Source organism: Prionailurus viverrinus, chromosome A3, assembly GCF_022837055.1.
Source record: "Prionailurus viverrinus isolate Anna chromosome A3, UM_Priviv_1.0, whole genome shotgun sequence".
NCBI classification, from domain to species: domain Eukaryota; kingdom Metazoa; phylum Chordata; class Mammalia; order Carnivora; family Felidae; genus Prionailurus; species Prionailurus viverrinus.
The window spans coordinates 63738507-63857591 of NC_062563.1; the positions used below are offsets into that span (position 1 = coordinate 63738507).

Genomic DNA, 119085 nt, shown 5'->3' on the forward strand with positions numbered 1-119085 from the left:
TAGTAGGTGAACTTTCCAAATGGACTTCCCTGGGGTGGGGGAATTGCACAGCAAGACTGTGGTGTGAAGGGCAGTTGTGAAAAATAAACCTGAAAAAGTAGGTTGTAGGCCTCGAATACTGGCCTGGGAAGTCTGTTCTTGATAATTTAAGCGAAAGAAAGTCAACGAAGGTCTTTGGCAGGGTGTACCTCAAAAGTGCACTTGAGGACAGGCAACCTGGCAAGAGGGCGAAGGACGGATTGGCAAGAGGAGAGACTTCAGGCTGGGAGACCAAACCGGTGGATGCTGAGCCGAGGTAGGGAGGATGGAACGGAGGTGACAACCTCTGAGCCGTAGGTATGTTGAAAACTAGGGGCAGACAGAATAGGACACAACGCCCTCCAGAGGTAGGGCCTAGGAGGAGTCAAAGTCGTAGCCACACCCTCAAGTGACGTCAGGCGGCCGGCTGCGCATCCGATTGGCTACTCTGGCCTCCAGTCCTAGGAGAAGGCGGTGCCCTGCCCCGGCCCTCTCCAGGCTTGGAGCGAGGAGGGCACCCGCGGAGAGTCCCGGCAGCCCCGCGCCAGGCGCGGCCAAGACTTCGGGCACTGCAGCCAGGGTCCCGCAGCAGAGGTAGGCAGATGGAGAGGGCCCGGAGCTGAGAGGCGAACCCAGCGGCTCGGATGCCCGGGATCCCCGCCCCCTCGTGAGCGCGCCGTCCCGGGGGGCTTGCCGGGCGGCGGTTGGGGGCGGCGGGCAGAGCCGGCGGGCGGGGACCAGGGCGGTGGAGCCGGCTGGAGCAGGATGGAGCGGGACTCGCCCCCGCGCCTGCCGCCGCAGCCCCGGCACTCGGCATCGCCCCCTCGCTGCCTCCAGGACTGGGGTCTCGGCCGAGGTCGGTGGCCGGCGGCTCCTCGCCCCCTGGTCTCCCGTGACATTTTGTTTGAAAACGCGGGGCTGGGTGTGTGGCGCGGCGGGGGCGGTTCTGGGGGGGGGGTGTGTGTGTGCAGCCGGCGCCCCCGCGTCCCCGCCCCAGGGGCCCGAGCAGCTAGGGATGCTGCGGCTCGGCCTCGGCTTCCTGGGTGCCGCGCTGTGATCTCTTGGGTGAAACTTCCCAAAAGTTGCAAGGACCATTTTCTGCCCCTCGAGTTGCCGGAATGTCAAAGTGCCCTTAGGTGACCTACTACGAAACGGCGCTGGCCCTGAAGTTATTAGACCACTTTTTAAAAGACGGAACATCCGAGCCCTCGATTTTGATGTGCGAAACTCTGTGGAAAGAGCGAGTTGAACTATTCACGCGTCAGAGCTCTGGTGCTGTGCTACCTGCAGGTCACTGCTCTCTTTGTGAAAATGCCCGTCGCAAGCCTCCACCGCACCGCCGCGTGGGTCCCCGAGGAGCTGTGGGGTGGGGAGCACGGCTGCTCCTGGCAGGGCCAGCGATGGGCAGGCGTAGCCCAAGTGGGGCTGGTTGGTGGTCAGGAGCCTTCTTAAACAAGGCAAGCCTCAGTGTGGTCAAGAAAGACATCCTTTCTGCTTTGGAAGAGAAATAGTTACCTGGCCAAGTTAAGCCTTCCCTTAAGAGGAGCGAATTAAAGAATGTGAGTGGCTAACCCTGAGCTTCATCAGGATAAGCCTCAATAGATGAATTCTTTTTTTTTTTTTTTTTTTTTTTTTTTCTTTTTCTTTCTCTTTTGGGATTTGGAAGAGAAACAGGAAGTCAGAGATTCGGAGAAAAGAGGATTCACTCCATAATTGTAAACAGTTTATTTTGTGTCAGTAAATATTTCCAAAAGTCATGGGGGTGGGGGGTGGCTTTTGGAAAACCAAGATTTTTTTTCCCGTGCACCGCAGTGAAGATAGGTTACTTTAAAATTCAAAATCTAGAAATGTTATTTATTTAGCAAGTGGTTATACCTCCCAAAGCTGTACAGTTCTATAAAATCAATGGTAATGGAAAAGAATGGTGGATGTTGTTCAAAGTTCGAATCTTTACTCAAGATGGTACATTAACACAACAGTTACTTTATACTTTATACTAACTGAAATTACAGAATGAAATGAAATCAGGTGTCTAGACCTCTTGGTGGACCATTAGCCAGCCAATCTGTAGTTTTGAATTTTTTTTAATTATGATCCTATTAGTAGGGAATGTAGACATTAGATGCCAATTCAGTAATATTATTAAGGTTCTGCTACTTCGTTGTAAAATATGTAATTAGCATAACTAAAGACATAAGTAGGTATGTTTAATTTGGAATTTATTTATCATGTCATTTTCATAGCAAAGTAGTCTTGGGTAAGATATATGTATGAACTTGTCATATTTGAGGTTAGTTAGCATTTACCTCTAAATTATTTGAGTTAACCGTAGAATTCTTGGCAGGGATAACTACAAACAATGGATCATTAAATTTGTAAATGTTGAGTTAATATACATCCACACAAATTGTTACTTTTTAAAAAATCATTTTTATTCTTTAATTTTGGAGTGGGGAAGATCTTTCTAAAGTACAAAACAGGGGCGCCTGGGTGGCGCAGTCGGTTAAGCGTCCGACTTCAGCCGGGTCACGATCTCGCGGCCCGTGAGTTCGAGCCCCGCGTCAGGCTCTGGGCTGATGGCTCAGAGCCTGGAGCCTGTTTCCGATTCTGTGTCTCCCTCTCTCTCTGCCCCTCCCCCGTTCATGCTCTGTCTCTCTCTGTCCCAAAAATAAATAAATGTTGAAAAAAAAAACAAACAAACAAGTTTTAAAAGACAACAAATGTATGGGGAACAATTGTGCAAATGTGTAATAAGAATATTTGTATCTGCATTACTTCTTGTTAAAATTTTTATTTACTTTTATTTGAATAAAGTTGACACAATGTTACATTAGTTTCAGGTGTACAACATTGTGATTCAACAGCTCTATAAAACTGTTATTTTTCTTTACTCATTTGTAAATAATTGCTCTTTTTAAAATTGAAGTATAATTAGTGAACCATAACATTTACTCCTTTAAAGTGTACATATCAGCGACTTTTAGTATATTCACAAGGTTGTGCAACTATCAGCACTAATTCTAGAATAATTTTGATCATTCAAAAAAGAAACCCCAAACTATTAGCTGTTGATCACCATTGCCCTTTCTTCACAGCCTTTGGCAACCACTAACTTACTTTCTGTCTCTTTGGATTTACCTGTTTTGTGTAAATGGAATCATACAATATGTGGCCTTTTATCCAGGCTTCTTTCACTTGGCATCTAGGATAATTGTCACAGCATGTATTAGTACTTTATTCCTTTTTTGTGGCTGCATAATATTCCTTTGTACAGATATACCACATTTTGTTTATCCATTCCTCTGATGATGGACACTTGGATTGTATCCACTTTTCGACTATTTGAATAATGCTGCTGTGAACATTTGTGTATAAGTTTTGGTGTGAACTTATGTATTCAGTTCTCTCGGGTATATAGTTAGCATTGGAGTTGCTGGCTCATATGGTAACTTTATGTTAAAACTTTTGAGGAACTGTTAAACTATTTTCCAAAGCAGCTATACCATTTTTACATTCCCAATAGCAAAGTATGAGGGTTCTAATTTCTCACATCCTCACTCACACTTGTTATTATGGCTTTATTATTTTAAACATCCTGTTTGGTATGCAGTGGTTGTCATGATTTTAATTTGCATTTTCACTTATAGCTAATGATGTTGAACATCTTTTCATGGCTTTTTGGCCATTTGTATACCTTCTTTAGAGAACTGTCTATTTAGATCCTTTGCCTACTTTTCAATTGTTGTGTTTTGTATTGTTGAGTTGTAAGAGTTCTTTATATATTCTGGATAAAAGTGTTCGATATACATGATTCGCAAATATTTTTCTTCCTTCTGTGGCTTATCTTTCCACTTTCTTGATGGTGTCCTTTGAAATAAAAGTTTTTAATGTTGATTAAGTCCAATTTATCTATTTTCTTTTTGATTACTCATGTTTTAGATGTCAACTCAAAGAAACTTGACTAATTTAAGGTCACAAGATTTATGCCTATCTTTTGTTCTAAGAGTTTTAGAGCATTGGCTCTTACAATTAGGTCTTTGATCCATTTTGAGTTACTTTTTGTATATGTTGTGATGGAGGGGTCCAAATTCATTCTTTTGCATGTGGATATCCAGTTGTCTAGCACCATTGTTGAAAGACTCTTCTTTCCCCATTGAACGATTTTGGTACCCTTGTCAAAAATCAGTTGACTATAGGGGTACCTGGGTGGCTCAGTTGGTTTTGAGCATCTGACTCTTGATTTTGGCTCAGGTCATGATCCCAGGGTTGTAGAATCAAACCCTGCATCCGGCTCCGTGCTGAGTTGGAGCCTGTTTGCGGATTCTTTCCTCTCTCTCTCTCTCCCTCACTGCCCCTCTCCCCCACTCACATTCTCGTTTTCTTTCAAATTAAAAAAAAATCAGTTAACTATAAATTTGAGGTTTTATTTCTGGACTCTTAATTTTATTCCACTGATCATATGTCTGTCTTTATGGCAATACCATACAGTTTTGACTACAGAAACTTTGTAGTAATTTTTGAAATTGAGACATAGGAGTCCTACAACTTCTAAAGATTTTTTTGGCTATTCTGGATCCCTTGAATTTCCATATGAATTTAGGATCAGATTGCCATTTTTGCCCAAAAATGCAGTTGGGATTTTGAGAGGGATTGAATTGAATGTATGTATCCATTTGCAAGTATTGGCATCTTCACAATATTAAGTCTTCTAATCCATGAACATGAGATGTCTTTCATTTATTTAGGTTTAATTTCTCTCAGTGTTGTTTTGTGGTTTTCAGAGTGCAAGTTTTGCACTTCTTTTGTTAAATTTATTCCTAAGTGTTTAGTTCTTTTGATGCTATTGTACATAGAATATATTCTTGATTTCATTTTTGATTTTTTTTTTTTTGCTAATGTGTAGAAAAACAATTGATATGGTTGATTGTATATTGATCTGGTTTCCTGAAACCTTGCTGAACTCAAGTAGTTCTAATAGATTTTTTGTGAATTCCTTAGAATTTTCTGTATGCAAGATCATGACATCTGAAAATAGAGATTTGGTTTTCTTTTTTTTTTTTTTCAAGTTTATTTATTTCGAGAGAGAGAGAAAGCATGAGAGAAAGAGAGAGAGAGCATGAGCAGGGGAGGTGCAGAGAGAGAGAGAGAGAGAGAGAGAGAGAGTGAGAGAGAGAGAATCCCAAGCAGGCCCCATGCCATCAGCACGGAGCCCAATGCAGGGTTCAAACTCACAAACCAAGAGATCATGACCCAAGATGAAACCAAGAGTTGGATGCTTAACTGTCTGAGCCACCCAGGTGTGCCTAGGTTTAGTTTTCAAACTGGATTCTTTTTATTTTATTTTCTGGCCCTGACTAGAACTGCTAGTACAGTGTTGAACAGAAGTGGCAAAGCAGACATCCTTGTATTATTTCTGGTCTTCTGCAGATCAGTCATTTATTATTAAGTATGATGTTAGCTGTGGGCTTTTCCTAAGTGCTTTTTATCAGGCTGAAGAAGTTCCCTTCTATTGCTAGCTTATTGAATGTTTTTATTATGAAAGGGTGTTGAATTTTGTCAGATTTTTTTTCCTACATTGATTGAAATGATCATGTGGTTTTGGTCTGTTAGTCTATTAATATGGTTCACTGTATTGATTGATTTTTATCTGTTGAAAAATATCTGCCTTTAGGTTATTTTTTTTTTTTGCCTTTATGCTATTTTTAAAACTAGAAATTTTCAGTAGAACATACACAAGTTATTTTAATTGTAGGGAAACTTACCAGCATGAATTAGACTCTTCTTGCTTAACAATGTTTCTACATTTCTCTGCAAGGTACAAGTGATTCAAGACTTAACAGTGTTTGTTTCAGGACAGCTTTTTATTTTATAATTTTTAGTCCATATGTTTTTTTCCTTGTCCATTCTAAAGCTAAGGAGGAAAGAACTGAAGTAGCAGAATTGAGAAAAAGCTTGCGACTGACAAAGTGCATGGTCTACTCGTAAATCATTGACAGTAAATGCTAATGTGGGTGATAAGTGTCATTAACAAGGCTAATATCCTTGGGAAAAAACAGACAACAATGGTATGAGGCTTCTATACAAACAAAGAAATTAAAAGAGAATGATGTCCAGTTTTACAATTATAAGTTTCCCTTAAATTATGGCCAGAACTTAGGAGCATCTGGAGGCTTTGAGATGGTTGGGGTGCTCAATAAAGTTGTAGCCTTTGTAGAGCAACTTTGCTTTTATTTATTTCTAAGTTATTGAATGATAATGTCAGTATGAATATGAAAATTGGTTTAAGCATAAACAATATTTATACTAGGAAAATAGTCTTCTGCGGGTTTTTAGCAACACAAAGTTTTAAAAAACTGGTATAGGATGAGGAAGTGTTGTATTACACTCAATAGTGAGAAAATCAACTTGGATAATATGTGAGGGAGACATATTTTTAGAAAACGAAGGAATAGTACACTTCAACTGCAGATCTATCCTGGGGTTCTGAGAGTTTTGCTCTCACGTATATGCCGAGACCAGGGCTTGGCTCCTTGAGGAGATCCATTCCTAATACAGATTTCATCTGTTCATAGCAAGGGCAATTCAGAAATATATCATCAGGCCATTTATTCAAATGACCTGGTGAAACAGTAACATTTAAAACATTGTTTATGAATCTCAGTACCAGAAAAAATGAGTCGTTTTTTTGCACTTCAAAATTTCTAGACCAGTTCCCTTGGTGGAGTGCAGTGTTTCTCCCTGGGATTCATCTCCCCAAAGGAAAGCTAGTATTATGGGAAACACTGATTCCAGATGTACTTAATGTAGGTGATTACAAATTCATATTTATGTCTTTTCTCTTCTTGGACCAAAAAAAAAAATATTATACAAATGTATCCAAGGTCATAATACTTTGCCTGGTTAAATATGCCAAAGGATTTTTGGCTTAAAAGAGATTTTAGATCTAGGATTTAGATTTAGATTTTAGATTTTAGGATGATGATAAGTAATAATTGTAATGTAAATCTAACTTATAATTGTAGCACTGGTAATGAAGTTTCTTAAACCTAAGAAACTATCATGGTACCAATTGAATCAAATTGTGATAGTTCTGTAAACCTAGGAGTGGGGTAAAATTTTGAGCTGGAAGATTAAAACAATGTTTTATCTATTGGGCAGAGCTAAAATAATACTACTTCTCTGTGTTCAGATGGTGCTATTCTACTGTCCATAGTGCTATTAAAAATAACAGTATTTAATTTGTTCCTCACAATGTACTCATGAAGAACAATGGTTTGTTACTATCAGTGTCCTGCTTTTTCTAGATTGGATAATCTGAGACACGGAAAGGATATGTTTTATAAAAAGACTGAATAACACACTGGGCCTCCAACCCTGACCTCTGTCTCCCACTAAGTTTCTTCCATGAGCTATATAACCAGTTATGGAATTTGTCTTAGAATTCAAAAATTTGTATGTGGATGACATCATTAGATGGTAACGTGAATATGTATACAGGATGACGTAATGAATTATCCTGAATGCTCATGGGTTATATGCCATTTATGCTTTCTTTTCTAGAATAAATATGGCAGAGCTTACTGAGACAGAAGGACCAGTAGATTGGAAAGAACGATGTGTGGCTCTGGAGTCCCAGCTCATGAAATTTAGAGTTCAAGCAAGCAAGATAAGAGAGCTTTTAGCTGAGAAGGTATGATTTTCTCTCCAACCTTTGTTACTAAACATCACCTGTTTGGGGCATATTTCATTTACATTAAATAATTGCAGTACTTTTGGGGGGTAAACATTTTTAAAATAAAGAACATATTTAATTTTTTGTCAGGGCTTTAAAGCTATTTTTGAAATATTCTTTTGCCAATTTTTAGACGGAATGGAACATTAAGCCAAAACACATTTCTTTGCAGAACTAGTGGAATATGTAAGAGTTGTGCGTATTTGATGAATGGGGAGTTCATTCATTCCCTATAGAAAAGCTATAATTTATTTGATTTTACTAGAGGAGTGTGACAGCATTTTAATTTACTAAATGTTTAAGAAAATCATGTTTAAAGTGGTTATAGAAGAATGTTCCCTATGGATAGTAACACATGTTTATAGTGTATTTGAAGGTATGCACCCATTTAAGAATTTGTATTGACTTAACCCTATATTGCTAAACTATTGCCTGGGCTGGAATTGAGTTTAATATAATTACATGCTTCTCTTAATAGTTCTAGTCATGTAATTAAAATTTCATCTATGTCACAGGAATTTTATTTTGCATATATGTATATAAAATCCATGGATTAATTCATTCATGTGTTCATTCATTCAACAAATATTCACTGAGGGCTCATTTTGTGCCAGGCACTCTTCTGAATGCTAAAATTACATCTGTGAACAAGAAAACTCATATTCCTGTTTGCAGGGAATCTGGATTCTAGACCTGTAATGTCCAATATAGCAACCACTAGCCATAAACAACCACTGAGCACTTGAAATGAGGCTAGGACAAATTGAGGTGTGTTAGAAATGTAAAATACACCTGGATTTCAAAGATTTAGTATGAAAAAAAGAATGTGAAATGTCTTAGCAATAATTTTTATATTGGTTACATGCTGAAATAACATTTTGTATATTAGATTAAATAGAAAATATTAAAATTAATGACATCTATTTCTTTTTACTTTTATATTTATTTCTTTTTTTAAGAGTTATTTACTTTTTGGGGTGCCTGGGTGGCTCAGTCGGTTAAGCATTCAACTTTGGCTCAGGTCATGATCTCGTGGTTTGTGAGTTCGAGCGCCTCGTCGGGCTCTGTGCTGATGGCTCAGAGCCTGGGACCTGCTTCGGATTCTGTGTCTCCCTCTCTCTCTGTCCCTCCCCTGCTCACACTCTGTCTCTCTCTGTCTCAAAAATAAACACTAAAAAATTTTTTAAAAAGAATTGTTTATTTATTTGTAACATATATAAAAATTTAATTCCAGTGCAGTTGAATAATTTCTAGTGTGCAATATAGTAATCCAACGGTTCCATACCTTACTCAGTGCCCACCGAGACAAGTACACTCCTAATCCCCTTCACCTATTTTATTCACTCCCCCACCCACTTCCCTTCTGTTTGTTCTCTATAGTTAAGAGTCTGTGTGTGTGTGTGTGTGTGTGTGTGTGTGTGTGTGTGTGTGTGTCTTTTTTTCTTTGTTCATTTGTTTTGCTTTTTAAATTCCATATAGGAGTGAAATCATATGGTATTTGTTTTTCTCTGACTGGCTATAGCATAATATTTTCCAGATCCATCCATGTTGTTGCAAATGGCAAGATTTCAATCCTTTTTATGGCTGAATAATATTTCATTGTATATGCATACAACATCTTTTATATCCATTCATCTATTGATGGACACTTGGGCTGCTTCCATAGTTTGGCTTTTGTAAATAATGCTGCAATAAACATAGGGATGCATATATCACTTTGAATTCGTGTTTTTGTATTCTGTAAGGTAAATACCCAGTAGTGAGATTATTGGGTCATAGGGTAGTCCTATTTTTAATTTTTTGAGGACTCTCCCTACTGTTTTCCACAGTGGCTGCACCAGTTGCATTTCCATCAACAGTGCACAAGGATTCCTTTTTCTCCACATCCTTGCCAATGCTTGTTGTTTCATATGGTTTTGGCTTTAGCCATTCTGATATGATGACTCACATTATATTTCTATTTGACAGTGATGTCTAGATGGTTAGATAAATGATATCACTGGTCATCCATAACTAATCAGAAGAACTTACAGGTGGTTTCTTAAACACTTGTCTGCATTATCCTTTGAGACAGAGACTGGTAAATGCATCACATCTTCAAAAAAGATCTTGAGGCACCTGGATAGATCAGTTGGTTAAGTGGTTAAGATCAGCCTTGATTTCAGCTCAGGTCATGATCTCACCTTTGTGAGATAGAGCCCCAAGTCAGGCTCCAGGCTGGGCATGGGGCCTGCTTAAGATTCTCTCGCTCACTTGCCCTCTGCCCCTCCCCTACTCATGCATACTCTCACCCTCTCTCAAAGAAACACAAAAAAACCAAAACCAAAACAAACAAACAAAAACCTTAAAAAAAGATGTTAAATCTTCCTTCCATTGCTGGCTGAGAATCTCTTTTTGTTGTTTTTTTTAAAGATTTTATTTTTGTAAGTAATCCCTGCACCCAATGTGGAGCTCGAACTCACAACTCCGAGATCAAGAGTTGCATGCTTCACCAACTGAGCCAGCCAGGCGCCCGCTGAGAATCTCTTAGCACAGAAGTTTTTTGGTTGTTTGGTATTTTGTTTTTGGCACAGAAGTATTCTAATAAAATTCAGGAAAACATCATTCAGGTTAAACTTTCATATATATATCATCTTAAATTTTTGTGCTTCAACATCTTTTAGGTGGAAAGATTAAAATTATTCTATTCACTTTGGGTCAAAGGATGACCCAGTAATGCTTTGTGGAGTAAATCTCCAGTATCAATTTGCTTTATTTACCACTATTAGAATAAAAATTATAATCTGAAAAAAAATTCCAGTTTGAATATCTCCCAAGTTAGGGAGCTTATTCTAACTCAAAGTTAGTGACTCATGCTTAGTCTTTTGTTCCTCTCTCAATGAAAATCATTTCCCAGACTGTGCTGATTTATTTAGTATTTTCCGCAATCCCAGCCACTCCATACGGTGATTTTGTTAAGATCACCAATTATATCCTTGCTGCTACACCTCATGGACACTTTCCAGGTGTTGTCTTATTGGCCTTTTAGCAATTAGCACACTGTTGACCACAGCCTCCTTAAAGTTTTCTTGATTCCCTTGACTTCTGTATTCTCTGGGTTTCTTTGTAGACTAAACAGGAGTTATGTTTATTTGGGTTTTAATGAATTGACCTTTAAGTTCTAATTTTATGGCAACATTTGTCCTTTAGAAGGCATGTTGCAACAAATTTCTTTATGAGTGCCTGTTTTTCAAATTTTAAAAGTGTCATGTTTTCTGTAAGTACATTTACATATAGATTTTTGGTTGTTAGTTTATGTTATTAGGGTTTATTTTTTCTTTGTCAGTGAATGAATATTGAGAGGAATATTATTTCAAAATTGCTCTTGTAGTCATGGTTTCTTTCTCTCCTCGTCTTCCTTCTTCGTCTTCTGTATTTTTTATCTGTGACTTAGATCCCATGACAGATCTAGGAGATGGAATTATTCAGATGTGTTTTATACAGTGGAAAGTGGACAAGTATGCCAAGTTACTCATGGTTTCCCAGTAAATATATTCAACACTAAAATGGGAATAATGTTTTTCACGATATTTTCCGTTCTATTCCATTACAAAATATTTTTCTCTGGATTAAAAATTATTTTTGGTACCCCACCTATGTTCTAATAAAAATACCAAATATTTATTGATGTATTATGTGCTAAGCACTTTATAAGTATAATTTATTTAATTCTTATAACAAGCTGTGAAGTAAGACATTTTATTGTTCCCATTTTACAGATTGGGAAACTGATGCTTACCGTGTCCTAGGCAATCTTTATACACACATTGTTAGTGCCATATATATATATATATATATATATATATATACACACACACATACATATATATATGTAGTTAATATATACATCTATTTGTATGTTATAAATTATATATATAGATATATATTAGATATTTATGTAATATATAAGGTGCTTCATATATATTAACTTTTTTAATTCTTGTAACAATCCTATGAGGTAAGTACTAATATTATCCTTTTTTTATCCAAGAGGAAACTTAGGTGCATAGAAGTTACTTAACTTGCCCGAGTTTGTGCTGAAAAGTGAGTGATGGAGACAACTGAAACTGAGTATTCTGCAATTAGTGGCTGAATGTTTAGCCACTGCCCTATATGGCCTCTCTAATCTGGCTTTATTACCATTCTGATATACTTAGCCACTCATCTATTCTGTCCTCTCCTCAACCATGCAACATTTACATCCATCTCTGCTTGGGAGCAGGTATCTGTGTGTGTTAGGATGTGTGTATGTGTGTAGTAATAACAATTTACATAGCACTACATATTTTTAAAGCAAACCCTATTGCATTGCTTCCACATGCCAACTTGAGTCAAATGTTGCATTCCAGAGGCCAGTCTGGTCCCATCCATAACCTTTGGTTTTGTGTTTGGACCAGTCTGCCCCAAGGCTTTCCCGAATAGTTCTCCAGACCTTCCCCTCAAATGGATGCAGGCCCAAGACTAAAGATTCTTGAGAGAATACTAATTTGATTCTTCAGCCTTTTGCCAGGAATTCTGGCCAACTTTTCTTTCCTGCAATAGTTCTGGTTCTTAGCTATACGCAGCTTATGCTAGGTGCCAACTATGGTTCTTAAGGTTTCACCACAACCATTAGCTAGTTTAAACCCCACGGTAACTCGGGGCACCTGGGTGGCTCAGTTGGCTAAGTGTCCAACTCTTGATTTCAGCTCCGGTCATGATCTCACGGTTTGTGAGTTCGAGCCCCACATCAGGCTTTGCACTGACAATGCGTAGCCTGCTTGGGATTCTCTGTCTCCCTCTCTGTCTCTCTCCTGCTCCCTCCCCCTCTCAAAAATAAATAAGTAAACATTAAAAAAAACAAAACCCACACTCACCCTATAAGGTAACTATTATTATCCCCAATCTCAAGATGTTAACATTAAGAGTATTTGAGGTGTGCCTGGGTGGCTCAGTCAGTTAAACATCCGACTCTTGATTTCGGCTCAGGTCATGATCTCATGGTTCGTGGGACTGAACCCTGGGTTGGGCTCTGTGCTGACAGCATGGAGCCTGCTTGAGATTCTCTCTCTCCTTCTGACTCTCCCCCGCTCATGTGCACTCTCTTATTCTCTCTCTCAAAATAAATAAATAAACATTTAAAAAAAAGATTGAGAATATTTGAGTAATATGCCCAATATTGTAGAGCTAACAAATAGCAGAGTGGGCATTAAACTTTAGATCTTACATACTTTTTGTGATGCAGCTTGTAGAGTGACTGGAACATAGAAGTAACTCATTATTTTCCTATATCTTTTTTTTTTTAATGTTTATTTATTTTTGAGAGGGAGAGAGAGCACAAGTGGGAGAAGGGCAGAGAGAGAAGGATACACAGAATTTGAAGCAGGCTCCAGAGTCTGAGCTGTCAGTACGGACCCTGACGTGGGGTTCGAACTCATGAACCATGAGATCACTACCTGAGCCGAAGTTGGATGCCCAACTAACTGAACCACCCAGGTGCCCCATTTTCCTACAACTTTCTTTAATTTTTTTTTAATGTTTATTTATTTTTGAAGGAGAGAGAGACAGAGTGTGAGTGGGGGAGGGGCAGAGAAAGAGGAAGACACAGAATCCAAAGGAGGTTCCAGGCTCTGAGCTGTCAGCACAGAGCCCAACGCGGGGCTTGAACTCATGGACTGTGAGATCATGACCTGAGCCGAAGTTGGACGCTTAACCGACTGAGCCACCCAGGCGCCCCTCCTACACCTTTCTTAAGGGACACACTGGCTAAGTGTACAAGGAGGTGACTTAACAAATGTAATTACTGATTAATAGGAGACATCTCTGTCAGTTTTTTTAAGGAAAATATATGAGATGATCTCAAAGTGTTTTTATAGTTAAAGATGGGTTTCAATTGTATATACTTTATGTTTTTTGGAGATGGAGTAGAAGAATACATGAGATTTTTTTTAAAAAAGAACTATTTTTGCACCATTTTTTTTTTTCCATCACAATTTCCAAGTAACTTTGAATATTGAAGCTTGTGAAGAAAAAGGCCTTATTGAAGTCTTGGGCAAATACTGCTATAAGTGGGAGAGGTCTTTAGAGGAATTTGAGGAATGGTGTTGGAAATATCTCTAGTATGCCAAATATAAACTCTTCAGGGAAGCTGAGATTTAAGTAGGTTTCCTACTTTACAGTATTACTGGTTAGTGTTCTGAGTTACAGAGGGAAAAGAGAAAATTTCTTTTTACGTTGAAGTGAATGCTGTTTCCAATGGGTTAGGTTTTCAGTAAAAAAAAAAAAAGGATGAAAATATGAAGAATTTTCCCTTTAGGCATCTTAGGCATCAGCATGGCCCACATAAACTAGTGCTGCTGTTACCTGATACAGCATCACTGTCTGGGATTCCCTGCCATGACTGCCACTTGACCTTCCTTTTGTGTATATGATTCCCATGAGGTGGGCTATGATTCTCTCAAAGGACTGAGGAGTCCCTGGACAGCACAGTATTTGCCTTCATATAATGGTCCGGTACAACATCATGACCATCCTATTTAAATTACACATCCCCTCAGTCACTCTGTTGCCTCACCTAATATTTCTCACTACCTGACAGGAATTATACATATACTAACAATGAGACTTTGCAGGCTAATTTAAATGTCATTTTTTGGGGGGAGGGGGGGAAATTGACCGAAGATATTATTTATTATAAGAAAATAAAGAAAAATGGTGATAGAGTCTTTCTAACAGTGATGGGTTCTGTTGGGGAAAATAGGGAAGAGATACTTGGTCAGGAATTGCTGTCCACATCAGTGAATGTGAAGGTCCTAAAATATTCTGCCTAAAGTGACCAATCTATTAAACAAGTGTATTTGTATACGGTGCTTAGAACACTGAGTATTAAGAGTGGTGGTGTTAGGATCCAACATCAGTAACATATTGTCTTTTGCCACTTGCTGCTAGGTTTACTCTGGCTACAGAGGACACTTCTCTGGTATTAAGTCCAAATACTAGGTTTAGAATTTGCTACTGCATTTATTATTAAATAAGCAGCCTGTTTGTAAAAATTCCTATTTTTGTCCAAAGCCTGATATAGGGCAGCAGATTATTTCGTTTCTTTTAGTGACTTGGTGTGGATTGGTTGTGGAATGGACCCAAGGCTTACCTTATAGTCTACGTTGTGAAAGTAAAAACTTACTTGAATATTTCCCGCATTGCTTTTGTTTTTTGTATTTTGCTAAGTTATTTTCCAGCCTGAATGATTATAAAAACAGTCACCCCAAATCAAAGTATTGCCTTTCCTACTACCCTTATGTTTAAACTCATTTTAAAGTGTTGTAAACATTGTTGGATGTACTTAATGTATATTTACTCTATGCAGTGTGAAGTGCTCAGTATTTATGACCTGTTATATAGACTGTGGAAACAGAGGGTTTCTTCCTTTTGTCAAAGCTTATCTTTGGTTGTAAATAATTTTTTTGGACAGAGTTGACACTTTCATCTGTTCATTCATTTGCTCAACATACATTTATTGAATTTCTGTTACATGGTATTCATTACTCCTGCCTTAATCATTGCTATGTAAGTAAAGAATACACACAAAATCTGGGGGGAGACTTCTTGGCTTACTTACTATCTAGTGGTAGAATTATGTGAGAATCTCAAATTCCAAATTTAGCCTCTCTTGGCTATACCTCTGTCTCTGTGCTTCGTTCTGTGATATATTCCTTGAGAACATGCAACTTAAAATTGTTCCTGCTATGAATGTTAGTGTGACTTTAAGTTACCAATAAAAGATGCCTAGGTTAAAAGAATAACATACAGAGGTGGGGGCTGCCTGGGGGGCTCAGTTGGTTGAGCATTCGACTCTTGGTTTCCGCTCAGGTCATGATCCCAGGGTCATGGGATCGAGCTCCACATTGGGCTCTGTGCTGACCATGGAGCCTGCTTAGGATTCTTTCTTTCCCTTTGTCCCTTTCCCCCATTTGTGCTCTCACTCTCTCTCTCTAAAAATAAATTAAAAAAAAAAAGCATAGCATAAAGGGGATAGAAATAAAGACAAATGCTTTCCAACTAAGAATTCTGTGGTTTTATGTATTGGGGACTTATTTTCATATGGTTCTGTATAACGATATGCTGTGTGGAATTTTTAAATACCAAAGAAGTTGTGGTTCAACTCAAAAAGCACTGGGGAATCAGAACATGAAGGAAGACTCAAATCCCAACCATGTCACTGGCTGGGAGCATAGGCTAATACAAGGCACAGTCATTCTGAACATCAACGTCCTAATCTTCAGGATGAGCATAACAATTTGTGTCTTTTTTTTTTTTTTAATTTTTTTTTCAACGTTTATTTATTTTTGGGACAGAGAGAGACAGAGCATGAACGGGGGAGGGGCAGAGAGAGAGGGAGACACAGAATCGGAAACAGGCTTCAGGCTCCGAGCCATCAGCCCAGAGCCCGACGCGGGGCTCGAACTCACGGACTGCGAGATCGTGACCTGGCTGAAGTCGGACGCTTAACTGACTGTGCCACCCAGGCGCCCCAACAATTTGTGTCTTATGGTGTGGCTGTGAAATGATGTAGTGGGAAGTTTCTGGTTCCTAAGCACTAACTAAAAATTTTTTTAAAGTTCTCTTCTATTCCCCAAATTATTTTTCTTTCCTCTGAGATTATTTCCCACTTTTATGTTTGTTATTTTTTTTTCAGGTTGTAAACTTTTCTCAAATTTCTGATGATTTTTGGTGATCCATTCATATTTAAAAATGGGACATCTGAAAAGTTGACCAGGAATTGTGTGTAAATAGTCAGTGCTGGTCAACTGTCAACCTTTGTTTTAGAGTGAGGGGGTGGGAGACTGCCTATTACACCCTGAACCCATAAATGCCACAGTTGTTGGATTGGTGCCCTCCAAACAATTTATTCAGTTTTGTAAGAGAAGAACAATTCCCATTTTCAACAGGAAGTAAATGCTTAGCTGCTGGACATTTGGCACATGGGGATAAGTGAGAAGATTCCAAGGAGTTAGTTGACTCTAAGGTTACATAGTTTCATTAATACCCCCTATTTTTACCCCATCCCCATCACTCTTGATCTAGGTCTTTGCTGGATTCTGTGGGGAAATTAGCTCCCCGGGGAAACCCAGGACCCTCCAGTCCTAATTCTAGACTATGGTTTCTGCTTCATCAAAAACAAGGGGATTAAATGAACGTATGCACATTTTATGGTGAGCTTGTCCTTGCACTCCCAATCTTCCTGTCTTACGTAGCTCCTAAAATGCCGGCACAAACATTTATCCTATGCGGGGAGATTAAAAGCCTCTGGAAATCTTATCAGCCCAGGAGGAAAGAGGAAATAATGCTGACAATCAGTGGTTCCCCAACAAAGCCCAGCCAGATCATCTAATGTTAAAGTTCATAGTCAATAAGCCCCATATATGTGCTAAAACATCTAGGCAGCTTTTTAGTCCCTTAACCTTAAATGTAAGTAGGCAGCTCATGAATGACCAGACATCTAAGGAAAGCCTCTAACATGAAAGAGAACAATCAGAAAACAGAACAAAACACAACATTGTTTATGCAGGGAAAAGGAAATAAAACAGAACAAACAAAATCCTATCACTTAATATTCCCAAAGAGAAAAGATACTGCACCCCTGAAACAAGGAATATTCAAGGAATAAATTAAGAACTCTTGCAAATTAAAAACATGGTAGAAGAAACAGTAAACTTAATAGGTAGGTTGGAATATAAACTTAAGGTAAATACCTGGGAAGTAGAGCAAAAAATGTTAAAAAGATGGAAAACAAGAGAGAAAAGATTAGAAATTTAGAGAACTAGTCCAGCATGTCCAAGACCTGAATGATAGGAAGGCTCTGGAGTGGACAAAATCAATGAAATGAGGCATGAAAATTTTCCAGAATTGAAGGACACAAGATTCTAGATTGAAAGGTCTACCAAGTACCTAGCACAACAGATAAAAATAGTTTCTCCCAAAGACACATCATCATGAGAGTTTACTATAGACCAAAGAAAAGATTCTGCAAGCTTCCAGGTGGGGTGTAAACAGGTTATATGTGAACAATCAGGAATCAGAATGGGATTTTTAAGACATGCAAGTTCTCACATAACCTTCTTGAAGAATCTCCAGAAGGATGTGCTCCATGAAAAGGAGAAAGCAAACCAAGTGAAGAAGCCACAGGATTCAGGAAACAGGAGCCCCAGTGTGGGGAAAAGTGGAGGGACCTTCCAAAGAAGACAGCTGTGTCTTGGCAAGAGGGGAATCAGTCCAGATGAGTGCAGGTCAGAGACTCTGGAAGCAGCTTAAAGAAGATGAAATTGGTAGAAAATCAGGCATGAATGAACATCTTGAGAGATGATTTAATTTGGGATTTAGTTCAATAATTAAATGTAATAATTAAATAATTAAGTTCATAGAAAGCTAGATAAATAAAAGAACAAGACACTTAACTCTAGGGGGAAAAGCTATATAGCAGAGGAAAAAGTAACTATGGTTTATTACGTGGTTCATCTCTGGGTATCATCCACAGTCACAGTAACACTAATACTGAATAGTGAATTAACCAAAGATAAGATGTAAATGTGTTGGAAGAATGGGAGTGTATCTGTGTTGATGGTGAGGAGATCAATGAGCCAAATCCTCATTCTCCTTAAGGGAGTAAGTAGAAAATCACTAAACTAAAAAAAGTCAGCAAAAAAGAAGCATGTTATTTAGATCATGAAAGTAAATATAAAGAGAATTGCCAAAAGAGTGTAATTATTTTTATTAGCAAATCTTATGGAACTAGTCGGTACTTTATGTGTATTTATGGCTTTGATAAACATAAAAACAAAAGAAAAATTAAATCAAATTGTGAAGTAAATGGACTTGTACAGTCTTTTGAGGGGAAATCTTCGTAATAGAATGTTTCCATGAAATCACTATCTAACCAAAATAATTTATTTTGAGTTTTCAGGGTATATCAAAAAGAATCAAACTTTCTGGGTTATATATTTTGAGTTTAGATTCATTCAGGATCAGGATTATTACATGTCCTTGAATTATCCCATTTGTAATTGTTGACATTTTATTGCTGATACAACTTTTGGCATTAAGATCTCTTGTCTGATTTTGATATTGCTTGTAGGTAATACTTGCTTGAAATATTTTTCTGTTCCTTTACTTTCAACCTTTTAGTGTCATTTTTTCAGTATGCCCCTTTAAATATTATATAGCTAGATTTATTTCTTCTTCCAAATAGTGAGATAATCTCTTTAAATATATCTGAAATAATAATAAATGCATTCTGTTTCTACACATCATGATGCTGAAGTTTTCTTTATCTCCTCCCCTTCCCTGCCTTTTTCCCCTTCTGATGCTTTGCACGCTATAGATTGAATTTCTGTAAGCGGTTGTCCTTAACTCTTTAAAAAGAAAGGCCAGTACACATACTTTATATTGCAATAATAGAACTCGAAACTGAATGTGGTACAGGAATAAGGAAACGTTAGGGAGTTGGTGGTAGTTACAAAAAAATAATTTCTCTATAGGGTAGCATTGTGGTGGGGGGTTTGGTGAGGAGAAGGATGGGAAACCCGTAGCTGTGGGAGCTGAGCGTCAAAAATAGCAAGTACCACAACTGTTAGGATGGCCAGCACCGAGTCTTCTTTAGAGAATAGGCTTTAGAAACTGGGCATTTTCTAAAACAGAAACACCTCCTTCAATTTAAACTTTGAATTAAGCTCTTGAAATTTAGGTAATTATTCAGCTTTGACGGATCCTAGGAGTTGCTAAATGTTGTATAAAACCATTAGAAGCCATATAATGGAAAAATGTCAGGCAATCAGAAAGACTTCAATTGTCTCATCTTGTCTTAGAACTAGTAGTTTTTCCATCATTATCACAAAACTACCTCCTTGGAAAGCCTGAGGATGTGTGGGAATGGGCTGCAACAGGGTTTGCTGAATTCACATTTTGAGTAGGATGATTAATAAAACTGAAGGAGATCTTGCACTGTGGAGAATAAGTCAGCTCCCAATGGCTTAGTCTGCCATGGCTTTGCAACAGCAGCAGGCTTTTTAAAATTCATAATATAGGCATGTTTTCATAAAACAAAAAAATACAGTTTTGAGATAGACCCAAAATGGCACTGTGTCATTTCCACTGCATTCTGTGGGTCATGGCAAGTCACAAAGCATCCCAGAGTCCAAAGAAGGGACAATGGACTTCACTTCTCAATAGGAAAAGTGGCATGTGCATATAGGGAGGAAGGAACTGATGGCGGCCATCTTTGGTAGCTATCTAAGCCTGACTAGTTACTTTATTCATTCAGACTCTTGCATTCCTGCTTATGTCCTTGCTCCCTCCCCTACACTGCAGCTGACCTCACAAAGGTCATGAATGACCTAATTAGCATATGTTTGCATATATTACTTATCTTACAACATATTATGTACATGTATCTTTCAATATGTTACTTATATTTCATTTTTTTTGAGAGAGAAAAAGAGGGAGGGGGGCAAAGGGAGAGGCAGAGAAAGAATCTCAAGCAGGCTCCATGCTCAGCGAGGAGCCCGACATGGGGCTCATCCCATGACCCTAGGATCATGACCTGAGCCAAAAGCAAGAGTCAGATGCTCAACCAATGCACTGAGCCACCCAGATGCCCCTAGTGTTTTTTACTAGAGAAGTTTTCAAACATACAAAATAAGCAGAATATTATAATGAAATCATTACCCAGCTTTAATGATTATTAACTCAATATCAGTCCTGTTTCATCATACCCTGACTCACTTCTCCTTTCTTATTTTATATTGAAGCAAATGCCAAATATATTATTTGGCAAATGCCAAATATAAAATAAAATATATTTTGAATATTTTATATTCAAAAATAGAATGTATGGTATCTATTTATATATGTATGGAAATATCCATTTATATATTTAGATAATTTGGTTTTTGGACATTTGTGGCTTTTATTTTTACCATTCAAATTATAACACTGCAATCACTACCATATATTTTTAATTGGTGAAATACTAACAGATTTTTGACATCACTTTGACCTGTTTTCTTATTTTTATCCTCACAATTTCCTGTAAGGTAAGTAGAGGAGGTTATATTATCCTTATTTTATCAACAAGAATTTTAGAGCGCAATGTCAAACTGTTGAATAGTAAAGTGAGAATTAGAACCCAGGGGGCGCCTGGCTGGCTCAATCAATACTGCACGTGACTCTGGATCTCAGGGTTGTAAGTTCGAGCCCCACGCTGAGTGTAAAGATTACTTAAAAATAAAATCTTAAAAGAATTAGAACCCAGATCTCTTGAATCTACTTTGTTCACTTCACTTGCTAACTTATTCATAAAAGTAATACATGTGTATGATAGAAATATACTGCTATATAAATAACCCTTGAACACCCATTAAGTATTAGATACATGCTGGACACTTTCCTGTTAAATATTGTGAGATAAAGGTTACCGCTTTTACAGATAAGGAATGGAGGCTCAGAGAAGTTAATGACTTACCCATCATTACATAGCTCATAAGCAGTGGAATTGTTTCTAATTTAGGTCTTCTTGCCTCCAACTTCAGTGCTCTTTCCACTTTTCCCTACATTAATATTTCAGGGGCTGCCCTTTTTTTTTTCCAAGTTATTTTATTTATTTTTTGAGAGAGAACAGGGGATGGGCAGAGAGAGAGGGAGAGAGAGAATCCCAAGCAGGCTCTGCACTGTCAGCACAGAGCCCAACGTGAAGCTCAAACCCATGAACCGTGAGATTATGACCTGAGCTGAAATCAAGAGTCTGATGCTTAACTGAATTAAGCAACTTAAGTTGGTGGCTTAACCAAGCCACCCTGTTGCTCCAAGGGCTACCTTTTTTTTTTTTTTTTGAGAGAGAGAGAGAGAGAGAGAGAGAGAGAGAGAGAGAGAGCATGAATGGGAAGGGGCACAGAGAGACAGAGACACAGAATCCGAAGCAGGCTCCAGTCTCTGAGCTGTCAGCACAGAGCCCGACATGGGGCTTGAACCCACAAGCCGTGAGATCGTGACCTGAGCCAAAGTCAGTCGCTAACCAACTGAGCTACCCAGGCACCCCAAGGGCTACCTTTTTTTTTTTTAATTAAAAAAAAAAAACCAAAAATGACTCTTTGAATAGGTGCTTTTAATTAACTTGTATTCGAAGTCATACACATATAATTTTCATTGCCAGCACATTTAGCCTCTTCATTTATAACCTTACATCCCAAGTCTTGTAAAATAGTGTGTGTGTTGTGTGATGCCTTTTATAGTGGAAAGTATAAAAATCTTTTTTTTTGGTAAGGTTATTTATTGCTTGCTACTGAGCTTTTAGAGTTTTACTGTATGGCTGGTATGTGCAACATGTTATGGAGGATATAAAGGGTCCTCACACGTGAAGTCTGTCTTTAAGCAACTTTAGTTGGGAAAATAGTACAAGGTAGAGAGTCAATGCCATAGGAGCAGAAGAAAAGTTATTTGGCAGCAGTAACCACACTATCCTTCATATATGCATAGTGCTTTACAGATGTAATTTTATTTAATAATCTATAATATACTGAATACCTACTGTGTATAAAGACCTGTATTAGGGTATGTAACAGTGAGGCAAAGAGAGAAGGCTTCTGCCCTGTTAACACTAGAAACCCACCTTCAGAAAGAGAAATTTGACCAGATATCTCTATAGTCCTTGCCTTAATTTGCTTTGCTATAACAAAATACTACAGACTATATAGCTTATTAACAACAGACATTTATCCTAGTTCTGGAGGCTGGAGATCTGAGGTCAGGGGTATAGCTAGGCAGGTGAGAGCTCTCTTCCCTCAGAGGTTGCAGACTTCTCATTGTATCCTCACATGGTGGAAACGGCTAGGGAGCATTCTGGGATCTCTCTGATAAGGATAAGGGCGCTAATCCCATTCACGAGGGTCCCACCCTTGTGACCTCATCACCTCTCAAAGACCTCACCTCCTAACACCACCACAGTGGGTGTTAGGATTCCAACATGTGAATTCTGGGGGGAGACACAAACATTCAGATCATAGTATTCCATACTTGGCCCCTCAGATTCATGTCCTTCTCTCAAATAAAATACATTCATTCCCTCCCGACAGCCCTAAAAGTCTTAATAGCTCTTCCAGCATCCACTTACAAGTCTATAAAGTGCAGAGTCTCATCTAAATCATGTATGGGTAAGACTCAAGGTATGATTTATTCTGAGGAAATCCCTTCCAGCTATGAACGTGTGAAACCAAACGAGTTATGTGTTTCTGAAATACAATGGTGGGACAGACATAAGATAGATATTTTCATTCCAAGAAGAAGAAATAGGAGAGAAAGAAGGGACAACAAGTTCCAAGCAAGTTTAAAACCCCACAAGGCAACTAACATTATATCCTAAGACTTGAGAATAATCTTGAGATGTTCAACCCTCTGGGATGGAGGTCTTAGCTTCTGGATCAGCTGGGGGTGAGGGATCTCACCTTCTAGACCCTGAGGGGCATTTGTAGCCCAGTGGCTTTGCAGGGCAGCTCTCATGGGTTGCAGTTGCACACTGATGGTTCTACCAGTCTGGGGTCGAAGGGGTGGCCCCACCCCCATGGCCTTGATTGGGAATTGCCCTGGTTGGGGTTCTCTGGTGGCCTTGCCCTTGAAGTGGCCCTGTGCTTGGGTTGTATGCTCGCAGCTCTGGGCAGTTTCATCCTTCCAAATCTAGGTGGAGGTAGCCATGCTCCCAGTGGCTCTGCTGGGCAGGGGTCAGCCCCCCATGGCTTTGGGAAACAGCACTTTGGTTTGGTTGGAAGTTGTGTGGCCTGCTAAAACCCAGGAAATGCCCCACCACAAGTTTGTGAAATTGAAGGGGCAGCTCTGATGATTTCTGAATTGCATTTAGGGTTCTTCCTCCTTGCCTTGAAGAATTGCCTGATGTCATAGCCATAGCTCTAAGATCCCATCCTGTAAAATCCAAGTCCAACAGCCAGCCTCATTCCTTCCTCTTCAGTTCACATGGACTTTTCCTTCTTCAGTCGCTACCTAACTCTTTGGTTCAAACCCATACTGACCCCTTAATCAAAAGGTGGTTTGGTCACACCCTGTCCTCTCTTGAACAGACTTTCCCATTTCTTTCAATATGGAAATGCTGAAAAGTATCCAGATTTTTAGGTTCTATTTCCTCTTTGATCAACTATCTTTAAATCATTTCTCTGGTCACATTTTACTATAAGCATTCAAGAAGAATTCGGCCACTCCTTCAACAGTTGGCTTAGAAATATTTCCTCAGTCAAATATCCGGTTTCATCACTCACAAGTTCTACCTTCCACAAAACCCCAAGACAAGAATCCAATTCAGCAAAGCCCTTTGCTGCTTTATACCAAGGATCACCTTTCCTCTTGTCTCCATTAACATGTTCTTTATTTCCATCTGAGACCTCATCAGAATGGCCTTTACCATCCATCATATTTCTACTAATACTCTGTTCACAACCAGTCAGGGATTCTCTAAGAAGACTGAAGCTTTCTCTACAGCTTTCCTTTTTGCCTTCTGAGTTCTCACTGGAATTGCTTTAAATGCAATTTAAATGGTGTGTTCGTGGCAATGTAGGTTTTTGTACCATGCACCTCAAAATTCTTCCAGCTTCTACCGATTACCCAATTCCAAACTCACTTCCACATTTTTAGGTATTTGTTAACAGCAGCACTCCACTCTCGGGACCAATTTCTGTCTTGGTCTGTTCATGCTGCTGTAACAAAATACGACAGACCGCACAGCTTATGAACAATAGAAATTTATTTCTCACAATTCTGGAGGCTGGAAGTCTGAGATCGGGGTGCCAGCAACGCCAGGTTAGGGCCCTCTTCTGGGTTTTAGACTTCTTGTATTTTCACCTGGCAGAAGAGGCTCAGGAGCTCTGTGGGATCTCCATTATAAAAGTACTAATCCCATTGGCTAGAGTCCCACCCTCACATTGGGCGTTAGGATTCCAAGGTGAATTTGGGGGGAACACAAACATTCAGACCATAGCAATCCTTTTAGGAAAGTATTCAGTCCTTTTTTTTTTTTTTTTTTTCTCTCAAGACTTCCATTTTTTAGAGCAGTTTAGGGTTCACAAAAAAATTGGGTGGTGCAGAAATCTCCCATATATTCCCTGCCCCCACACCTGCATAACCTCTCTCATTATCAACATCCCCCACCAGACTGGTACCTTTGTTAAAATTGATGAATCTACATTTACACATTATAATAACCCAAAGTTCGTACATTCCATGGATTTGGACAAATGTCTAATGACATGTATCCATCACTAGGGTATCATACAGAGTATTTTCACTGCCCTGAAAAGCTCTTGTGCCCTGTTTATTCATCCCCCACCTCAGTTGCATCCTTTTCAGATTGGCTTCTTTCGTTGAATAATATGCATTTAAGTTTCCTCCATGTCTGCTCATGGCTTCATAGCTCATTTCCTTTTAGTGTTAAATAATGTCATTGTCTGGGTGTACCGTGGTTTATTTGTCCGTTCACCTACTGAAGGACATCTTGATTGCTTCCAAGTTTTAGCAGTTATGAGTAAAGCTGATGTGAACATCTGTATGCACGTTTTTTGTGTTGACATAAGTTTTCAAGCCCTTTGGATAAATACCAAGAAGTGCGATTGCTAGATCATATGGTAAGGGTATGTTTAAAAGTATGGTAAGAGTTTTGTGAGAAACTGCCAAATTGTCTTCCAAAGTGGCTATACCATTTTGCATTCCCGTGAGCAATGAATGAGAGTCCCTGTTTCTCCACATCCTCAGCTCCACATCCACTAGCAATTTGTGTTGTGAGTGTTCTGGATTTTGGCCACTTGAACAGGTATGTCAGTAATCTTTTTTTTTTTTTTTTTTTTTTCCCGCTAGCAAAATTTTACAGATCAGCAACTTGTTTGTGGGTTTTCCTGGCAACCTCAGCAATATTCAAAATTGAGCTTAAGTCTCCATGAGTGCAAAATATTCCTTAAAAATATAATGTAGTTACACTGTAGAGGCGATGATTGTCAGCCCACTGCCAGTAGTGGAAGGATGTAGTGTTGGCGTGTACCTGCCAGTTGGTTTTTTTGTTTGTTTTGGTTTGTTTTGGTTTAAAGAATATCCTAGACTGGAGACAGTGCTTGTCCAGCTGCTTCTATGCAGTGCCATCGTCTATAACAGTAACTCAATAGAATGCTTTTAGACAACAGTACTTGCTTATTAAATGTTTGAAATATTTTCACAAAAATTAAAGATGATATGGGGTCCAGAGAATGCACTTAGGAAATATCTATTTATGTACCCAAATACTTGAAACCTTTTCTAGAAGTTAGATCCCTGCAATAAATGGTCTTTGAAATGCTGCTCTGGGGACAGGCAGTTAAGTTAATACATATGGTGACAATGGAATGTTTTACACTTTTGTTATCCAATAGAAATATAATCTGAGACACATACGTAATTTAAAATTCTCTGTTAAACAAATTAATAAAATGAAAAAGAATTTTATATTTTATTTAATGCAACATATTAAAAATATTATTTCAATGTGAGTCAACACATAAAATTACTGGGATAGCTTATACTTTTTGTATTGGTTTTCAAATAATATGTGTATTATTGAATTAAGTGTGTATTTTACACTTACACATCTCAGTTCACACTTCAAGTGAATCCACATTTTAAGTGCTTTTGGACAGCACAATGCTATTATTCCCCAGCCGTCAGTCACTTTCTGAACCGTTTGGAGGCAAGAAGACCAGTGTGCTGTTGAAATAATGAATGCCCTGAGCCAGTGCATACCGTACATCATCACTATCATCTTTTTGGGTGTCAGTCCCTTAAAAGTAATAGCCATATCTGAACAGCATCCTTGTACCACTTCCTGAGGATTATTACACATGGTCTCTTGAATAAGATGTGCATTGGTTTTGTATTAAATACAACTCTTCCTTCAGAATCCTCTGCATTTTCTGCAAGAATTCCAGCTTATTTAAGGCCAGCTGCCAGCTGCATATCTTCAGATAACTCCCAAATGACACTTCAATCTGCACACTTCTCAGACTTACTGAAGAGGCTGTCTTTCAGATTCTATACTTGACAATTTCTCCTTCCACGGTCAGGTATTAGAGCTTGCCAAGTTATAGTGTGGCCCAGATAGAAAGGTTGTGATAAAGCCCCGGTACACAGAAAACATGCTGAATTGTCAAAGACAGCAAATGGAGTGGGACGTGTAGGAAAGAACCAGTTGTAGTTGTCGCTGTGCTTTTCAAAGACATATTTGTAAGTTGTCCTCATCTGTATCCACAGGTCATTTTTTAAAAGATTTATTTAGGGGACTCCTGGGTGGCGCAGTTGGTTAAGCGTCCGACTTCAGCCAGGTCACGAGCTCGCGGTCCGTGAGTTCGAGCCCCGCGTCAGGCTCTGGGCTGATGGCTCAGAGCCTGGAGCCTGCTTCCGATTCTGTGTTTCCTTCTCTCTATGCCCCTCCCCCTTCATGCTCTGTCTCTCTCTGTCCCAAAAATAAAAATAAAAAACGTTGAAAAAAAAAAAGATTTATTTATTGGGGCGCCTGGGTGGTGCAGTCAGTTAAGCGTCCGACTTCAGCCAGGTCACGATCTCGCGGTCGGGGAGTTCGAGCCCCGCGTCGGGCTCTGGGCTGATGGCTCAGAGCCTGGAGCCTGTTTCCGATTCTGTGGCTCCCTCTCTCTCTGCCCCTCGCCCGTTCATGCTCTGTCTCTCTCTGTCCCAAAAATAAATAAACGTTGGGAAAAAAAAAAGATTTATTTATTTATTTATTTATTTTGAGAAAAAGAGAGAGAGTGCGAGCAGGGGAGGGGCAGAGAGAGAGGGAAAGAGAGAATCTTAAGCACACTCCACACTGCCAGCATGAAACCCAAGGAGGGGGAAAGGGGGACTTGATCCCACAAACCCAGATCATGACCTGCGCTGAAATCAAGAGTCCATCACTTAACCCACCGAGCCACCCAGGCGCCCCTCCACATGTCACTTTTAAAAATATTAAACAACCTAACAATCTATCATTTTTAGGACTGTAGGGCTCTGCTTTGTCAGTGTTTGGCCCAAGTCTCTTTCAATAATGCTCATCTTGGATTGTCCAAGGCTGATAGAGTCAACACGGATACTGTTATTAATATCCACGCGTTGCACTTCTGAAATATTTAAGAAATCTTTTCTTTTTTGGGGGGCGAAGGTAATGGTGATCAGGGTCTTTACCTCTGTGTTGAATGTTACCTGGCCACATAGTTGTCAAACACAGTAAATGCTCCCAGCAGCATACTGGTTTAAAAACAAACAAAAAAAGACACACCCTTGTAAGGGTTAAATTGTAGTGTAGGGCTAACGCTTAGCTTGAAAAATAACAGCTTTGTGTTGACCCTGAAGGTTAAGAGATAACAGCCTTGCTTTGCTTTTGTAAACTATGCCTCATACTCTTGTAAATTAGGCTTCACCAATTAAGGAAACAAAAGTTCAAAGAAAAGAGCATCAGAGGCAGGGTCAAGGAGATCCACTGGTTGCAACTTAGAGGCAGAAAGTCTAAAATAAACACCTCATTAGGCAACTGTTTCTAACTCATCTGGAAACTGTTTCTTTGTTCTGTTCCCAGGTGATGATAAAACGATGTGATCGGTTATAAAAACTCTGTACCCCGGCTGTTCTGTTTCAAGGCTGCACTCTTATCAAGAGTGTTGGTCCCGATCGGTTGGCCTTGCCTCTCATTGTAATAAACTTTGTTGAGATTGTCACTGGTGCCCATAGCATTCTGTTTCAGGAGTCGTGTGGATACAACACCCTGGACCGGGTCCCTGCAGCCCACCCAGTCTGAGGCTAGGGTCACCCTCCAGGCTGGGACACTCTAGCCATGAGAAGCCACTTCTCTGTGGTTCTGAGAAGTGGGTGGGGCTGGAGCTAGGCATCAGCTGTTGGGGTGGGACCGGGGTGCTGGGGTTTGAGGTGCGCTGAAAGTTCTGGAACACCAAGCAACAATGAAACTGAGAATGAGCAAATATCGAGGGACAGACAGCTATAATGTTGACCATATTTCAGCACTCAGAAAAAAAGAATTTAAAATTGAGTTTTATGTCACAGTTGTGTATTCACTACCTAGTACCCATTTCTTATGTTAGTTTGCACTGGGTCCTTTTTAAGGCTTTTCTTTATTTTACTTATAGTAGTCATTTGAGTAATTTACTTTAAATCTCCAAGCTTCCCCCCCCCCCTTTTTTTTAATTGAAATTTTAGTTAACATACAGTGCATATTGGTTTCGGAGTAGAATTCGGTGATTCATCACTTACCTAGACACCCAGTGCTCATCCCAACAAGTGCCCTAGTTAGTATCCACCATCCATTTGGCCTGTCTCCCACTCACCTCCCCTCCAGCAACCCTCAGTTTGTTCTCTGTCGTTAAGAGTCTCTTGCAATTTGTTAAATCTCTGAACTTTTTATTTTCTACAGAACTTTAAAAAAAATACGGAGATTTTTTTTTTTGATTCTTTGTGCTCTACACTTTAGTGGATGTGCGTGTGTGTGCTAACATGAGTCTCTTCTGTACTCTACAATGTATGAGAATTAAAACTAGCTAGAGTTTTTTGGGGGTACCCTAGGTGGCTCAGTCAGTTAAGCATCTGACTCTTGGTTTTAGTTCAGGTCATGATCTCAGCTTCATGAGTTCAAGCTCTGCATCTGACTTGTGCTGGCAGTGCAGAGCCTGCTTGGGATTATCTCTCTCTCCCTTCTCTGCCTGTCCCTGCTCGTGCTATCTCTGTCTCTCTCAAAATAAACAAATTAATTTAAAAAAAAACCCAAAAAACAGAGTTTCTACTAAAACATGCCACCTATCGGGGCGCCTGGGTGGCGCAGTCGGTTAAGCGTCCGACTTCAGCCAGGTCACGATCTCGCGGTCCGTGAGTTCGAGCCCCGCGTCAGGCTCTGGGCTGATGGCTCAGAGCCTGGAGCCTGTTTCCGATTCTGTGTCTCCCTCTCTCTCTGCCCCTCCCCCGTTCATGCTCTGTCTCTCTCTGTCCCAAAAATGAAAAAAAAATAAAAAATAAAACTTGCCACCTACAGAGCTTGTGAGAATATACCACTTTCTGATATCATTGTGACTTTTCGATCAACAAATCAAATATGATATTTGAGGTCTCACTATTCTCTTTGATTTAAATTACTGTTCTTAATATGTGTTGACCAGTAATTCATAAGTCAATGAAGAAAATCCTATAGATGAGCACTCATGTAGTATAGATTGCATTGTACTAAAAGTATGAAACATTTGGTATGTTATTTGGTTAATTTTTAAATTTTTAAATATGCACTGAAAGAGGCGTCAATGTGATAAATTGTATGTCATTCATATGCATTAAACTACTTTAAATATTCTTAAAAGAATTTTATGACATCGCAAGATTTTTTAAGTCCCTTTCAAAAGAGAAATATGAATTTTTAGATTTTCTCTGTTTTTCCTCACTTTACAGATGCAGCAGCTTGAGAGACAAGTTATTGATGCTGAGCGTCAAGCAGAAAAAGCTTTCCAACAGGTAGGGTATAATTCTAGTTAAATGTTTTTCTCTCTCTACCAGTATAAACCTTGTTTTGCCCAAAACAGTCTTCAAAATAGTCTTTAACCCTTCTCTACATCTTATCTCTTTGACTGTTCTGTGAGCTGGATCCAGAGAGAAAATGGAGAGTCTAACGTTATTTTGCCCCTTAACAGAGTTCCAAAGGATAAAAATGTGTCCATTAGGAAGTCTTCTTTCCCGGAAAAGCAAAATATGACTTTCAAGGCAATCGTAACCATAATGAAGTTTTAAATATAAATATGTTCATAGCAGTTTCTTTGATAGAAATAAAGAGTTGGAAATAATATGAATGCCATATTACAAGAGACTGAATAAGTGAACTGTATTCATTCCATGAAATAGTAAACAACCATTACAAATAATTATTACAGGGGCACCTGGGTGTCTCAGCCGGTTAAGCATCTGACTCTTGATCTCAGCTCAGGTCATGATCTCACAGTTTGTGGGTTCAAGCCCCACATCAGGCTCTGCGCTGATGGCATGAAGCCTGCTTGGGATTCTCTCTCTTCTTCTCTCTGCCCCTCCCCTCTGTGTGTGTGTGCACACGCACTCTCCCTCTCAAAATAAATAAATAAACACTAAAAAATAATTATTACAAAAGACATACTAATATAGAAAAATGCTTAGAGTTATATTAGGAAAATATGAACACAAATTTTTACTTAGTATGTTAATAGGTATTTGGGAGAAAAGTCAAACCTTTGATAAGTCACTTAGTCCTGTCTGGGCCTTGACAACATTAAAATGAGTGTTTTCAGTGAGCTCACCAAGTGAGCCTTAAAGTTTGTCTAATGAGTCTCAATCCATACCTTCACATTTTATGAAAAGATCCTTGTCAGGTTCAGGCAAGTCAGGATTTTCAAAATTATTATTTTTTTTCTAGGAAGTATATATTTAATTTCTTATACATGTTCTAAATTTGTCATGTTTCTTCCCAAACCTAAGTACTACCAAATCTTGTTTTCACCTAAAAGACTTAATCTTGTATAGTAGACTGATTTAGTGGCCTGATAAATTTCTAAATAAACCCAGTCTAACCTAACCCTTGATTTTCTTTAATTAGTTATACTCAGGCGCGCCTGGGTGGTTCAGTCATTTGGCCATCTGACTCTTGATTTTGGCTCAGGTCATGATCTCACCAGTTTGTGAGTTCAAGCTCCACATTGGGCTCCGCAGTGTGGAGCCTGCTTGGGATTCTTTCTCTCACTCTCTCCCTGGCCCTTTGTCTCTCTGTCTCTCAAAATAAATTTTTAAAAATACTTACACTTAAAAGAGATTCCTAAAATTTTACTATGACAAATTTCAACCAGTGCAAGAGTAGAGAAAATAGTATAATGAACCCCCATCACCAGCTTTAACAATTAGTCAACTCAAGGCTAATCTATACCTCCATCCACTTTATTCTTCTCCACCCCCACACCAAGTTATTTTGAAACAAATTCTAGACACCATATTATTTCACCCATGAGTATATCAGCAACTAATCTAAAAATAAAGACTTAAAATCACAAGTATAGTACCATCATCACACCAGTAATTATTTAAAACCTCAAATTTAGGTATTGGTAGAAGTATGAGTAGTAATGGTAAGGATTGATGCTGTGCTTGGTTTTTTATATTGTTTAGCTGGTAAGACCGAATGGTAAAATCTCCACTTATAGCTATAAAAATCCAATAGTTACCAGTAAACTCATAAAAGGTCACTTACATTCTATGTTTATGTCACTGTCTGTCATTCTGTACTAAATGTCTTCGTCTTTTTCTATTGTAGGCTCTGTATGTATATGTACCTGTTTAGCCCGACACCCTACAGCACGCATTTGGCGGTTTGTCTACTTCTCTCTCTTGTCTTTCTCTTTACCTCTGTTTCTGACTTTGGCCTTTCTCGGTGACATCTCTCTCTACCTGTATATCCGTGCTTGTCTCTCTGTCTGTTCTTCCCTATCTTTCCCTTCCCTTTCTTTCCTTTAACACCTCATAGTATAGGAAAAATAGAAGGAAACCGAGGATGGTTTTGTCTTGCCTTTTCTTAAATTAAAATTCTTAATTCATATGTGCAGCATAATTGTTTAGCTCTGAAAATTTAAGTATTTTTATTTGTGATTTTTGGGGTTTTCTTCTATGATTCACTAGATCTTAAGAGAAAAAGAAAAAAAAAAAGAATCCCCATTCCCAATTTAAGGGAGGCAAGCCATGGCTGTTTGTAACCATTAGGGCCCAATGACTGATCTTCATAAACTAACAGGAAGAATTTCTTATTTGAAGTTGTCCTTTGAGGATATCACGTATAAAGTTATTTAATTCTGTGTGCTACATTTTACAGCAAAAAGACACTGTGATTGGCTAAATGGCCTTAAATCAAACCTCTCCTCCCGTAAAGAGTGAGAATTGCAAATCTCCCAAAATTTCTATGTAATTTAGCAAAATCTGTAGGTATCTGTATACTTATATTACACTATATATTATTGTATATTATACATATTATGCATTGTATGTTATACATTATATAAATTACATATTATACATTCTGTACATCACACATTATACATCATATTACATACATAATGATTCTAAAAGTTTATAGGAAATACAAACAGAGAGCAAATAAATCTCATGCACTGATTATATTACCTTTCTTTCTCAAGACTAAGTAAATGTTATTAATGTAGAGTAACTGAATCCTTTGCTATCTTTAACAGTTTCCATAGGACTGTGCCCTATCTGCTGTTTATGTTGCTTAAATTCAGCTTGTCCTTTGTCATTTAGTGAGATCCTAAGACTTAAACTGTATTTATGTTAACCAAAAAGGAACATTTCACTGCTAAAAGCAGTAGTCGGCTAAACCAGCTCAACTCTGCACCTTAGTGGTGTTCATTTTCCCTCTTGTTTTTAATGACTGGCATTACTTTACCTGTGCAACCCTTAAATAAGTTGACTATAGAAAAGAAATCATACATTTTTCCAAGAGAAATCTTGGCAATCTTTATTCTTAATACTGTAGCACCTTTTCATTGTAGTTGTTTAAAGTTTTGAAAGCAGAATGTGTAAATCTCATTGTACTTGTATTTCTGGGAGATGGATAAACAGCAAATTGCACATGTGGGAGATACTGATACAGAGGATTCATTCTCAAGTATATGATTAGGTGCATATTCCAATCTATTACACCAGTTTATGCTAACCAGTAAGGGGCACATAATTTCCCCCATAGAAATTTGTGTTGTCATAATGTCCTTCTGGTCTCAGTTCCTTGCCTGTGTTTGATGCAGACCTGGTAGGACCTGGATTTTAAAGTTCCCTCTTGGGGCTCCTGGGTGGCTCATTCAGTTAAGCATCTGACTTTAACTCAGGTCACGATCTCATGGTTTGTGAGTTTGTGTTCTACATTAGGCTGTCAGCTCAGAGCACACTTTGGATCCTCTGGCTCCTTCTCTCTCTGCCCCTCCCCTGCTCATACACGCTCTCTCTCTCTCTCTCAAAGATAAACATAAAGACATTTTTTAAAAATTCCCTCTTGCCATTCTAATATGCAGGCTAATATGCCTTTCTGTGAAGTTGGTTCTTAATAAATGATTACTACTCATTCACGCTAATCTATGGGACCTTATAATGATTTGCTTCATTACGTGGAAACATACTATCCAGTGCTATTCCTTTTCACCTTCCGTGAGAATGGTTCTGGCCTCACTGCATAAATTCTAGAGCACTATCTCCAAAATAATTGTGTTTAAAATGTGATTGGGGGGCACCTGGGTGACCCAACCGGCTGAATGTCGGACTTTGGTTCATGATCTCATGGTTCGCTGCTGTCAGCTTGTCCGCGCAGAGCCTGCTTCGGATCCTCTGTCCCCCTCTCTCTGCCCCTCTCCCACTTGTGCTCCCCCCTCCAAAAAGATATGATTAGAATAATTGTTTAATTTGCAGTAAATTTTGAATAACTGGTAAACAGTCTTGGATTCAAAATGCCCTTATAATTCCTTTCTTCATTCTATGTTGGAATGATCAGGTATTTTTGTCATGCCATTGCAACATATATATAGAAAGAGAAACTTTCAACCTCCACTCAAAAATACAGTCACATCTTAATTATCTGTAGTGAGGTAGGGAGGGATGAGGTTAGAACAGGGAAGAAGAAAAGAGTAGTGTAGGTAATTACAACAGGAACAATATTTGCAGCTCCTGCTTTCTTCAGGGTGGGCAGGAAAATGAAAAACAGCATTAGGAGTCGTGTCAGTGTACCCAATACTACCCTCAAGGTTTGACGATTCACCAGAAGGACTCACAGAACCCAGAAAAGTCATTATACTCATGATTATGATTTATTACAGTGAAAGGATATAGAGTAAAATCAGCAAAGGAAAAATACACGTAGAGCAGAGTCCAGGAGAAACCAGGTATGAGTTTCCAGTTGTCCTCTCCCCGTGGAGTTACACAGGGGTGCACTTGATTCCCGTCAATGATATGTGACAACGTACAAAGCATTGCCAACCAGGGAAGCTCACCTGAGCCTTGGTATCCAGAATTTTTATTGCCCTGGCGGTGGGGATGGGGTGGTGGTGGTGGTGTCAGTCTTGTAGACATGGAATGCATGCAAGGCTGACCATAGCTACTCAGAATCCGTCCCTGCACAGGTCAAACTGATACAATGTAGCCCAGGACCCTGGGTTAGTGGGGGGGAAAAAAAAAGGTATTCACCTTAAATCACATTGTTGACATAAAATATCTGGTGTGGTCCAATGTCTCAGGTATGTAGAGTCTTATCAGGCAGGATATTACCAGGTCTCAGAGGTTATTTTTTCCAGGAGCTAATCAAGGACCAGTTCTTTTTGGGGAATGTGCAAGGTTTGAGTACCTAAAGTCTGCTGAGTTAACCCTTTACTGCAAAATAGCTCATGGACCTCAGAAGAAATAAAGGCTTTGGGATAATGGCTGAGGAATGTGCTGAGATGTGTGGCTGCAACCAGAGGCTCTCCTGGAAGAAAAGGAGAAAGGTAGCCTAAAGTGCAAAGCATTCTTCACCAGAGGATATCCACATATAAGTAATTGCAAGAGTTTCTTTAGCGAACAATTTGAATTTGCAGATGTTTGTTATTGGCCAATCTCTGAGTAGTTAAAATTCTTACATGGTTCAGGTTAAATGAATAGAAAAAGAACTGGGCTATTTTCTGTGTACTTGTAGTGAGTTATTTTTAAAGGCTGCTTGGTTTTTCTGTAGGCCTCTTATCTTTTCTGAAGACCTATTATTCATACTCATTACCAAGGAAGGTTAGTAAATCCTGAAGAACTTGATCCTAACAAGACCACTTGGCAAGTCGGTTGCCTGTAACTACTTTGTGATCCTTCTCCCTAAGAGGTTTTGCCATTTTTGTCAGTATTTTTCTTGCTTAGAGAAGTTCTGTTTATCTACAAGTAATGGTTGCATTAAACAGTTGCACATGGCAAAGATTCATCTAAGGAGCTCTAACTGTAGCATTCATTCATAAAATGAGAACACTTTTCAAACTGGACATATTTTTCAGGGGATAAGAGCACTCCCAAATCATAGTTTTCTAGGACTGTAGACCTTTCCTAAGCAATAATAGGACAATTTTATTTTTATTTATTAAGATTTTTTTTTCAATGTTTGTTTATTTTTAAGAGACAGAGAGAGACAGAGCATGAGTTGGGGAGGGGCAGAGAGAGAGGGAGACAGAATCCAAAGCAGGCTCCAGGCTCTGAACTGTCAGCACAGAGCCCGATGTGGGGCTTGAACTCAGGAACTTCGAGATCTTGACCTGAGCTGAAGTCGGACGCCTAACCAACTGAGCCACACAGGCACCTCGTATTTTTATTCTTTTAAGTTTATTTTTATTTATTTTGAGAGAGACTGAGACAGAGCGAGTGGGGGAGGGTCAGAAAGAGAAGAAACAGAGAATCCCAAGCACGTTCCCTGCTGCCAGCACAGAGCCCAATGTGGGGCTTGAACTCACGAAACTGCAAGATCATGACCTGAGCCAAAACCAAGAGCTGGTTGTTCAACCGACTGAGCCACCCAGGCACCCCAATATTAGGGCAATTTTATGTGGCAGTCCAATGTTTGTAGGGTAGCTTGCTCCAACTTAATAAAAGGAGACTATAGGTATAGATCTGGTCTGGTGATAGTTATTTATATTCTTGTTCAGAATCTTCAACTTTTCTTGAGGTTTGTAGGAGCAGAACAATTTCTTCCCTTCTAGTTTCTTTGCCTTGTCTAATAATTAAATTGACATAAGACAGATTAACAGGAGTAAAACAAGTTTAAATTCATACATATGGGAGCTTCCTAAAAATATGAGACTCCAAAGAAGTGACCAAAGCAGGCAACTTTTACACCTTTTAGACAGGAAGGCAATCCATTTATGAAGAATTGACAAGACAAGGGGGTTTGGGCTTAGAGTAGTAAATTAGTGAAGAAGTAACAAGGTTTGTTTATACAGCCTTCTCAGGCCTTATATTCCCTATCTCTGGTGATAAGGATGCCTTCTTCCCTCCTAGTAGAGGAGGGGGTCATTTCCTGCTTTCAGGGGGACAAAGGAGCATCAGAGTGTTTTTATACCAGCTGTTTCTCGGGTAACTTTAATTCAAAATAATCCAGATGCCAAAGTAGCACATTTTGGCGAGCCAATTCTGCCCCCTGTCAGGTTTATCATCTATTCCTCTGTCCCTGAACTACCATTTGGACTTGGTCTCTGCTCTTCTCTGCTTCGACAGCTGTCGAGCTCCCTGTGTGGAACTGGCTGTGCCATCTTAAGAATGTTTCTTCGTATTTACTATCCAGCCCATGTCCTCCTCTGGCTTTTTCATGATAACATCTCTGATGTAAACCTTTGTCCTTGACCTTTTGGTCTGCTCTTCCTGCAGAAAGCCTGCTATGTTACGTTAAAAATATAAATCTTAAGGTAACTTAAAATTATCACTTGGATAGTGGAATACATTTGTCTCCTATTTTGTGTGTGTGTTTTTTTTAATGTTTATTTCTTTATTTTGAGAGAAAGAGGGAGCATGCAAGCAGGGGAAGGGCAGAGAGAAAGAATCCCAAGCCGACTCCGTGCTGTCTGTGCAGAGCCCGACTTGGGGCTCGAACTCAATGACTGTGAGATCATGACCTGTGCCAAAATCAACAGTCGGATGCTTAACTGACTGAGCTACCCAGGTGCCCCTCTTTTATTTTTTAAATCTACTTTTATTTTTATGGTTTTCAGATATCTGGGTGGTATTTAAGTAGGACACATTTGGCATTACAGTTGAATTTACAATTCTGCAGTGAACCCACAGATGAAACCTTGTATTCATGGTTAAAAACAAAACAAAACTAATCTTAACACCCTCCTTCTAGAAGCCCTCATTAGTCAAGTATTTTTGAGCGTTAAGTGGATTCATCATGATCTTTCAGATGTGTTTTTAATAGTTTAAGATTTTTTCATCTAAATTATCATTGTTAATTTCTCAAATGCTTTTGCATATTTTTCTTCTTTGCCTCCTGCAATCTAAACAAAAATTACAAAAATTACATTCTTACCTATTCTTAGGACATGGAATAAAAGTCTTAATCTACAGTGCTCAGTACTTTATTTTCTTTCTTACTATCATTAATATCTCACACATTCCTTCTAAGATTTCATATGCCCAGATGTGTTTTGCAACAGATCCAAGCAGAAATCAGTGCCTCTTAGATATTAAAATTAAGGCTTAACTCAACCCTGGGTCACACACCAGTCTCTTTGTCTTGCTGTATTTTTTCCCATTGCCTTTATCGCCTTGTATAACGTACTGTATGATTTTTACATTTTATTATATTTGTGATCTGTCTTATCCACTAGAATGTAATTTCTATGCAGAGATTTTATTCACTGATATCTTCCCAGGGCCCGGCACTTGGCAGCTATCCACTGAATGTTAAATGAATGAATCAATAAACCCTCACTGAATGCACTCTCCTACCTGTATCTTGATTCTCATAGTTTTTTTAATTTTTTGTGATTCCATCATTTGAAGCTTTCAAGTTCTTTTATTTTCCTTTTCCTTTCCATCATGTATGTGTTTCTTTTTCACCTAAGTTCAGTTTGTTTTCCCCAAATGTGCTATTATACAAGGTCATCCAATCTGATCGTCTCTCACTACTCACCTTCTTTATATTCCTGCTTCACTTAAAATTTGAAAAATTGAAGGCTGCCAACTTTCTGATTCCATACTCACATGAAATGCCTTGAATATTATCATTGTTCTAGTAAACATGTACATTACTTTAGATGATAGCAATATTCTGAGACTCTCTTATGTGCCCTTGTGTACCTCAAAGGTAACACCACTTGGTAAAATGGTCTTCAGACTTTATAATTATTAAATACATTAAATCGTGCTGTTCAATATTTTGTTTTATGATGATACCTTTTAGGAATCTATTTAATGTTAACATAAAAATTTCATGCATAATACCCTACGACCCAACAATTGGACTACTAGGCATTTATCCACGGGATACAGGTGTGCTGTTTTGAAGGGACACATGCACCCCAATGTTTATAGCAGCACTATCAACAATAGCCAAAGTATGGAAAGAGCCCAAATGTCCATCGATGGATGAATGGATAAAGAAGATGTGGCATATATATACAATGGAGTATTACTCGGCAATCAAAAAGAATGAAATCTTGCCATTTGCAACTACATGGATGGAACTAGAGGGTATTATGCTAAGTGAGATGAGTCAGTCAGAGAAAGACAAAAATCATATGACTTCACTCATAGGAGGACTTTAAGACACAGAACAGATGAACATAAGGGAAGGGAAGCAAAAATAATATAAAAACAGGGAGGGGGACAAAACAGAAGAGACTCATAAATATGGAGAACAAACTCCGTATGGAGTGGAGGGGCTGTGGGAGGGGGGATGGGCTAAATGGGTAGGGACACTAAGGAATCTACTCCTGAAATCATTGTTTCGCTATATGCTAATTTGGATGTAAATTTTAAAAAATAAAAAATAAAATTAAAAAAATATATATCTAAAAAATTAAATGCATAACATTAATTTTCTATCCTCTAAATTTAGGTACAAGTTATGGAAGAGAAATTAAAAGCAGCTAATATTCAAACCAGTGAATCAGAGACAAGGTTGTATAAAAAGTGTCAAGATCTGGAGACCCTAATACAGGAAAAAGATGACATTATTCAAAACTTGGAATTGCAACTTGAGGAACAGGTTGGGAAGAATTTGATCATTACAGTCTAAATACATGCCTTTTAAATGCATTCTTACAGAGGTTAAAGAGAGAGAGAGCCCAAACTTCTGAATTTGGGTCAGAAATCTCAGTTATTTGGTCAACTCATGGAGTCTAATCACATTTGTTGGTGAAAGGTACAAGTAAAATGGCATTCTCTTTAAGTCTGGGTGATTCCAAGGCCATATCTAACACTTTTTGGATGTGACTGTGCTCCTTAACATTCAAACTTTAGACTTTTAACTTGAAAACACTTGGTTAGCAGCAGGCATTTCTGTCTGTGAAATGTTTGAAATAGATGTTTGCCTTAACATTTTTAGGGTGTTGGAAATATTTATGGAACATTGTATTTTAAATGTATGTGTGATGCTAATCCTTCTGTTTAAAAATGTGCATACTGTTTTAAACCACTTTATTGAGATTAAGTATAGTTTCTAGTTTATTTTAAAATTTTATTAAGAAAAAAAATTGCATTGGGGCGCCTGGGTGGCTCAGTCGGTTAAGCGTCCGACTTCAGCTCAGGTCACGATCTCGCGGTCCGTGAGTTTGAGCCCCGCGTCGGGCTCTGGGCTGATGGCTCAGAGCCTGGAGCCTGCTTCCGATTCTGTGTCTCCCTCTCTCTCTGCCCCTCCCCTATTCATGCTCTGTCTCTCTCTGTCTCAAAAATAAATAAAGGTTAAAAAAAATTAAAAAAAAAAAAGAAAAACAATTGCATTGACATAATTTGTTTAGGGGCACCTGGGTGGCTCAGTTGGTTAAGTGCCCGACTCTTAATTTTGGCTCAGGTCATGATCCCAGGGTCATGGGATCAAGCCCCATGACAGCCTCCTCAGTGAGCATGGAGCCTGCTTAAGATTCTCTCTCTACCCCTGCTTCTTCTCACCCCCTCTAAAAGATAAAAAATAAAGGGTTATTTGCTTAAATCATCATTTAGCATCATTTAAATATGACCACTATGAAATTATTAAGTACTTTAAATTGTTTTTTATCTTAACCGTTTATTTTCATTTCTCTGGGAATCAGTACTTGTTTAGCTCAGTGGTTTTTAACTTTCACCACGTCCCACCTCCCACCCACTGTGATTTATATGACAGTCATATTCTTGTAATTTTATGACCATAACCAGATTTTAAGGTTGGTAAATGTGAGCTAGAGTTTTTTTCTTTCAATTTTTTTCTGGGTCTTTTAAAACTGTATTAAAAAAAAACAAATAAAAACTTGCATTTGAGGGGAAAACAAACCATGCTCCAGGGGAGATTCTAATTTCCCTCTCCCTAGCCTGGTTGACTGCTATGCCACTGTTATAAACCCTAGACCATTTACAGAAATTGTTTACTGATAAATTTAGTGGATGGATTTCAATATATGATCTTTCAGAGAAAGCAGTTGTTAAAACTAATAATATTTGCATATGCCTTTGTGTTTGTTATTATATCTGCTGGACAATTGTTTTATTTTTTACTCTATTTGAAGTATTTTACTGTATATTGAAGGTCAATGTGTTAACTTGGTAACAGGTTTTAAGTGAATTTGTCTATCATATTTATGATGTAAAATTTCCAGATCACTGAGCCTATGTTTGAACTAAACTGCTAATGTTATTTCAGAAACAAATAAGGATACAAGAAGCTAAAATAATAGAAGAGAAAGCAGCTAAGATCAAAGAATGGGTAACACTTAAATTAAATGAGGTATTTATTGCTATATCTTGCCTTTTCTTTACCTTTTACTTCTTTTGAATAGATAAGTCATCAGAATATCTGATCATTCTGAATGAAACAAAATTCTGATCAGTTGGTGGTGCTGCTGTCTTTTGGTAAACGTGAGACAGGTAGCTTTTATTTTTATGTCCAATGTATTTCTAAAATTAAAAATATTGATAGGCTCGTAGTAAACAGCTTAAGTAGCCCCATTCTAACTAGTTGATTTTAGTTCTAATTAGTTAATTTTAAATAGTTATAGAACATATGTGTGTATATCATAAAATTAATGTGTTCAGTATCATCTTGAGAAGAACGCATTAGTTTTTATGGCACATTAAATGCTGAAATAATTTGGTTTAAAATAATTTTACAGTGGGAAAGGCATGGGGGTGAAAATATTTGAAACTCTCAGCTTTAGGGGCACCTGGGTGGCTCAGTCAGTTGAGCATCTGTCTCTTGATTTTGGCTCAGGTCATGATCTCAGGGTCGTGGGATTGAGCCCCTTGTTGGACTGCTGATCACGGAGCCTGCTTGAGATTTTCTGCCCCTGTCTCCTGCTTGCGCTCTCTAAAAAAAAAAAAAAAAAAAAAAAAAAAGTCACAGTTCTGGAAAAAATAAATATAAAGCCATGATTATCTAGGTTGATAACTATGCTGATAAATTCATCTGATATTTTCTCATCATTTCTTTTGTATTTTGCTTACATGTAATTAGGTAGTAACATTTTAAAAATTCATAATTTATTAGTACATTTTAGAAATGTTATTTCTGTATAAAAGAATACAATTATGTCCTTTCAGCTGGAAGTAGAGAATCAGAATCTTCGTTTGATCAACCAAAGTCAAACTGAAGAGATAAGAACAATACAGTCAAAACTACAAGGTATGAGTATTTTGACTAAGATAGCTTAGTTTGGGTTTATTAGGCTATATGGAATTTTACTGTTGAGCACTTAAAATAGCACTAGCACAACCAAATAATTGAATTTTACGTTTTATTTAATTTGAGTGGATTTTAATTTAAATAGCCAACATGTCCATATCAGCACAGCTAGCCAATTGGAGATAACCCAACAGGGGTAATATTAATTTGAATGTTTAATTTCAGGTGTGTTTGCTTAAAAAACATCAGTTATTTTATTTTCTGTTTTCACTTGCATTGCAGTGATATTCAATAGTGATTGAAATTCTTATAGCCTGAATATTTTGAGCAACATTTTATGATAAGAATAATAAACTCTTTGCATTTTTTAATGCTTTGGGTTACTTTCTTCCTTTTCAACTCAAAAGCCTAAAGATGGGTGGTAGAGTTAGAGATAGAGATTTACTTAGTATGCTATTTTGGTGATCACCACTCAAGTGCACATTGAGCTGAAGACAAGATGAATCCACAGGGTTATTAGACCCTGGGCTAGTCTAGTGGTTTTCAAACTTATTTAGTAACAGAACCCTTTTCAAAACAGTATTTTTTTATCAAGATATAAAACAGTGAAAGCAGTGTTAGGTGATGGGTCCATAGTTTTGCAGACTCGCTTTACTCATGCCTCACCTTTTTTTTTTTTTTTTTTTAAATTTTTGTTTAATTTATTTTTTTAATTTACATTCAAGTTAGTTAGCATATAGTGCAATAATTATTTCAGGAGTAGATTCTTTAATGCCCCTTACCCATTTAGCCCTTCCCCCTCCCACAACCCCTCCAGTAACCCTCTGTTTGTTCTCCATATTTAAGACTCTCTTATATATTCGTCCCCATCCCTGTTTTTATATTATTTTTACTTCCCTTCCCTTATGTTCATCTGTTTTGTATCCTAAAGTCCTCATGTGAGTGAAGTCATATAATATTTGTCTTTCTCTGACTAATTTCGCTTAGCATAACACCTTCTAGTTCCACCACGTAGTTGCAAATGGCAAGATTTCAATCTTTTTGATTGCTGAGTAATACTTCATTGTGTATATATACCACATCTTCTTTATCCATTCGTCCATCAGTGGACATTTGGGCTCTTTCCATACTTTGGCTATTGTTGACAGCGCTGCTATAAACATTGGGGTGCATGTGCCCCTTCAAAACAGCACACCTGTTTCCCTTGGATAAATACCTAGTAGTGCAATTGCTGGGTCATACGGTAGTTCTATTTTTAATTTTTTGAGGAAGCTCCATCCTGTTTTCCAGAGTGGCTGCACCAGTTTACATTCCCACCAGCAGTGCAAAAGAGATCTTCTTTCTCCGCATCCTCACCAACATCTGTTGTTGCCTGAGTTGTTAATGTTAGCCATTCTGACAGGTGTGAGGTGGCATCTCATTGTGGTTTTGGTTTGTATTTCCCTGATGATGAGTGATGTTGAGCATTTTATCATGTGTTGATTGGCCATCTGGATGTCATCTTTGGAGAAGTGTCTATTCATGTCTTTTGCCCATTTCTTCACTGTATTATTTGTTTTTTTGGGTGTGGAGTTTGAGAAGTTCTTTATAGATTTGGGATACTAACCCTTTATCTGATATGTCGTTTGCAAACATCTTCTCCCATTCTGTCGGTTGCCTTTTAGTTCTGCTGATTGTTTCCTTCACTGTGCAGAAGCTTTTATTTTGATGAGGTCCCAGTAGTTTATTTTTGCTTTTGTTTCCCTTACCTCTGGAGACGGAGACGTGTGGAGTAAGAAGTTTCTGAGGCCAAGATCAAAGAGGTTTTTGCCTGCTTTCTCCTCGAGGATTTTGATGGCTTCCTGTCTTACATTTAGGTCTTTCATCCATTTTGAGTTTATTTTTGTGTATGGTTTAAGAAAGTGGTCTAGGTTCATTTTTCTGCATGTCTCTGTCCAGTTTTCCCAGCAGCACTTGCTGAGGAGACTGTCTTTTTTCCATTGGATACTCTTTCCTGCTTTGTCAAAGATTAGTTGGCCATATGTTTGTGGATCCATTTCTGGGTTCTCTATTCTGTTCCATTGATTTGAGTGTCTGTTTTTGTGCCAGTACCATACTGTCTTGATGATTACAGCTTTCTGATACAGCTTGAAGTCCGTACTCATGCCTCTTCTTTCACCCACTATGACATTTCCACAAAGCCCTGGGATTTCACAGAATTCATTGGAAAAATACTGGCATTGTAGAGGTGCATGGGCTTTGAAGTCAACTTTAACGCCCTACAATTTCATAACTGTGTTACATTTCTGGATTTTTTTTTTTTTTTTTTACATCAGTAAAATGGTAATGGTAATAGTGCCTTCCTGGTTCCACGAGAGGTTGTCAATTTTAAGACCTATGAAATTGTTTTGTCTAATGCATGTTAATACTTATGGCTCTCATTTTGTAAGGGAAAAAGCTCCTGTTTTCCTTTTCCCTCAATGCATCTGACACCAGATGTGTGCAAGTTTTTCCCACACAAGGCAATTCTCCGGTTCCCAGAAGACACAAACTGGGTGTCCTACAAATTTAACTCAATTCTGATATTATCTACTTAAAATTAGCATCAGATCTTACAGCTTAAAGGCTTGTTCCCACAAAACTACCCCCCACCACATCAGATACCACTTCAAACACAGTTGTAAGTATTGGTTTTCAGCCCCACTTCTGCCAAACTGGGTCTAAATCAAAGGTTCCCACGACCCTCCTCAGGTTTGATAATTTTCTAGAGCAGCTCACAGAACTCAAACAAACACTTTACTTACCAGATTACTGGTTTATTACAAAAGATATAACTTAGGAACCGCCAGATGGAAGAGATGTAGAGGGCGAGGCTTAGAGAAGGGGCATAGAGCTTCCATGCTCTCTGTGTGCACACCACCCTCCCAGCACCTTCACTTGTTCATCATCCTGGAAGCCCATCCTTTTGGGTTTTTATGGCGGCTTCATTATGTCAGCTTGACTGACTGAATCATTGGCCATTGGTGATTAAGTCAATTTTCAATCCTCTGCTCCCCAGAGGTCAGAGGTAGGGTGGGTGGAGGATGAGGCTCAATGTTCCAACCTTCTAATCCCCCCCCCCCCCAACCTGGTTGGTTCCCCAGGCAACCAGCCCCCATCCTGAGGCTATTTAGGGGCTTTCCAAAAATCACCTCATCAACACAAACTCTGATGTCCTTGAAAGAGCTTGTTCTGAAAACAAAAGACACTTTTATTGCTCTTACCACTTAGAAAATCCCAAGGGTTTTAGGAGCTGAATGCCGGGAACCATGGATGTAGACCAAGATATATATTTCTTCTATCACACAGTTTCTCCACCTGTATGATGAGAAGTCAGTGTCCACCTAGTTGATTTGTAATTCCATATTTACATATGGAATCATTGACACAGATTGAATATAATAAGCCTACTCTGAAAAAGCTGATATTTTACCTGATATTCTTAGCTTGTAATTCTAGTCTTCAGTGGCAGTCTCTTCAGTCTTGTAGACTAAGGGGTATTAATCCTTGGGGCCTAGGCTTGGACTGGAGAAGAATAGATACAATCATGTAGATATACTATAGTACTTTATTTATTTATTTATTTATTTAATTTTTTTTCAACGTTTTTTATTTATTTTTGGGACAGAGAGGGACAGAGCATGAACGGGGGAGGGGCAGAGAGAGAGGGAGACACAGAATCGGAAACAGGCTCCAGGCTCTGAGCCATCAGCCCAGAGCCTGACGCGGGGCTCGAACTCACGGACCGCGAGATCGTGACCTGGCTGAAGTCGGACGCTTAACCGACTGCGCCACCCAGGCGCCCCTATAGTATAGTACTTTAAAAATGTATATGCAAATATATGATTATTAAAATACTGTGGATTAGTTCTGTGAGAGATAATCAACATGAGAATAATAAAAGTACACCCAAAAGAATACACTATAGATAAGATATTTTTCTTATGCTCCACTCAGTTATCAGCTGCTATTTAATTTAACCCTTTGGTGCTCTCCCAGAGGTAAGAATTTAATTTTTTTGGAAACTTTTCTTACTATCACTGGGATCTCCATGCTTTTAATCTTGTAAACAGGGGTGTTAGAAGATGGATTAAATCTGTAATTAATACTGCATGAGCTATCTAAATTCTCTGTCTAGAAACTGCCCCTTCTCCTTTTTTTTCCTCTAACGCAGTGATGAAGGCTCGCCATATTGTGGTCATGTTACATCAAGCCCCTCTTTCTGCTCTCTTGGAAGAAGCAAACCGAAAACTAAGATAGCAAAAGTTATTACAGTGATCATGTGATATTTGCCCCAGTGATGATCTGAATTTCCTTTAGTTGTCTTGGCAACTTTCCTCACCATTAGTAGCATTACTACCTAATCAAATTTTACCAGTTCTTGACTGCTATTTATCAGTACGTGACTTTGCAAGAAGCAACAACCTCTACTTGTTTACAATCTGTTTTTTATTTGTTTGTGTTTTTGTTTGAGAACTTTTTTTTTTTTGAAGTTTTCTTATGTTTATTTTTGAGAGAGAGAGAGAGACAGAGCATGAGCTGGGAAGGGGCAGAGAGAGGGAGACACAGAATCTGAAGCAGGCTCCCGGCTCCGAGCTGTCAGCGCAGAGCCCAGTGCGGGGCTCGAATGCACAAACTGTGAGTTCATGACCTGAGCCGAAGTCGGCTGCTCAACCGACTGAGCCACCCAGGCGCCCCTATTTCAGAACTACTTTTAAAGGGATTCAATATTTTTCTCTCTGCAGTTAAAAAATATTTAGAACATTCAAAGTATATAAACAGGTTTAAACATTAGCATGTGATGCCAGACATTGAGGTTTCCATGTTACTGTACATAAATTAAGATGAACTGCAGGCTTTTTTCTGGTATAAAGAGTAAGTTGTCCAGATCTTATATGCTTTGGTTCTGTGTTTAATAAACTATTGTAAAAAAATTCCAATCTTGATTTTGATTAATGATCTTGCAGAAGTTCAGGGGAAGAAGTCATCCATTGTCTCTACACCAAAGTTCTCGGAAGGCCAGCGCCTAAGCAGTTTGACCTTTGGGTGCTTTTTATCCCGAGCAAGGAGTCCTCCTCAAGTAGTAAAATCTGTGGAAATGAGCAAGATATCATCTAAAGAACCTGACTTCACTGAGGGAAAAGACATAGAAGGTATTTATGGATTAGAAGAATCTACTTTGACATTTTTTAAAATTTGTTTTAATGTTTATTTATTTTTGAGAGAGAGACAGAGTGTGAGTGGGAAAGAGGCAAAGAGAGGGAGACACAGAATCCAAAGCAGGCTCCAGGCTCTGAGCTGTCAGCACAGAGCCTGATGCGGGGCCTGACCTCACGAATCGTGAGATCGTGACCTGAGTCGAAGTTGGACGCTCAACCAACTGAGCCACCCAAGTGCCCCTACTTTGACATTTTTTAAAAAGAAAAAATAGTTTGTTAAGATTCATCCAAATATAGATTGATTTTCCTTGTTTTTGTTTTTTTTTTGACAAGTTGATGTTTTATGAAAATGTTTTTAAAGAGCAATCCAGCCTTTAATCTGTATAGCTAGTTATCTTGTGTGTTGTTTTGAAAGTCTTTGCCAAGAATGCATAGGAGACACTGATTTTCCTCTCTTGGTACTTTTTCCTGAAGTAGGTAGCAGTGATATTTAATTTTTTTTAAGGTTTTATTTATTTACTTTTGAGAGAGACAAAGACAATGTGAGCAGGGGAGGGGAAGAGAGAGAGAGAGAGAGAGAAGGAATCCCAAGTAGGCTCCCCACTGCCAGCACAGAGCCTGATGCGGGCCTTGAACCCACAAAACCATGAGATCATGACCTGAGCCGAAACCAAGAGTTGGACGCTTAACCTACTGAGCCACCCAGGTGCCCCAGTAGCAGTGATATTTAAAATTAAAAAGTTCACCTTCACACCTATAAGGTACTTGTTTTAGCTGAGTTTCACATTAGAACAATGAACTTACTATTATTTACTTAAAACATTTTAAAATTACTTGATGTTAAATATAAAGTTAAATATGGCATAGTAAACTTATAAAGAAAAAGAACACCAGGGGACAATTCAGTGAGTGCTTTGATTTTCCCTTTCCCGTTTTGCTTCAAAGAGGAGAATACTTGCTTTGATTTTCCCTTTTCCGTTTTGCTTCAAAGAGGAAAATATTTGATAGATGTTTTAAGTCCTGGACCTGTGTGCAGATTTCTATCCTTCTTTTGTTTGTAAAGCCCCTTTAAATTTTGCTCTGTTGTCAGCTGCTGGCTTTGCCACCTGTAGTGTGACTTTGCCCAAATATTTTAAAGGCTTGAATTTGCATCTGCTCACTTTTCAGTTCCTGCTTCCTTCCTCCAAAGGAGAAAAACTACAGCCCCAAAAGCTGTCTCTGTGCTTGGTTTTAAAATCCTGAAAACTACATAATGTTTTTCCAGTCGGAGTTCTCCTTTGCTACTTGCTTTTCTGATGTTAGTTGCAATTTTCTTCTCTTTTTTGAGAAGTCATTTTAATTTCCCCTCTACTTTCTAATGGTCAGTTAAGCATAGCTCAGTACAGTGGGGGTTGCCTGTCCTGAAGCTCTTGTTCACATGCAAATTTAACAAATTGCCTGATGCCAAATCACAGAGTTTATTTGTTCAGCCTCTATTTCCTTGTTATTAAGGTCATATCTACATTTAAAAGTTTCTCTTATACTCTTTTTTTTAATGTTTATTTATTTTTGAGAGAGCGCGAGAGAGGACGCGCGCGCACAAGCAGGGGAAGGGCAAAAAGCGAGAGAGACAGGATCCGAATGGGGCTCTGTGCTGACAGCAGACAGCCCGAGGTGGGGCTCCAACTCACGAACTGCAAGATCATGACCTGTGCCAAAGTCAGTCGCTTAACCCACTGAGCCGCTGAGGCACCTCCTCTTACACTCTTGAACCTAAATTTTTAGCTCGCTGTTTATGAAGCCCCTGGTTCATTTCATTAATTATATGGTAAACAAAAGTAAGCCGTGTGGAAAGACATTGTTAAAAAACATTGTTTTTGTTGTAAAAACACATTTGTATATATGAATAAACCAAAAGTAGAGTGAGGAGGGCTTTTCTGTGTTTATGTTTCTTCATGGCTGTGCATATTTCATGTATGGAAGCCTCGGAACAAAGTTTGTTTGTTTTTTAAACTATAGCTTTGTATTTATTATGTTTAAATTTACTTATGATTTTGAAAATTTAGTTGAAAGAAGCCTGTCATTTGCTTTGAAACAGAATCAGTGGTATTCTTTGGTGGCTGCTTTTTTTGATAGTCAGAGTTGCCCTGTTTCCCATTTTGCTTCTTTCATTTTAAACCATTGTCGGTTTCCTTTTACCCAACGTGTTTCTTTGTAAAAAGGGGTTTAATTTTCATACTATTCTATTGAAGTGTTAGGACTCGTATTCTATATAGAGCTTACAGTTTTCAAAGTTGGGTTTCAACAAGACACACAACTAAAGGATAATGTAAATTAACCTTATTCATACGAAAATTCCACTTTTTATAGTGTAGGTACGTAAAGCTTCGTGTACAGAGAGTTGACATTATTAAAGGCAACATGCCAATATGATGTATGCTTTTCTAGAAATGGAAATTCCAGAAAAGTCAGGCGAGAACCAAATCCAGGAAAACAACCGGGGTCCGAGAACATTGCATCAAACCACTTGTGTCTCAGAACAGAATCGGAAAACAAGAACAAGCTTTGCAACAGATGGTGGCACGTCCCAGAATTCTGGGGCTCCAGGGAGTGACTGGAGTTCGGACGAGGAAGGTGGGAGCAAAGGAAGATCCAAGAGCAGGTACACATCCACCCTTTCCAGTCACACGTCAGAGGAAGGCGTCCAGGGTAGCAGAATGGGCAGCGAGGCGTATCTGACAGCATCCGATGACAGCAGTTCCATATTTGAAGAAGAAACTTTTGGCATAAAGAGACCGGAGCATAAGAAGCTGTATTCTTGGCAACAGGAGGCACAGTGGAAAGCTCAGAATTGTCCCCTTGGAAAGGGAAATTCTGAATCAGATAAAAAGGAGCACGATAGTTCATCGGATGAACTGAATAAAAAATTTCAGTCTCAAAGACTGGATTATTCATCTTCATCCAGCGAGGCTAATACACCAAGCCCTATTTTGACCCCAGCTTTGACTCCAAAGCATCCTAACTCACTTTCTGGAAGAGGAACACAATTAGTGCCTTCATCAAACCTGCCACCCCCGAAGTTAAGGATTCCTAATGTTTTCAGTATAAGTGTGGCACTAGCCAAAAGGCACTTAAGCCAGCCACAGTTAAGTTCTGATAGGATGTTTGGTACAAACAGAAATGCCATCAGCATGATCCGGCCGCTCAGACCTCAGGAAACAGATCTTGATCTAGTTGATGACGACAGTACAGAAATTTTAGAGAATATGGACACTAGTTGTGATGACGGATTGTTTTCCTATGACTCCCTGGAGTCCCCTTGCTCTGACGACCAGGAAAGCTGTGACTCAGCCAAGAAGCCGGCCTGCAGCAAACCACCAACTCCGCCCCTGCACCGGTTTCCCTCTTGGGTAAATGACATTGCCGTGTGCAACGCATGCATGCTGGCTTTTTCCTAAACCGGCATTTACGTTTTACTTTCTTCTCCTATTTCTTTTCAGGTCCAGATTGTTCTGAAAAGTCTCGGTGTTCAGAGTACCATTTCCCTTTCTCTTTCCCTACTGAGTTCTGAGTCAATTGAGAAATAAGGGAAGGTGAAGACAGGCAGGAGATCAAAACATTACCTTTCTTACTGATAAAACTGATTTTAGAGAGTTGGTCGGCAAATGAGCTTTCCGATACTGAACTCAGAATTCGCTAGATTTATTCATCCAGTCCCAGGTAACCCTAGACCGCTAGACGTCTGTTCCTCTTGGGTAGCTTAAAGCCCAGGGAAAGAACAAATGGTGTTTCTTGCATGCCTTTACTTCTCAAGAGAAAGGAGCAAGGAGGGTGCTCGGCTCTGCCTGTCCAGTTTCTCATTCTAAGCTTGCCAGTTGCATTAAGCCATCCCTCCTCCTTGGGAAGGAGAAATGAATGGTTGGAGAGGGACCCAGAGTGTTCAGTTACTAGAGTTCCCTGCACATGGAAGGAAACATCAGGGGTGGGGAAGAATTGTTCCTTCTACCTGTGTGATACCTTGGACAAATTCGCAACCAGGACACCTAACTCTTATTGGTCATCAGTTTTTGTGCTTAATCATTTACTTGATTGGCTTTTTTTTTTTAATTTTTTTTTCAACGTTTTTATTTATTTTTGGGACAGAGAGAGACAGAGCATGAACGGGGGAGGGGCAGAGAGAGAGGGAGACACAGAATCAGAAACAGGCTCCAGGCTCTGAGCCATCAGCCCAGAGCCCGACGCGGGGCTCGAACTCACGGACCGCGAGATCGTGACCTGGCTGAAGTCGGACGCTTAACCGACTGCGCCACCCAGGCGCCCCTACTTGATTGGCTTTAAGAGAAATTTAATGTTACTCTTCACGAGCTTATAAATCTGTCGCTTTAATCAAAAGCATCTTCCTATGTATCTGGAGTAGATTGAAATTCCTTCCATTGAAACACTGACCATTAATACAATAGTTAGCCCATCAACTGTATGATTCTTTATAGGAATATCTACACATCACTCAATTAAAAAAATACTCTTATATTTGAAACAAACTGAAATGATCTGTTTTGTGGATTTAACATTTTCCTCACATATTGCCATAGTCTGGCCTCCAGAGAAGCGTCTGGGCTGCAGGATTTTTTTTGTTTGGGGATCATCTTCTGTGATATTATTTTTTATTTAGAGATCCATATGATTTTAAGCAAACGAAGGCAGCCATGTTTTCCTACTATAAATTCAGACCTTGAGATGTATCTGCTTTTACTTTCAAAAGAACATTTCATTATGGTGTCCACATGAAACTGTCTGCAGTTCATTATTAAATTCTGGATAGAGCAAAAAAGTGGACGTTATTGGCATGTGAATCTCTGGAATTCCAATTATGTTATCCTTCAGGCAGTGAGGATTTGAAATTTTTGCTTCTTTTATTATGTTGAGATTTTCGGAGATTTAGGTTAGGCTTTTCAAGTTCGTTTTTTTTGGCAAACCATTTTCCTACTCTTTTGCCTTTCTCTCTTCAATTTGTTCGATCCTGAAAAAGTAGTATTGCTTTTCAAAAGCCTTCTGGCAGGCTGGCCAAGTTTGAGATTTTATTTCAGCGTTTGTTAGGTATTTTCAGGTTTCAAGGAAAAGAGATGTATTCCAGTTGCCTCAATTTATGAGAGTGTATTTTAAGGATTTTTAAGAGTTTATTTGAAGGCATAGCCCATCCTTACCAAACTGGAATATCATTCAAAATACAGTAGTCACTATAGTGGGAAAACATGTGATGTCGGCAGCACCTCTAATAGCCAACTCCTTAGAAACAGGTGACAGACACCCACTGCCCCTGGTCCAGTGTCTCAGCTTGTCCTGTCCCATCTGCATGACTCTCCTTGTCCTCTACTGCTAACTCCTCTCCTCCACGCTGTCATGCTTCCAGCTGCCTCTCGTCTCCTGCTTATTGCCCTGTGTTTACATATCTTTCTGTTCCGCCAACTCTGCTGTTCTTCGCTGTGTGTATATCTCATTCTCAAGGAAACCACATCTGGTTCGTTCACTCAGCCACTCTCCAAACTAAAGTGTCTCAGACAGTTAGGGATCTCATGCCTGTTACCTAGCAGGCCGCTGGCCAGTCCAGTCCCAAAGAGCACAGCCTTACTACCTGCCCTGCCTTGGTTCAGGCAACTGTGTCCAGGTTAGATGTGGTGCACAATTCAGGACACGGTGATTATCCATGAAGAACAACTTGGAATCCCTTTTCTCACAGAGTGCAGGGTGAATAACCTCTCCAGTACCCATTTCAGAGATTTCTCTCAAAGAAGAGAAAGCAAAATAATAACCTGCTTTTGGAATAAGATAATATGATAAATTCCATTGCCATTCTCAAATTCATTTATTATTGGCCTCAGGTATTTTTTTTATTTTTTTTAAATTTTTATTTATTTTGAGAGAGAGACAGAGTGTGAGCAGGGGAGGAGCTGAGGGGAGGGAGACACAGAATCTGAAGCAGGCTCCAGGCCCTGAGCTGTCAGCACAGAGCCTGATGCGGGGCTCGAGCTCACGAACTGTGAGGTGATGACCTCAGCCGAAGTCGGACGCCTGACCGACTGAGCCGCCCAGGCGCCCCAAGCCTCATATATTTCTTGTACTTGATTGAAATGGACATTGAAATAAGAAGATGAAAGCACTTAAAGCTACTCTGTGATTTCTGACTTGAAGATTTTTCTCTTTTCTGTCAGCATACTCTAGAATAGTAGAATATTAAAGGTAATATTCATGTATAGTCAATGATTATGAATGCTTTCTAACCTCATGTTACAGCCGTTCAAGGTTTTCTGCGTTTTTTTCTTTAACCGTGTTTAGAATGGTAGAATACTAAACGTGGTGTTTATGTGCAATCAGTGACTATGAATAAGTTTTCTCTACTTTTTATCCTATCTCTTGAAAAGAATTCAAAATACTAAGCAAAAACTAGGGAACAAAGATAAATAATGGAATGACTAATGGATGGAAAATGTCTGCAGTGCTGTTCACGGTGGCATATTTGTGTTGGCACCGATGACAGTTTTATAATAATGCTCTGCTCTGGTGAATATTAAATGAAGAACAAATGAAAAACATGTGTATTGAAAGTAATCATTTCTTTGCTTTAAATATCCAGTTTAAATCTCTCTTTTACATTAGGAGAGCAGAATTTATGCTGTAGCCAAATCAGGTATTCGAATGTCTGAGGCCTTCAATATGGAGAATGTTAATAAAAGTAAGTGATTTTGCATGTTGCAATGTGGATGAACCTTGAGGACATAATGCTAAAGGAAATAAGCGAGTCATGAAAAGATAAATACTGTGTGATTCCACTTCTATGAGATCTCTGAAGTGGTCAAATTCATAGAAACAGGAAGTGGAGGGGTGGTGACCCCAGGCTGGGTGGTGGTGGGTGGGGGGGAATAGTTGCTTAATTGGCATAGACTTTCAGATTTGCAAGATACAAAAGTTCTGGAGACTTGCTTCATAACAATGTGACTATAATTAACACTAACCGAACCATACACTTAAAAATAAAGTGGTCAATTTTATGTTGTTTTTTACTGCAATAAAACATGTTTAAACAAATAAGTGATTTTATATTGCCATTTCACTAACCAAGAATTGCCTAAATGTTTGAAGCCATTGGAGTAGATAGAATTATGTATTTCAGAAAATGATTTCTAAGGTTGCTGATTTACATTTTAAATTGCAATTTATTGTTACCCAATATAGGGGCACATATATGTTCAATTCTGATGCAGAAAGTACCTCTTTTTGTTTTTTATTTAAAAGAGGGTAAAGCAAAGAAACTGTGAGTTTCAGCTGTTTAAAATTATAAAAATATCAGTCTCTATGTCCTTTTTTCCAGAGTTTAAAACTCACTGTCCCGTTGCTTTCCTTTCCTTTCCTTTCCTTTCCTTTCCTTTCCTTTCCTTTCCTTTCCTTTCCTTTCCTTTCCCATCCCTTCCCCTTTTCTTTCTTTCTTTCTTTCTTTCTTTCTTTCTTTCCTTCAAAAAATTTTTAAAGAAGCAATGTATTCCCAGTATGAAAAGTAAAACCGAACAACAGAAAACTGTATGGAATAAAAAGAGAAGTTTTCCTGTGGTTCTTTCCACTAGCTGCCTCCCTTTCCTACCTCTGATCCATATCTTAGAGGCAACCAATGATGTTCTATTTCTTCTCAGCAATGTTCTGTTCTTACCATTCAGGAAATTATATTCCTAAACTTTCAACATGAGGTTCACCTGATAAAAACTTAAGCATGATGATGTTTTAACACCATGTCAGTAACAGGGCTATGAATAATTGGAGAATATCTTCATAGGGTACTGCTCACTGAATCAGCAGATGTTTGTGTTATTTCTGCCCAGCCTGACCTGCATAGAAATGCCTGCCGAAGAAATAAAAGCTATGATCCCTACTCTCAAAGAGCATGCAGTCTAGTTGGGGAAGTAACATACATGAGGACATAATGAACCATGCAAGAGAGTATATCCTTACAGCAGACTATGTGAGAACAGTCATGTGTGTTAATCCAGCTTCTCTTTAATTGGAACTTTTGTTAGCTCACATTCATAAGAAATAGACCTAAGTGCTAGAGAGGTTTCTTGTTTTTTGTTTTTTAAATCACTTTGTCTTATCTTTCAGATTCTGCCCCTCTGCTCTCCTATACCACATCAGGACTCTATACCTCCCTGATATACAAGAATATGACAACCCCAGTGTATACAACTTTGAAGGGGGTAAGTCATTATTGTTACTGCTAAACATGTGGTTCTCTTCATGGTGGATCGAGAAAACTGTTTATTTAAGCTCCAGATTCCATTCTTAACATTTTACACAGACTCTCCCTTTATAGGGAGTTTTAGACACTCACTCTAATATATCATAAAAAGAGAAGAAATGGAAAGATCCGGAGGAGATATTTATGCTTCTCAGAGTATTAGAGGTCTGGGCTCATTTTTGTTACACCCCGTGTGATTTTCCACCTCCTCCACGGTGGTTAATTGTTTAAAGGAAATACCACTATTAATGATGTAGGGAAAATTCCTAATTTGGCAAGATTTTTTGTCACTGCCAGGGTTCCCTCCTCCTTGCTTGAAGTACCTAATTAAAATAAGTATTTTCAACTATTAACAGCCTATGTTTCCAGGAATCTTTTATATTTGACGAACGCCTTGCTAATTAGAATTTGGGATTTAACCACATGACTTTGATAATACCAAAAGATATTCTTGTATTCCCTTAAAAAATCTTATTTTGTGACTCCTGGTGAAACATTTTATATCTAAAAAGAGAGGGACACAGATAGGCCGCTGTGCTTTTCTTTAGAAGGCAACCCAAATAAGCAGCAGCCCGTTCCTGGATGACTCCTCTGGGTCAGAGGAAGAAGATAGTTCCAGATCCAGCTCCCGGACTTCGGAGTCAGACACGCGCAATCGAAGCGGGCCAGGCAGCCCCAGAGCAATGAAACGAGGTGAGGGAAAATCTCAGGCACACAAGACAACTCCAGATAAATCAGGGTATTTAATTCAGGATATTCTGGAATTTCATCCACCTAATAGGACTTTTTAAAAAAGCCAAAGTACTTGCTTGAAACCAAAGTGAAAAGAGAATTAGCCAAGACTGAGATGCTTATATTCTTGTCCTAGTTCTCTTCTTAATTTTTTTTGTGATTCCATATAAGCCACATGATCTTTTTTTTTTTTTTTTAACCTTACCCTATCTGTAAGAGAGAGAGATCACTTTATTATGGGAATAGAGTAAAATAATTGACCAAAATGAGGTTTCTCTTTTATAGTTACCGTGTGGCATTTTGCATAATTTATGGGATAGACTTATTTCAGCTAAATTTGTTATGCTGCTAAATGGGAGAAAATACACCTAAAAATTTGGTGGTTAACCTGATATTAAGATGGAAACCAACAAAAACTTTACTTTGGGCATGTCTATGATTTTTAGTGGATTTTGAAGAAACTTTTGGCATAGGTAGAGGTTACAGAAAGAGATAATCACACTGAATGACACCTGAATTTTACAAAAGTAATGCGGCATGCTCTGTTGGTTTTCAGATTATGTTCCACGGAACCCTTAGGTAATCCCCAGCCCCTCAACTTCAACTGGAACTGCTCAGCTTCCATAGGTTTTATTAAGCTTCGGGGCTGTCATTGGGGTCTTTACTCCTCCTATCTTAGCTCCCAACAGCTGGTATTGGGTTACATCTCACTTTTGCTCAAAACACTGCAAAGACCCATAATGGTTATAAGGTGTTACCTGACTCTTTTGTGCCTTTGATCTCATCTCCTTTCTCCTTCCTTACACCCTCTTGCTGCTCCTATAACAGGGCAGGCATGCTTTTATTTCAGGACCTTCACACTGATTGTTTCCTTTACCTGCTTTTCTTCCCCCCAGATGTCTATAGGGCTAACTTGGGCACATCCTACGGTGCTTTGCTCCAACGCTGCCTTCTCAATGAGATCTACCCTGAGCACAGCATTCGAGTTGCAGTCCTTTGCTCTTCTCCATCTACTAACTCTTTCTATTCCCTCTAGTCTGCTCTATGTTTTATTTTTTCATAGCACTTACTGCCTGTTTTTTTTCTGTCTCTACCAACTAGAATCTATGTTCCATGAGGGCAGAGATTTTTCTGTTTTATTGTCTGCTCTCTCCCTAACACCTGGGGTAGTGCCTAGCACACTGGCCCTGGGGTCGGGCGCCCCAGATTAGCACTCCAGCATTGCTCCTGCCCAGCTGTTTGACTTGGGATAAATGTTTTAGTTTAATCTCTGGACCTTAGTCTCCTTAGAGAATGAGGGCACCAATCAGGATGATCTCTGAGGTCCCATATAAGTCTAAGTTTCTGTTATTCTATGAAATATAAAAGTATTGCTACTATAACAACTATTACTTGTCTTTGTCAAATAGACAAGAATATTGATATAGTGACATTGTCCTAACAAGTCCCTTAAATGTTAATAAACACTTTGAAAAATTGCTAGATATTGCAATGAATAATGATGCAAATCTTTGATTTTATTTATTATATTCAAAATTTCCAATTGTATTGACCCTCCAGATGTGGCTTGCAACTTGCTAGTCATTTTCTGAAAAAGGCAAGTGAATTATTGTGACAGTGTTCCCTTGAATTTTACTTTGTAGCTGCTGCCAAATGAAATAGTCTGTTTATATCGTTAAGCCTTATTGCTTCTTTTTTACAAAAGATTTTTAAAATTTATAAGCTAATAGTATTGGACTTTCATGAAAAACACTACTGAAATTGTGAAGTTCTTTTTAATGTGAATTACTTTAGAAGTGATTACTGGGTGGCTCAGTCAGTTAAGCGTCTGACTCTTGATCTCGGCTCAAGTCATAGTCTCACAATTTGTGGGTTTGAGCCCTGTGTCAGGTTCAGCACTGACAGCATGGAGCCTGCTTGGAATTCTGTGTCTCCCTCTCTCCCTGCCCCTCCCCCACTGTTGCATATGCACACACCCTCTCTTTCTCAAAATAAATATTAAGAAGTAAAATAAATTAAAAGTGATTTCAACAACTAAGTGGTTTAAAATGTGATTGTACAACTCTTGATAAACTGAAATCAAACATCTGCTTGCCTTATATAAGTCAATACGAAAATACACATGTTTTTAATCTTTAATAAAAGACATATTAGTATCTTTGCGTGTATTTTATTATGTATATATATTGCACATAGTTTATGTATGTAAAATTAGCTGTGCTTGTGATCATACAAGAATATCATTTATATTCCTATTTATATATAAATATATAATTTATATATTTATATTTATATTCCTATTATTTATATTCCTTGGAGGTTTGCATGATATTCCTTACCCTCTAGTTCTGTTTTTTGCTTTAAAAGTTCTTTATGGCAGAAGGTATGAGAATAAATATAGTCTAGGAGGGCTGATGATTTTGTGGAATACCTGTATTCCTTAGGAGAACTCACAGCTGGCATTTGGACCACCTGATTATTAAATATCGACCTAATTTATTTCTTTATTCATCTAGGTGTGTCTCTTTCTTCTGTGGCTTCTGAAAGTGACTATGCCATTCCCCCAGATGCTTACCCCACAGACACAGAATACTCACAGCCAGAGCAGAAGCTTCCTAAAACTTGCTCATCTTCCAGTGATAACGGGAAAAATGTAAACACTGATTCAGGTTTAAAAAAAAAAAAAAATCAATGAATGTTCTTAGTTTGAGCCTCTAAAATGAAATTTAAATTTTTAAAATTTCTTTTTAATTAGGAACCCCTGGAAAAATCTGGCTATTTATTAAAAATGAGTGGTAAAGTCAAGACATGGAAGAGGAGGTGGTTCGTTCTCAAAGGTGGTGAATTACTTTACTATAAATCTCCGGTGAGTGGAAAGCACTTACCCTTTAGAACTGAATTCCTCAAACTGTAAATCAAGCTCCTGATATTCTTTCCTGTAATGCAATTAATTATACAAAACATTTCTTACTATTACTATTACAGGCAGTCCCTTTATGTTTCGTTTTCTTCCTTTCCTACAGAGTGACGTAATTAGAAAACCCCAGGGCCATATTGAACTTAGCGCAACCTGCAGTATTTTAAGAGGAGATAACAAACAAACAGTTCAGGTACTTTTTTTTTTTTTTTGCTTTTTCTTTTTTGTATCATGTAAAATTCAATTCTTGGTTATTCAAGCTAATAGGAGATTGGATGATTCAATGTTTCTTTTTTTTTTTTTTTTTAATGTTTATTTATTTTTGAGACAGAGAGAGACAGAGCATGAACGGGGGAGGGTCAGAGAGAGAGGGACACACAGAATCCGAAGCAGGCTCCAGGCTCTGAGCTGTCAGCACAGAGCCCGACGCAGAGCTCGAACTCACGGACCGTGAGGTCATGACCTGAGCCGAAGTCGGATGCTTAACCGACTGAGCCACCCAGGCGCCCCCATTCAATGTTTCTTTATTCACTTTGTGTTAAGTGTGATTCCTCAAAAATGTGTGAAACCCCAGGCCTTCTCAGTTCAAACTACATTATAAACTAGGTTTGTGTTAAGTAACTGTCCACTACCCTTCCTTTGCCCTTGTCCCTTACATTCTTCTTCCCCTATACTTCATCTTCCAGCTATTCTCAGCTCTTAACCTGTCCGGCTATTTTAGGGAAGGCTTATCTGAGAAATGAATTACCAATAAGATGTTATTAGTTTGATGTACTACTAAATTCAGGAGGATTTGCATTTTGATAAAGAACTGGAAAATGCCATTTCTTCTATGAACTCCAGCTGTTATAACACCTAAGTGGGAAAGATACTGGTGAGAAGAAGGCTGTCCTACCTCCTACCGAATCACACCCTAGACATAGCTGCTGGCCATTCACCCACACATAAAACCAGTCTTGCTAGGAATCTGTTAAATTTAAAACACAGGCTGTTGAGATAGTTTGGCATATGTGATTTAAATTCAGACACTTTAGGGTGCCTGAGTGGCTCAGTCCGTTAAGTGTCCAACTTCAGCTCAGGTCATGATCTCCCAGTCTGTGAGTTTGAGCCCTGCATTGGGCTCTGTGCTGACAGCTCAGAGCCTGGAGCCTGTTTCGGATTCTGTGTCTCCCTCTCTGTCTGCCCCTCCCCTGCTTGTTCTCTCTCTCTCTCTCTCTCTCTCTCTCAAAAATGAATAAACATTAAAAGAAAATTAAATAAATAAATTCAGATACTTTATCTGAAATACCTTCAATAATTAATATTTTCTTGGGGCTCATGGTGGTTTAATCAATTAAGCATCCACCCTCTGATTTTAGTTCAGGTCATGATCTCATGGTTCGTGGGTTCAGGCCCTGTGTTGGGCTCTGTGCTGACAGTGCAAAGCCTGCTTGGGATTCTTTCTCTCCCTCCCTCTCCCTTTCTGCCCCTTCCCAACTTTCTCTGTCTTAAAATAGATAAATTTAAAAATATTTTTAAAATAATAATTATTATTATTTTCTTATCTTGCTCCTTCAGAGGGTATAATGAACATTTATCAGAAAGGCTCATTGTCTATGTTTTCAAGAGATAATTAATACCTGAGAACTGCCCAAAAAAGTAGAAGGGAGAAAAGTAGAAGGAAAGCTTTGTCTGGAAGCATGGCAGATAAGAATAATCTACAAAGTTCTGAAATATTTGGAAATTTCAAAATGTGGTTCATTTGAGACTGAAACATTGCTAATTCATAATATCCGATCACATGTTAGTTGTAAGAATTTCTCTTCTTTATAAGCAAGGACTTCTTATTTTATTTATATTTGATTTTTATTTCTATAACAAATAATTCCTCTTTATTTGCAAAAAATGTATTATTTTATTACAGTCTCCAGTCATGCTACTGCTCACTTCAACAGCTGGGAGACTGTAGCACATTTAAAGGAGAAAAAGAAAATGTAACAAATAAGCCAAATAAAAAATGATGACGCAAAAGTTTAACACTCTGAAAAACTTTAAACTAAAGTGAAAACAATGATTTCAACACAAAGTTAATTACTGTAATTCTCACAATCTGGTTAAACTATTCTAAATTATCTGTGGAGTCATTTATTTAGCACCTAGGATTCAAGGTACGGCATGTCTGTTTCTATGTTAATTAATGTTGTTTTTAGGAGAGACAGGGAAATGCTAATAATCCTAAATCTTCAGAGTTTCCTTTCCTATCTCTTTCTCACCCCGTTCCAGCTGACCACTGAAAAACACACCTACTATCTGACTGCAGATTCTCCCAATATATTGGAAGAATGGATTAAAGTATTGCAGAATGTTCTCCGAGTACAAGCTGCCGACCCACATTTTCTGCAGCCTGAGGGCAAACCCACGGTGAAGGGATTGCTCACCAAGGTAGGAACTTTAGTACAGTGCAGTGTCCTGGGCAGCTGGGGAGTCAGCCCCACTGATCGTAAGTGGGTGTCAGAGAGTATGTGTATTGAAAATTTATATTATCTTGGGGTGGGAAGTGTCTTTTGCTTATGATGCCAAGTGTTCTAACCATCAAAAATTCCCTAAGCGGAATTTTGAAAAGACAGTTGAAAAGCTTGGGAAAGCATTTAAAATGTGTAAAAACCAAGCTTTTCTAATCAATAAGTAAAGGATAAATACCAACGTGGGGGGAAAGGAACGAAGGACACAATGGGAAAGAAGTAGAGCTGGTAGACGGAAAAAATACAAACGATATTTTAAAAACTCTGGGAGCGCCAGGGTGGCTTAGTTGGTCAAGCGTCTGACTCTTGGTTTTGGCTCAGGTCGTGATCTCACAATTTGTGAGTTTTAACCCGTATCGGGCTCTGCGCGGACAGGGAGGAGCCTGCTTGGAATTCTCTCTCTCTCCCTCTTTCTCTTCCTGCTTGCGCACTCTCTCTCAAAATAAATAAATAAACTTAAAAAAAATCTGGTCAAAGGGTGGATATTTTTTAAAATTATGAAACATAGTATTGACACAAAATGAGTGAGCTTATTACTTTAGAAGGCAATTTGGAAAAAAAAAAAGGAATTTGGCAGTGTCTTGATCCAAGTGTTAATTCAGTGAATGCTTTTGAATGAACAAATGAATGGATGTTAAATGTTTAAAAACATTTATACAGACCTTTTCATTCAGCAATCTCAGTCCAAGAAATTTATACTTAGGAAATGGTTTTAATTTGCCAAATATTTAAGTATAAGAATGTCTATCACAGCATGGTTTATTTTTTTCCTATTTTTAAAAAATGAGATATAATTAGCATACACTAAAATGCAGATCTTAAATGTAGAGTTTGATGAGTTTTGACAAATATTTACAGTCACTCTGTCAAGATACAGAATGTTTCCATTGCCCCAGAAAGATTACATGCATGGCATGGTTTATAACAAAGACAAATTGGGATCAACTTAAATGTAGAGTAGGGATAGTTTAAATAAGTACATATAATCAGATAATGCTTTACTATGCAGCCATTTTATTTATTTTTTATTTTTTAAAGTTTATTTATTTTGAGAGAAAGAGAGCACACATGAGTGAGGGAGGGCAGAGAGAGAGAGAATCCCGAGCAGGCCTTGTGCTGTCAGCTCAGAGCCCACTGCAGGGCTCGAACTCATGAACCGTGAGATCATGACCTGAGCAGAAATCAAGAGTCAGGCACTTAACCAACTGAGCCACCCAGGCACTCCTACTATGCAGCCATTTTAAATATTGTAAAAGAATATTTAGTGCTATAGGAATATGTTATGACACACTGTTAGGTGATAAAATAAATAGAATGCAGTATTATATTATTATCCCACTTTATTATATGCATCTATAGAAAAGGGTCTGAATATGAAATATACCAAGACATATTGGTTAGCGCTATGTGATTTTATTCTTGCTTAATTCTGTTTTCTAAGTTTTTTTAGAAAGAGTAAGAATCCTAAGATAAATATTATTTTTAAACTTAAAAATTGGTCACTCTTAAAAATATAATAAAATATTTACGCATAAAGTATTACACACAAAAATAACCTCTGAGTAACCACTCATCCTTCATGTGCTTTGTTTACATAAGTTAAAAATTTAGGGGCGCCTGGGTGGCGCAGTCGGTTAAGCGTCCGACTTCAGCCAGGTCACGATCTCGCGGTCCGGGAGTTCGAGCCCCGCGTCAGGCTCTGGGCTGATGGCTCAGAGCCTGGAGCCAGTTTCCGATTCTGTGTCTCCCTCTCTCTCTGCCCCTCCCCCGTTCATGCTCTGTCTCTCTCTGTCCCAAAAATAAATAAACGTTGAAAAAAAAAATTAGATTTAGAAGAGTTATGTCACCATAGCTAGCATTAATGTGGGTGCTATTCAGTAATATTTACAAAGATTGACCAGCTACACCAAAAGTAGGAGAAAAAATTCACCGAGTTGTGCTCTGTTTTTTCCAAAATGTTACAGTACCATGAAAATATTTTTTCAGTTACTGATGACTTAGAAACTTCTTAGTATTATGCAAATATATACTTTCCAGTGAACACAGTGATGCTTTAAATCATATTCTTACTATAATTCATAATAACTAGTTGTCTTCCTGTTTCAAGGACCATGTGTATCAAACCCTTAGACTTTACTATGATCCTGTGGCTAAGGGTTGGTTACTTGTTCCACCGTGTGTTTGTTTGATTGTTTTTACTTTACCCACATGGCATTGTCAGTTTCTGCATGTTACATTTCTGCTATTCCCTGCGTCCCATTTCATACTTGCGTTTTAAATGAGCATAAGTAGATGTGATTATCAGATGACTAAACCATTTGGGTTTATAGACAGGATGCTTATTAGGTTTCCTTCCTACCATTTTCATGTCCACCCCCATATTGTCGCCCTCAGAGCCTTATAAGAGAAACTCTTGCCTCAGTTATTCTGAGTGACTTGTTCTGAGCTCACACTCAGGCTACAATTTAAGCTACTGCAGAACAGCACTTGAATACTTTGCAGGGGAGGACGTTTTCTCAGGCTGTCACGTTGTTATTAAGTACAGAAATATGTAGGTAGATATTAAGAACTTGACTAATTTGATTCTGGATATTCACTCTTGCAACTTTTAATACTTAGGAAGAACATTTTCTGTATAAAAAGTCATTTATTTAAAAAAAAAAATTATTGAGTAGTTACCACATGCCAGCCAATGGGCTGGAGGATATCAACATGAATAGGCCATTGGCCCCTCCCCACCCCCCATTCCTCAAAGAGCCGCATAATCTATTGGGAAAGAAAGGGACTTAGCATATTATAATATGTACCAAGTGCAATTATGAGAGGCATGGTAAGGTCACAGGGAAATCTAATTTAGGCTGTGGGATCAGGAACAACTTCTCAGAGAAGATTTATTTGTGTTGAGTCTTCAGGGAAGAGAAGGAATCGTTACACCAAATGGAAATGGGCAGGGAAGGTATCCCAGGCTAGGAGACAGTGGGAACAAAGACAGTATCTCAAAGCGCTGCCATATACGCTGAAAACATGTCCTTTGGAGAACAAGGTGGAGGGGCCTGGTCATGGAGGGACTTTTTGTCTTGTTAAAGACTTTATTCTTCACCCTGAACATGATGTGGAACGCTTCAGGTTTGTAACAGAGGCAGGGGCATGTTCATGTTGCTAATAGATCACTCTGCTGAGAGGAAGGTGGATTTGCAGGGGGCAAGGTGGAAAGAAGTTCTAAAAACAGTTAGCAGAAGTTGTTCTTGTGAAGGGGACGAGATGCTGAGCTGGTCATAGGGAAAGAGAGGGGAAGGTGAATTTAAATAATGAGAGGAGGTAAAGTCTTCAGTTAGATTGGTTGAATTCAGGGTTAGGAAGTGCAAATGGTTGGCTGTGTGAAAGATGGTGCCACATAAGACAGCTCAGGGAGGAGGAACAGTTTTAGGATAATTCAAAGGTTATTTTGGACCATGCCAATTTTTAGAGCTTTGAGGACACCTGAGTTAAGAATTAAGAAGTCCGTCAAGCAGTGCCAATGAGTCTACATCAGAGGAGGAGGCTGGGTTGGAGAGAAGAATTTGGGGAATTCTCAGCATGGATGTAGTGGTTGAATTCATGACGATGACAGAAGTCTCCCAGGGACACGTGTGTGGTGGAAGAGTGGGGGCCTCCTGCTGGAACACTGGGTTTTACAAAAGCTGAGAGCATACAAAGGAGATATGCGAAGAGACCCTGGAGAGTAGGTAATGGGATCATGGAAGTGGAGTGCGTGACTGGGTGGGAGGGGTCTTCAGGCAGTGGAGTGCTCGCAAGCAAGGCACATTGCAGTGTGTTGAAGGACAAAGGGTTGATGAGTAAGTGCAGTATTTGAGTTCAGAGTACTGTCCACCTGGTCCAGCACATTAGAGGGAATGAAGCTGAAGGGAACATGGTGTCAGGAGAGGCATTTTTAGGACAGGAAAGGCATACCTTGAGTTTGCAAACTGAGAGGAAGAAGCCAGGATGGGGAGAAGTGGGAAATGAAGCTCAAAAGAAGTAGGTGGGCGAGCATGGTTGGTCGGCATGGTAGGTGGGCATGGTGGAAGGACATGGTAGGCAGGCATGGTGGGTGAGCATGGTGGGCAGGAATGGTGGAAGGGCATAGTGGGCAAGCATGTTGGGCGATCATGGCAGGCAGGCATGGTGGGTGGGCATGGTAGATGGGCATGGTGGAAGGGCATAGTGGAAGGACATGGTGGGTGATCATGGTGGGTATGCATGGTAGGCGGGCATGGTGGAAGGACATGGTGGAAAGACATGGTGGGCGGGCATGGTGGAAGGGCATGGCAGAAGGACATGGTGGAAGGCCATAGTGGGCAAGTGTGGTGGTAGGCAAAGTGGGGAGGCATGGTGAGTGGGCATGGTGGGTAGGGTGGAAGGGCTGGACTGGCAGAAAGGCGAGGAAGGATGAATATCTAAGTTTGTCGGGCATTGAATGAGATCACGCCTGATATCATCAATTTTCTTGATGAAGATTACTCCATAAGACAAAATTATGTAGTGAGAATGAGGGAAAGGATTGAGAATAATCAGGGACATAGGGATATACTCAAGGGCAAATAGAAAGATTGCTAAGTGTTACTAGGACCCACCTGACTTTAGTGATTGGAACTTGTTATTTTTCTCTTACATCTTCAGATGCCCAGAAATAGGAGCAGAGAATTTACATTGTAGCAATGTGAGGATAGTCATTTTTTTCTAATATTTTATTATGTAAATTTTCAATTACGCAGAAAAGTTGGAAGATAGTTTTATAGTGAACACCCATATTCCCACCACCTAGATTCTGTAATTAACTTTACTTGCTTTATACATGCCTATCAAGGTGATGATTTGAAATTAATGTTTCATTCTGGGCATTTTCAAATGTGTGGAAGTAGAAGGAATAATAACACAAACCTCATATATTTATCACCCAATTTTAAGTTGTTAACTATGGCTAATGTTATGGCAGAAAGCCCCCCATAACCTTCCCTCTCTCTTCCCACACTCTTCACTGGATTACCTAAAAGCAAATGGAGATGAAATTGTATTGAGTGTATATGTTCGAAGCAGAGAATGCGACACAATCCCAGCCCTTGGAGTAAGAAGTGTTTTGTGACCAAACCAGGACCCAAGATTGGGAGGAAGGGAAGAGAGGCCAGGAGAGAACTGATAAACTGGAATAAAATGGAAGAATCAGGGGACTTACTGTTTGGAAAGAGGTCAAAGAACAGGAGTGGTGTGAATAAGGAGAGAAGGAAGGAGGGGAAGAAGGTTGAAATCAGAGAATAAAATGTCAGTTTCAAAAGTGGAGCAGTTTCCAGTGAAGAAAAAAAGTCGAGGGTGTGGCGGAGGGGATGGAGGGACAAAAATGGAGGCACACCAAAAGTTAGTGGAAATGAAGAGAGCATGAAACTGCGAGTTAAGGATGTAGAGAGGCAGTGAGGGAAAGAGGCTAGGGCAAGAGCATGGGCGCAAGTCCTGGCTTTGCCACTTGCCCTTGTGTGACCTTGAATAGGTTGCTTGCAGGCTCTTTGCCTTACTGTCTTCATCTGTAAAGTGGAAGGATAATCATAGTGACAACCTCACAGGGTGTTGGGAAGATTGAAATTTGTTTTAATTTTTTAATGTTTATTTTTAAGAGAGAGAGAGAGAGAGAGAGAGAGAGAGTGTGTGTGTGTGTGTGTGTGTGTATGTGCGCGGGGGGGAGGGGCAGAGAGAGGGAGACACAGAATCTGAAGCAGGTTCCAGGCTCTGAGCTGTCAGCACAGAGCCTGACGTGGGACTCGAACCCACGAGCTGCAAGATCATGACCTGAGCCGAAGTCGGATGCTTAACCAATTGAACCACCGAGGTGCCCCGAGGATGAAATGAATTATTTAAGCTTATAAAGTCCTTTAGAACAGTGTCTGGCACATCATAAACACTCCCAAAATGCGAGGCATTATTATCACAAGACTTTCACCTCAATTTGGAAGTCAGAACACTGGTGACAGGATTTATGGTGGAGAATGCTGGAGGCATGAATGTTTACGAGAGGAGAGACGACTGTGGCAGTTTATATTTTATGTGATGACAGAGGCTAATCAGGGTATGATATACCGTGTCTTTAAAGTTTCAGACAGAACAGGGGCGCCTGGGTGGCGCAGTCGGTTAAGCGTCCGACTTCAGCCAGGTCACGATCTTGCGGTCTGTGAGTTCGAGTCCCGCGTCAGGCTCTGGGCTGATGGCTCGGAGCCTGGAGCCTGTTTCCGATTCTGTGTCTCCCTCTCTCTCTGCCCCTCCCCCATTCATGCTCTGTCTCTCTCTGTCCCAAAAATAAATAAAAAACGTTTGAAAAAAAAAATGTAAAAAAAAGTTTCAGACAAAACTGATAGGAAGTCCCTTTGTTATAGATCCAAGGTAAAAAAATGACTCAGTTACTTTGTTTGCCGAAGCCCTAGGGTTGGAGGTTGCCTTTAAATTTTTATGAGGATTCTTCTATCATAATTTGCTTTACTATGAGTTTTTCAGAATAAGTTAGAGTTTTAAGAAATTCTAATACAATCAGACGTACACCATAAAGATAGACTGTGTTTTTAAAACACGGTTTTTACAGTGAATTGGCAATGGCCTTTGTTAACTTGTAGTTCTTCAAAGGTACATGTTGTGCTACTCTAAAGATAAATCATTTCAAAAGTATGCTCTCTACAGCCAGATGCATTGTACTCCAGTTTTGATGAGAGGCCCTTCTGGGTTTTGTTTAAAAGAAGAAAGAAAGAAAGAAAGAAAGAAAGAAAGAAAGAAAGAAAGAAAGAAAGGAAGGAAGAAAGGAAGAGAGAAAGAAAAAGAACTGGGTGATACAAACTGTTTAAAACTTACAGGATATTTATCTATAAATATCTGTTTCTAACTTTAATTAAACTGAAATATGTCTTGCCAAATGAAACCTTTTTTGTTTTTGCTCGAGCGAATTCTAAATCCATCAAACTGTTGGATGGTGGTGTTTGCTTAAGACCACAGCCCAAAGTCTGGCTATGTGTGTGGGTTTAAATAACATGTGGTTTTACTGCGCCTTATTCATAGTGAGGAAGGAAGCATTTATTGAGTAACTACTATTATCCTTTATTTACTTTTCTCCCTTGGTCATCACATCAGCTCAATAAGGTATACAATAATCCCACATTATGGACCAGAAGGCTGAAAGGTTAAGTCAGTTGCCTGAGGACATGCATCTAGCATGACGCAGAACTGCAGTTGAAGCTTTGGTCCATTTGACCTCAAAAAACAGGCCTTTCTACTCGGGTGACTTGCCTCCTGTAAACTCTATTATGGAAGTTATTTCTTTTCTTCTCAGTGTATTCCTGTCAGAACAGTCCATTTCAGTGTAAGTCATTACAAGGGCCCTGTAAGACATGCATGCCTCCCACCCCCACCCTTCATGTCCCTTCCACGGCGACCTCTCGCCTCACTTGCTCAGTCTCAGACACACCATCTCCCGGCCATACCATATCCCTTTGTCCAGTGTTCTTCCCTCAGATGACTGTATGGCTCATCCACCTCCTTCAGAGCCTTGACTCAATGTCAGCAAGGCCTTCCTGAGTCCCTTCGCTTAAATTATAAAATGCACAGACCCTAGAGCAATCTCTAACTATTCAAAGTCAAGAGGTAGAATCAAATTCTGTCCCACTCACTTGACATATTTCCTGACACATAGGCAGTACTCAGTATATAATTATAGATTTTAATATTTTGCATGAATCCTTCTGGAGAAGGCATCAGATGTTTTGAAGAGTGAATCTTTAATATTTGGGAAAGCACTAGAATTTTTTTAGGTTTTAATCTTCTCATTTCTGACATTATTAGGGGGTTAACCCAGAGAGCCACAAGATTACTGAAAATCTGTAAAACACAGAAATTGTGACATAAACTTACTTGTGAAATGGGCATCTTGTTTTGTTCGTCTTTGACTTCTTAGCCCTAGAGGCATCGTACTTGACATACAGCAAAAATTTGTTAAGAGTTGAATGGTGAGCACTAAAGCCAAACAGGTAAATCTTAAACTGCATTTGGACAATCTAGTTGGAATATTTATACCTTGAGCGAACTGGATACGAGTACAGTTTCAGGTGGAGTGTATATGCTACATTTGTAATTCTTTGAAATATGATTTCAGGTAAAGCATGGCTACTCCAAGAGAGTCTGGTGTACGCTTATAGGAAAAACATTGTATTATTTTCGTAGCCAAGAAGATAAGGTATGTATATATTTTTAATAAGCCGATTAGAGGCATTTCTTTGTTGTGGCTTAAATTTTCTCTTTCACTCTTCCGTTGCTAACAAAACCTTCAGAGTGTTTGATAAGGTTGAAATCTTGCAAAAATTTATTACTGGGGTAACCACACACCTACAAGGGTCTTGACTCTTAATTATAACCCTTGGCAACTTTTAATTAATGTGTCTTTGTCTTAGAAGAGAAAAATCTTCCCCATTCTAAGCTGTCGATTTCTTATATTTGCCCAGGTTCTGAATGAAGGGAACAGCAAGATAGGAAAGAAAATCTGGGGAGGGAAAAGATTCCAGTCCTGTCCCAGGCTCTCAAATCCCTAGATACCACTTATCTATCCATCCTCTACCTGTTTATATCCTTGTATTCATTTAAAAAAATTTTTTTCAACGTTTATTTATTTTTGGGACAGAGAGAGACAGAGCATGAATGGGGGAGGGGCAGAGAGAGAGAGAGACACAGAATCGGAAACAGGCTCCAGGCTCTGAGCCATCAGCCCAGAGCCCGACGCGGGGCTCGAACTCACGGACCGCGAGATCGTGACCTGGCTGAAGTCGGACGCTTAACCGACTGCGCCACCCAGGCGCCCCTGTATTCATTTTTAAACTCATCTCATCCCCAAAAGAACTTGAGTTATCTCCAGTCATGGGTACACTTTCAGAGTACAAAGATGGGAGGGGTGCCTGGGTGGCTCAGTTGGTTAAGCATCCAACTCTTGGTTTCAGTTCAGGTCATGATCTCATGGTTCATGGGATCAAGGCCCACATCAGACTCTTTGCTCACAGCGTGGAGCCTGCTTGGGATTCTCTTCTCTCTCTCTCTCTCTCTTTTTCCCCCTGTCCCTCCCTTGCTCTCTGTCTCTCTCTCTCTCTCAAAAATACATAAATAAAAAAAAGAAAAAGATGGGATAGCTTTCACAGGTGAAGTGTATGCCTGGCTATCATTGTGGGTACTCCTCATTTGGAGTACCTCATTTGGATTACTGAAACTAAAAATTGGATCAACATGTGCCGAAAGTACTTGCATAAAATACTGATGCGAGCCCCACAGAATGGCAGCCTGTGACTAATTTCTACATCAATGAGACCAGGCTTCTTGATCCAGGGACCACATCACGTAGGTCAGTTAGTTACTTCTCTGCTGCATTTTCAGACTGCACTCTCAGTTCCAACCAGCTGTATTTAAAATGCATGCCTTTGTTCTCGGTGTTGCTCATGGGATGGGAATTAACAGAGCTATTAAAAATTATACCTCCGAAGTAATGTAGGAAATGCTTACATAAGAATATAAAATAAGCACAATATAAAATTCTACATTCAGTATAATCCTGACCCAAAGCACAGAGGCAGTTCGTCCCCAACAGCTTAGGAGAAAGCTCTGTGACTCTCACATCAGCCCACACATCTGACTGCAAGTGTCTCAAGAGAGTAACAACTTCTCCTTCCCCTTACGCTCCACACCTCATGTAGATTATCTCAGAGGCAGGCTCTAGCTGAGAACCCTGGAGGGAAGGGGATTCCGACAGATGTAGTTCCCAACTTCTCTTCTGCAGTTACAGGGAGATTTTAGGAGTGGATGGTTGGGATGCTGAGTTTATAATTCTCAGGCCGGCACATCTATGTAAAAATATGCATAGCAGAAGATGGGAAAGAACTGTCCCAAAATATTGAGTAATTATCTGTGATGGCAGAATTTATGGATGATTTTTTACATTCTCTTTTCCTATATCTTTCTATACTTCCTATAATAAGCATTTGTTTTAAACATAGAAATTTATTTAAATTTTGCTAGAAGAGAACTTATTCTCACTAATAATTAGTAATAATGTAATAAAAGTGGATAAGGTTGGTCACAGAAGAAAGGAGTCAGAAGAAGTAGATGGATGAGTAGAATTCCATTGTAATCACTAGAAAAGTATTGAGAATGCTTGTGAATCCATATAGACCTACTTCCTTTTTGCGAGAGATGTTTCAGAAACGATTTGTTTTTAATCTGGATTAGCGTCTTCTTTTATTCAGTCAAAATAGTTAAAAGCACTAGGTCTGTTTACTGTTTATGGAGGCTTGGTGAATCCTTTGGTTAAAATGAATAATGGTCTTTAAATATTCGGATGGATGAAACCTCGATTTTCATAGGGATATATCTAAAGCACACAATTAGGGTAGGATTGTCATATATTATCACAGTAGACTTAGTTTTCTTTTTCCCATTTTTAAAAGCTTGCTACTTATTGTTACAAATCTTCTGCTATAAATGTATAATAAATATATTTAATAAATAAAATTGTATTTATTCAGTAAATTAAAAATAGTATTTATTATTTATTTATTTATTTATTTGGCTCTTACTGCTTGTCTTTTTCTGAAAGTGTAGGTAAGTTAATTTTGCGTTTTTCCTTCAAAAGCAAATTTTCTTCATTCAGTGCCCAGAGTGCTTTGCACAGAGTGACTACTGAGAAAATACTTATTAATTTAATGAGAAGTCATGGCTTTCATGAAAGAGAACAAGTTTAATTAAATGAATTAAATCATTTTTTACTATTAATCAGCTATTAGGCAGGTAATATTTCAGTTAAGATATACAGGTAAGACCTCACTGAGAAGCTAATGTTTTAATTAGGCTCTGAAGGAAGTAAAAGAGTAGCCATGTGGATATTTCAGGCAATAACATGCTAGGAATAGCAAGTGTAAAGGCCCTGAGGTGGGAGCATGCCTCATGTATTTGAGGAGTAGTGAGACGGTCAGTGTCGATGTCAAGGTTTGGGACCTAAATAGCTGGAAAGATAATGTTGCCAACAACTTAGAGGAGACTGAGCAGAGTAGGTTGTTTGAGATGCTGTTAGACAGCTAAGTAGAGATAGTGAGTCTGTAGTTATAAACATGAGGACAGCTAATTATGCTGCCACAAAAACCATGAGCTTGGATGAGACCACCTGGAAAGTGAGTGCAGGTGGGAAGAGAGCCCCACACTGAGCCCCGGGCCTGAGGATGAAAATGGATATTGGTAAATATCCCTAGGTTAGAACAAACATTTTCAGACTGCAATTGCAAACCTGATAAAATATTTTAGAAGCTGTAAATCTGAAGCAGACCTTTTGTTTTCCTGGAATAAATTGTACTTAATTAAAACAAAAGTTTTAAAACAAATGTGCTAAATATTCAACACAGCAGATAGGATGGCTTTTGTCAATAAAAGTAGGTAAAAATTTAATGTAAATCAGTTTTAGGAACTTTTTCTTACTCTTAAAGTAAAATGGAAGAAATCATGGCATTGCTTCATGATAGATTCCATATGTTAATAAATATCCTTGAAACACATTGGCTTTAAGATGGTAATTAATCACACTTCTTCGTATCAGCTGCCTAACCTTGTCACTTTTTCTATGAATAGCATTGAGACTTGGTCTACGCTTGTCCTTTTGATCCAATACCTTAATCATCACATCAGTTCTGTGGGGGGAAAGTCAAATGAATATTTTGACTGAGTTACATAATTGTTTGAGTAGGTAATGGGTCATTTCAGTGTAATGAATAATCCAAACCACCGTACAGAACTAGCTTCTTGTCTGCTATTCAGACTGTTCTTTTATATTATAATTGGGTATTTTACTTGTGACCACTACTTTTGTAACAATGTGGATAACCCAATTGTCTTTGGGCATTCATTGAAAAAAAAAAGTATGCTTTATATAGGTAAGAATGAAAAGGACTATGAAAAATTTTAGTAGGAAAAGATCTAGAAAGTGCCTTCCTCAAGATTACTAACATTTACTTTAGTTTCCTTTAGGTCAGATCAAACTCTGGGAAGCTAAAGTTGAAGAGGTTGACAGATCCTGTGATTCAGATGAAGATTATGAAGCCAGTGGGCGAAGTCTATTATCCACACATTACACCATCGTGATCCATCCCAAAGACCAAGGTCCGACTTACCTCCTAATTGGATCCAAGCATGAAAAGGTACCTAGGGACTTACTGGTTGAATTTGAATGAAGTACACTGACGTCATTAAGATCTGGTAATGATTTTCAAATCAATTTTACGGACACAAAGAAGAGACCTTGTCAGACTTTCAGCCCTATTTGCAGAGTTTCTTCATGTCCCTGGAAATGAGCCTTGTTCAAATGTGTCATTTCTCTATCCTCTCATTAAAAGTCATCTCAGTCAGGCTCTGTGCTGACAGCTTGGAGCCTGGAGCCTGCTTCAGGTTCTGTGTCTCCCTCTCAATCTGCCCCTCCCCTGCTCATGCTCTGTCTGTCTCTCTCTCAAAAATAAATAAACATTAAAAAAAAAGTAAAAACAAAGTAATCTCAAGGCTGAAATTAGTACGTTTGCTTTAGTTAGATCAAAATGTGGATGTCTCAGACTGGGTATTTCAGGGTGACTCTAAAACCTCTCCCTTATATTTTTGACTCATTTTCAACAAAATTTTGGATTAGATACAATTAAAAATGAATTATTGTATGTATTATGTGTATATGTAATAAGTAAACAGTATAAAAGTTAATATAACATAAAACAAGGGACACCTCGATGGCTCAATAGGTTGAACGTCTGACTCTTGGTTTCGGCTCAGGTCATGATCCCAGGGTCGTGGGATAGAGCCTCGTGTCTGGCTCTTTGCTAAGCATGCAGCCTGCTTGAGATTCTCTCTCGCTCGCTCTCTCTCTCTCTCTCTCTCCCTCTGCTCCCTCCCCTGTTCATATAGTTAATGTTAATATAAGCATTAATATATAAAAGAGATAATATAATAGTAAAATATTAATATAGTTAATATAATATAAAATTAAAATATAAAAATTAAAAGATAAAAGAGGCATCACAGATTAGTGGGGAGGTAATGGATCATTCAGTACATAATATGGTATGCTCATTATATATTGAGGAGATTGGCTCTTTAGAAAAACATGGTTTAGTTTTTCATCTCATACATATAGCAAGATAGTTTCCAAATGAATTTAAAGAGATAAATGAAATTATTACTATTTTAAAAAAAATTTTTTTATGTTTATTTTTGAGTGAGAGAGAGAGAGAGAGAGCATGAGAGGCAGAGGAGCAGAGAGAGGAGACACAGAATCCGAAGCAGGCTCCAGGCTCTGAGCTGTCAGCACAGAGCCCGACGCGGGGCCCGAACCCACAAACTGCAAGATCATGACCTGAGCCGAAGTCAGAGGCTTAACTGACTGAGCCACCCAGGCGCCCCTGAAATTATTTTTTTAAAGGGCCTTTATCTGATACCTGAATAGAAAGTACTTTCTGAAAAAAAACAACGTAAGAAATCACAATAGAAATAGTCAATAGATTTGACTACAAAAAATTGAAATACTTGTCTATATCAAATAAAATTACAAACATAACCAAAAGGATAATACAGAAAAAAAAAAACTTTTCATGGATGGCTACAATATCTTTAACATATAAACAGCTTTTATAAATTACTCCTTTTTTTGTTTACTTTTTTTTTTTTACATTTATTTGTTTTTGAGAGACAGAGAGAGACAGAGCACAAGTGGGGGAGGGGCAGAGAGAGAAGGAGACACAGAATCCGAAGCAGGCTCCAGGCTCCCAGCTGTCAGCACAGAGTCCAACACGGGGCTCAAAGTCACAAACCACAAGATCATGACCTGAGCCAAAGTCGGACGGCCAACCGACTGAGCCACCCAGGCACCCCTCTTAATGGACATTTAGGTTGCTTCCATGTCTTGGCTATTGTGAGTAATACCACAAAAAAACATGTGAGTACAGACACCTCTTTGTGCTCCTGATTTCAATTTGTTTGGATATGTACCCAGAAGTAGAAATGCTGGATCATATGGTAATTCTATTTTCAGTTTTATTTTTTACTATTTTCCCTAGTGGCTGTACCAATTTACATTCCCACTAGAAGTGGATAAACGTTTTCTCCACATCCTCACCAGCATTTGTTATCTTTTTTTTAAATTATTTTTATAAAAGCCATTCTGATGTGTGCAGGGTGATATCTTATTATGGTTTGATTTGTATTTCCTCAATGATTAGTGATGTTGAACATTTTTTCGTGTTATCTGTTGGCCATTTGTATGTCTTCTTTGGAGAAATGTCTATTCAGTTCCTTTGACCATTTTTTACTTGGGTTTTTTTCTTACTATTGAGTTATAGGATTTCCTTATATATTTTAGATATTAACCTTTTATCAGATAAATGGTTTGCAAATAATTTTCTCCCATTTCATAGGTTGTCTTTTCATTTTGTTGATTGTGTCCTTTACTGTGAAGAAGCTTTTTAGTGTAGTATAATCATACTTGTCTATTTTTGCTTTTGTTGCCTGTACCATAGATACCATATCTAAGCAATCATCACCAAGGCCAGTGCCCAGAAACTTTGTCCGTATGTTTTCTTCTAGGACTTTTGTGTTTTTGGGTCTTATGTTTAAGTCTTTATTCCATGTTGAGTTGAGTTTTGTGTTTCGTGTAGGATAAGGGACCAATTTCGCTCTGTTGCAGGTGGATATCCAGTTTTTCCAACACCATTTATTGAAGAGACTGTCCTTTCCCCCATTGTGTATTCTTGGCACTCTTGCCCGAGGTCAGTTGACCCTATATGCTTGGGTTTATTTCCAGACTCTCTGTTCTGTTCCATTGGCCTGTATGTGTATTTTTATGCCAGTTCCATTCTGTTTTGATCACTGTAGCTTTGTAATAAATTTTGAATCAGGAAGTGCGATACCTCCAGCTTTGTTCTTCTTACTCAAAATTCCTTTGGCTATTCAGGGTCTTTTTGGCTCCTTAGGACTGGCTTTTCTATTTCTGTAAAAAATTCCATTGAGGTTTTCATAGGAATTATACTGAGTCTGGAGGTAAGGTAGCATGGACATGTTAAAAATATTAATTCTTCCAGTCCATGAATACTGGATGTCTTTCCATTTATTTGTGTCTGCTTTAATTTCTTTCATCAATGTTTTATAGTTTTTGGTGTACAAGTCTTTCACCTAGTTGGTTAAGTTTATTCCTAACTATTTTATTCCTTTTGATGCCATTGCAAATGAGATTTTTCCATGATTATTAGCGTATAGAAGTGCAACTGACTTATGTGTGTTGATTTTGTATCCTGCAACTTTCCTGAATTCATTCATTAGTTCTAACAATGTTTTTGTGGACTCTTTAGGGTTTTCTATGTGTCAGATCCTATCATCTACAAACAGATAATTTTACTTCTTCCTTCCCAATTTGGATGCCTTTTATTTCTTTTTCTTGCCCTATTGCTCTGGCTGGGACTTCCAGTGCTATATTGAATAAAAGTAGCAAGAGTGGGCATTCTTGCTTTGTTCCAGATCTTAGAGGAAAAGCTTTCAGTTTTTCACCATTGAGTGTGATATTAGATGTGGGTTTTTCTTGTGTGGCCTTTATTGTGTTGAGGTAAGTTCCTTCTGGATATTATTTTCTTCTTTAAATTTTCTGGATTTCCCAAGTATTTTTTATGTGTTATTCATATGTATTGAGAGTCATATTTTAAATTTGATAGACTTTTTTGTGTTTCTTAAAAGAATATGAACTGGTTGTATTTATTCTAGTCTCTTAGCATCATATTAACTTACTTAATTTTATCATGCTTTTTGTAAGAAACATCTATAGAAAATAATAAAGTTTTAAACAATGGAAAAAGGTCCTGTGTACATAATTCAAGAGAGCCTGCTTCAGAACTGTTCGACTAAGTGGCTTTTGGCTATTATTTAAAAATTAAAAAATTCTTCAGTGTCAAAGTTTTCTACTGTTTATGCAAGTTGTTTTTTTTCTTTAGGTCATCAAAAATTATATCTTAGTTAACATCTCTATTAATGTGTTTTGATTTTAAGGACACTTGGCTTTATCATTTGACTGTTGCAGCAGGAAGTAACAATGTAAATGTTGGATCTGAATTTGAACAGCTGGTTTGCAAACTGCTCAATATCGAAGGAGAACCTTGTAAGTTCACAACATATAAGGCTCTATAATTTATGAAATGGACTCCTTAGCCTAATGGAGTTTTCACTTTGTGAGTTCCTGTTTCCCTGCAATCTATCCATCTTTTCATTGGCTTTGTTTGTCCTGGGCCAAGATTCTCACTGTGGTTCTTAGGCTCCAGGGACACCATCATTCCCCAATATGCCATGTCCTATAACCTTTCTACCTTTGCTCACATTATTCCTTCTGCCTGAAACTCTCCCCTTCCTTCACATTTCTCACTAACCTGATAAAATCCTACCTACCTTAGGAATTCCCCTTGTCAGCAAGCCCACTCCACATCAGCATCTGGCTCATAAAAGGTACTGAATAAATGTTAAAATTATGTCCCAATGCACTTTGCATTTAACTCTTTTATAGCATTTGTTGCTTTGCATTGAGATTAATTTTTTATGGCTCAGGTGTCCTCATTGAGAGTCTAGATTCGATGTTGTGCTTTATGTAATACAGAGATCATATTTACTTGCAGTATCTAGTATAGGAATTTAATAAATTTTGGTTTTAGGAATGTCTTTAAGTTTCTCTTTCTTTATCTTTCTGTCTCCTTCTACTCTGGCTTCTCCTCTCTGTTTCTCTCCAGCTCCTTCTCAGAATCATTTCTCTACCTAGGTCACTGATCTTCAGCAAATTTCAGCTATGTCATAATGCCCTGGTAGACTTGTTTCACATAGAATGTTAAGACCAAATTCTTCTAGATTTACTTTATTCACAGAAACATGAAAATCCCAATGACCCGGAAACTAAAATAAAATAATGTTACCAAAGGCTTTTCACGAACTGTAAGACTTAAAGCTGTGAGCCAGGCCTGAATAAGCTAATTTCTAAAGGGCTAATTAATGGGAGGCCAAAATAAGTGATTCTTGTGTTTTCTGTTTACATTTTATCATGTACGTAGCCTCTCAGATATGGAGACACCCTACTTTGTGTCACAGCAAAGAAGGAATCATTTCCCCACTGACAACACTACCCTCTGAAGCTCTACAGACAGAAGCTATTAAATTATTTAAGGTAAAATTGTATATGGACTTCTATGTTGCTAAAATTTTATTTGGAAAAACTAAAAATAAATAATTTTGGTTGTAAGGTTTCACTCTAAAGAATTTGAGGCGCCTGGGTGGCTCAGTCGGTTGGGCGTCCGACTTCAGCTCAGGTCACAATCTCGCGGTCCCTGAGTTTGAGCCCCGCGTCGGGCTCTGGGCTGACGGCTCAGAGCCTGGAGCCTGCTTGCGATTCTGTGTCTCCCTCTCTCTCTGCCCCTCCCCCATTCATGCTCTGTCTCTCTCTGTCTCAAAAATAAAAAAACTTAAAATAAAGAAAGAAAGAAAGAAAAAATTTCAAAACATGATCATCATCATCTCATTAAGAAAATCTTCTGAAATAAAATTAGGTGAATTGAACATGCTTTCTGAACGAAGATTTGGGACTTACTGAAATAAACTGTACATGGTTTGGGCAGTGTGAAACAATGTCAGAAGAATCGTTTTCCCTTTAGCATCTCAAAAGGGGATATTTCTCACATCACACCTACCTCAGTGTTGGGACAGAGGAGTCAACATCCTTCTTCTCCAGTGCTATTCTCAAATTCTTACTACTCAACTTATTTTAGAAATCTCTGATCATTTGAGGGGATGCCTGGGTGGCTCAATCGGTTGAGTATCTGACTCTTGATTTTGGCTCAGGTCATGATCCCAAGGTCATGGGATTGAGCCTCACATCCAGCTCCTCACTAAACGTGGAGCCTGCTTAAGATTCTTTCTCTCTCTCTCTCTCTCTCTTTCCCCTTCTTCCTTGCTCACTTGCTCTCTCAAAAAATAAATAAACAAGCAAACAAACAAACAAACAAAGTGTTTTAAAAAAAGAAATCCCTGATCACTTGAAATTTGCCATTCAACTGTATCACGCTTTATCCCCTCATCTCTCACTCACTTTCTGGTAACTCTTCAGATTTCATTAGGATGTCGAATGACTTTGTTATCACTTCAGTCACCAATGCCATGTTCTTAAGATCCTGACCTTCTTAATGCCAAGCTTCACCTGTAGTCACCTTCATCTTCCCATTCTCCAACCCCACCATTCCTTACAAGTACACTACTTCTAAAAGCTTCAATTCTAGCATCTCTTTCTAGAACCATAATCTCTTAGCCTATGAGCTCTCTTATTTTCTTATTCTTCAATTTTTTTTCTAAGACCTTTGTTTTGAGCCATTTATTTTCTTTGAGATCAAAAGAGAGCATGGTAACCATCACTTGGCTTTTCTTCTTTCTTTATCCAGTCTGGATGACTTTCATTAATACTCATAGTTCTTTGGGACCCATAATTCCATGCATTCTTCAGCCAAACCCCAACATAGGTCATTGCTGGTGTCCTGTCCACTTCCACATTGATCATGAGCACATGGCTAGAAAACATCAAACAACCAGGTGTGGGCTAGAGCCAATATATATCCATGGTCTTCACCCTCAGGGCTGACTCCCTCTCCTTTTGCTTATCTTTTGTCACACACAAACCCTCCAATGCCCTACTCAATAATGTTCTTCACAACAAACTTCTATTTTATTGAGAAGATTAGAGGGCATCAGACATTATTCCTCCAAGCTCTCTCCCTGACATTTAAAAAAAAATTAATGTTTATTTATTTTTTAGGGAGAGAGAGAGACAGAGCGTGAGCAGGAGAGGGGCAGAGAGACAGGGAAACACAGAATCCCAAGTAGGCTCCAGGCTCTGAGCTGTCAGCACAGAGCCCGATGCAGGGGTCACATTCCCAGACCGTGAGATCATGACCTGAGCCGAAGTTGGATGCTTAACCGATTGAGCCATGCAGGTGCCCCCCTGACAAACATTCTTTAATTTATTTTCTCCTCCTTTCCTCCAATCTCAGAATCTCATGCACCTTCGTGGATTCCGGTCTTGATTCCATATCAGGACCTCGGTATTTCATTTTGCCCTAGTTTCTTAAGGTCTCAATTTTTGTCTTTCTTTTTTGGCTTCTTCTTGCCTACATTCCTCCCATCTCAAAAAAAAATATTAATTTGGGGGGTATGATATGATATGGTGGTTATGGGAAAGAAACCTTTATCAACTGGAGATCCATCCATACTGAAGTATTTTTTTTAAGTTTATTTATTTATTTTGAGAGAGAGAGAGAATGAGCAGGGGAGGGGCAGAAGAGACTGAGAGAGAGAGAATCTCAAGCAGGCTCTGTGCTGCCAGCCCAGAACCTGACATGAGGCTTGAATTCACAAACCCATGCTGCTGTAAACATTGGCCCCTTTGAAACAGCATGCCTGTATCTCTTGGATAAATACCTAGTAGTGCACTTGCTGGGTCATACGGTAGTTCTATTTTTAATTTTATGAGGAACCTCCATACTGTTTTCCAGAGTGGCTGCACCAGTTTGCATTCCCACCAGCATTGCAAAAGGGATCCTCTTTCTCTGCATCCTTGCCAATATCTGTTGCCTGAGTTGTTAATGTTAGCCATTCTGACAGGTGTAAGGTGGTATCTCATTGTGGTTTTGATTTGTATCTCCCTGATGATGAGTGATGTTGAGCATTTTTTCATGTGTTGTTGGCCATCTGGATGTCTTCTTTTGAAAAGTGTCTATTCGTGTCCTTTGCCCATTTCTTCACTGGATTATTTGCTTTTTGGGTGTGGAGTTTGAGAAGTTCTTTATAGATTTGGGATACTAACCCTTTATCTGATATGTTGTTTGCAAATATCTTTTCCCATTCTTTTTTTTTTTTTTTTTTTAATTTTTTTTTTTTCAACGTTTATTTATTTTTGGGACAGAGAGAGACAGAGCATGAACGGGCGAGGGGCAGAGAGAGAGGGAGACACAGAATCGGAAACAGGCTCCAGGCTCTGAGCCATCAGCCCAGAGCCCGACGCGGGGCTCGAACTCACGGACTGCGAGATCGTGACCTGGCTGAAGTCGGACGCTTAAACGACTGCGCCACACAGGCGCCCCTCTTTTCCCATTCTGTCGGTTGCCTTTTAGTTTTGCTGATTGTTTCCTTCACTGTGCAGAAGCTTTTTATTTTGATGAGGTCCCAATAGTTCATTTTTGCTTTTGTTTCCCTTGCCTGTAAAGGTGTGTTGAGTAAGAAGTGTCTGCGGCCAAGATCAAATATGCTTTTGCCTGCTTTCTCCTTGAGGATTTTGATGGCTTCCTGTCTTACATTTAGGTCTTTCATCCATTTTGAGTTTATTTTTGTGTATGGTGTAAGAAAGTGGTCCAGGTTCAGTCTTCTGTGTGTTGCTGTTAATCAACAAAGTATTGGAAGTTTTCGCCTCTGCAATCAGACAACAGAAAAAAATAAAAGGCATCCAAATCAGCCAGGAGGAGGTCAAACTTTCACTCTTTGCAGATGACATGATACTCTATATGGAAAAACCTAAAGATTCCACCAAAAAACTGCTAGAACTGATTCATGAATTCAGCAAAATTGCAGGATATAAAATTAAGGCACAGAAATCGGTTGCATTCCTATACACCAACAATGAAGCAACAGAAAGAGAAATCAAGGAATCGATCCCATTTACAGTTGCACCAAAAACCATAAAATACCTAGGAATAAATCTAACCAAAGAGGTGAAAAATCTATACACTGAAAACTATAGAAAGCTTATGAAAGAAATTGAAGGCACAAAAAAATGGAAAAAGATTCCATGCTCCTGTATAGGAAGAAGAAATATTGTTAAAATGTCAATACTACCTAAAGCAATCTACATATTCAATGCAATCCCTATCACAATAACACCAACATGCTTCACAGAGCTAGAACAAATAATCCTAAAATTTGTATGGAACCAGAAAAGACCCCGAATAGCCAAAGCAATCTGGAAAAAGAAAACCAAAGCAAGAAGCATCACAATCTCGGACTTCAAGCTGTATTAGAAAGCTGTAATCATCAAGACAGTATGGTTACTGGCGCAAGAACAGACACTCAGATTAATGGAACAGAACAGAGAACCAGAAATGGACCCACAAATGTATGGCCAACTAATCTTTGACAAAGCAAGGAAGAATATCCAATGGAATAAAGACAGTCTCTTCAGCACGTGGTGCTGGGAAAACTGGACAGCGACATGTTCTGTATACTTTTTAAATGAATGCATATTCTGCTCTTGGGTGGAATTTTCTATACATGTCAATTAGGTCAAGTTGGTTAATAGTGTTGTTCAAGTTTTCTAAATATTTAATGGTTTTCTGTCCACTTGTTCTCTCAATTATTAAGAAAGGGATATTGAAATCTCCAGCTCTAATTGTGGATTCGCCCGTTTCCCTTTGCAATCCTATCAGGTTTTGCTCCATAAATGTGGAAGCTGTGTTATTAAGTATGTAAATGTTCAGAACTATTATGTCCTCTAGCAGAACTGACCTCATTATCATTATAAAATGACCCTCTTTATCTCTGGCAGAATTCCTTGCTCTGAATTCTACTTTGTCCGATTTGTTTTTGTTTTTTGTTTGTTTGTTTTTTGCTTTTTTTTTTTTTACATTGATATTAATGTAGCCACTCCAGATTTCTTTGGTTAGTGCTATCATAATATATCTTATTCCATTCTTTTAAAGAAAAACTGTTGCTATGAAGAGAATTGATATAATTCATGCAGAATAAATCTAATCATTTCTCACCTTGAATATGTCTTTTTGTTTTTTGTTTAATTCAGACATGCCAGCTCTTTATAAATGCAGCAGTTGACTCCCCTGCGATTGATTACCATATATCTTTAGCCCAGAGTGCTTTGCAAATCTGTCTGACACATCCTGAGCTACAGAATGAAATTTGCTGTCAGCTCATTAAACAGACAAGACGGAGACAGCCACAGAATCAACCAGGACCGCTGCAGGTATATATTGATACATATACATGCAATTTAAGACGATGTTGTTTTCCTCACTGTAAGAATGATACATATTCAATATAGACATATCAAAAATACAAAAAGTATGAAAAGGAAAAGTAGCTATTAATATTTTGATATGTATTCTTTCAGTTTACTTATGTATTTATATGTTCCTATATAAATAAAGCTGTATGTGAGTATATTTATGCACACTCAGTTTTTCACATTACTAAAGTTGTAGTGTGCATACTACTTTTGTAAAATTGTAGACTGTAATCATTTCCCCTATATTCTTCAATATTCTTCAAAAACATTAATGGTGTATTGATATCAATTGCTACACATTTAGGTTTTTCCGGTCATTTTTCTTATAACAAATTCCCCTATAGTAGATAACTTTGAACCTAAACCCTGTGTACAAGTCCACCAAATTTCTTTGAATCCATTTCTAGAATTTCCATATATCTTGAACAATGTTCAGTGTAATACTCCTTTAAATTCTTCCCAGGTAAAGAGTGGTATTTCATTATTGATTTAGGGTACGTTTCTTTAACTATTAGTGCAGCTGAGTATATTTTCAGGTGGCTTTTGGTCACTGAAGTTTGCTCTCCCATGAATGCCTGTTTTAATCTTTGCTTATTAACCCCCTATTAACTGCAGAATGAAACAGAAATTTCTTACCCTCGCAAGTAGTACTCTCAGGGGATCTAGGTTTAATGGGACTTGAAGCTTATCCAGTTTAAGCTTATACTATTACTAATGTGTTATTTTTTTTTAATGTTACTTTCACACATTTTAAAAGAACATAGGATCATGTAAACACACTCCATAGGGCCTTTCCCAGGCGTTGGAGGGCCCATGCACGAGCGAGGTTGGAAGTTTAAGCTTCATTTGCATTGAGGGCCCTTCATAATCTAGCTCCTCTTTCTCCACTTCACTTTGTGCATCCTGCAACCAGCATACACTGAAAGGATAAACGCACCCCATTCTTCAGACACACTGTGCCTTTACATATCTTCACCTTGAACCTGCCATTTTTACTGTTACCTGCATCCCCCTTCTCTCTTCCCACCCTGTAGACTTTACAGTCAGCCCAGGCAACATCTCTTCTGTGAATTCTTCCGTGACTCCCTCAGTAGATAGTCATTCCCTCCATTGGTCATACTTAAAAAATTATGACATGGTATTAACCATGTTACATTGTAAATTATTGTAAAATACATAACTCTTCTCCTAGACTGTAGGTAACTCAAGAGGACAGTACCTTTTTCCCCTTCTTTTTCATATAACATTCATAAAATGATTGAAAATATACTTAATCAAAAATAATGAAGGAGAAAAGAGAGTACAGGACAGAACAAAAGAAAAAACTAAATACAATCCTATTATAAAAAGATAATCTCGGGGCGCCTGGGTGGCACAGTCGGTTAAGCGTCCGACTTCAGCCAGGTCACGATCTCGCGGTCCGTGAGTTCGAGCCCCGCGTCAGGCTCTGGGCTGATGGCTCAGAGCCTGGAGCCTGTTTCTGATTCTGTGTCTCCCTCTCTCTCTGCCCCTCCCCCATTCATGCTCTGTCTCTCTCTGTCCCAAAAATAAATAAAAAACGTTGAAAAAAAAAATTAAAAAAAAAATAAATAAAAAGATAATCTCTGCTAATATTTTATACTTGCCACATATATATATATATATATATATAGGGCCATATATATATATATATACATATATATATATATACACACATATACACACACACACATTTTTATATATATGGCCAGATATATATATATATATATATATATATACACACATATAAATATATATGCATGTATGTGTGAGTAGATTGGTTGTGGTTTGGGGTATATGATTTTTTACTGTTTTTCAGTCTGTGTTTCCTCATAGCCAGTACTGTATTTCAATGAATGAGTAAATACATAAATGAACAAAAAAGGAACAATGTCCCTAATCTTTGAGTATGATGTCAAAAAAGACTACCCTATCTACATGGCCTTTGGTACCTTAGTTGTGGACAATAGCATATACGACTTAGATGGATTATGGAATGTGGAGGAGGTTTTATGTTTTTATATATTATAAATGCTCTAAGCAGATAATGTTGATGTGGAAGAAGCAAAAACATTTGGGGGCCAAGAAAGACTATCATCATCCCTTTCCTCATAATCTGTCAGTTACACTGATCCTCATGTGGATCTCTGACTGCCAGATGGTGTCTAACCTATGGTGCTTCTCTTTGCCCAGGGCTGGCAGCTGTTGGCTCTCTGTGTTGGGCTCTTCCTTCCCCATCATCCTTTCCTGTGGCTCCTCAGGCTCCACCTAAAGAGGAATGCAGATTCCAGGTGTGCAGAAAACTAGCCAGCTGAACGTTTGTGTAGTCTCTGAAAGTCTACAATAAGTCATAAGTATTTAGTAACCTGTCAGGTATATTTGTGGAAGAAACGTGTGAAACAAAAGTGGGTACAGGAAGCCCTTGGTTACCGTTTATATGAGGCTTGGAAAATATTTCCTTTGTTATGTTAAATCTCTTACAGGAGATTGCAGTAAGAGCTTGAAAAACTGACCAAGAATATTTTTTTTTTAATTTTTTTTTTCAACATTTATTTATTTTGGGGACAGAGAGAGACAGAGCATGAACGGGGGAGGGGCAGAGAGAGAGGGAGACACAGGATCAGAAACAGGCTCCAGGCTCCGAGCCATCAGCCCTGAGCCTGACGCGGGGCTTGAACTCACGGACCGCGAGATTGTGACCTGGCTGAAGTCGGACGCTTAACCGACTGCGCCACCCAGGCGCCCCAAGAATATTTTTTTTTAATTTTATTTTTTTAATTTACATCCACATCAGCATATAGTGCAAAAATGATTTCAGGAGTATGACAAAGAATATTTTTAAGTGAAAAGTCTATGTACTTTTCAGGGATGAATGACTTAGCATTAGTGGGTGCTCATTCAATAAAAGCAAGTGTTTTGTTTCCTTCATTTTCCCTGTGGCTACTTTTTTCTACATTGAATTCTTTTTTTTTTTTTTTTTTTTTTAATGCTTATTTACTTTTGAGAGAGAGACAGAATGCAAGTTGGGGAGGGGCAGAGAGCGAGGGAGACAGAATCTGAAGCAGGCTCTAGGCTCTGAACTGTCAGCACAGAGCCTGATGTGGGGCTCAAACTCATGAACTGTGAGATCATGACCTGAGCTGAAATCGGACGCTGAAGCCACTGAGCCACCCAGGCACCCCATCTCTACTTGAATTCTTTTATGTAGGAAAACTTCCCTGATGGTTTTCCCTCCTCTTATGCTTGTGTGTATTTGAATTACTTCAGAATTTTTACTCCCTTCGAAAAGACATCTAAAATCCAACTGTCAGAGTAGCTTTCTTACAGTGAGACCCAGGGCACCCAGCCAAGGCTTATTAGGATCATTTTGTGCAACAAGTTCACGTTAGGTGCTTAAATAGACTCTGGGTCTAAAACAGACCCAGAGTCTTAATGAGACAATGAGACAAAACAACTTGGAAATAGTGGGAAAGTATTCCCCAATTCAGATTATATTTTGGAGACTGTGATCAAAGTTGTGTGACTTTATTTGTTTGTTTGTTTGCTTATTTATTTTCATTTATTGAGTTTGTTTTTAAGTAATCTCTACACCCAACATGGGGCTTGAACTCAAGGCCCCAAGATGCAGAGTCCCATTCTCTTCCAGCTGAGCCAGGCAGGCGCCCCAACATCATGTGATTTTAGTTGCAGTCACTGAAGAGCCCCTAGACAAAGGGTGACATTTTAAAGATTTTATTTTTACGTAATCTCTATGCCAAACCTGGGGCTCAAAGTCACACCTCTGAGATCAAGAGACACACACTCTACCAACTGAGCCAGCCAAGCGCCCCTAAAGGGTGACATTTTAAAGTCTGCCTAGAAGGCACTTCACAACACAAATATATTTGGAGGTATTATCAATCTGCTTTCATAAAAATTGTATGTAACAAATGAGGGCAAATAAGATCTCTATCCAGCTTTTGTATTTATTTACTCCAGAGGTTTTGTTTAATGCTTAAAATTTTTTACGAAGTGCATGTTTTATAGGGTAAAGAAAGAAAATACATCTATTTGTTTTTTTGGAGATATTTTTCCTACCTTGTTTAGCAGTCAAGCACTAACCTCAAAGAACTCTGCTACATCATGTTTTTCCTGAGTTATCCTATACTATTTTTATACAATTATTTCCTTTGTGTTTGTTAATGCAATTACTGTATTTTGACTGTATAATGACTGGTAACTTTAAATTCATTTTGTGATGATAATAATACAATAAAGAGGGAAAATGCTTTGTGGGGAAGTTAGATTCAGTCAGTTGCAAAAGTGAAGAAACTAGAATTTGAGAAAAGTTGTAACACTTTAACAACTCAACTTTAACAACTTTTATCAAAAAGAAAAATTATTGTCAAAATTAGCATAATACATTGTAATGTACCTGTACCTAATGTATTAGGGTGTCTTAAATTTATTCCTAGGCTTTATCTTAAGTTGTATATTATAGGACAGAATTTGGAAAATATGCCATTTACTGCCAACGGTGCGTAGAAAGAACACAACAAAATGGAGACAGAGAAGCAAGACCCTCAAGGATGGAAATCCTTTCAACCCTTCTTCGAAACCCTTATCATCATTCTTTGCCCTTCAGTATCCCCGTGCACTTCATGAATGGGATCTATCAGGTGGGTTACACTTTCTGGCTGATGAAAGCATGCTTGCTTAACCTTGAATCGTGCATGTGTCCTCTGTGGAACAGAGAAGTGAGACTGCCTACCTACCTTTGTCAGCAGCTGGCAGTGACCGTAAATGTGCAAATATGTTACGTCTTCTATCAGAACAGCTGAGTTTTGAAACCATTGTGCTAAGAAGGATTCAAACTGCAATCCACATTGAGCCAAATAAGGGAGGAATTTTACTGCCCTTACAACTCTCATGGAAAAAATCAAAAATACTTTGGTTGATGCCTTTCCCAACCAGTGTACTTGCTAGATGAGAAAATAATTACTGACAGTGGGTGTGTACAAGCTTAGTCTTTTTGAAGTCTCCAGATCTCAGGAATTAGGTGGGAAAGCTCCTCCAGGCCCTTCCAGCTCTCAGATATAGATGTTCGCTTATTACCTGAAGCAAACGTGTTCCAAAGCTGGCAATTAGTCTTTGTAGCCAGAGGTTTTTTTTTATCACAGAATTCAGATAAGTAACTGCATATTAAAGGAACAGACATTATTTATTTTTCTGTATTTATTCATTTTTAATTGAAGTGCAGTTTACACACAATGTTAATTACTTTCAGGTGTACAATATGGTGATTCGACATTTATATACATTACTAAATGATCACAAAGATACGTCTAGTTATCATCTGTCAGCATACAAAGTTATCACAAGGATATTGACTACATTCCCTATGCTCTACTTACATCCCTGTGACTGTTTAAGCGCATTTCTTGTGCATTTTTTTTCATTTGCTTAAATATTTCATATTGTACTGTAGTTCTTGGTTTGCTTTTAACGGGTAGGCATGATATCTCTGCAAGATGTTTATAGCTGTCAAATGATCTTTGTATTTTGAATTCATGTCTGTTGGCTGAAGCCAAGATTTCTGAATTCTTACAGCAAGCTAGCAATTAAGATGACATTAATTTTCTCCAGTGGAGCTGTGGCGTGGGGGGGAGTTTAAGCATCTAGATAAATATACGTTATCATTAATCATGCATCAAATATAGCCTGTTTCTCCCTTAAATCCTTTTTGAAAGTTAAGTTTGAAATGTACATAGTTGCTTCTATTAAGAGAACAATGTTGTTATTTCTGCTTAGGTAGTTGGATTTGATGCGTCCACCACAGTGGAAGAGTTTTTGAATACTTTGAACCAGGATACAGGCATGAGAAAGCCAACACAGTCTGGCTTTGCATTATTCACAGACGATCCTTCTGGCAGGGATTTAGAGCATTGTCTTCAAGGAAACGTTAAGGTAAAGCCGACTCCTTTTAAGAAGGCAGACCCCACAAACAGCAAAGAAGCTACTTTTTGCTATTTGCAAAAGGCTTATTAGGTCAAGAGGTTTCAAAAATTCTAAGTAATCTAATCTTCCCAATAAAAAAGGGTTGTGGGACTTTGTTGAAGTCGTAGAATTCTTGACACAGTCTGCACACACACATATTCCATGTTAAGATAGGGGAAGGATTAGTAATAGCAACAATGCCCCAACTAGTAGGGTAATAAGAGTGGACGTATGGAAGCTCTAATAAAATAGCTTTTTATTGTACTCATTCACAAGACAATACTTCTTTCCGCTGTTGGAGGAGCTGGGCTAGTCCCCGTTCACAGTGAACTTATGATTTGCTTCGGGAGGAGCAGCCTTATACACTGATAACCTTAAACTAGAATTGAAAGTGATAAATGTCTTAAGAGTGCTGTGAATATTCCACAGATGGAGAGATTAAGTTCAGCACGAGAAAATAAGGAAGAGTTGAACTGGACTTTGAAGGATGGGTAGAAAATGGACCTATGGAGATAAAGAAGGAATTCCAAACATAAGGAAAATCACGAACGAAGATGGAAAATTGGAAGACTTTTAAAAACTCTTTCCTAGGTCATAGTAAAATGACACTAACAAAGTTTCCAGGTAGCAATGGCAACAGTTAGAAATAGAGAATATGGAACCGTAAGGAACCTGATCGGAATTAGCCCACTTATTTTGCAAACAAGGAAGCTGAACCCCAAGAGCAAAAAATGATTTACCCCAAATCACACAGCTAGAACTGGGTCTGGACCCTTTCCCTACTTGATACGGTCCTTGATTGCTCTCGGGAGTAAGTGCCTTGTTACGGGGCGAAGGTGTCCCTATGATTCAAAGATGAAAGAATTGGGGCAGAATAGGAGAAGAAACAGACTCATAAGCAGTAGCTGCCATAAGTTTAGAGGACATGAAATGTCAGTTCTTTCGTCAAACTATCAAAGCCCAGCTTCACTTGCAGGTCAACCTGTTGGGGCTTGAAGGGGTTCCACCGAATACTGTTGAAGTTCATACTTAGCTCATTAGGAATGTTGGTTGGTAGGTGTACTACCATCCCCCCACCCCTACACGCCTTCCTATGTGGCTACATATTGAGAAATCTAGATAAGTGAATGTCTTTTTCTCCTCAGCTCCAGCTATGTCCTATTTAGTTCAGCAAATTCAAATGCAAATTTTGAGACACACATTCCTAGAGCACTGTTGTTAATAATTAGTCAAGAAAATAAACTAGCATTTTTGGTTGACTTGAGCTGAGTAAACGTTAGGGGCTTTGCTGAATAACTGCTTATCACATGGTCGTGAAAACTTTTATTTATAATTCTCTAAATGACCTGTTGAAAAACAAGCAAACGTTTATTTGGTTCCTGAAGAATTTTTATTCTTTCCCAATCAAAGAATCTTAAGACTATATTTCAAGTGTCTTTGAGATAACTTCAGTTATTCCAGTCTTCATAAACTCAGAAGGTGGAAAAGTTGCTTCTTCCGTGACTAAATTATGAAGTAATTCCTGGAATCTTCTTGTTTCTCATGTAGTCTTTCATTAAGATTCCTTTTTGAGTAAGAAATTCATGGCTACTGTCCAGAGTTCATGGGTGTCCAAAAGGATAAGTGGACCAAAGAGCAATTTATAACTAAATCTAAAACCAAGGGTACACCGGAGCTTAAAACAAATGGCTTCAGTCCATTTGGTTTGATCATATTAATTGGAAATTTTTCAGTTTGCAGACACGCTTGTCTTCCAAAAGTGCTGATTTAAAAATTGCTATAAATCCCCAATTTCCGCTTCCCTTCTAGATTTGTGACATTATTTCTAAGTGGGAACAGGCTTCCAAAGAACAGCAGCCTGGGAAATGGGAAGGTACGAGAACTGTTCGTCTGACTTATAAAAACAGGTGTGTAATGCCGTATCCAAACACCAAAATATGTGTGTACCTTTATGCTCACATCATGCGCCTATGGCTTTCTATTGAATAGCCTTGCAAGTTACAGTATTTGTTTGTGTGTTCGTTTTTCTGTAAAAGGAAACTCTACTTCTCTAAGAAGAAACTGTCGGGGCGCCTGGGTGGCGCAGTCGGTTAAGCGTCCGACTTCAGCCAGGTCATGATCTCGCGGTCTGTGAGTTCGAGCCCCGCGTCAGGCTCTGGGCTGATGGCTCAGAGCCTGGAGCCTGTTTCCGATTCTGTGTCTCCCTCTCTCTCTGCCCCTCCCCTGTTCATGCTCTGTCTCTCTCTGTCCCAAAAATAAATAAACGCTGAAAAAAAAAAAAAAAAAAGAAGAAGAAACTGTCACATAAGATTTTGTTTCTAGCTCTAGTCTCTTCATGTCATGGATGGCTGTATTTTATAAAAATATGCATGTGGACAAAGATTAGAAAAAAACTATAAGAAAGAATAGCTTCTCTCTTAGGGTGGTCGGTACAAGGGTGAATTTTTTTCACTTTCAAAAATTTCTTTAACGTCACAATCTTTTCATAAAGACTAAATACTCAAATACCCTACTGGAGATCTGTAGTAAGAAGAAATATTTCTGGGACGCTTGGCTGGCTCAGTTAGAAGAGCATGCGAGTCTTGATCTCAAGGTCATGAGTTCAGGTCTCATGTAGGGTATAGAGATTATTTAAATAATAAAACTTAAAAGAATTTTTTTAAAAGAAGAAATGTTTCTGTTCACTCAAGTCTTTTAAGAAGTCACATACTCATATTCTCATTCTTTCAGATTCCCTCTTTTTCTCTCTGTAATTTTTGAGCTTCACCTGTAAGCCAGGCACTCAGCTAGATGCTCTGAATAAAGTGGTAACAGAAGCAGACATAAACATAGTCCCTGATCTTTTGAATTTATAGTCTAGTTAATCATACAATAACTCTAATGAACACATAATTACACACTAAGTTCTCTGAAAGAAAAGAATGTGGTCCTGTAAGAGCACACAGGAAGAGGCCTGACCTAGACTGGAGGCATCGGGAGACTTCTTTGAGGAAATGATGTTTATGCCAGAGTCAGAAGGGGGCTGGAAGTGGCAGCATGGAAATGAATAGAAAAGGATGTTCCAAAGCCTGTAGAGGGAAAGCTGCTTGGAGGGTTTCAGGAACTGGGGAAAAGCCAGTGGGCCTGGAGCACATATCTTCCCAACAGATACAGTTTTTTTGTAAGTTTATTTATTTGTTTTGAAAGAGAGCTAGCAGGGGAGGAGCAGAGACAGAGGGAGAGAGAATCCCAAGTAGGCTCTGCAGCGTCAGCACAGAGCCCGACGTGGGGCTTAAACTCACAAACCTGAGCTGAGCTGAGATCAAGAGTTGGACACTTAACCGACTGAGCCACCCAGGGGCCCCCAACAGATACAATTTTAATATACTTTGGCATATGATCAGAAACTAGATTTTCCTTGCTTCTTTTTTAAAAATATCTTCTTTTCTTCCATGTGTCAGCAGAAGGTAGTACTTAGTAAACAGTGTTCATTGACCAGGTGACAATTAACTGTACAAAAAAAATGAAAAGGTATTTTGATGATTTTATTTGGCTCTTATAGTCTATAAAATAAGGAATCTAAAATATGAGAATGAAAGAATTACTGGTGGAATTACTGGTGAAGTAGTTACTTCTTTCAGAGGCTTTTGAAAGATGGTCATAGGCCTAAAACTGGAATGTAAGAAGTAAAGACACTATATACGTAAAGAATGTGATAGCCTTTGATCCAATTTGGGATTTCTTTTTCTAATGATCAGTCCCACAGATATATCCATATGCATGAAAGAGAGTATTCCAGTATACCCCAGTTTCTTCCTTGCCATGGATTTTATAACAGTGAAAAATAAGTATTGGAAGGGACTTACATGTTTATTACTAGGGGAACAGTTAAATAAATGTGGTGCATTCCTATTGTAGACTCCTCTCCTACCGTCAGCCACTAAAGGCCACCCACTATTTGAATGGATTCCTTTGATCTGAATAAATGGTGGTCATGAGCCATTGGAGCTTCTCTGTTTAGGCGCTCATGAGCTATGGCAATTTACAAGAGTTCTGAGTAACAAGAAGGTGACTGTTAAGCTTTGATATCTAAGGTTTTAAAATCCTACTTCCTGGAGATAAGCAGGATTACTTAGCTAATGGAAATCTAATAGGCTCTCCTGGAAGAACCCATTTCCACTGATGGTAGCCTTTATCTGTGGTCCTTTGGTGACTGGCAAGAATAGCAGGCTGGAAGACTTGGACTTTCCAGATGATTTTGGTTTAGTCCTATGGTTGCTGGAGCAGTTATTCTCAAAGAGAGGGCCCTAGACCAGCAACTTCAGGATCCCATGGAAACACATTAGAAATGCAAATTATTGAGGTGCCTGCGTGGCTCAGTGGTTAAGTGTCTGACTCTTGATTCGGCTCAGGTCATGATCTCAACAGTTTGTAGGTTTGACCCCCGTGTCAGGCTCCCCGCTGATGGTGTGGTGTCTGCTTGGGATTTTCTTTCTCTCTCTCCCTCTCTCTCTCAAAATAAATAAATAAACTTAAAAAAAAAAGAAATGCAAATTATTGGGCACCATTACAGACCTACTGAGTCCAGCAGAATCTCTGGACATTAAAGAGTCTGTGTTTTAGCAATTCTCCAGGTGATTCTTACACATACTGACTTTCGAGAAGCACTGATCTGGAGATCCCCATTGCTGCCCTGTCTCTTAATGTTACCTTTTGTTGAAGACAGCCAGCTCCTGGACTTGACCTGCCATATATCTTTATGGAGAGAGGTTCAGGAATTCTCATTTGGTTTTATTGGAACTAAATGGAATTATTTCCATGTCTAAGACTATTCCTAATAATGTGTACCTTATGAATGCTTAATACATACTAATTCTGTCTGTGATAGCTATGGTTAGAACCCAAATTAAATTTGGATGAAATGCAGAAAGGTAGTTTGAAACAGAGATTAGAGTAATAATCCAAGTCTAGCAAATGGCACTAGAAGGGACAAAGAGAGTTGTGAATAATACATAATAAAGATTGATTGCCTTGTTAAAAAAAAAAAAAAAAAGTCCCATGACAATATCTTTGACATCAGAAAAAAAAAGCAACTCAGCCAAAAGGTTTAATTTTTAACAGAGGTCTGAAATGGCTGGCTAGCCACAGCTATGAGAAAGTACTATGCTTCTAAATATGGTTGCACTTTGCATATGTGTATAAATAGCTTAGACAATGAGCCCTAATTTCCAGTGACACATTAGAAGGGGGACTGGCTGTGACCTATCATGCAGCCAAGGACTCGATGCTTCATCTGTCAAGCAGCCCTGTAATAAGCGAAACTAGACACCGGCTCTCTATCATGGAATTTGTATTTATATTTAGTAAGTTATGGAATTTTAATTATTTAGATGCAGAGGTTAAAGATCTAATTAATAGCATTTGAACCTATTCTTATAGACAGTCCTTTGGAAACTAACATTTAAATTCTATTTATGCTTAAGCTGCGTGTTTAATTTGCTTTCTTACTGTGTATTTGAAACTGCAAAAGTCAAGACATGTTTTTAACAAACTGGAATCGGCAAGGGTCCTTCCCTGAAGAAAACAACTCTTCCTACCCCCGTTTATGAAATAAAAGATTATTTTCAGGGGCATTTGGGTGGCTCAGTCGGTGAAGCGTCCGACTCTTGACTTCTGCTCAGGTCATGAACTCATGGTTCATGGGATGGAGCCCCACATCGGGCTCTGCACTGGCAGCATGGAGCCTGCTTGGGGTTCTCTCTTTCCCTCTCTCTCTCTGCCTCTCCCCCACTCATGCTAGCTCTCTCTCTCTCTCTCTCTCTCTCTCTCAAAATAAATAAATAAACATTTTTTAAGAAGATTATTTTCAGGGGCACCTGGGTGGCTCTGTTGGTTGAACGTCCAACTTCGGCTCGGGTCATGATCTCATGGTTCTTGAGTTCAAGCCCCACATCGGGCTTGCTGCTGTCAGCACAGAGCCTGCTTCAGATCCTCTATCCCCCTCTCCCGCTTGTGCTCCCTCAAAAATAAATTAAAAATTAAAAAAAAGAAGAAGATTATTTTCAGTACTGCTTTTTAATTCTTACTTTTTGGAGCATAGGTGAACATTCCCATCTCTGCCGCTTTAGCGGCATTGGCTACTAAGCCAGGAAACATCTTGGCAGGTCATCTAGTTTATCTGATTTCTTCCAGCCATGTTTACCCTAAAAAAATTTCCATAATCGCTTTTTTGGGGGACAGAGACAGAGTAGGTCTTTGAAACTTCCCCGGGTGCCAGAGCTGTCGTGCCCATGTCCCGTCCTCTTCCTGTTGCAAACAGTAAAGGCTGTTGTACCATAAAACAAAACAAAGCAAAACAGGGGCGCCTGGGTGGCTCAGTCAGTTAAGCATCTGACTTCGGCTCAGGTCATGCTCTCTCGGTCTGTGGGTTCGAGCCCTGCATCAAACTCTGTGCTGACAGCTCGGAGCCTGGAGCCTGCTTTGGATTCTGTGCCTCCTTCTCCTTCTGTTCCTCTCCCGCTCACACTCTGTGTCTCTCTCAAAAACAAAGATAAAAAAAAATTTTTTTTAATAAAACAAAATAATTCCGGAATGAAGGGGCTTTTGTGATTCTGAAGACCTCTAGACAAGAACCCTAGTGATAAAAGTAGTAATAATAATAATAATAATAACCAACATTTACTGACCACTTACCACACACCAGGCCTGGTGCTGAGCTCCTTGTACGCATCTTCTCATATAATCCTCACGACTACCCTATGGGACCGGTATCACTATTATCTCCATCTTACAGGTGAGGAAACTACCCAAGACTACAGAAGGGGATTTTTCAGGCTGTTTTGGCAAATAATTCCCATGATTGGCAGTTCTTACTACCACTCATTTACCCATTCATTCAGGAAACATCTGTTCAGTGTGTTCCAGTGCCAGACCTTGTGGAAGCCCTGGGGGTTCAAAGGTGAACAGAGGGTTCAAAGGTGTAAGCTTCTACCCTTTAGAAGCTTACAGTTTATAGGGAGAAACAGGCATGAAATCTTAGCAATGTCGTTAATGCTGTAACAGAAACAGTAGAGCAGAGTAGTGAAGAATAGGGCCTCTGGAGAGAAACTGCCTGGGTTAGAATCCTGGCTCTCCCACTCACTGTGTGGCCTTGAGTAAGTCACTCACCACCTCTGTGCCTCGGATGCCCTCTATGTGAAATGGAAATGGTGCCTACTTCTAGGGTTGTCTGAAGGACTGTATGTTGGCAAATGTACAGCACTTGGATCTAGCCACACAGTAAACGTCCACCACTATTGGCTCTTACCATGAATATAACATGCATATATACAAGACATTGTGGGACCATAGAGGAAGCCTTTGCAGAGTGGTGCTTTCTGAGCAGGTGACTTGAGATGGTAGCCAGAGAGGCAGCGGCAGGCAAGGGGTGGGGGGTGGGGGGTTCACGACTGCAGTTCAGTGGTGTTATCCGTAGACCATGGTGGATGGAGGAGTGATGGGAAGGTAACTGGAAGGTGAAGGCAAGCTGCCCCTTCAGCAAGTTAACAAAGGGAGGAGAAAGACAGTAGGATGTAAATGCTCTTAGGAACGAAATACGGAGCCAGTTGGAGGCAAACAATGGGTTCCCCAGGAGCGCTGAGAGCCCTACCGCGTTCAGAAGCAGTGTCCAGGGGTCAGAACTGGTCCTGAACATTTCCATCCCACAGTATTCCACTTCCTGGTATCAAGTGAGGAGGTGCACATTTGCAGGTACCCTGCTGTCTAACCCAGGCCCTGCCTGCAGAAGAGAAGCCCACTTCCTCTGCTGCAGGCCTCTTTGGGACTAGGGAGTGCCTAGAAGCTGGTCATTTTGGGACACTCACATCACATTCCCCTGGCACCTCGTCTGTCCAAGACTGTGGATTTGAGTTTCTGATTCTAGATCATTTTTGTGACTCTTTGGTTCCTTTCCACATTCTCTCCAAGTCCTTGTACAGTCGTTGGAGTGCAAACTGTTTCTTTAGGAGCTTCAGTCAACGATTGTACGTATTGTCTTCCTATATACTTGCCCTGGATTGCTTTTCCCTTTTTGATCATAGTGCTTCATTTCCCCTCCCAGGTCCATCTTTCCAGAATGCCAATAAGAATAGAAAATGCACTTTAGGTCTTCTTGCCCGCACCTGTTTGCATATCTGGTCCTTTTTTCCCTCTACCTTTATTATCAATTCAAACTTTTATTAAGAACCTTACTTAAACCAGAGTAAGACATAGTTCTTAACTTCAAGTGGAGGAAATAAGCTATGCCGAAAAGAGAGGGCTTTCTTCTTAAACTTTATTCTCTTTGTTTTATATCACTTTGCTGATAGCATTCTCTCTCTCTTTTTTTTAAGTTTATTTATTTATTTTGAGAGAGAGAGCGCACAAGCAGGGGAGGAGCAGAGAGAAGGAGAGACAGAATCCCAAGCAGGCTCCACACCATCAATGCAGAACCCAGTGTGGAGCTTGAACTCATGAACTGTGAGATCATGACCTGAGCCATGATCAAGAGTCAGATACTTAACCGACTGGGCCACCCAGGCACCCTAGTAGCATTTTGAATTTAGACTCTGTTTCTATTGCCCAGCCATAGTCTTCTGTGAGTTAACAGTTTATCATCATGCAGTCACAGATGAGTAGGGCTTAGGATTTGTTTTTTCCAGAGACCACTCTGAATGATTGCATGGGTTGGCGATTCCTAAGTGTGGTGGGTGGGAAGAATTATCAAAGTCATGGGAGGGAGGAGCTTTTCATAGTCCACCTACCATGCTTCCCTGAGATTCCCTGCCAACAGAGATAATTAGTGTGAAAGATACTGTAACTGATGCCAGTGTGTCCTCTCCTGGAAGGGTGTGGGGAGGAAAAGGCTGAAAATCCACTTAGAGCTAATTGGGCACATTCCTAACACATGCTGAATCTAAATCTCTCTTTTCCTGCCACTCTGTTGTCCTGCCAACATTCAAGTATAGCAGTGTATTGCTTACCCACCCCATCGTCGTAACATCTACAGCATTTATAGCACCCTGTGCCTGGTCTGCAGCCTGAAGTCAGAGTCCCCAGAGGTCTCCCGAATAGTGGAGTGGCGTAGTGAATAAATAAAGAAGACCACTGAAATGCTGAAGTCCTCCTAGGCAAACAGAAGATATCTCCTATTTCAACAAGTAATAATATCCACATGTAAACTATGTTTGAGCTCCTAAAGATGCTTACCTGGATGTGGGGGGATAAAAAGTTAAAATGTACAAATAATATCTTTTAGACCCTCCAGAGAAAACTGCCACCCCCAATTTGATGTTGATTTTTTAATTTTTTTTAATGTTTATTTATTTTTGAGATAAAGAAAGAGAGAGAGAGAGTGTGTGTGTGTGTGTGTGTGAGTGGGGGAAGGGGCAGAGAAAGAGGGAGACACAGAATCCGAAGCAGGCTCCAGGCTCTGAGTGTCAGCACAGAACTCAAACACAGCACAGCACTCAAACCCATGAACCGCGAGATCATGACCTAAGTCGAAGTCGGATGCTTAACTGACTGAGCCACCCAGGCGCCCCTGATGTTGAGTTTGAATTCAGATCTTCATTTTTCTCTTCCGTAATATTTCCAAGGTATTTAGGAAAGATCATGAGTGTTTTGACAATTGCTTTTATACAGCCCATTGAATTGAAGGGTTACATCAGCATTCCTTACAAGAAAGGGAATATTTAATTTCATTCAGTACCTTAGGTCCTTCCTCAGTAAAGGACTGGGTATTTTAGGGCAAAAAAAAAAAAAATAGCATAGAAGCATTCCTTAACCTCAAAGCAGCTTTTCCTCTGTTTGCTGGAAATATTAATATGAAACAGAAACAGAGATGGACTGAGAGTCATGCTCTAAGTTTGTATCACGTAGAGAACTACCTTAGAATAACCCTGTATCAGTCCCCTGGATTTGTCTTTCCTTTCTTTCTTTGTAAGAATACCATGTAACGAAAGATTTCCTCTTCTTTTAAGACTGTATTTCTCAATGCAAGCTCGCGGAGAGACTGACAGAGAAAAGTTGCTGTTAATGTATCAGACAAATGATCAAATAATAAATGGACTTTTTCCTCTGAACAAGGACCTGGCATTAGAAATGGCAGCTCTTTTAGCTCAGGTAACTTCCATGTTTTATAAAGTAATATTTTGTTAAACGTAAGATCCTAATTTCTACATTGATTGAAGTATAGCAAAACAATATACCTTGTAATTCTTTAAATTCACGTTGCTGTGATTAACACCTTAAAACTTACAGGCATATAATTACAGTTTGACTCTGAATTGCTGACAACCACGGCGGTGATGTTGACTGAGACAGTATTCCTCGTGGAACCTGGTTTCTTAGTTATCTTAACAGTATCCCACTAGGCTCTGCAGTTAGTAAAGGAATTTCAGTGTAGAGCTGCAGGGCTGAAGATGCCGTGCTGAAATCATTCAGTAATCTAATAGGAATGGGTCTTTTCGGGGCACCTGGGTGGCTCAATCGGTTGAGCGTCCGACTTCGGCTCAGGGCACGATCTCGTGGTTCGTGAGTTCGAGCCCTGCATCAGGCTCGCTGCTGTCAGCCTGTCAGCGCAGAGCCCGCTTCGATCCTCTGTCCCGCTCTCTCTGCCCCTCCCCTGCTTGCGACCTCCCAAAACTAAATAAATATTAAAAAAAAAAAAAAAAAGGAATGGGTCTTTTAAAAGACTAGAGCACTTTCTTTTATTTACCTATTGTACCGATAGGATTAAGTTCAGACGTTTATAAACACACGCAGAAATCAATAGTGACTTAATCCAAATAGAAAGGTATTTGTGTCTCACATAGAGAGACAGGCAATCTGGCACCTCTGCAGAGTCGCCAGAGGCATGGGCTTTATCTTGCTCTCCATTCTTCTTTCCTTTTCATGGAAAATAAAATCTCCTTTCATGGTCCTTTCATGTCCTTTTCATGGTCCTGGAGATCTACCAGAGCTCCAGCTATTACATCAGTGTCCCAGGCATCAGGATGGAGGAAGGGCTGAAGCAGGGCATGCCTTTCCTCCTTTGAGAAACTTTCCAGAAGTTACCCAGAGAACACTTCCATTTATGTCTCCCTGGTCAGAACTTGGTCGTATGGCCTTGCCAGCCTACAAGGGAGACTAGCAAATATGGTCTTAGCTGGCTGGCAAGGAGCACAGCTCCTAAGTAAGTCCAAGGTTTTCATTACTCAATAAGGAGAGAAGAGTCGTAAGAGGCAGCTCACAGTCTCCACCACAAATGAGTCTCTGCACAGCTTAATTAAGGAACAATGTTAAGGCAACTCTGTGATACGTCATTGGGACAAAGGCTTAGATGTCCCGAAGTCTGTGGTCCTTGCACAGTGCACACCGTCCCAGGACATCTCTTTATTTACCACCTGTGCCGGGGGTTCCCAAATCTTTTCTCTCCAGTTCACTTCTCTCATGCACTCCTTAAATTCGGCCTGGCAGGAACCAAACTGTCTTCTGTCCTTTTCCTTCACCTTCTGTATCTTCACTGTGCTGCTGTCTCCTCATGCAAGCTTCGAGTCCAGGAATCATCACCGACTGCCCTCCTTTTCACTCGGTCCCACCAGTCACCACATCCTGCCCATTGTAACTCTAAGATACATTCTCCTCTTCACTCGTCTGCATTTTGGTCACCATTGCTGGGTGTCGGACCACCATCGCGTCCAGCCTGCTCTCCTGCAGCAGGCTTCTAGCTCATGAGCCTTTCTCTGGTCTGATCCCCTACAAATCTGTGCTCCACCCAGATGCTAGAGAGATTGTTCTAGTTAGCTATTGCTACATAAAGAAATGACTGCAGGACTCAGCCACTTAACATAATAGTTTGGGCAGGGATGAGTAAGGACAGCTGGTCTCTGCTGCATATGGCCGCAGCTGGCCTTGCTCGAAGGCTGGCTGTGACTCTGCAGCTGCAGAGTTCACTCACATGTCTGGCGTCTGCCGCTGGCTGTTAGTTGGGACTTGAGCTGGGGCCATCAGTGGGAACACCTACACGTGGCTTCTTCATGTGGCTGCGTGTGCTTCCGCACAGAATGGCAGTTGGGTGGCAAGAGCAACGTCCGGAAAGAGGGACAGGAAGTGGGGGCCGCCATTTTCTTAAGACCCGGCTGGGAGGCTGAGCCATGGTGCTTTGTTTGGAAGCTCTGGAATTGGGGCGGAGATCTAGCCGACAGGTGGATCTCGCTGTCATTCCCTTGTTTACACAGGGCCTTTGTGAGCTGCACTCCACCTGCCTCTCCAGCGTCATCTGTTAATATTCCCTGCTTTGAACTTTATGCTCCAGCAAAATGGAAACTTTGGTTCCCTGCACAATTCCCCGACTTGCGTATGGCTCACTTTTTCTTACCTCTTCTGTGTACTTATTTTCCACTCCGCCTGGAACATCTCAACCCCCATTCCTTCACCTGTTACTTTCAATGTATCCTTTTTTTAAAAATTGATTGATTGATTGATTGATTGATTTTGAGAGAGAGCAATTGGTGGAGGGGCAGAGGGCGAGAATCCCAAGGAGGCTCCTTGCTGTCAGCACAAGGCCTGACGTGGGGCTCGAACCCATAACTGCGAGATTATGACCCCAGCCGAAACCAAGAGTCGGATGCTTAACTGACTGAGCCACCCAGGTGCCCCTCAATTTATCCTTCAATTTTCATCTGAGGTGTCACTAATTCCAGGAAGCCTTCCTGAATTCTGCCTGCATGGGTTAAGTGTCCCTCTTGGGGTTTGTGTCATGTCCTGCACGGTACTGTCTTTACCTCAAAGGTTTATTATTATTCATTTGTTTCTGCTTCACACCACTGGCTGTAGCCTCCCTGAGGGAAAGGGCTGTCCTTATTCATCTTTGTACCTAGCACAGTGCCTTACACATAGTCCATTCTCCATTGGATGAATGAATAATAATGGAGTTTACTTTTTATAACAATTTTATGGTCCTCCAAACTTTAAAGCATCCCTGCTGCACTGAGGGTTCTCATTTTGCAAGCAATGAAAAGCTAAGGATAAGACAAATAGGTCACAAACTTTCTTGGTGATAGGATTAGGTATGATTTCTTATCCCTTGCCATTCTAGGTTCTAGTCCTCTAAAGGCATCTCTTTAAAATCACTCTCATTTTCACTAAAATTTAAGTTAGTCTTCCTCTTTCAATTTTTAATTTTATCAGAAAGTTTTTCTGAGAAAAATTATAATGTCTTTGAGAGAGATATACTTCTAACATGTTTTAGATGAATTTGAGGAAAGAGTAGGGAGGTAAGACTATGCGTACACCTAGAAAATTCTGAACATGTTACTGACTGAAAAGTATAATTTCTCCATCTATGAAAGGAAAATTAAATAATATCTCCGAACTCTTTTCCTCAGAGTAGTCTTTGTGAAGACAAATTAAATATACTAATCTGAGATCTGTAGAAGAAAAGTTCTTTCTGTTGAAGTTTTGACTATCTCTAGGCCCTTGTTGATACTCTCTTTCTTAGGAAATTCTTGGAGCTGATCGTTAATCATTGTGCATAGTGTCTGGTAGGGCATCGTGCTGATGTGAGTCATACTGGGAACTCTCTGAGGTGATTTTCAGTTATCCTGCAAACATTTATGTACTCCTCCTGACACTGACCTTGGAGATTCCACTGTACGGTTCCCTAAGAGAAAACGTTGCCTTGAATGGCCTATTTTTGTGACTGTTGGTTGTCCAACTGCCATCTCCTTGGGGGATGAAGCTTGCTCTTAGGTTTCACAGATAGCTGTGCCGAGTATGGTCTGGTGATAGGTAAGGACAATAAAAAGCTTGCTCTGGGGGAAGGATTTCAGTATGTTTGAAGAACAGATGGACAGCTTGTATTTGGTGTGGGGAAATTAGGCAAGGAGGTAGGAAATGAGGATGAGAGTTGAATAGCAGGGCCAAGCCAAGAAACCAACAACTAAGAAACTGGTCAGAGAACCTGGAAAGGTAGAATACACTGTAAGTGTAAGGTTCAGCTAAGGAATTTAGATGGCAATGGATCAGACTAAGAGCTAGAAAATAGAAGCCACAGGGGTCAGAATCTCAGAGGCTGGTTGTGCTAACAGCTTACCTGGAGGCAGAACAACCCCTTGAGATGGAGACCCAGCCTAGTCTGGATGGAACCCTCCATCTGTTTATTGGGGAGTGTTGTAGGTAAGGATGTGAATGATCAGTAGGACATTCATCTGAATGTCCCCACTCCATTTCCCTCCTTGAGCCCTCTTTGGTACCCTATAAAAGGCACTTGACACGGGTCGTTACAAATATAAACAACTTGTTTATACTCAACTTGTTTATACTTCAGCCTCCTCTGTTAGACAATAAACTCTTTGAGGGTAGGAACTGTGCTCAGCTGTTTTTTGTTTGTTTGTTTGTTTGTTTTTTCTCACTTCACTTAATATGTGCCTGACATATAATGGAGACTCCATATAGGTTTGGAGGAATGAATGGGTGGATGAGTGGATAGAGAGATGGGTGGGTGGGTAGAGAATGGCATCTGTGTAGCGTGTTCATAGAGATAAGGATTGAACATTCTTTCATTCAAGATGAAAGGGAAATACAGGACTCTATTCCCAGAATAATAGGGCAAGTGGATGGATACAGAACCATTTATGCAGAAAATCTAGGAAGACAGTAATGAGAATGTCATTCTTACTCCCATCATATTCAGTGGAGACCCTTAAGTACAAATAATACTTTTCTGAGATTTCTCATAGCTTTATAACTCTTTTGTCTTTTATTATTAGCTCCCATTTTGCTTTATTATTAGCAACTAAAATAGTACCCTAAAAACAAAAAATTATCCTATGCTCTTATAGCGAATAGTATTAGTGGCCCTTAGCAAATACTACTAGATGGCAACATTAACCAAGAGTGGTTGGTGTAGAAATGGAATTGAAATGTTTGAATTACAGATTTTTTTCTAAATTAGAATTCAAATGGAATTTAGATTTTATTAATACTTATGTATGGTTGTAAATTCCATAATCACACAATCATGACAAATAGATTTATATATTATAAAGAATGTTCAGAAACAATGAAACTAATTAAAAAAAAAAACTCTTCAATACCCTTTATTTTCTTTTTGGATTTGCAATTAGGTGGAGATTGGAGATTTTGAAAGACCCTTTTCAACTCCAGCAGGGCATGTTCCTAATCAGTGCAAAGCAAATCAAACTCTAAAACAAGTCATAGAAAAATTTTATCCTAAAAGGTATAGAGATGACTCCTCTGAAGAACAGTTAAGGTAAGGAAGTACTTGTGACTCTTTAAGGGTAGAGTCACACTGGTCTCTTGGTGATATTTTTCTGTTCAAATTTTAAAGATGAAAATCATACGTGATCATTTTCTTAAGATTTTTTTTAATACTGTTGACTACCAAGAGGTTATCGATCTTCTCATTTAAGATGGGCCTAGAAACTTGAAAATCCGTATTTAAAGTTTTAAAGAAAAGATGTTTACCTTAAGTTAGAAGATCTACTTTTCATTTGATCTTATTCATTCTTGTCCAAATTAACCCTACTAATAAAAAGAAAAAAAAATGGCCAGTACTGTGTGTAGTGTTATGAAGTGTTTACCAGAAAGTTGTATCTCTTGGGGTATTCTATTGTAAATAGATTAGAATAAAAACAAACTATCTGCCTACACAAGATTTTTTTAATATAAATTTTTGATTGAATTCAACTAATTTGGAATTTTGGTTTTAGAGACTATATGAAGAAAGGGTAATTCAATTTAAAAATAGAGGCAAATCCAATTCAATGAGTTTTCCAAAATAGAAACATTTAAGATCAGGCTCTTGTCTCTGTAGAAGTAAGCAGTTGCCATTGTGATTTTATTTAAGGCATCTCTCCTGCAGCTAACATCTCTCTAAGCCAGGGGTGGTAGTACCTAAAATTCCCCCATTAGGGATTCATTCTTTGGTTTCAATGTCTTGTACTTCTCTTTAAAAATGAAAGCCATTCCAATGAGAAATTACCTTTTAAAACTAATTTACACTAAGGTTTGATGTTAGCTTATCAGACTTAAAAAACTTTGCCCAATGGGGGTGGGAGATGGGGAACTTGGATCATGCTGAAAGCACTAATAGTATGAGAATTTAGTGAGAGGAATGTGCCAAAAGGACAAGGGGTGGACAGTGGTGAGATGGGAGTCACAAGATCACAGCTCCTCCTGGGTGACACCTCAGTACCCCAATTGACCTAGGATTGGCTGAAGGAGAGCTTTGCCTTGGGAGGAGGATACACTGTTTATGTTTTTGTTTTTGCTTTTGCGTTTTCGTTTCTGTTCTTTTCTTAGGCAGCTCTGCCAGCGACTGTCAACCAGATGGATGGCCCTCCGGGGACACAGTGCTGCTGATTGTGTGCGCATTTATTTGACAGTAGCCAGGAAGTGGCCATTCTTTGGTGCCAAGTTATTTCTTGCAAAAGTAAGAAAGGATGGGAGGGAGATGCGGAATAGAAACGTTCACCTGTATAGTTGCCCCTGTGCAGTTCACTGAAGTAAAACAGTGACCACAGTGACCCCAAGTTTAGTATATCCGGCTTTTAAAAAAAAATAAGGTGGGATGCCTGGGCTGCTCAGTCTGTTGAGCATCTGACTCTTGATTTCAGCTCAGGTCATGATCTCAGGGTTGTGGGATCGAGCCCTGCATTGGGCTCCAAGTTGAGCGTGGAGCCTGCTTAAGATTCTCTGTCTCTCTCCCTCTGCCCCTCTCCCCCGCTCATACCCTCCCTCTCTAAAATAAATGTAAAAAGAAAAGAAAACCATGAAGGGACACTAAGGAAAGGGCAGGAGTGTCACCAGCTTCTCCGTCTTGCCGCCAACCTTAAGTCACCTGCATTCTGCGGGCTCATCACTAGACTGAAGGCAGCAGCTGAACTCCACTTTCTTGTCCGCATCCATGCATCCTCTCACCCATTTATCATTTACTCTCTCACTCGTTTGCTTGTTTATTTAATGTCTAGTGACTTCTGTTTGCCAAACATTATGTATCTAGAGATACATAAGCCCATGGTTTCAGACGGGTTGTACCCAAACTTCCAGGACCCCACAATCCAGTGTTGCAACAGGCCCGCAAACAAGCACTGTAGAGTGAACATGGTTAAAAGTGACAGGGACAGGGCGCTGTGGGAATACTGAGGAAGGAGAGGTGAGCCCTGACAGCAGGTGGCCAGCCCAATCCCCAAGAGAAGAACTGTACTTTTTGAACTCTTCTTTCTGTGGAACCGTGTCACTTTATAGTCTCTCAGGCTCCTAAAATACTCCTTGTTTTGTGGTATATGTGTGTATGTGTTTGGTCTGTCCTCATTAATAAGTTGTAGGCATCTTGAGGGTGTAGACTCACTGATCCTGAAATCCTCATCTTGTGCACACCGTTATTTTTTGCATATAGATACCACGTAATACATTTTTGCTGAATAGCTGTGCCACTTTGGGCAAGTCAGTTAGCCTCTCTGAACCTCATTTTTATCATCTGTAAGTGACAACTCAGGCTAGAAAAGTAAAATCTAGGGTATCTTCTCATTCTAATTCCATGAGTGACAGTATCATTGTGAGGTAAGAAATTCTACTGCTCCTGGTACTGAAAGCTGTATACTAATGAGTAAGTGGGTGCTGTCATTATGCTTAAACATCTGTGAAATGAATATATTTGCAAGGAGTTGAACACGTTTTTTACAAATGTAAGGACTAGATTTGAACTGTAGAGTAGCATTTTACACTGAATTTTAACTCTGATTTCAGCATCGGAAGGAATACTAAATATTCTTCTTTGATTACATGCTCTGTGCTTTTTTAGCACAGAAATATTATTAAATAATGATGTAGCATTTGCTTGTTGCATGACTGGCATCTTTTCTTTACTCTTCTTTCTTTATTCTATGCAGACACCTCCTTTGCTTTTTTTTTTTTTTTAATTTTTTTTTTTTCAACGTTTATTTATTTTTGGGACAGAGAGAGGCAGAGCATGAACGGGGGAGGGGCAGAGAGAGAGGGAGACACAGAATCGGAAACAGGCTCCAGGCTCTGAGCCATCAGCCCAGAGCCTGACGCGGGGCTCGAACTCACTGACCGCGAGATCGTGACCTGGCTGAAGTCGGACGCTTAACCGACTGCGCCACCCAGGCGCCCCATCACCTCCTTTGCTTAATAGCATCCATCGGGGGCTGTAAGTATGTATACTATCAAATACACCGTTTTAACTTTTTTCCCTATTTTAGCCGTTTTTAAGTGTACGTTTCTGTGGCATTAAGCACATTCACATTATCATGCTCCCCTCACCACCATCCATCTCCACAACTTTTTCATCTTCCCAGATTAAACCTCCATACTCCTTATTCTCCCTTCTCCCGGGGCCCTGATATCCGCCATTCTGCTTCCTGTTCTGTGTATTTGACTGCTCTAGAAACCTCATGTAAGAGGAATCATACACTATTTGTCCTTTTGTGATTGGCTTCTTTTTCTTTTTTTCTTTTTTTAAATTATTATTTTTTCATTTAAATCCAAGTTAGTTAACATATAGGGTAATAATAATTTCAGGAATAGAATTTAGTGATTCATCACTTACATATGATACTCAGTGCTCATCCCAACAAGTGCCCTCCCTAATGCCCCTTGCTGATTTAGCCCATCCCCCCACCCACAACCCCTCCAGAAACCCTCAGTTTGTTCTCTGTATTTAAGAGTATCTTACGGTTTGTCTCCCTCTCTGTTTTTTATATTATTTTTGCTTCCTTTCCCTATGTTCATCTGTTTTCAATCTTAAATTCCACATATGAGTGAAATCATATGATATTTGTCTTTCTCTGACCGACTAATTTCGCTTAGCATAATACCCTCTAGTTCCATCCATGTTGTTGCAAATGGCAAGATTTCATTCTTTTTAATCGCTGAGTAGTATTCCATTTTATATGCATACCACATCTTCTTTATCCATTCATCAGTCGATGGACATTTGGGCTCTTTCCATAATTTGGCTATTGTCAACAGTGCTGCTATAAACATTGGGGTGCAAGTGTTCCTCCGAATCAGCATTTTTGTATCCTTTGGATAAATACCTACTAGTGCAGTTGCTGGGTTGTAGTGTAGTTCTATTTTTAACTTTTTGAGGAACCTCCACACTGTTTTCCAGAGTGGCTGCACCAGTTTACATTCCCCCCAACAGTGTAGAAGGGTTCTTTCTCTACATCCTTGTGATTGGCTTATTTTTCTATGCAGAATGTCTTCAAGGTTCATCCAGTGTTGTAATGTGTGTCCAAATTTCCTTCTTTTTAAAAGCTGAATAATATTCCATTGCATGTATATGCCATATTTTGTTTGACCAAAGGACAATAAAAACAACATTTTGTTTGTCAAAGGACTGGGGGGTTCAATGGCTTAGGTTAAATGGCATCATATATATGTGTGTGTGTGTGTGTGTGTGTGTGTGTGTGTGTGTATACACACACACACACATACATATATATTTTTTTAATTGTTTAAAAAGAGAGAGAGAGAGAGAACATGAGCACGGGGAGGGGCACAGGGAAAGAGAGAGAATGCCAAGTAGGCTCACACAGCCTGGAGCCCGATGCAGGGCTCAATCCCTGGGATCATGACCTGAGCTGAAATCAAGAGTCGGACACTTCACTGACTGAGTCCCCCAGGCACCCCAGCATCCTTTTAATGCTTGCCTATCCTTAGCAAACAGACTCTTAGTAGATAGTAACCCAGGGGTTTTTATACATGAGATTCTGATAACTTTTACCTTATACAAATATAGTATATGTATAAATACTACAGATTCATCCCAGTTGCTTATCTATGGCCTCAGCATACTTTCATAAGGTTTAGGAAAAGTAGTTAAGTTTTTGTTAGAATTTTAGTCATTGTTAAATTCACTTATTGTTGAGCAATCGTTGTGGAATGCTCGAAAACATTCATGGGTTTTAATTGGGGTTTAGTGGTGAAAGATTCTTTTTATTAATATAATTTCATTGTTTTTTACAATAAGGAATTTAGTGGAAAATTTGGTATTTCTCATTACCATTCATCACACAGTTTCATCTTTTCTTTTTATTCTATCATTATGAGTCATTTGAGTGTCAGATTCAATAAACTTTCAGAAAAAGTATGCATTTACACACCTTAGAAACACATGTATTTTGTTTCATTAGGATTTTGGTCCTCATAGAAAACCAACAAGCTTATTAACTCTTAGCCTCTTAACACAAAAGAAAAATAAGATATAAACACTGTTGTTCCATGTTAAAGATGAGGAAATTGAGCCTCAGAGAGATTCAGTAGCGTTTCCAATTGTACAGCTAATAAATGGCAGATTGAGAACGCAGACCCAGGTCCCCTGCTGTCAGATTCACTGCTCTTTCCATTACATGCCACCGCCTCTGCCCCAGGAGAGATTTTTTCCCCCTATAGGTTTCATGCTCTCTTTTTTCTCCTTCAGGAGATATTTTTAATAAAAATAAGTTGCTGTTGTTGTTGCAAATGTTGCACTGCATTGTGACTAAAAACTATTTCTGTGATTTGGTTAGCGTTTATTATGTTTTCATCTCTTCACAGCCCATAACTCCATCACCACTCGGAAGTACTGTCATGTGGCTGGCTATCCACGAGGATGGCTTAAGCGTCTTAGAATACAATTCCATGGTAAGATTAAGTTGCACGTTGAGTCAACTGTTTGCATTGCTCAATGTACATACACAGAAGGTAATGATCTCTTCATACGCTTTTTCTTATACACAGATAACATCCTTCCTTTCTAAAAAAAAATTTTTGAGCGTTTATTTTTTTCAGAGACAGAGAGGGACAAAGTATGAATGGGGGTAGGGGCAGAGAGAGGGAGACACAGAATCCAGAGCAGGTGCCAGGCTCTGAGCTGTCAGCACAGGGCTCAACCCCACGAACCGTTAGATCAATACCTGAGCCACAGTCTGATGCTTAAACAACTGAGCCACCCAAGTGCCCCCATAACATCCTTCCTAATACTATCATGAATAGTCATTTTTACAAATACAACTGTGATTGTTATTTAATCTTTTAAAACAAGATTGGACGGGTTTTGAATTGCATATGAGGAAAATACTAAATACCATGACTAAATTGCAACCATGGTTGTATTCATAAAACAACTATTCATTTATAGTGTTAGGAAGATTGCTTCCTGTGTAAATGAGAATCTTTAAGATAACATTAATGTAGGGGCACCTGGGTGGCTCAGTCGGTTAAGTGCCCAACTCTTGGTTTCGGCTCAGGTCATGATCTCATGGTTCATGAGATCGAGCCTGGGGTTGGGCTCTGCACTGACAGCATGGAGCCTGCTTGGGATTCTCTCTCTCTCCTCCTCTCTTTCTGCCCCTCCCCTGCTCTCTCTCTTTCTTCAAAAAAATAAAAAATAAATAAAAGAATGGTGATATCTAGTGTTAGCAAGACTACAGTGCTGGGAATATAACTGGATATAACTTTTCCCCAGGAGAATTTGGAAATATTCTCAAAATTGTCCTTACTTTTTTGAAGTAACAATTCCTCTAATTGAGATTTACAACTAAAGAAATAATTAGATATGTGTATTATGAAACATGTCAGAATATATGCATTGAAGTATTGTTCAAGATAGTAACAAATAAAAAATGATTTAAATTTCCTGCAATAAGAGATTGGTTAAATAAAGGATTATCTATCAAATCATTTCAAATAATGTTATACAAGTATATTTGTTGTCGTGGGAAGATATTTATAATTTGCTGTTAAATTTAAAAAGAAGCAGAATCTTGAACAATATGCACCATACTATTTCTGTTTATCTATATCAAAATCTATATATCAGGGTGAACCATATAGTTTTGCCGATATTTGACCGACCATTTTTTACCTTAGAAAGTATCAGTTTCAAAAAAAAGTATCAGTTTCACATGGTTCAACCTAATATGTATAGAGAGAGATCTTGAAGGACATTTACAAAGATATTAACCGTGTTCTTCTACTGGATCCTGGAATATAGGTGCTTTTGATTTTCTTTTTGTATTTTCTGTTTTGTCTGCAGTGAGTTATTAGCTTCAGAATCAAACTATATTTTAATTATAAACGTAAATGATGCCTCCATAAAATTAGTACATTACTATTTTAAATCATAACAGATTTTCTTTTAGAAAATAATTTTTTGTATTATATGTAATTAATACCAGCATTTTTCTTTTTTAGTGAAGTATAGTTAACATATAATGTTAAGTTAGTTTCATTGATATCAGCATTTTAATGGAAATATATGCTATTAATCATTTCTCATCTTTCTTTGAAAGTAAAGAGTATATAAGATATTAACTTTTTCTTCTCTTTGAAGAGGTTAATAATCAGCTATGTGTACAAGAGTCTAATGACCTTTGGAGGTCATCAAGATGATTTTATGATAGTCATTAACAATACACATTCAAAGGACAAACCAACAGAGAAATTACTTTTTGCCATGGCAAAACCCAAGGTGAGTAGAAGCCTTTCTACCAGCTTTTTTTATACTAGTTTTTTCATGCTAACACATTTATTGTGCAAAAAGTAGGTTGCAGATGGGAAAACAGACTTACTTACAATCAGACAATCCTAGGTCTAAATTCTGGCTTACCTCATCTTGCTAAGCTTTGGTTTCCTCCTCTAAAAAATTATAGGAGGCTACCTATTTTTTTTGGCTTAAGAATTAAACGATGGAATTGTTAAAATGCCCTAGCCCAATGCCTGGTATACAGAAGATTCAAAATAAGTGGTCTTGACGTAAGTTGTTGTCAGGTACCTTTTACACATTATCTTATTTACTTGGGGTAATTCAAGTTACAGACTCATTAGTGGGAAGAGCGAGGTTTTATAATTAAGACTTCACTTGTCCTTTGTAGTTTTAACGTCGATAAGTAAAAACAGTAAATACAAGGGCTACATTTTAGTATGTAATTCCAATTTTTGTAAAAAGAATGAAGCATCGGGTTCCCTAAAACTTTAAAATTGTCTTAAAAGTATCAACCAAAAGAGACTACTTTTTTAGAATCTGACACCTTTTTTTCAATAGCAGACACTGAAGCAAAGGCCAGTAAGTGCAGAAGATTGAGACATACTAAGGACTTCACCTAGTCTCAATAAAAAGTTGATATTATGCACTGAGGTTCTTGATTCACATACGCACACATAATTGGCAGCCTGTGCTACTGTCACATTTTTTACCGTCACAAAACATTGCCGCTACATTTGATTGTTAAGATCCACTCTTCCGCCGGTTTAAGCAGCAGGAGAATGTGTCAGTGCCTTGATGGTGCTGAACATGTAAGTACTTCATGGATCTGGAGAGGAGGGGATTCTGCCAGCTTGGGCACTTGCACATGGAGACCACCAGCCCTTTCCTCTTTTGAAAGTGATGAGAACTTCTCCGGAGCATTAACGAGTCTATTTTTCTTGCTTTAGATTCTTGAAATCACTCTTTTGATCGCCAGTTACATAAACAACTTCCATCAGCAAAAGGCAGCCTTTCACCACCTCTCTGCTCCGGCTCTGCTCTCAGCCCAGACCCGGGGGCCGGAAGCCAGGGCAGCGGGAGGCCAGCCCCTGCTGTCAAGCAGCAGACCGACCAAAGGCCCCACTCTGCTCTGAAAGCTCGGGAGCCTGAACCCTCACTCCCATCCTCCAGCCAATGGCTGCATCAGCTGCAGATCAGTGGGTTGACACACTGGCAGTGTTGCACCCACACTGGTTTTCCAAACTTCAAAAATGTGGGCGTTTCTCTCTTTCATTTGATCCTTAAATATTCAAATGAACACGACTAATGAACCATAAGCACAAAATTCGCCCACGTGCTGATATTCTCGTAGATTAAATGGGTTAGAATTCATCATTTTTCCACCTCCTTTGTCCCTTGCCATCAGAGACATCATGCAGTGTGGCATTGTTTTGTCTCTTGAAAAAAATATTCTGGCAAAGGGAGCTGCCAAACTCCCATTTGGCAAACCAGTTAATTATTTGGAAGCGCTCACTGCCAAAAAATTAAGTGCTGTGATTAAGTGTGCTTTTAATGAACGATATGGTGTTCGGAAGGACATGTACAGTGTCAGCAACAGCTGCAGGGTGCTGTTTAGTGGCACAGTTTTAGAGCCGGCACAGTGCTTGTGGCACTAGGAATCACCGCGACAAACAAGAGTTAGGTAACCAGAGCCTCCTGTGTGGTATTAGAAAGTGCAGCCTGTCACCTTTTCGGATCACTGGAGTGTACAGTTTAAAACGAGACAGTGACTCCTCACATTCCTTGGCTATTACCGGATGGCCCGAGTTCACTGGAGTATTGCCCACATTTCCTTGCATTTGGTGCTGGGTCATCTTGACCTCATTTTGTTAAATAACATCTTTGAGAACAAACAGATGCTTAAAACTTTGCCCTCGTATAGTCATTTTTAATTATGGTTTTAGTATAAATGTCCCCAAAGTATATTTTAAAAGAAAAGAGAAAGAATTCTTCTGTCAAAGGAGGTAAACTTTTAGTTGAGAGAGTCTAGAAATGTGTTACTTTGCTGGAATACATGAGTGGTCAGTTCGTTCCAGTATGTGCCAAAACAAAGTAATTAGTATTCATGATAAAAATGAAACTGTGATAAGACATGAAAATTATATTATAAAACTGTTTAATTGCAATAGTAATCATGAGTATACTTAATTTTATTTATGTGGAGAATATTTGTATTTATTTTTTGGACATGTATTTATCACTTTGTGTGTGGTATTTGTTTTTTTTAACCAATTTGAAAAAAAAAATGTTAGCTGCTGATTTAATTTGTTGGCAGAGCCTTCATAGTTTCCTCTTTGCTGCTTTCTCCCTATGGCAATATACTGTTGTCACACTAAGACTTTTATAAAAATATTCCATCTCGTATTAGCGTCCTTCGAAAGGGCAGAGCCAAGAAATACACTGCTCAGCTAAGATTTTTGCTTTATTGGGAATGACAAAAAGAAGGTCAAAAAACCCCATAGAAATAGATTTCCATTTACTATTTTCCCGAATCTTTTGAGCCACAGCCACTCTCTCATAAGCAAGTTGATTTTTGAGAATAAACGAGTTACCAATTTGCGATGATTCTCAGGAGTCTTTTGGCTGGCATCCAATAGAGTTTCTTAGTTCCCAGGAAACTGTTCAGTAATCACTAGTTGGTAAGCCAGAGGCTTGGCAGAGCTTACATCTGTGTGAGGACTTTATTCCCAGGCAATAGCTACTTCACCATCGGGTAAGCACACCCCACTCCAAATCTTCTCATTTGAACAAGTAGTGAAGGCTTAGCTTAAATGGTGGCATTTATTTTTGATAGAACAGAGATAAAATATTTTGATGGAAAGAAATCAATTTTCTGTAACTGATGATGTGAAAATTTTATTTTCTGGGAAATTACTTATATAGCCATTTAAAAAATTCAAAGTATGTTATTATGATTGGTTACAAGAGAATAACGTTACATGTTTAATTGTCATATTTGTCTGCTATCATTTTCTTCCCTTTCAATCATAATAAATGATTTACAAAACCCATTTTGAGCATTATCTTTTGAATACTCTTCGAGAAATACCTAATGTTTTCATTGTCAAAGCTGAGGTGTACTACTAGTGAAAATGGTAGTTATTACCTCCTTCTCTTGCATTCATGCTTTGTCTTCAGTGTTGCTTTGTTTTATCCGTATAAAAGGAAGCTGTTTTGGCAAATTGTAACTTTAAGATGTATGTATGCATATTGACACATATACAATATGTATAAATTGTGGGGTTCTCCTGTGATTTCATAATAAGCTCCATAAGTAGCTTATTTCAAGCTAATTGATGGGCTGTGTTTTAAACATGTATTGTAAACGTTCTGGGTTTTGTTTGTTTGTTTGTTTGTTTGTTTTTATGTGTGTGTGTCCTTAAAGTCAAATAGTGTCATAGCTTGGAAATGAATTTAACTTTCAGTTTACAGGAAAAGTTAGTCACAACTTATAAAGAGTCTTTCTTCTGAAAATGTGTTTATAAGTTGACTATCTGAAAATTTTTTCCAAAGGAAAAAATTCATGGTGGCCAGGATCCTAGAACAATACACTTAAATCATAATTGTACTGTAGTATAATCCTGAAGAATTAGCCACATGGATAATCATATTTCTCTAGACAAGGACTTTAAGTGTTCCTGGGTTGCCAAGAACATATTTCACCTGTCCACCTACTCCGTAGCTGCCATGGAATTTGGACTTCCCCAGTGAGGAATCTCTGGCCTGATTCTTGGGGATCAAAGGCTCTAGAGATGTGGGGACTGAGGGAAGGGAAGTGAGAAGCAGGAATAACAGCGTGGAGAAGCTTCTCTGCTAACCAGTTCCTGTAGAAATGGTATCTCCTTTTACATTTTACCCCTATTTTCTTTTTCCTGGAAGAAGAAAGGGATTTTATTGCAATAGGAATCACTTTAAACTCCAAATTAAGGTAAAATCCACACACAGATATTTAACGTGAGGTGAGATTCATCCATATTCCAGTGAACCAAGACTTGGGCTTCTCTTGGGCACTTACGTGGGAAGGTGGGTCCTACAATGAAGAGTTACATGGACCTGGACAGAGTGTGGGGGGAGGAGATGAGAGCCACACTTGCTCTATACCATAATTTTACCTGTTGAACTTAATTTTACCCATACCATACATAGTCACAGTGATTCTGAAGGCATATTTATAATCAACATCCATCCAAAATCTTCATTGTATGCTCTATAAACATTTTTAGGCCCAATGATAGTCAAGAAACAAAAACGTACTTATAGGGCAACATCTGTGAGCAAATAAATCGAAAACAAGACACAAATGTTTACTGTAGCACTTGGATACAGGGTACCCTTCCTTCTAGTGCTTTGTTAACATAATCTAATGGTGGGTGGCATCCCTTTCTGAAGGTGTTGGTAGGGTTATATTGGTGGCTTTATTAAAATCAGACAACTCTTCTAAAGCAAAGACAACAATATAAAAGATAGACAACAAGTTTGGGACAACTCCAAACTTTAAAACTCTTGAACATCAAAAGAAACAGCAGAGTGAAAAGGAAAACTGTAGAATGGGAGAACATAACTGTAAGTCATATATATGATAAAAGGGTTAATATCCAGAATATGTAAGGAACTAATCAATAAAATAGCTTCTTCATTCAGCAGAAAATATGCTAATTTTCTCCAGAGTGGAGCATGGCTTGATTTTCCCAATTCTAGTTTGAAAACTCCCAGAGAAAGACTCTACATGGCCCGACTCATGTTAGGTGTTTACTCTGAAGCACTTCAAATGCTCATTATGAGGAGAATGCTTAAGTGACAAGAAATCTATATAGCAGGATATTATGCAGCCACCAAAGCTATGTTTATGATGGGTTTTTAAAAATGTATATGGGGAAGAGTGCCTGGGTGGCTCAATTGGTTAAGTGTGTGACTTCTGCTCAGGTCATGATCTCGCTGCTCGTAGGTTTGAACCCCACGTCAGGCTCTGTGCTGACAGCTCAGAGCCTGGAGCCTGCTTCAGATTCTGTGTCTTGCTCTCTCTCTGCCCCTCCCCGACTCATGCCCTCTCTCTCTCAAAAATAAACATTTAAAAAAGTTTTTAAAATTGGTATAAGGAAATACATGTTAAAATCAGGATGTTAGGGGCGCCTGGGTGGCGCAGTCGGTTAAGCGTCCGACTTCAGCCAGGTCACGATCTCGCGGTCCGGGAGTTCGAGCCCCGCATCAGGCTCTGGGCTGATGGCTCAGAGCCTGGAGCCTGTTTCCGATTCTGTGTCTCCCTCTCTCTCTGCCCCTCCCCCGTTCATGCTCTGTCTCTCTCTGTCCCAAAAATAAATAAACGTTAAAAAAAAAAAATCAGGATGTTAGCTTTACAGTAAAATCTCAACTGTAAGAGGAAAGATTAGAATGAAATTAAACACTAGAGTGTTTAATAGTTATTACTTCTGTGTTGTGCTTATTTTAGCCTATTCATTTTCTCTGTATGCTATTTTGTTTTTAATTTTTTTTTCAACATTTATTTATTTTTGGGACAGAGAGAGACAGAGCATGAACCGGGGAGGGGCAGAGAGAGAGGGAGACACAGAATCGGAAACAGGCTCCAGGCTCCGAGCCATCAGCCCAGAGCCTGACGCGGGGCTCGAACTCCCGGACCGCGAGATCGTGACCTGGCTGAAGTCGGACGCTTAACCGACTGCGCCACCCAGGCGCCCCTATGTGCAAATGTAGCCTTCCAGGTCTTCAAAATGCTCGTAGGTGTTGGGAGGATTTTGTTCTTAAAGATTTTATCTCAAGCAAATGCTTTTTTTTCCCTCTTAAAAATTTGCCAGGCGCCTGGGTGGCTTAGTCAGTTGGGCATCCAACTCTTGATTTCAGCTCAGGTCATGATCTCATGGTTCATGAGATCAAGCCTGGGGGTCAGGCTCTGCACTGACAGCATGGAGCCTGCTTGAGATTCTCTCTCTCTTCTCTCCTCTATCTGCCCGCGTGCTCTCTCTCAAAATAAACATTTTTTTTAATTAAAAAAATTTTTTGCTTCATTTCCAAGAATGTGATCTTTGTCTTCGTTCAAAGTTGCTGATCAGTAGCTTACAACTGATAATAACAAGCATGAAGCACTTATAAGGTGTCAGGCACACATAATTTATATTTTACATATATTTATTTCATTTAAAACTCACAAATTTCCCCTGGTTTACATGATCAGATATTGAGGCTCAGAGATATTGAGTAATCTACCCACTGTGTCAATGTGGCAACTTAGCCAGTGTGACTTAGTTAGGACATAAATCTAAGTCCATCTCACTCTAAAAGCCCATGTTCTTGAACATCACACCATCTATCACCCAAAACCAAATGGCAGAAATGTGGAAGGAGAGTATCTCCTTCAAATATTCAAGACATCCTGGGCTATAGAGGCTGGGTCTACCCAGCCTTCAAAACAGATCAAATGTCGTCACTGCCATGAATGTTTCAACAACTCCCTTCAGCATAATTACTTATTCTTTTTTTTTTAATTTTTTTTCAACGTTTTTTATGTATTTTTGGGACAGAGAGAGACAGAGCATGAACGGGGGAGGGGCAGAGAGAGAGGGAGACACAGAATCGGAAACAGGCTCCAGGCTCCGAGCCATCAGCCCAGAGCCTGATGC

General features: G+C 39.1%; 2 protein-coding genes across 7 annotated transcripts; one reads left to right on the plus strand and one right to left on the minus strand.

Annotated features, from left to right (window-relative positions):
* The first annotated feature begins 502 nt into the window (after positions 1-502).
* PLEKHH2 (pleckstrin homology, MyTH4 and FERM domain containing H2) lies at positions 503-115464 on the plus strand. Of its 6 annotated transcripts, XM_047852047.1 has the most exons (30): positions 503-612; positions 7579-7708; positions 30275-30337; positions 39450-39599; positions 41226-41309; positions 42122-42203; positions 47189-47374; positions 49808-50769; positions 54014-54089; positions 55505-55599; positions 56189-56333; positions 58889-59025; positions 59128-59238; positions 59396-59482; positions 61552-61710; positions 69949-70029; positions 73835-74014; positions 77886-77994; positions 78929-79041; positions 83707-83886; positions 86140-86237; positions 88427-88604; positions 89737-89892; positions 91732-91829; positions 99900-100041; positions 105027-105172; positions 106225-106354; positions 110485-110571; positions 112262-112399; positions 113362-115464. In XM_047852047.1, exons 2-30 carry the CDS (start codon positions 7586-7588, stop codon positions 113545-113547), a joined length of 4482 nt encoding a protein of 1493 aa, XP_047708003.1. In that variant the 5' UTR covers positions 503-612; positions 7579-7585; the 3' UTR covers positions 113548-115464. The 6 variants fall into 6 exon arrangements, 4 of the variants coding, with proteins under 4 accessions (XP_047708003.1, XP_047708007.1, XP_047708006.1 ...); XM_047852048.1 differs by lacking the exons at positions 503-612; positions 7579-7708; positions 30275-30337 and adding an exon at positions 37490-37550; XR_007150780.1 differs by lacking the exons at positions 99900-100041; positions 110485-110571; positions 112262-112399; positions 113362-115464.
* C1GALT1C1L (C1GALT1 specific chaperone 1 like) lies at positions 26503-28043 on the minus strand. Its single transcript, XM_053447921.1, is given in 9 exon segments — positions 26503-26561; positions 26564-26704; positions 26707-26868; positions 26871-26920; positions 26922-27117; positions 27809-27852; positions 27854-27883; positions 27885-27979; positions 27981-28043. Coding segments are annotated over 9 exon segments (840 nt in total).
* Positions 115465-119085: the final 3621 nt, after the last annotated feature.

Excerpts from the sequence above, each read along its gene's own strand:
- PLEKHH2 (XM_047852047.1), top strand. The coding sequence starts at position 7,586 with ATGGCAGAGCTTACTGAGACAGAAGGACCAGTAGATTGGAAAGAACGA. Across the intron at positions 30,338-39,449 it reads CAGAAAAAGCTTTCCAACAG|GTACAAGTTATGGAAGAGAA; the intron begins GTAGGGTATAAT and ends CTCTAAATTTAG. Across the intron at positions 59,026-59,127 it reads CCAGTGATAACGGGAAAAAT|GAACCCCTGGAAAAATCTGG; the intron begins GTAAACACTGAT and ends CTTTTTAATTAG.